Source organism: Saccostrea echinata, unplaced genomic scaffold, assembly GCF_033153115.1.
Source record: "Saccostrea echinata isolate AGI-Se365-2 ecotype Australia unplaced genomic scaffold, CSIRO_AGI_Sech_v1 ptg000086l, whole genome shotgun sequence".
Taxonomy (NCBI): domain Eukaryota; kingdom Metazoa; phylum Mollusca; class Bivalvia; order Ostreida; family Ostreidae; genus Saccostrea; species Saccostrea echinata.
The window spans coordinates 2,362,094-2,506,272 of NW_026889835.1; the positions used below are offsets into that span (position 1 = coordinate 2,362,094).

At 33.4% G+C, this 144,179-nt stretch overlaps 5 protein-coding genes across 5 annotated transcripts in view; 3 read left to right on the forward strand and 2 right to left on the reverse strand.

Annotated features, from left to right (window-relative positions):
• The window catches only part of LOC133177081 (QRFP-like peptide receptor), a 28,744-nt gene extending 15,263 nt beyond the window's left edge, over window positions 1–13,481 (forward strand). The window contains exons 2-4 of the mRNA XM_061312174.1: window positions 11,447–11,542; window positions 12,198–12,895; window positions 13,290–13,481. Coding sequence (XP_061168158.1) covers window positions 11,447–11,542; window positions 12,198–12,895; window positions 13,290–13,445 — 950 coding nt within the window. The 3' untranslated portion in view covers window positions 13,446–13,481. The remainder of the gene's footprint in view (window positions 1–11,446; window positions 11,543–12,197; window positions 12,896–13,289) is intronic.
• A 17,073-nt stretch (window positions 13,482–30,554) lies between these two features.
• Window positions 30,555–58,031, reverse strand: LOC133177114 (nuclear pore complex protein Nup155-like). The gene is made up of 36 exons (XM_061312210.1): window positions 57,951–58,031; window positions 56,181–56,317; window positions 54,374–54,511; window positions 54,142–54,238; window positions 53,928–53,998; window positions 53,603–53,695; window positions 53,334–53,494; window positions 50,626–50,731; window positions 50,469–50,542; window positions 49,321–49,412; window positions 49,023–49,120; window positions 45,751–45,903; window positions 45,273–45,373; window positions 44,865–45,011; window positions 44,489–44,599; window positions 44,018–44,080; window positions 43,808–43,925; window positions 42,990–43,134; window positions 42,764–42,830; window positions 42,520–42,629; window positions 41,139–41,212; window positions 39,930–40,063; window positions 39,760–39,825; window positions 36,956–37,087; window positions 36,801–36,878; window positions 36,334–36,530; window positions 36,015–36,165; window positions 35,803–35,907; window positions 35,555–35,709; window positions 34,940–35,069; window positions 33,843–33,956; window positions 33,591–33,711; window positions 33,360–33,470; window positions 32,945–33,081; window positions 32,564–32,670; window positions 30,555–31,072 (listed from the first exon to the last, which is right to left on the reverse strand). Exons 2-36 carry the CDS (start codon window positions 56,314–56,316, stop codon window positions 30,937–30,939), a joined length of 4,029 nt encoding a protein of 1,342 aa, XP_061168194.1. The 5' UTR covers window position 56,317; window positions 57,951–58,031; the 3' UTR covers window positions 30,555–30,936.
• Window positions 58,032–63,096: 5,065 nt separating this feature from the next.
• Window positions 63,097–69,822, forward strand: LOC133177083 (trimethylguanosine synthase-like). Its single transcript, XM_061312178.1, has 10 exons — window positions 63,097–63,194; window positions 64,466–64,715; window positions 65,130–66,222; window positions 66,496–66,613; window positions 67,420–67,521; window positions 67,698–68,269; window positions 68,446–68,577; window positions 68,830–69,045; window positions 69,235–69,314; window positions 69,434–69,822. The coding sequence occupies exons 1-10, from the start codon at window positions 63,097–63,099 to the stop codon at window positions 69,740–69,742; spliced, it is 2,970 nt and encodes a 989-aa protein (XP_061168162.1). The 3' UTR covers window positions 69,743–69,822.
• A 4,289-nt stretch (window positions 69,823–74,111) lies between these two features.
• LOC133177134 (protein aveugle-like) lies at window positions 74,112–90,957 on the reverse strand. Its single transcript, XM_061312238.1, has 5 exons — window positions 90,792–90,957; window positions 88,597–88,771; window positions 78,665–78,731; window positions 78,472–78,548; window positions 74,112–76,949 (listed from the first exon to the last, which is right to left on the reverse strand). The coding sequence occupies exons 1-5, from the start codon at window positions 90,828–90,830 to the stop codon at window positions 76,870–76,872; spliced, it is 438 nt and encodes a 145-aa protein (XP_061168222.1). The 5' UTR covers window positions 90,831–90,957; the 3' UTR covers window positions 74,112–76,869.
• A 2,721-nt stretch (window positions 90,958–93,678) lies between these two features.
• LOC133177097 (profilin-4-like) lies at window positions 93,679–94,486 on the forward strand. Its single transcript, XM_061312191.1, has one exon. It carries the CDS (start codon window positions 93,745–93,747, stop codon window positions 94,177–94,179), a length of 435 nt encoding a protein of 144 aa, XP_061168175.1. The 5' UTR covers window positions 93,679–93,744; the 3' UTR covers window positions 94,180–94,486.
• Window positions 94,487–144,179: the final 49,693 nt, after the last annotated feature.

The following is a 144,179-nucleotide window of genomic DNA, read 5'->3' on the forward strand; positions in this document are numbered from 1 at the left end:
AATCATGGCTTTGCTGTTCTTGAGAAGAAGATTATTTAAAGAATTTTCCTCTCTATTTCTATGTAAAATTCCGATTGCCTATAGTGGCCCCATCCTACTCCCAGGGGTCATGTTTGAACAATCCTGAACATGCAATATCTGTGGATGCCTATATATAAATATGACTGATCATGGTATTGCTTTTCTTCATCCCAAGATATTTCAAAGATTTCTCCTTTGGAAAACTTTAATTACCATTGTAGTCCCACCCTATCCCCGGGACCCATCATTTGAATACATTTGAATCTAAACTACCCGAGGATGCTTTCATATAAATATAAACTGATCATAGCTTTGCTGTTCTTGAGAAGATTTTTACTGAGTTTTCCTTATATCTTACTATGTAAAAGTTTGACCGCTATTGTGGCCCCGCCCTACCCTTGGGGGTCATGATTTGAACAAATTTGAATCTAAACTACCTGAGAATGCTTTTGTATAAATATGAATGATCATGGCTTTGCTGTTCTTGAGAAGATTTTTAAAGATTTCCCCTATATGTAGTATTCCTGTGTAAAACTTCGACCCCCTGTTGTGGCCCCGCCCTATCCCTGGGGTTCATGATATGAAAAAAATGAATGTACACTGCCTGTGGATGCTTCTTTATTAACATGACTAATAATGGCTTTGCTGTTCTTGAGAGAAAGATTTTTTAAAGATATTTCCTATATATTCCTATGTAAAACTTTGACCCCGGCCCTGTCGTGATCCCGCCCTACCACCGGGGGTCATGAGACGACCCAGTGGTTCTTGAGAAGAAGAGTTTTTCAAGGATGCCACAAAATTTTTCACAAATTCTTAATTATCTCCCCTTGAAAGATGGCACGTCCTGTGAACAAGCTTTCATTCCTTTTACCCAGGGATTTGAATCTACTCATTCTGAGGATGCTTCTATAATATTATAACTAAATATGACTAGGCTGTCTTGAACAGAAGATTTTTTTTTCAAGATGATTCCCAAATATTCTTTAATATGTGGTGTGTGTTGTCTGTAAACTTTTCACATTTTCGATTTCTTCTTCAAAACCACTGGGCCAATTTCAACAAACTTGCCACAAAGCATCCCTGGGTAAAAGGTTATGTTGTATTTTTGTTGATTTTATAAGGTCTATTCGGTTAAGCATTCGCATTGAAGATAAAGCAGTGGGCAATATCATCTATTAGCAGAAGCAGTTGGCAGTCGTATATGGAATTCCATAGTGTAACGATTCCTCTAATATAATTGCTATATTCTGCTATAAGACGTATGTCTTCTGCAATAAAGAAATTGAACTTATATCAAAATATTGTGTAGCAGTATCTCACTTCCATTTTCAATGCCCGTGTAGTGTAGACGCCGACACAAGAATTCGATATATATATATATATATATAGTTCTTCAATCATCATCTATTGTCGTTCAATCATTATTTGATATGGTGTCGTTTAGTCATTTGAAATCAACTTCACAATAGTACTATAGAACTGCAACATCAATATCCTGTCAAGTGCATTTTGAAATAGAAATAGTGTGCCTGCAAACACTTCTTTGAGTATGTATTAAGGACAATTTTTTGACTTAAACTAAACCACGTGAATTTCCAACATCATTTTCAGTTCAGTTTATAACTATAGTGTACGAACGTCCATTCTCTGAAATCGTAAAAATGAAATGGAGAATGTTATTTCACCTAAGAATCCTTTGGACAGTTAATTACTTTCTGTGGCTGCACACGATATTCCAGTATTGCAGTCTCGGATAACTGTCGTCAATGTAAAGTTTCTCCAAGAATATAAATCACGAAATGTCATCCCGAGTTCGGTTCTTCGTTTTCCTCAATATCGTCATTTATCAAATTTCCATTGTGAAGTTGAAAAATGACTGTATGGCACAGTCATGTAATAATTGAACAATATTGTGGACACAGAGTTTTTCTTCTCGGAGGCCCTCATGGGAACATTTGTAGAATAAATTGCACAAACAAAGCTTATATAACGGTCTTCATATGGCAACCTTTTACAAGAGAAAATATGACACTATTTAATAATAAATACCAAGTTTCTGTCAATAAAAAATAACAATGAAGAAACAAAGTGTTTAGTAAAAGACACCCATTTGAAAATTTCATTCTTGTTTATATTTTATATATTTGTCCTTATATATTTCGTAGCTTTTTTAAAAAAAGGACATTTTGGCCACAATGTCCAACTAGTTTTCTTCTCTAACAATATAAATAAACATCCTTAAATGACCCTCAACTAATCCAAGACTAGCTTTAAACAGGTTTGACTGTATTTGTATTGATGCTTCTTGTCAATTAACGAATCGTATAATTTCGTTGATCTTGAGGATTCTGAATGGATTTGAATAGAATATATTTTATATCATTCCTTCCCAAAACATTTATTCCAATTCATGGCCACATATTTTGACTTTGGGGGCCTTGACTTATAAATAGTTTCAATAATATTAATGTGTATGCCTGTATGTTGATATAAAAAATGTATCTTTGTTTTTTTTTTTTCCAGAAGATTTTTGAGAAATCCTGTTGTATCTTCCTTTAGGAAATTTTGACCCATATTGTAACCCAACCCTAATTCCGAGGGCCGGACTCGGCAAAATACTGTCAACAATAATGTTTGAGAATGCTTACACATATTGCAGTTTTGTTTTCAAAGAATAACTTTAAAATAATTTTTGAAGGAAATTTGTAAAATTTTGGACTCTTACTTGATCTAATCCTAGCCTAAGGGATTGTGATAGGGATAAGTGTAAATTCCCGCAAAAAGGTGCAACTAAAATTGAAATAAATTTGTCTTTTTCACATTTGAAGTTTTTAAAATCGTTTTACGGCATCCCTTTAAGATTTGTCTAATTCGTCAATGTCCCGTAACAGTTCTTCCGTGAAATTTCGTTGAAATCCATTCAGAACTTTTCAAGGCACAATGTGAACAGATTGACCGACGAACACTGGTAAAAACCTAACTTCCGTCCTATATTTTTGCGTAGAACTGAAAATATGATCCTCGGTCATTAAAGGTAGGGTTTCTATATTGTTTACAAATGCATAAAGGATAACATTCTTATTAACCATATACTTTAATGAATGTTTTATTCATTGGACTGGGTAAAAGTTAAATTAATCCCAGCTGTATATCTGGAATGATGCCTACATTGGTGAAGGCGTCAGTCCAAATATCCAGTCAAGCTAAATCTCAGCCGAAAATAGAGTTGTATATGAAAAACCCATTATTAGGATTAGAGATTTGTCCTAGGCATTGATTATTTTTTTTTTTTTCAAAACCGACAGATCGATATTTTCAAGAATTTGAAATAAGTATTTTTTTGGAATTTTTCTTATATGCCTTACCACCAAATATAAGGATTTTTTTCAAATCTTTTTTAAAGTTAAATGTTATAATTTTAGGATTATCAGCTTTTGAAATGATCTACCTACCTTTTAACGAGGTTGGATCCTGATATTTAAAGTCTTAAGATTTTTTTGTCAAGTACATGTATATTTTTAGTATCTATACACATATCTTAATTAAAAATGAAAAAAAGGTCAATATGCTTCTTTTGGCGCTACGGTACATTAAATATGACGTATTTGCACTGAAATTGCGTTTTAATCATAAATCACATCTTCGAAGTTTTCCCTCCAATATTTTTTATCCATAAATCAGGGGACAAAATGATTACATTATTATTCTATCTTAAAAAAGACACATTAAAACTGTGCCAAAGAAGAAGAATTAGTTGACCTCTCTACACTCACATAATGTCATTTTTTATGACATTTAAAATTTAACAAGCAAGAAGATTATTTTAAAGTCTTAAACTTTTGCTGAATTTAAACAGATTGATCAAAGTTATCTTACATATTCAGACAGGAAAATCAAAAGTGGGGATCTTTGATGTAAATTTTTAGATATTACTAAAAAAGTTTTTAATTTTATGTTAAAATTGGCTCTGTTTTCCCCTGGATTTTCAGAATATTTGTTACAATATGATGATAGAATTCATAAAAATGAATTTAATAGATATTTCAGAACAAGCATGAAACATTTCACTGCACAAAATAGCTCTGTGTGCAACTGCAAGGAAAAATAGGAATCTAAAATTAACAGTACTGAAAATACTTCAAAAAAGAAAAATTGGTCATTTTCTTCTAAAAAAAAACCTTCCGCCACAAAATATAGTTCTTGGCTAAATCCCATTTGTATGAATTTTTTTAATCCATTTTGAAAAGTTAAAGTCATCACGTTTATCATCAAGATTTGTTGTTAGATTACCATTAACGTCTTTTTCTAGTAAAATATCCAAATATGAAACGGATGTGTCAGACTCTGTTGTATCTTTTATTTCAAGCGCACTGGGATAAATCGTGTCGACATATGAATGGAAATAGCTACATGTATTGTTAATTGATAATACGTGGTCGATATATCTAAATGTCGAGCTGAAGGCCACAGCAAGAGATGTCTTTTTCTGATGTGTCAGATTTTGAGTAAATTCTGCTTCATATCAATACAAAAATAGGTCTGCTAACAACGGGGCGCAATTGGTACTACCCATGGGAATTCCAACAGATTGTTGGAAGACCTGGTCTCCAAAAACCACATAGATATTGCAATAAAAAAAACTCAAGCATCTGTTTAATATCAACTCCAGAGTACTTGTGTGTACAATCAGAACGTTTTTTAACAAAATAATTTTGCAAATGACCAATGACAAGGTAAGTAAATTTACGAGTTCCATTTTTATTGAAAAATCAGCTGTCAGTGATGAAGAAAAAAGCCTGGGGGTCGTAACATAAAGCTTGCTAAGTTTTTGACTTAAGTAGGGTCATAAGTATGTTTTAGGTGCAATCCTAGGACCTGCCTAAGTACTACTTAAGTATGTCTTAAACCGTAACATAAAACGGACTTAGGTAGGTCTTAGCTAAGTCAAACTTATGTTTAGAATATTTGTTATGAATCACCCTAGTTTTTCAATTTATTTATATATATATATTTGTAAAAATGATTTAGTAACGTTTTTAATCACATATATATTAAAGCTGACGTTCTTACCTATCGGATTTAGCTAGGTTGGATTAATTTTGTATTTAATTAAAGTTAATTCTGTTTAAATTATTGGAAATACAATGTATTTGAAAACAAATATTGCACGGTCACAAAATGGCACTAGTGTTTCATTGTAAACGCGTGAATATTGTTTATCACTTGAGACTGCGATGATTTCAGTGTACCGTTTGTTGTTATTCTTTCGTTTGACAAATGTTCACTTGCTTTCAAATTGTCATTCCCGCAGACATGGCACGATAACCGAACGTCTATGTACTTGAAATTGAAACTCTAATAAAAAAAAAACGTGCAAAACAATAGGGACATTTTGAATTTTTTTCCTCCCACATCAGCAAGCAGAGACTGCAGACGTTTTAATGAAGGATGGAAATTAAAGAATTGTTTTCAGAAAATAATTTTTCGGATATCTCCAACCTATCAACAATCTCTCTCTCTCTCTCTGGAACGTTAGTGAATGGTAGTGAACCCTGTCTGAATCCTCGCTTGTTGCGTTCTACATTCAATCTAATTTACAGAAAATCTTTATTTGTTTTTTAGTCATCATCCTTTGATTCACCGACAATTTTTAAAATCATTTCATCTCATTCTTTCACAGTGAACAAACAAATCCATGATTACTGTATACAATTTACTTATAATGATTAGTGTTTATAACCTAGGTCCCACTCATATTTCAAACGTATCCCAAAAATAATATTTTGCATTTAGATGTATGTCATTTAGAGAGTGATATTGGAATAAGTGATGTATAACACCCCCCCCCCCTCCCCTCACGACGAAAAACTAAAATTCTTATAACAGTATATTAAATATAGAAAATTATTTTTTAATATAAATAGAGGAATGTTTTAACATAGAAAGTCAACCTTATATAGTTCTAAATATATGTTTAAGAAATTTAAGACATACTTAAGTCACCTCTACCGGCCGCCTAAGTTTTGCTAAGATTGTCAAATCTTAGCACGTTTCTAGTTACGGTCTTAAGTTTAAGACTGTAGTTAAGTCTTACTTAAGCATGGTCTTAGACTTAAATACCCTTTATGTTACGACCCCCTGGCCTTTAATTTATCGTGAGTGGTTGTATACAGTGTTGAAAAGTCGTAAGTTTTTATGTTATCATATGATTTCAAATTTTCCAAAAGTTCCTTGGACTTTTTAAGTATCCACATCTGATTTACACCACTTCTCGAATATATTGTTGCACAGTACTCCTGAAGTTTCTCCTTCATTGCTATTAATATTTTAGTGAGGTGTAATGAAAGAGGCTTGGTAGAGAACATTTACTGGAAACCTCTATGTATCTTTGTTAGGATTTTTATGAAGTTTCGGAATCCAATATAAATTAATTTTAACCCCTTGACTTTGACCTTGGAATTTGACCCACTTTTAGAAAATACTAACCTTGACCATTACATTTGAATGGTTGGTGCTTGGGCTTTCATATTTCCCAGGTATATTCATTGACATAGATCCTTTCCTTGGGTAACAACAGCTTTGATCTCTTGACCTTGACCTTGGAGTTTGACATGCATTTGAGAAACTTTAACCTTCGCCATAAGCTGCCATACGGAGGCATCAGTGTTTCACAAACACATCTTATTTTTATTTGGGAAATCGGGATAAATATAAATGAGATTTAAACATTGTTGAGAGATCATTACTAGAGGGTTTTTTTTTTTTGTTTTTTTTTTTTTTTGGTTGAGAGAGAGGGGTACTGACCCAAATCATGGTAAAGAACTCTTGAAAAACACCTAATAAAAGATGCGGCTGTATTCAAACTGATAATTGGCTTTTGAAAAGTATTTTCTTTATTGCTTTTTTTGGTTATGCTTCTACAAAAGTTTCTCATTGATTTATTCTCATTGAAATCGCTAATCAAAGAGAGTCAGTGCTACGATTTTAAGAAAGATCTCGCACTATTTTTTTTTTCTTTTTTTTTTTTTTTTTTTTTTTTTACAAATTTGAGATTACGGTCGGAGAGAGATAATACAATCCTTTGACACAGATAGTGAGAGACACAGAGTTCATTCTTCTGATTGCTTAGAAAAAAGAGAGCACCCTCTCTATTAATCATGAGCGTCATAAAACGCTTTGGCACTGATTGAAGCATTATTTTTCTCCCAGAGTGTTTAATTGTCGAACAGGTTCAGAAGCATCAATCGCATGCACTGCTGTAATGAGGAAAAGAATCAAGCACTTTTTGAAGAGGATTTTTGATCAATAGGCAATGTCACTAAATATCTATATTTTGCTGCATTTGTTTTTTTTTCTGGATTTTTTTAATGAAATATATTTTAAAATAATTAATATTTAATAATAAAGATCCTCAATCTTTTTCTAAAAATAAAAAAAATCTACACATAATCTATCTTAAATTTACTAGTAATTCGCAGAGTAAGCCATTATTAGTGAAAACTAGTTAATTCAGAAATTTGTAGTAATCTGTGTACTCATTGTTCATTACTGAAATACGATTGACATGTTTCAAACATGCAATTGAAAAATGAATAGTTTTATGCAACACGCATTTTTAAAGATTTGCTCACAAAATAAAAAAAGCACTTTTCATTATGGAAAACAAACAAAATGTACATGTAATACACTGACAGTTTAGGAATGATGCAAATAAATGATTAAATTATGAATTTTTAAATATTTTTTTGAAATAAAAGAAAATAACTTGTTAATCCCAAATTAATCGGAAGCCGAGGAATTCTGATAATAAAGAGTAATAAATCTAGATATTAAATACTAGTCCATAGGATTTTATTTCGTACTCTTTCTCTAAAGATTCATCTTTCTCCTATATTCCAACTATGATACAAACTATACCGATTGAAACTATGATACAAACTATACCGATTAAAGAATTATCTTACCTGGACAAATTCAGTGTTTGTTTGAAATATATTAAACATATGTCGAACTGTACCATGTATTAGAAACTTACTGTAAAACTCATATAAGCTGTTGAGTTTTCAGCATTCCTGACACCTAAATTTCTGTGTCTGGAAAAGGAGATTTACAGTAAATAAGTCTCAATTTCGAAGTTTAAGGCTTTTATGCCCCTCCATGAATATGGCCTGGGCATATAGGTTAAGTGTTTGTCGTGTTCACCTTCCCTCATTTCATCCTACCGTCTGTTTGTCCGTCACACTGTAAGTTTAGCTCAGTTTAAAAAAAAAATCAATTTATCAAAATTTATATGCTGATTGGTGAGAGCTATTCACCTTCTCTTTGACGTTAACCACATTTTGCTAAATTTATTTCAGCTCTATTTCAAAGAAACTATTCAAGATACATTTATTAAACTTCATATGCTGATATATATATATATATATATATATATATATATATATATATATATATATATATATATATATATATATAGTGAGAGATATTCAACTGCATCAAAATTTTTTGACCTTGCCCTTCTCTATGATCTTGACTGTTTACTATTCTTAAATTTATGTTAGTTCAGGTTCAAAGAAGCTATTCAAGATATTTTTATCAAACTTCATATGCTAATACATACATGTATTGGTTAGAGATATTCAACTGCATCAAATTATTTTTACCCTGACCTTTTCTATGACCTTGACCTTTCTATTTTATTTTGCGTTCAGTTAAAAAAAATATTCAAGATATATTTATCTAAACACATTTACTGATACGTATTGGCGAGAACAATTTAATTGTGTGCAAAATGTAAGACCTTGATCTGAATTTTCTTCATTTTGCATTTAGCTCAATTTCAAACTGACTATTTCACCTATTTTCATCTAAACACATGCACTGATACATACTGTTGAGTACTTATCATTTGTGTCCAAATTTACTTCCCTATGACCTTTGACTTTACAGAAAACTCAGTTAAAAGAAACTATTCTAGATATTTCCGTCAAACTTCATACATTTATACAAATTAGAGAGAGCTATTCAACTGTGTCATAATTTTTTTTTACCGTTACCTTCCCTTTGACCTTGACCTCATTTACCTTTATCTTAAACATTATGTTGCATTACTAATGAACCCTGGCCGGGGCATTCATTAGCCTTCTATCACTAGCACTACATAAATTATTGTAAAGTAGAAATTCTTACATGAAATTAATTCATAACGCCACCCTTAAGTAATTTCTTTTTACAATCCCCCTATTTACTTATCTTTAATGTGCCATGTACATTCACAAAGTGGGGAATAAATTCATAATTATTGTTAATTTATGGAATTTAAGTCATTATATTAACAAAGAGTGTATTGGCTATGTAAATTAAGACCGATATGTATATCTCAAACGTATATTAACGCAAGAAGATATCAGAACATCTTTATCGTTTATTCAATGCAAAAAAAAAAAATGCAAGTTTTTAGCTCACCTGAGCCGAAGGCTCAAGTGGGCTTTTCGGATCACATTTTGTCCGGCGTCCGTCTGTCTGTAAACTTTTTTTTTTTTTTTTTTTTTTTTTTTTTACATTTTCGACTTCTCAAGAACCACTGGGCCAATTTCAACCAAATTTGTTAAAAAGTATCCTTGGGTGAAGGGAATTCAAGTATGTTCAAGTGAAGGGCTACGCCCGCTTCCAAGGGGATATAATTACAAATTAGTGACAAATTAATGGCATCATTCAAAATTCTTTTTTTCAAGAACCACTGGGCCAGGAAAGATGAAACTAATGTGGAATCATCCTCAGGTAAAGTAAATTCAAATTTGTTCAAATCATGACCCTCGGGAGTATGGTGGGGCCACAATGGACGATCAAAGTTTTACATAGAAATACAAAGGAAAAACCTTTAAAAATCATCTTCTCAAGAACAACAATGTCATGATCGGTCATATCAATATGGAAGCATCCTCGGGAAACGCAGATTCAAGTTTCTTCAAATCACGACCCCCAGGGACAGGGTGGGGGGTGGGGGGGGCAATGGATGAGCAAAGTTTTACATAGGAATATATAGGAAAAATCTTCAAAAATCGTCTTCTCTCGAACAGCAAAACCATGATTGGTCATATTTATATGGAAATATCCGCAGGAAGTGTAGATTCAAATCAGGGGTAGGATAGGGCCACAATGGACGATCAAAGTTTTACATAGGAATACATTGGAAAAATCCCTAAAAATCTTCTTCTCAAAAACAACATTGTCATGATTGGTCATATTTATATGGAAGCATCCATAGGTAGTGTAGATTCAAGTTTGTTAAAAGCATAACCCCTGGGGGTAGGGTGGGGCCACAATGGACTATCATAGTTTTGCATAGGAATATATAGGAAAAATCTTCTTCTCAAGAACAGCAAAGTCATGATTGCTTATCATCTATTCAGAAGTATCCTCAGGTATTGTAGATTCAAGTCTGTTCAAATCATGACCCCGGGGGTAGGATGGGGTCACAATGGATGAGCAAAGTTATACATAGGAATACATAGGGATTATTTTTTTTTTTAAATCTTCTTCTTAAATTAAAACAGCAAAGCCATGATTGGTCATATTTATATGGAAGCATCCCCAGGTAGTGTAAATTCAGATTTATTCAAATCATGACCCCAGGGGGTAGGATGGCACCATAATAAGCGTTCAAACGGATAGGAAAAAACCACAGTTAGACAAAGAAATATGTAAGCATCCTTAGTAAGTGTAGATTTTTTCTAGCCACAGTGCTCAGGTGAGTGAGCGATGGGCCTCTTGTTAAGATTTTTCATTGCATTTTCATTATATAATCAACAGAGCTCCACCCTAAGATCAGGGGCCGTGAAATGCACTACTTTGAAAGAGACGCCCTTGCTCATCATAAGTACAATGTTTATCTGCTAAATATACAGGGGGAGAGGAGAATATTTTTAAGAATGCATTTTCACTACATGATCATTAGAGCCTTGCCTTAACTCCAGAACTCCTGACCCTGGGGTCATGAATTTCATAATTTTGGTAGAAGGATCAATGTTTATAAGAATCTCGACAATAGTTCAAATGCTTGATGTCCAGGAGTAAAGATTTTTAAAGACTGCATTAATTTTGATGGTTTTAGTCCCACTCCTCAGGGCCCAGAGGGACAGGGACAATGAAATTCACAATTTTTCCCTTTACTCATAGATGCTATGTGCGAAAATTGGTTGAAATTGGTTCTGCAGTTCAGGAGATGTTGAAAATATTCAAATGTTAACAGACGACGCTCTACGACGGACAAAACCAGATAGAAATAGGTCACCTTAGTGACTCAGGTGACCTATCAAAACAAACATTAAAAAGGCAAAGAAAGTTAAACAAAATAATACAAACATTCTTAAACTAAACAAGCCATCAAATAAAAGAAATCCATTTTTGTTATCTTTTTTTTTAGTGACTTTAGTGTGTATACCATTGACGGTGGGCAGACATGTATACACGCCCTGGATGTATGGAGAGTTTCTTTGTAAAGCAATGGATTTCGTTCAAGGTAAATAAATGCTGCTCACAATTTTATATTAACTCAAATCATAACAATATCAATATTTCAAAGATCGTAATTCTATTACAGAATCTTAATTGATGTAGTAGATTTGGAGAGCCAAGGGTTCAAAGGGAACTACAGTGTTTGCCTGCAGTTTCATAAACTCAAAAGCATTTGTTACTTCAGCATTACACATTATCTTACATTGTGGTCTTAATTCATTGTGTGATGACTTTTTAACTTTTATGAAAATCAAAGTACAGAGCATATACTTATTCTCGACTTAATCTTAAAATTCTAACAAGGAATTATAAACGTATTACCGGTATTATACAAGGGGAAAAAAATACACTCAAGCCTCATTAATCCGGACGCTTGTGGTCCCAAACAAATAGTCCGAATTAATGAAGTATCCGGAATACTGAAACGTACCTTTTATAGTGGTAGATATTTATACCGTTTTCAACAAATTTAGTCCGGAAGGTGAAGCAGCCGGATTATCGGCGTCCGAATTAACGCGGCTTCACTGTATTTGAATTGTAAAATAAAAAATCCATACATGTAAAGTGTTTTCTCATACCTGGAAAACAGAGATGCGTATGCCAAATTACAAAACGATCAAATTCATAACAAACTTAACCTTATCTTTTTCGTTTTACAGGCGTATATGTAGAAGGAAGTGTGTTGACTATCGTTTGTATGAGTGCAGAAAGATATCTAGCTATCAGACATCCACTCAAGGCCAGAATCTTCTGTAACACTGCAAAGGTCAAACAGGCGGTGGTTGTCACTTGGGTGACAGCGATAATTGCTATGTGCCCACTTCTGATGTACAAGAAACTTAAGAACGAGGATCTGTCTTTCCAACTGAAGGAGATGTCAATTCAATATTGCATAGAGACCTGGCCGTCGAAACAAGACCAGATGATCTATAACATCTTCCTGTTGTTCATTATTTACATTATTCCCGGAGTGGTAGTTATAGTGCTTTATTCCATGATAGGCTTCAGTCTCTGTCGCAAGGACAATCGTCTGCAGCGCTCAAATTCGATTTCTAATGGCCACTACGAGGATCGCGTCATGGTGAACAGAAGGCGCTTGGCGCGGCTTCTCATCATACTCTCGGTGCTGTTTGCACTCAGCTGGATGCCGTACTTCCTATTAAGTTTATTTTCGTATTTAGAGTTAAATGTTGAGAGCCAGAAGATAATGAATCAAATTTACCCCTTCGCTTTGCTCTTGGGACATTCCAACTGCGTCCAGAATCCAATATTGTACAGCTTCATGCATAAAGGATTTCATAGGTTTACATCGCAAATACTCCATTGCCGATGTGACAGAATTAATGATGGTCGATTTGTAAGTAATGTTTTGTAGAGCTGTGTGACTGTTTTGCCCTGAAATAGTATTTATGAATTTTCTCAGAAAGTCAATGCCACAAAAATCCATCAAGGATACACAAAAGCAATATGCCCGGACACAATAGCCATTTGATAAACGATGTAATCTCCTCGCCATCAAAACAAACGGGAAATGATTCTTGTATTGCATAAAGGATTTTCCCTTCAAAATTAGCAATATCTGAATATCGTTCATTACTAATTAATATCGTCCAATTGTATCCAACTTCAATTTATATATGATTCACACTTTGATTCAATAAAGCTCCATTTTATGCGTATCTGTCCGATATGAATTGATACCAAATTATGAAATGAAAAAAAAATTAAGAAATAATCCTGTTTTATTCCAGAGATATGGTGGTTCTTATTCTTCTGCCCACGATAATGGGAATAGAAGTCCAAATCGCTCTAAACACCGTAACAGCACTGCAGATGTCCTCGTTATGTACAACTATGAACAAGCGCATGTGAAATCCAGACTTTTGCCCAAAAAAAGAATATCATAATTTTTTATGTAATTTATTAAATTTGTTGTATTTGAAGGAGTGTTCTTTAATTCAAGATAACTATACAGTTGACTTGTTCCTTTTCTGCAAATTCTTTATGAAATAACACCAAAAATCGGATCACGGGCTGTCACGATCGACTTGGGGTTGGTAAAGGATTACGCTAGAGTTCAATAAAGAATAGACCGATTGTTTCCGCATTTTGTTTGTCATTATTTGATTTGAATGAGTTTTATTTCTGGTAATGTTTAGGTGGAAGATTTGTTTTATTCAAGATAGTTGTAGATAGTTTTTTTTTTCATGTTCATTGAAAATTTCATAAACAAAATCAATTTTAATGAGAAAAAAACTAGCAAAATGTCCATTTTTAAGAGAATTTGCCTGAATTTTATTTATTCCAAATAATATTTTTCCCGAGAATTCAATTTCTGACACAATTTTGTTTATTATCATTATTTTGATTTTAATTATTGACGCCTCATTTTTTTTTTTTTTTTTTTTTTTTTTTTTTTTTTTTGCACATACCCGACAGTTTATTTGGCAATTTCTACAACAACAATAAGACAGTTTCTGCTACATCAGCAACAAAATATTAGATACAGCGGTAGCAGAACAAATTTTATACACATACAATGACATAAGCATACAACAGTAACACAACAACCTATCTCAACAAAAGAAACCAAACAAGCATGAAAAAAAATGATATAAGGAAAAAATTAACAAACAACAGCCAGTTTCATTAATAAAAACAAACATAAAAGACAGCAAACGCAACACGGAGACCAAAGTATCAAACAACAACTGTTATGATTTCGTTTATCAAATAACTTAAAATAAAGTGAATAGAGGTATCTTTTATTTGTAAAATTATTTATTTTGGAAGTAAATTTTAGTAAGAATATTATTGGTTTTACAGTACTTTGGTGAGTGAAGCTACATTTCAAAGCATATTTTCTTTTCTATCAACATTTTTTCTAAAAACTTTTTTTTTTAAATGAAAGAGTGAGAGAGAAGTTGCTGTTAAGAATCTTAGTAGTCTGTCAACTAAAACCTTGGAAAATTAATTGTGTTTATAGAACTGCTTTTATGTGCACTGCTTAATTAACAAATACTTGTGTAATTCCTATATTTACAATATTTCCAAATACCTATTATTATAAGGTCTTTCAATTTATACGAGATCTTTCATGGAATAATTCCAATTATGGAGTCGCTAGAATCACCAAGCAGCATCTCAATTTATTCTGAGAATTCTTACTCTAATGAAACTGTTCTTCACTGACTAAAGGCTTGTTTGTTTGTTTGTTTGTTTAACATTCCTTCGGGAATTTTTCACTTATATTGAGAGGCCACCACTTGCAGATGAAGGACTGCAAATTTAGACATGTACTCTACACTTACGGCTTTTGAGCAGTGAGGGGGTCTTTTTTGTGCCAACACCTACTGCGACACGGGACTTCGATTTATACGATCTCATCCTAAGGACCAATCTCTACGTCTAGGTTTCGAACCCGCGACGTAAGGATCAACTCCTTACTCCACGACTCTAGAGCAAACTCTCTGACCACTGCACCACACGAGAGACTTAAAGGCTTGTACTACCTTATTAAATTGCTTCATCCTTATTAAATTGCTGCTTCCTTCAAAAGTCGCCCGCGTGGCGCAGTGGTTAGAGCGTTCGCTCTGAGTCGCGGAGTAAGGAGTTGATCCTTACGTCGCGGGTTCGAATCCCACTGTGGGTCGTGGAGACCGGTCCTTCGGATGAAACCGTATAAACTGAGGTCCCGTGTCGCAGTAGGTGCTGGCACAAAAAAGATCCCTCACTGTTCAATGGCCTGAGTGCCGAGTGTAGGTCAAAATTTGTAGCTCTCCACCGGCAAGTGGTGGCGTGTCCATATGAGTGAAAAATTCTCGAGAGGGACGTTAAACAATAAAGAAACAAACAAAAAAGCTTCCTGCAAAATCAAAATTCGTGCATGAAAAAGAACTTATGCACTAAAAAAATGTATATTTCATGATTCAGTAGAAGGATGGATATCATTATACGTGTAGGACTTGCTATGTACCAGTTCGGAATTGCATTACTCCGCAAATTTTATACAATGATCTTAATTTGATTACATGTTTTTGATAACCTATTTAACACAAGTAATAAAAAGATAAAGAACAGTATTCAATCTCAGAAAGTCCATTGAAACAATGCAAATTGTGTGCAGAACTAACACGGATCTCTGAAAACATCAGAGCTGTTGGGATCTGGTGTCAGAAGGAGTAAGCATCCCCTATCGATCGGTCACACCCGCCGTGTGCTCCTTGTCATGATAGGGTAAACGGAAAAACCCGCAGATAATTTAGTGTGAAAATATTGGCCTAACAATTTGTATGCAAAACGTCAATTAACATTCGATTTAACGACAACGATAGATTGTACATGTATTTGCTAACAAGGTCATTGTCTGAACCAAAGAATTTGCAAAATATTGATTTCTGATATCTTTGTATCACCAACTTATTTGTCAATGGATTGCCTCGTTTTAGCAATTGTCAGTACGTAGAACATGTTCTTGCGTATTGAATTAACTTGTGAACAAACTCCATATGAAAGTGATGGTGGTATATTGCTACATGAATAAGGAAAGTTGACGTTAGAAAAGTTCAAGTCATTACGTTTATCATTTTAGTTGTTAGTTTGCTATCAATGTCTTTCTCTAGTAAAATATCCAAATATGAAGCAGAATGTGTCAGACTATTCGGAGTCTTTTATTTCGAGTTCAAAGGGAAATCGAATCAACGTAAAAAGCATATTAGTATGACCAACCAAATGCATTTCTATTGTTCTTAAACTTGTCCGCAGAAGTTCTCGCATGTGATTTTCATAATTTAATAAAATTTCAAAAGTTTAGTTGTGCATGAAATTCAAAGCTGTTCCCATGGAAACTGATGAATGCAAGTTCGAAATAACATACGATATTACTTGCGATTGAAAAGTTTGTATTCGGGGGGGGTGGGGGGGGGGTGGGGGGTGTTTGTGTGTGTATTTTGCTTTTGAATGTATGTTTATTTGTTTTTGTGTATTATATTAAAATGAAATCATAACTTTCAGCATGAGTGTGCTTTTCATGTATCAGTAGTACTAAGTAGAAATAATTTGGAAAGCAAAAGTTGACATGACCGCCCTCCCCATCTTCCCGCCCCGACCTTGGATGTAGTAATGGCATATAACAATAGCGACATACATTATCGCGTCTCTTTTGAAAAGGGATTTAAAGTGTAAATGTCATATTGATCTGGTAACATAACAATCTCAATGGTAATAAAAACCAAATCAGTCATACAAATTGCTCAGAGAAATGTGTTGCTTAACTGAAGTGTTTGTGATATATATATATATATATATATATATATATATATATATATATATATATATATATATATATATATATATATATATATATATATATATATATAGTAACAAGAGCTGGGTGATTCAATTAGTCATTTAATAACTTTGAGATCTATTTTTTTCAGACAATTTACTTGAAACAAAATGACAAGATAAAATTCAGAAATTAAACATCGCGCGCGTATGCATTGGTAGCTCTCCAATTCATCAAATTTATCCTATTTCAGATTTTTTCAGTCCTTTTATAGATATAATTAGCACTAAGTCTTCTTTGGTTTTATACGACGTATTTTATTTATTGAGAGTGTTCATATTCAATATGTAGATTTAATCTCCCATTAAAAAATTTGTCGAAGAATTCTAAAAGATACCAATGTTAAACCGAATATGGTGGATAAACTACAGGAAAATTCGTAAACTAGTCATGTTTTATTCATATCAATCATTAGAGTCCACCAAATAAAACAAACATAAACACCAGTGTAATGTCTTCATCTCTTAAAATTCTTACTTCATTTGATGTTTTTTTTTTTGACTGAATATTGAATTATATTTTTATATTGCTTCTTCATGCAATGAAATCAAATCGTGCTTTGAAGAATTTATGTACATGTATAAAGATGTATTTATCATGAATTAATGTTAGCTTTTTTGCCAAAGACAACAGAATTTTTCCGTGTTTTCAATAAACGTCATTTAATGAAAATGACGATTAAAAATCCACATGTAATAAAATACTGGGAGGCTAATCAAACCAATATATTATGTGATAAACATTTTGTGTCAAATAGACTGAGTACATATTACATAATTACAACAAACGTGAAACACAGAAGGGGACACCTAGTACTAAATGATTAAGCAAAAACAAAAAAAACTAAATAAAAACAAAACAAAACAAAACAAAAGCAACACACAAACAAAACAAAACAGAAAAAGTGGCGAAAAATTCTGCCACAGACAAGGTAAAATACATATTTGTGAACGCAAGGTGAGAAATATTAGTTAGTATCTGTGGATACCTTTAATCTCGAAAAACCTTGGCTGGCGATATCTTAAGAGTAGGTGTTATTTTTTGGTGCGTTTTAACACTTGTCTAACAGTTTGGAATTGTCTCACTGCGCCAACAGAGGGTGAATTGCATGCTTTTTAGATTTTTTTCTTCTTGAGACGATATTAAAATGGAGTAAAGTCACTTCCAGTTTTAAAGTGAACTATAAAGGTCAAAATTACCACAGTTTCCTGTGAACAGACCCTTTACCCAGAAACAGATTCTCATCTCTTTCGTTCGTCGAAGATGGATCCATTCATAGAACGCTAACATCCCTGTGTAAAAATGAACATCATTATTGGTATATCTTTAAGAGAGGTAATGGTTAGGGAAAGAACTAATCAGTCTACGATTTTGGTAGGCCGATATCACAGATATATACAGTATATGTAGCTTCAAGTGACCATTTATCAAAAAATGCTTCGGCTGTGCCTCTTGGAGACGATGTTCAACCTTGTTGTTTAACATAGAGAGTTAATGAAATGCTTGTTTTAGGTAATTTTATTAACTAATAGTGTGGACTAGATCACAAATGTGTCATGAAAAAATTATTCATGAAAGAACGCCAAAAAGGTCCAAGGTCTATTTCGGGGGGGAGGGGGGGGGTCTGTCTTCAGGCATTTATGAAATATCTTGGACCCCATTGTCCCACAGATATGGGTGCAATTACATTGTAACTGTGGTCGTTATATTAAAAAAATCGAGGCGAACACTCTCGAGTTTCTTTTAAACTGGAATCAATTTTAGGGTGCACAAGTCAGATCCATCTTCTTACACAACAAACCCACATAGCCCATAGCATCAAAAGGCAAATCAACTCTAAAACTTGTCAGTGCAGTCAGTTTCTAATTGAAATAAAACACAGACTCTGTGATTGAATTAGTTCAACCTTAAGATCTATATTTCATGTATGATCTACTTGAAATAAAATGACAAGACGAAAATTCAGAAGTAATGCATCAACGATATGTTTCCAACCATTATTGTGACCAGTTCATATCCTGTTATATTTTTTCAATTATATTTTCAATATTTTTAGCAGTAATTCTCCTTTTGGTTAAGAATAAAACATTTCATTTATGCAGTGAATTCAATATCTAAAGTTATGTCCTTAAAAAGGATAGAAGATTTTCCGTGTAGATAGCACTGTGTAACAGAATATGTTGGACAACCTACAGGAAAATTCGAAAACTAGCAATGCTTTATTCATGTCCATTATTAAAAAGGCTATCAAATATTTAACACTTGCCTAATGTTTATACCTCTTAGAATTTTCACTTCTTTGAATGAAAATGTTCTTCTCCAACTGAATATTGTACTAGATTATTATATCACTGCTTCCTTTAACAAAATCAATTCGTACATTTGAGGAACTCGTGTAATAAAATGTATTTGATAGTGAATTAATCAGCTGAAGGACATTTTCAATGAATATCTATATTGAGTATTGGTATCTATAGTAGATGTTATTTTTCGTGCGTTTTAAAACACTGCTTGTCTCACTTCGCCAACAGAAGGTCGTGTGCTTATTTTAGATGACGTGTATTTGAACATTCCATATAAAATAAACATATCATTGCATTTTTCCTTCATTTAGACGATATTTTAATGGAATAATGTTTATTTCAGTATGATAGGTGCATTGGTGGGGAAAAGTCGAAAAGGCCCGGAAATTAATTTTAAGGGAGGAAGGGGGGTCATGTTCTCAGAAACCCATGCTGGGAATAAAATGTAAAAAAAAAAAATTAATCATCACAAATGCTTGAGGAAAGCCCTACCCAGCTCCAAAATAGCACCTGCATCACAACCTATCATTGGGTCGTATCATGACTGACGTGTTTCATAAGGCCTTTATTTTTATATTAAATTTGACTACGGAATGTTCCGTCTACCTGATCAATATATAGGGCTCACTGCAGGTGTGACCTGCCAACAGGGGATACTTACTCCTCCTAGGCACCTAATCCCACCTCTGGAATTTCCGGGGGTCCGTGTTTTTTGCCATGTTTAAAGATTTGTATTGTTTGTAGATTTTGTGAGATCGATCACTGTTCGTTATCTTTACCTTTTTCATTCATAATCTGGAGCCCATGTGCTGAAATTATTTTTTTCTGAATTTGCATGTAATTACATTGTAGTACGTAGTCATCATATTAAAAACTATCGAGAAATACATTCTCGAGTTTCTTTTGAAGCAGGATCAGATTTAAGGTGCAAATGCCATCTGCTGACACAACAAACCCACGAAGCCCAGTGTACTAAAGGACTATCAGTTCTAAAACTGCTAAGTGCAATTTATGGTGTCTAATTTAAATATAGATCTATGAACTGTTTTGGGGACATTGATTCAGTTAGTAATCCTGTAATGTATATTTTATAATGATTTACATAAAATAAAAAGACATGATGAAATTTTGAAATAATGCATGAAATGACAGTCAATATTTGTGGAAGAGCTAATATCAATTTTGTTGACCGTTTCCCAATATATAGAAAATATAAATGATATATTTTTCTTTACTGAATATATAGCGTGTGTTGCCGGTGTGTTCACCGAACGTCTACTGGACAAAAACAACATCTAATTATCACACTCAATTAAGGGACCCTCTATGGGGTACGGGTAGAGTTAACTTTTAACTGTGCCTGCATTTATTGAAGGAGGAATTCTACAGCAACATTTTATTTTTTTTTATCTTTAAGGCATCCCTTTTGAAACATGGTTTCAGCATTGAAAGATTGATATAATATATTTATTATTTTACTTGATTTTTTTTTCAGATGAAATGTATAAATCTTTGAAGATTTTATCCATTGGTTTAAAGAAATACTAAAAATAGTGTGTTTAATTTTCATAAATAATTTTTCATCAAAAATAAAAAGCTTATCTGACTTTTCTTGACATTATTATTAGATATTAATATTGTGCACTTATTTACGGCAAAATTTAATCTCTAACGGATCTTACTTGCAAAATAGGGTCCAAAATTCATAAAAATTAATTTAAGTTAATATAAATCTTTTTCATAATTAAGCCATATTTCAAAAGTAATGTCTTAGAGATCGATTAAATAAGTCGGTGAACATGTATTCAAGGTAAGTAGCATTCTTTCTGAAACAGGAAAAATCTATCGATCATATGTTATTTTTCTTTTCAATATATCTTATTAAATGAGTTAAATAAATGATGCTTTGGATACTTTTTAATTTAATTCTTTTTTAATAATGGTTTCAAAGGATTGATTTTAAATACAACAATGAATAATTTCAAAATCTTTGTTAGTTTGCATCATAAAACTCGAATCTTAAAATAATTTATTTGGGTAAAAATTTACCAATAAGCGTGAGATACGATTATTTGATTAAAAAAAACAAAATTTTGAATTTAACCCCCCCCCTCCCCCCATGAAATTGGATTTTGGACAACATTTTTAAAGGTAAGTCGTCAAAATTTTCAAAAAACGTGTCTGAACTTTGATGTAAATAAAACGGTGCTAACATACAGTCTAACAGATATTGCTTCCAAACAAAGAGGTAGCTACATGTGTATACGGTTTAAATAGTGGGAGAAGGAACAACCTCCCAAAGAAATCTGACAAGCAAAAATTAAAATAATAATTAAAAAAAACTTGAAAATCCTATTTTGTGTGTTCGTGTGTGGGGAGGGGTGGAATTTCTCAGTCTGTAGTTTGTTTTTTTTTTCAAGTGCTGGAATTCGCCAGCGCTCGGTCTTACAGCAACAAAAAGTAGAGGGGGACCAGCATCTAAAATTAACATGTTAAATCTAGAAAAAAGTCTATACTACAGGAAAAGTTTATACTCAGAAAAATATGCCCCCTTTCGTTCTACGGGTCTGCAAATGCGATGTGAAAAAAGTTCCCCATGTTTAATATAGTTTAAACAAAGCTTAAAATGTGATGTACATGTAAGTAATGCTTCAAGTGCCAAGTGTTAGGTTAAGAAGTAATGTTTAAAAATAATTCATAAACATGCAATCTATTAATATACATGTCTTGTAATGTTTCTTTTTCGAATTTAAAATAAAAATAATTATTCTATGAAAACTTTTCCGTGCCTTCAATGATAGCAAGTATTTAATCAATAAATATGTGCTTTATTACACAATTTTACCAGTAGGTTTTTAAATTTAGACTACTTTGTTAAATCAAGGTAAAACAAGTAAACTCTTGAGTGTGATAATTAAATAGTTGTTTTAGCGAGTAGACGTTCGGGGAATAAACCGTGTTGCCTACGTCACAGTGCATTACGTCAAAAACGCATCAATCCGCTTACACGCTAAAGGGTTTTCATTTTTCACTTATGTATTCCTTGTGACAAGACCTTTTCTTTGATACCAATATTTTTGACCTTATTTCCTTGACCTTGGAGTGTGACCTACTTTCGAAAAACTTTAACCCTGGCCACATTTTCTGAATGGTTGGCGCTAGGGTTTTCATACTTCACATGTGTATTCCTTGTGACAAGACCTTTTTGAGTATCAACATTTCTGAACTCTTGACCTTGGAGTTTTACCTACATTTGAAAATCTTCTACCTTTTGCTTGAGCTGCCATGAGGGGACATCAGGGTTTCACAATCTTTTCTATGCAATGCATATAAAGCGTGAACTGTCCCAACATACATTGTACAGTATAACTAGGGTAGCTATTAAATTCATTCAGGTATTTTTGGCATATCAAGTGTAACAAGTGATCATTACATGAAAAATAACCGAGATATATATTCGAGACTTTCTTTGAACAGAGATGAAATTTTAAGGTCGAGATGTCATATCCATCCTCTGCTACAACAAACCACAAAGCTCAGTGTATCAATTCTTAAATCAAGTGCTATTAGTATTTGTGAAGCACAGACTCTGTGATTCAATTATAGTTCCCATGATAACATTAAGATTTTATTTTAAGATTTTGTATTATTAATGTGAAAAACAATGTTCAGAAATGATGCATCAATAGTGTAGCTATCTAAAGAATCAAATTATCCACCAAATTCGTGACAAGTACATATCCCGTTATTGTTTTTCTATCATCTTTTCAGTATTAAAAACAATATTTTTTCTTTGGTTAAAGAATTGGACTTATTTTATTTATTCAGAATGTCCATTTTAAAAGAAAAATGATCGAAGATTTCCATAAGATACCAATGCGAAACCGAATATGGTGGACAAACTACAGGAAAATTCGTAACCTAAAATGTTTTATTCATATCCATTGTAAGAGTCTGCAATATAAAACAAACAGAAACACTGGTGTACTGTTTACTGCTCTGAGATTGCTTACTTCCCTTGATGAAAGTCTTCTCTGACTGAATACTGTATTAGATTATTATATTGCCGATCCCTTCAATAAAATCAATTCATGTATTTGAAGAACTAATGTAAATAGAATATACTTATTTGTGGAATTGGTCAATAGAAGGACATTTTCATTGAAGATATGCATGTATTTAGTATCTGTGGATATCTTTCATCTCGAAAAACCCTGGCTAGTGAAAATGTATATCACTACCCCGGTAATCCTTCAAATAGATATTTTTGGTATATTATAAATTGTTGATACCAGTTCGGAATTGTCTCACGTGTTTAGAAAACATGTTTCTGAAAATTCTGTTAAAAAGTCTATCATTGTTATTTCTTCTTTGAGACGAACTTATAATTGAATAAAGTTACAGTATTAATGTGAACTACATGTTTCATTACTACTGGGAACCAAATGTGCATGATGGAGGAAAAGTCGAAAAGACAGGGAGGTCTATTTTGGGGTTGGGGGCTCAGGCACCTATGGTTGGAAATAAAAGGTAAAAATAATCATAGGCGCCTGAGAACAGCCCGTTCACCCAAAGTATCCTCGTCACTTTCGTTCATTAAAGATGGATCAGTTCAGAGGACGCTAACATCCCTGTAGAAATATGACCATCATTACCAGTTACAGTAATGAAACTATAATGGTTAGGGAAACAAATATAAGGTAGTCGATTTTGGGATAGATGTTGTTTAAGTCAAAACTTCTTCGGCAGGGGCTCTCGGCTTGTAGACGAAGTTATTCATAAAAATCTTCGAAAAGTCAGGAGGTCTATTTTTGGAGGAGATGGGGGGAGGGGGGTTGTCTTCAGTCACAAATAAAAATAGCTTGTAGCGCATGTAATGAATTTCGATGACATTACAGTGTAACACGTAATTGTTGCATGAAAAAGAATATTCCATAGTTTCTTTTGAACAGAGATCAGATTTATGGTGCAGATGTCATATCAATTTTTTTACACAACAAAATCCAAATAATCCATAGTATTAAAGGGGAAATCGGTTCTAAAATTTGTTAGTGCAATAAGTTTTTAATTGAAATAAAACACGGACTCTTTGATTGAATTAGTTCATATGATAACCTCAAGATCTATATTTATAAATTACTTGTGATAAAATGACAAGGGGAAAATTCAGAAATTAGTGCATTGATGTCATTAAAATTATTTACCCTATTTGTGACCAGTATATACATGTATCATTATTATAGCTTTTCTATCCTTTTAAAATATTATTCAAGAAAAACATACATGTATTACTTTCTTTGGGTTTAGAATTAGACTTATTTCATTTATTCAGGATATTCATATTCAATATTTATATACTAATTATTGATATCCCAACAAAAAATAGTGGTAGAATATTTCCCTAAGATACCCGTATGTAACTGAAAAATCGAATATTCGTGTCTAGTGTTAAAACTCTACCAAATAAAACAAATATAAAGTCTCGTCAAATGGTTACAGATCTGAGAATTCTTACTCCTTTGGGAGAAACATCACTCACTGAATACTGAATATATTTGTATATTGCTGCTCTTTGCAATAAAATCAATTCATACAACATTAAAAGAATTCATGTACCCAAAAATGTTTAAATTTTTGAATTTATCAATTGGAGGGCATTTTCAGTGATTAGATATATTTGTACCCGCACTTTCAAAAGAAGAGTTCTAGTATACATTTGCTATACTTTCTGTAAATACCTGTAACATTTTTAAAATCAGTAGCCAATTTATCTTTAAGAACTTGATTGATGTTGTCCTGTGTACATGCAATAAGGTTTTGGATTTTTCACAGGCATCCAAGGGAACAATTTGAGGTCAAAATTTTTTTAAAATAAAAACATTGTTCCCTGTTCTTCTCTTACATTTTACGCATATCATCTTTTGAAATATGATTGCCAGATTCCAGTATATACGCAATACATAAGGCTTTGAAATTTTATTTTCATTAAAGGCCATATGGGTAAACAACGCTTTTGTCGACAAGAGCTATGCTCCCAAAACTCCTCTTACAATTTACACAGTAGCCAAAATCATCTTCTGAAATAGCCCCCCCCCCCCAAAAAAAAAAGGTTCCCACAACTTTTACATTTTACTCAGTAGCCAAATCATTTTCTGAAATAGGTTTCTTCCCCCATCCCCCCCCCCAAAAAAAAACGTTTCCCAGAACTCCTCTTACATTTTACTCAATACCCACGTCATCTTTTGAAATATGATAGTTTCCTGTAGATGTACAATAAGGTTTCAGAAATTTAAATTTCGACCAGTTGGGACCGAAAATTTGAAAACGTATATAGTAATTTTGATGTGTTTTAAAACATTGTTTTTAGTTCGGAACCAACACGATGTCATGCATGTGCATGCTTTATGACGTGACATGCCTTTTAACATCTCTCTAAAACAAATATATTATTTTTTTTTAAATTCTTCTTTGAAACAATAATAGAATGAAATGAAGTTCCTTTCAGAGTGTGAGTGAATTTCAAGCATAAGTAAAATTGGGAATAATGTAGACAGTGTACAATTACAGCATAACACGGACTCGTTACAATTCGAGACAACAAATTGATCAAATAGAAGGTGCAAATGTCATATCCATTTGCTGAGACAACAAACTCAGAAGCCCAGTGTACCAAAAGGCAAATCAACTCTAATATACTGATAAGTGCCATTAGTGTCTAATTGAAATATATAGAGCACGGACTCGGTGATTTAATTAGTTCCCGAGATAACATTAAAAGCTATATTTTATATAATTTGAAATGAACGACTAGATGATATTTTTAAATGGTGCATCAATGATAGCGTTCTTATACTCAGTAATCAAATTTATCCACAATATTCGTGACCAGTACATGGGTTTTTTTCTTGAAAAGCTCCAACTCTCAAAGCTCTCCATCGCGAATGGATTTCTATTTTTTAATCGATTTGCCAAAGCGGGTTTTTGTATTTATTGGGCTACAAGATGAACCTCTCGTTATAGTTTTTTATCCTCTTTTCAATATTATTGGCAGAAATTCTAGTATGGTTTGATCACTCAGTTATTCTCAGTACTTACATACAATACCTAAAACGAATTTACCATTAAAAGATTGATGGAAGATTTCCTTAAGTTGCCCATGTTTAACCAATATTATAGACATACTAGAGGGAAAATTGAAAAATTAGGCATGGTTTATTCAAGTCTGATACAGATTCTTTCAAAAAAAGGTTTGTCTAATGTCTCTAACTTTCAATAGCTTATTTGATTTTAAGGCAAATCATTAAAGAAAAACGCAAGGGAAGATTGATTATTTAATGAACACTAATAAGAATGTCAGTAGATCTCCGAAAACATACACATGGAAAAATATCTTTTTAAGGTAAAATCAACATGGCTGAAAACAAGACGACATATTAACCAAAGATCAATGGAAGAGGACTACAAGACACGGAGCCTGGGAGATAAACGTAATCAAATGTCTTGGTGTTAATTATACTCCGACCACGGGCTACTCCAGGGTTCTTCATCAATTTATTTCCTTTTCTTTGATCTCTCGTGTTTGTTGATTACAATTTCCGACTCAGTCTGCTGTATGTACATAGTTTTATTGTCCAAAATATTGGACAGTGTAATGGGGTCAATTACATTGAAAGGTAATTGATTAAATTACAATATTTACTCTAAGGTTTTTCTGGTTAAACTTACAATTAAATTACTCAAGTTTTTCTATATATAATTGATTAAAATAAAATTATTAATTTGTAATCATAATTACTTACCGTTTTTGTTCAAAGTAAAGAAGTTATGAAATACTTGTCTGATATTCCATTTATTGTTCTCGAACATTAAGATTTTATATTTCCGCAATTCTTGTGAATTTTGAAGTAAATAAAAGAACTTTTCTCTTTATATGTGCATGACAATCAAATATTTTATTGCCAGATAAAATGTAGGAGGCATTTTAACATCAATTATTTTTTTTAAAAGGTCATATTATTATATATACGGTGTATATGTATACGAAATCTCTCTGGTTGAAATATTTCAGCGACATTTAAGTCTTTTCATAGGGGCGGAAGGATATTGCAAGATAAAGTGTCATGAAAGACATTTGTTGGATATGTTGTCTGTCCTGTCAGCACTTTATGGGATTTTAACACTTTGGGACATTTTTTTCAACGGGTCAATTGTAATTTCTTTGAATAAATCTTCGTCCGTTGAAGGTTTTTTCGATGAGCATTATACATAAACCGTATTTGTAAGCAGATGGGTATCATGTTGTAAATTTTGAATGTTCTAGGTGGAGATAAATGCAAAATTTACAAGTTATCATGTTGAAAATTTTGCATTTATCTCCACCTGGTAAATTTATAATTTACAAAATGATATTGGAAAAAATGTTTATGGAAAGAAATTTAACGATTTTTTTTTTTTTTTTTTTTTTTTTTTACAATGTTATAATATCCTGTTCTTATTTTTAAATATTTATGACCTTGTGATCTTCCTTTTCTTTTTGCTTTTTTAAAATTTTTTTTAAAAATTTGATTTCATTTTATTTTGTTGGTTCTGGTGAAAAAGAACAGTTACTGTTGTATTGATTTTCCTGGGGGATAGGGTGGGGCTAACATCGAGGTAGCCAGTCCCAATTTACGGCTGTATTTCTACAAATCAACTATTCAATGGTAACATTAGAATGCACCCCTTTGCTCGTGGGGTTTGCGGTTTGATGTATTAGGTGGTTAACAAGCACATTCACTCTCCCAGCATAATGCCAAGCTTGATTAGACCGAAGTTTCATGCACTCAACATCCTTCTTTGCTCCACTGTATAGCTCGCCTGAGCTGAAAGCTCAAGTGAGCTTTTCTGATCACCTGCTGTAGTCCAGCGTCCGTCCGTCTGTAAACTTTTCACATTTTCGACTTCTTCTCAAAAACCACTGAGCCAATTTTAACCGTAGTTGGATAAAGGGGATTCTAAACTAATCAAACGAAGGGCCAAATCATATTCCAAGGGGAGATAATCAAGAAAAGGCAAAAATAGGTATGTTCATTAAAAATATTCTGAAGAACCGCTAGGCCAGAAGAGATGGAACTTGTGTGAAAGCTTCCTGAGGTAGTGTAAATTGTTCAAATCATGGCCCCCTGGGTTGAGTGTGACCAAAATAGGGATCAAAGTTTTACATTGAAATATTTAGAAAAAATACTTTCAAAATCTTCTCTAGATTCACTGGGCCAGAAGGGATGAAACTTGTGTAATAGCTTCCTGAGGTAGTATACATTCTAGGTTGTTCAAAGCATGGACCCCAGGAGTTGAGTGGGGCCACAATAGGGCATCAAAGTTTACCATTGAAATATATAGGAAAAATTCTTTCAAAATCTTCCTCTCTATAACCACTGGGCTAGAAGAGATGAAACTTGTGTGAAAGCTTCCCGAGGAAGTGTAGATTTTAAATTGTTAAAATCGTTGCCCAAGGGGATTGGGTGGGGCCACAATAGGGCAACAAAGTTTTAAATTGAAATACATGTACATATATATAGAAAAAAATCTTTTTTCTCAAGCTCCCGAGGTCCAGAAGAGATGAAATTTGTCTAAAGCTTCCTGGGGTAGTGTAGAATCTAACATAAATAAATCATGGCCCCTGGGATAGGGTGCTGTCACAATAGAGGAAACAAGAGGCCCACATCGCTCACCTGAGCACATTGGCTAGGAAAAAGCAAAATTAGTTCAGTAATTAATGGTGGGGGTGGCAACTTTAATTTACACTAACTCAGGATGCTTCGATATCAATATTACTAATCATGGCTTTGCTGTTCTTAAACAGAAGAATTTAAAAGATTTTTCCCCTATATATTCCTAAGTAAAACTCAGTCTGATTTCTCATTGTGGCCCACCCTAACCACCCTATTTTTGAACAAATTTGAATCTACACTACCTGAAAATGTTTCTATAATAATATGACTTATCATGGCTTTGTTGTTCTTGAGCAGCTTCATGAAATATGCCTACGTGACAAGTCGGTGTGATTTACACACCAATAACTCACACAAAACTTAAAAACATCCCTTAAATATATACTGTAGATTGACAAATAATCACGATGGTTTTAATTTCATTATGTTCGCCATTTATCATTTTTCCGCGAAATTAAACCCATCGTGAATGCTATTATTAGTTTTTAGAAACGTTTAAATGCTTATAAAAAATTAAATTAATTTCTTGCAGCGTGAAATTAAAACCATAGCGATTGGTACTTTTTGAGAAATCGTGAAATTTTAAAACCATGGAACTAAAACGACTTACAGCAGTGGAAAAATTGTTAATAGTGTATATATCTTATAACATTTTGATTCGTATTTATCCATGTCTACAACAGTACATAGTCGTAAGTGAGTCATCAAATGAAGTTTTATTTTCGCCTTAACGAGTGATCTTCGCTTTTCACAGAAACATAATATCGTAAAATACACGTATAGATTAAAAATCAATAAAGCATAGCTAAAGTTCAACAGATTATGTTAAGTAAACAGTTATTTACACCTCTTTATCGCGGTCTTAGAACTAATGTTACATAATTTGAAAAAGTGGAACGTCCAGACACATTTTACAGCAATTACTAAAGACAACCTATATATCTGGAAGTCTGGTCTAGAATATCGTGTTGATAAATATTGACTCTTTTTTCAATTGACTAGTTAAAGAAGTTGTAGAAGTATTTGAACTTATAACAAGGAGAGAAAAAAAATACTAATGAGGCATAATCACATTAATTTTCCAGGATTCCTAACACGTATATATTTCTTTGGGATGTAAATAACGATTTAAAAAATCAGGGCAAGATATGGGTTTTGTGATTTTGTAGTTTATCTTTTTGATAGCTGTTTTTTAATAAAAATAATGGAACTTGATTTTTGTCCCATTGATCAATGATAAGGAAATGTGAGAAAATGGATAGCCATAATGTTCAAAATTAAGCACCCATACTCATTTCATTGGTCCTTTTGGATTAAAAATACTACTTTAGCCTCAGATTTTTATTCTACTTTTTTTCTGATAAGTATGCAATTTTATGAGAGTGAACTATGAAGCTCCATCAACACTCTTAATGTTGATTGAATATCGAGTTAACAGTGCCCTGCTTGAAACACATTGGATACTAAAAAATCCATTTTTTTTCTTGGTCTAGAGTATTATATCAGTCAATTTGGGATGCAAGTAAGAAATGGGGGGGGGGGGGGGGGGTTGTTAACAGATTTCTAAGAAGTCTTTAGGATTATTGTCCACCCTAAATGTCTATATAAAAAGAAAGACCAGAGTTATTAAATACATGTATTTCAATCTTTATTTTTTTCACATCTTTTCACAATGACAGTTTGACAGTTCTATTTTCTTTAAACAATTCTTACAATAATTTGTTTTTAATATCTCAAAGAGTAACATTCTTTCATCTTTATGATGATGACGTTAAACAACATGTGTTACAACAACACACACATTCCAACTCCTTAAATAACATGAAACCCATACATACATATACCAACAATCCTTACCATTACATTTGTTTCTCTCACACTCTCGTGTACGACAATTAATGGTCAAATTGACAATTCAATTTCATTTGGTCATTTACAAGTACATTTCTGCTTTATCCAATCTTTAAATTGTCAATTTAAATAATAATGTTTGATACCTGTATAATAAAAAAAGAAGTTTCTATGTAGATATTTGATGTTAGAATCTCTCTAGCTGGGCCTGAAGACGTTTGAAGTGGCTGACAACAGCGGCTTGTTGTGGGGTGCTCCTCATGGTCTGAAGTTCCACCAGGTAGTTGGAAACAAAATCCAAACACATGGTCGTAAATGATCGCCTACACAGAGGAACAAAATACATGTGTTGTTATGTATGTATGCTGATTATTTGAAGAAAACATAGGTAATCAGTGATTACAGAGCTCATCTCAACAAATGTTGTCTTTAAGTAAGGCAAAGTCCCACACTAAAGTAATAATCTAGTAGTGTGCATCCCTAGAGGCAACATTTATACAATTTTGGTCTGATAGGGCTTGCAATTACTTGGGAATGGACTTATCTAAAAACTTGTGCATCCTTAGATGTATCATCCAAGCATGTTTGGTCAACATAGGACTTGCATTTACTTGGAAATGAGATCTGCTCCAAGAACTTTAACCTGGTCACTCATCCAGAAAATGTAGGTCAGATCCAGTATCTGAATCAAGTGGAGTAGTGTGCATCCTTAGATGTATCATCCAAGCAAGTTTGGTCAACATAGGATTTAGAGTTACTTGGAAATGAGATCTGCTCCAAAAACTTTAACCTGGTCACTCATCCGGAAAATGTAGGTCAGATCCAGCATCCAAAGCAAGCCTGGTAGTGTGCATCCTTAGGTGTATCATCCATGCAAATTTGGTCAATATTGCAGACCTGTTTACCCATATTGTTGTCTCTCAGTATTTTTTATTAGATTTGTCAGTGAGATTTGGCATTTGCCCGTAAGATTCACTTTCCATCCATTTTACATACATTACTAGAACACAACTACATTTCTGATTACCAAAACATGGTTTAATAACATTACACCTTGCTTTCTTTCGAGGGGTTTCTGTCATTTTTTAAACCATCGGGTTTTGGCAACCCGACATCACTGAGGTGTTTGAAATCATTCTCTTTGTTAGCAATTAAAAATTGTCAAACTGAGACAGATCATAACGAAAACTAACGCTGAAATCCGAACGACAGATTTCCGTATTTTCATAATGGCAAAACCTGAGACGTATTTTGGACTCAAAATCCGTACAAAATACGGCGAAATAGTACGAGTAAACAGGTCTGATATTGGGCTTATAGTTACTTGGGAATGAGACCTGCTCCAAAAACTTTAACCTGCTCCAAAAACATTAACCTGGTCATTCTTTAGCTGAAATTGCAGCATCTGAAACCTTAACTAATACAATGAAACACAATAGAAGCATCCCCCATGCACCTCTGATTAATATAGGGCATAGAAGTGAAAAGAAATCTGCTCCCAAAACTTCAACCTGGGACGCAGAGGGTATTACATAAGCTCCCCCAACTTCACTGAGATGAGCTAAAATGGCACAGATTATAATGCACTGAGTATATGTAAATCAACATACAATGTACATATATTGCTCTGCAAATTCAGAATGTTCAGTTTTGCAATGGAACAAATTTCTAAACCAGGTTATATCCCTAGCAATTATTTTCATGATCTTAAATAAAATGTTAAGTAGTATAAGAAAATAATTTCAACTTTCTTCCAATACAACACAGATTTAATGTAAAATACTTCACTTTTTTCAAAGTATGATTTTAATTACCTTTCATAAGCTGGAATGATGGCTCGATTTTCACAAATGTGTGATAATAAATCATGCAGAACCTCCAGTAGTCGTAATGGCTTCTGAACCTGCTGCCAATATGGATCCTGAAAAATAATTGTTTTATGTTAAACAATTTGTTTCACAATGATATTCCTATCAAATTTGGATCCTAAATTTTTACAAGTCCCATGTCACAATAAAACACAGTTGTATCAATTGTCCAAGAAATTGGAACCAGTTTCCCACATCTGTAGTATGTCAGACATGTTGAAATTTCACATAATTGTGCACTTCTATTGACAAAATTTAACTTTGTTTTAAGCAGGCATTCACTAGTGTGTTTGCTATAGGTGAATTAAGAGTAGTTTAGACACTCACCCTAGATTTGAAGAGTCTGTCATAAATTTCCAGCAGCTTGGAAGGAGGCACACCAATGTCCAACATTAGGAGAAAAACCCATCTAGTGTTTAAATCAAGATCACAACTCCTCTGCTCCAAGTGCTTTACAAGGAAAGCTGGAAAAATGTTTGATGTATTCTTATATATTTGTGACCTTTCTACCCTAGGAATTTGGTGATAATGCAGTTATGGCCACAATGAAATCAATGATCGCTAAAAATTATACTTTACTCACAATGAACACAATTCAGCTATTAGGAATTATACGCTGAGTCTCTTAACAAATATTTTTTTTACCCCTAAGGGCAATTACCAAAGGGGGGAATAATCTGTTTAAGGGGAATAACCTGCTTTACCTAAGATCCTGTTTTATGCCGTAATAGAGATGATTTACCTATGGGAAAGTATCTGTCTGACTTTATGTACAGTCTGCCAATCGGTAATAATTTGTTCTGAAGATTTGTTGTTCTTAGGCTGGGGTTCATATTTGTCGTTGCTTCAATTTCTGCAAAATTAAAGTCCTTTGTGATTCAGAAATATTTTAAAATAAATTCAGAACACTATAAAATTCCAAACTCTGAGAAAATAATGTTCATCACTGCAAAATAAAAGAAACATTGCTTACCTTTATCTATAATGTTCTGCCAGAGGTTCTCAATGAGAGCCCCATCATACAATCCTGCACAATGGACAATAGCAAGTTTGCATTCTGAGAGGTCGAATCTGTCTGCAAAGTCCTCATACAACTGTCAAAATATAATAATGTACAACTTTTGAAGTTAAGCTTAGATTAAGAGAGAACATATGCAGAATATTCACCGTCCTTGTTATTTGGTAAATACTTGGAAATACTTGGAGAAAAAATGTGAAAACAAACCCTGGTTAGGTCCATGAGTTCTGAATCTAGACTAGTGAGTGCATACTGGACATCTAGAATATTACTGGGGAGTTTACTTAGAGCCCTCTGAACCTGGAGTTGTAGGCGAGCCACCTGAAATTAAAATCCAGTCTTTTCTTCAATTCTGATGAAATTTTTTGTCATATTTGAATGAATTCTTTTTCATTTGGAAAAACAGTGTGAAAGCTAGTCGTTCTTAAGATTTTTATCCACAAAGATTGTATCTGATAATAAAATATTGCTTAAACTGAAATCGCTCGCATTGAATTATCGCTTATTTCGAAGTAAATTATCGGCCTCCAAAGCTGATAATGAGTTGTTTTTATAACTGATACATGTAAGTCCTCCTGACAAGTCGTCATGGTTGGTGACATCGTAGCTACACAGGTAGATGCTAAAGTGTCATTTGATATATTTTCACCTATTATGTTTTCATTGCATGTTTACTGAGGGTTATCTGGTTCTCTCAGATCACATACTGATGATGCTTTTGAACAGCTGTTTAATGCATGCTTGTGTAAACGGGTTAATCACAAGAAAGAAAAACACTGTCTTTAAAAAATTAAAATGAATTAATGTGAGCCTAGAATTAAAACATGAAATCTAAATCCAAATTAGCAAAAGATTTTGGGATTTATCGGATCACACATCACTAATGATATACATGTACAAACAGCAAGTCGTATAATTTTGAAGCCTCAAGTCCACACAAGTCTGGCGATTTTTCCCCAGCTGATAAAGAATAAGATCAGGAAATTGTACCAAAGTTGAAAAATGTCGGACTTTTTTTGAATAAATCTTTGCATGAAAAAAACAATTTCATTTCACTATTCAAATGTTGTAACTTTAACCGTGTAATATTAGTTTGGGTATTTCAAAGTGTTTTGGATCAGGATCAGAATTTTAAAATGCCTTCATAGACCAATTTCGCTTATTTTGGTTATATTGGAAAAAATGTGTTGGTCCCTTGGATTTCAATATATCTGAAGTAGATATACAATCATAATTATCACCGACATCAAAATTCATCCATTTTTGGTTCTACAATACATTTGTCAGTTCTATTTGCTACAGACCTCCATTTTCTCTTCTAGTTCATGCAGGAACTCTCCCTCCACTGCAGAGCTGGTCCTGGTGGAGGAACTCTTGGCACACATGATGGCTCGGGACAAGTACTCTATCCTCTGTTGTAGGTTCACATCAGTCCTACAAAGGTTAAAATTACATGTAAAAAAATTTTCTTTATACAACACAATATAAAGGCAAATCCAGCTGAAACCTGAACAAGTGATCAAATAAACTTAAATATAATTGATGAGTCACATGAACAGGGCCTCAAATATTTTTTTCTAATAGTCAAGTTCATACAGTCATAGCAGCACTTTCCCTGGTCAATACAATTATGTGAATATTTGCAAGTCTATGAATCACCACTGGGTGATGTAAAAATGAAAGTACTAACAGTGTAATTGATACAAAGTTTACAATAATATCAAGGTCCAATTAGCTACCAATCTGTTCACATGCTAAAACAGCCATTTTTGGCACTCACACCCTCCCCTTCTAGAATCCTAGCTGGAATACTCTATCATGCACAAAACATAAAAAGCAAATTCATTTTCAATACATACATGTATATGTTTTTTCACTTTATCCAAAATGAGTAATTTTGTCAGACACAATCATCTTACCCTAGTCTCTCTGCCAGCCTTGATAAAATTCTGGCTGCAGCAGAAAAGTTCCTGCATTTCTCATAATACTTCCATAACATATCAAGAGCTCCTATTGCTTCTGATGAGCAGGTGGCTTTCCTTTTTAAATATGGCTCTATGAATGGTGTTTGCACCTAAAAAAATATTGATTAAAGTGCAGATTTTGTTTTAGAGAACACATATTTGATAATATTTTTGTGTACTAAAATTTAACATTGCTCTCTTACCTCTAATAATTTTTCTGTGAGGTTGGCATTGAAAAACCAATCATACAGAGCCACATGAAACAACTCGTCGTCAGATTTGAGTGACATGCGGAAAACTTCTTCTTTCTGCAATTAAAAATTGAACACACATTTTTTACAACTCTGGATGGAGTGATTTCCTTTTCAAATATATTACATGCATGAACACAATACCTTGTATTCTTTGTTCTTACATGTTTTTCTGCATCATGTGTGGTCATCCTGTTGGGATCTGGTTGAGGGGGTGGGCCTGGGGACTTTGGAACACTGGGAGCGTGAGGGTGGGAGACACTGGCAGAAAGGAGATAGGCCAGAGTGTCTGTGATACAATTGTAGCATTCCATCCTTCAAAAGACATCATATCTCTTTACATATGACTACATGGAAACATTGGTCACTGTGACACAACAGATGATTATTGTAAATAAGAAACATGTACTATGTTATTCAGAATTCTTTAAAACAGTTGATATATCCACAGTGTTAGACTTTTCTGAATATTAATCCCTCTACCTTGTCATATAAGCTGTCATTCCCTGGATATCCTCTTGAGGCTCCCCACTCCTGTAGAAATGGAGGGCGAGATTCTGAGGGTCCCTTTTCTTTGCTAGAGTCAGACAGAGGTCAACAATACCTGTGTAGTAGTGGACCAAAGCAAACTGGGTACAGACCACAGGAAGCTGAAGGGGTTGGGACACCTCTTTGTATAGCTATAAAAGTATGCCACATGTAACCCTCAAACTGTTAAGAATAGACTTCTAAGAAGCATAAATACTTTTCAGTCCATAAATTATAAATGCCAAAATACTCTGCAATTTAGAAAGCATTTACACATAAAATTATACGTTTATATAAAACTCAACAATGTTATAGTTACAAAGTTTATTATATACAAAAACACAAACTGGATCATGGGGACTGACAACTGACTTACAGTGTGTTAATTTAACTGATCTATCTCCATGGCTAATTATACATACTTTCAATGCCTCATTCAGCTGTGTCATCTTTTCGTTTTGATTTTTATTGATTTTGGCAGCTTGTAAGAGCTCATTAGCCTAAAAAAGAAAGGTGAACATATAGTCAACTATTTAATAATTTTTACAATGATAAGATACTGAAAAAGGTAACTTGCCTTTGAACAGGTGGCATCATCCGAGCTATAGAGAGATGGACACACTTCACGAAGCCTGCTACTGATAGCATCAATCGTAGCATTGTCATCAAGGTAACGATTAATAAGGCAGGTTATTAAAGCTCCACACATCTGAATTATCCAAATGAAAGAATACAAAACAATTTTAAGTCAAACACATTTCCAGTTGCTAATTTTTCTTTTAGATATTGTAATATTATTTGTATGACAATATGAAAAAGGAATACAAAATACATTACATATAAGTATCTAAAATGTACAATTAATATTCTACTTGAACTTTCCATTTTCAAACTTAACGACGACGGACCTAATTCATTTCTGCAATAGTGACTTTTGGTGAGTTAAAATCAATAAAAAAATCATATGGTCATCGATGTAAATTTTTAATGGGGAGCGTCTCAAAAGTTGGAGATGGAAATCGGTAATCACTATCGGAAGTAATGGGAAATTGCCAGTGTAAGGTATAAGAGTGATCATTGAAAAAAATTCTGCAAAAGAATTTTTATTCATATTAAAGCACAATGTTAACTAGACAAATTACCAGCAAAGGATCACTTCTATATAAATAGGGATCTGACCTATAGGGCAGCGCTTGGTTTTTTTCTCTACAAAAAGCTTGTCGATTTCCGTTCCGATTAATGACACTAGGCTGAATACATGTAACAATTTGTTTTTCATAAATCTTTATTTCAGTGAGTAGAGGTAGGAGGAACACTTTCATTGATATTCTGAGTTTGTTATCTCCAAATGTAATAATTGATATTTTTCTTTACTTCTCATTGTACATAATGGTAATGTCTACTGTCTCTGGAACTCTGTTTTTTATGTCTAGGCTATTTATTTTACAACACATTTCAGTTGGATATAATAAAAACATGCAATTAATGTGTGCAATCATATGGGCCTAAATGAAATCCAAGGGAGTACAGTTACTGATATATGTAGCCCTAATGTTTCAAAACTTAAGATCTTAGAACATTGACTGAAAACAAAAGTACATGTATGTTATTCTAAATATATTAAGCTCATATAATTCAAGCAATACGTAACATTCATGTACTACATGTAACCCAGACAAGGACTAGTAGCACAGACAGAATAAAAGCAATGTGATTAAATTCTAAGGAATATATAAAATTGAAATTCATTGCAGCTCAATGCTGCCGAGAGTAACACAGAGTAAGTTATTCTTGTCCTCGGAGAAAGTGTGCTTATACTGAGACTTGTTCCGCCTGACTGACAACTGTACATTGGATTGCTACGATTTGATCTCTCTCTAATGTTTCTTATATCAAAAATGGGAATGCATAAAGGATAGATAATTGAAGAAACATACACAAGCCTATAAAAAAAATTAAAATAGTCTTTGAAAAGGCAAAAATTTAAAACTATAAAAGTGTGGCAACAGGTGGATTCGAACCCCCGACTTTAAAAATAAAGTACCCACGATATAAAAGTCAGCGCAGCGCATATATCAAATGAGCTATTCTGACTACAAGATTGAACGGTATAAATTTGAAGCAGATTGTCAAAATCAAGTTTACTTATTTTTTGTAGGTTTTTTGTGAATTTCGACCCTAGGGCAGGGGTGCCCCTAAAAAAATCCTATCTTAAATTATTCCTTCCATCCCAAAATATCACAATTTTATTTAGGGGCAGGCCTGCCCTGAAGGACTTCTAGGCCAAAATTTATGCAAAAATCAACGCTTTAATGGACAAAATGGTGTTTCGGCCAACTTTGGAGGTTTATTGTGAAGTTGTAAATGATAAATTTTAGTTGTAAAACTCAAATTTGAAAAATTTAGACATACATACGGTAGAAAACAACAAATAAAGATTGATTTTTAAATATCACTTTTTCCGGGAAATTGTTCTCTCCTATAGGTCAATTCTTTTGTAATAGTGAATACATTCTTATGCGAAAAAATTAATGGGTCATCGGATTAGATTTTTCAGAGGGGCATGTCAAATGCAGGTGTAGGGCACATTTTGGGGGAAATTTTCAATGAAAATACCTTGGCCAAATAAATCATTTATTTATATTTACATTTGCTGTGTTTTTTTACTAAGCCAACTGTGAAATTAATTTGAAAGCCATTTTTGTGTACACTCACGCGTAGAAATATACACGGTGAAACTCGCGCTAAAGTGACGTCACAATGAGGCTATACAGACGTTAATAAAAATATGACGATATAGGGCAGGGAGAAATTCAAACACTGAGTATATTTTTGGTGCACTTAAGCATGTAAAATGTAAATATAAGGAATTTTTTAAGTTTAGTGTGAATTATTGGTGTGTAAATCACACAGATTTGCACGTAGGCATATTTTTCATGAAGCGCTAGCACGCTTCATGAAGTATGCCTACGTGACAAGTCTGTGTGATTTACACACCAATAACTCACACAAAACTTAAAAACATTCCTTAAATAAATTTAACAAATGAATATAAATCGAAATATTTACAATATTTTTGAATTGAAAGGAAATGTTTGAAAATCTTTAAAAGAATTAAAAATGTATATTTCTTATCTTTTGCAATACATAATTAATAAAATTTGATTCAAGGTATATGTGCGGTTTTCTGCGCAGTGGCTCGAAATTTCGAATTAGGTCCGTCGTCCTTAACAGGACTGGAAACTTTTTCTATGCATTATACCAAGTTTGAAATCAAACCATATAATGTACCTCATAATACTGATATATCAACACATTTTTTTTTTTGCAGTAGTTATATATGTATTTACATGAAGGCGTGATTTGAGTGAATAACTATACCTCTTTTCCTGTTGCATGGGTGGATAATTGTTTGAAACTCATATTCCTCAGCAAATTTTGTTGATCCTTAATAAAACATTATGAAATGAACAAAACACTTTTAAAATATTTAAAAAAATTGATCTTATGTTGAGAATTTCCAACTTCTAGTCAGATTTTATTCTTGTTACCTTAGACAGAGTGGATACAATAATGTGGAGCTGATGATCCACCAGGATTCTCCACAATCCTAGAACTTCCTCCACACGGCGGATCAGATCATGTATATGTTGTAGAGACACCTTCTCCATCTTTTGAGCCTCAGCTACAATGTCAGAACATTTACACATTGAAGGAAATCAAACTACACAAATACAGCACAGAATACATGTATACCTGAAAAGTTATATACAGGTGACTCTCGATGGCTCGAACTCCGATCTTTCGAAGTTCTTGATCTCTCGAAGTGAACCTCCGGTCCCGTTTTTTACCTCTATGTAACTAAGCAAATTTACTCCTGATCTCTTGAACTCCTGATCTCTCGAAGTTCTCTATCTCTTGAACCAAGACCTGGGTCCCGTTACACATATTTCATTGTTTTTTACTCTCTATCTCTCGAAGTTTTGATTGCGTATGTATACACGTCAATCAAGTGTAAAATTAATTCAGCTTGGACTTATCTGGATAACAGTGAACGCCTGGGGCTGGGATGGACATGTTAATTGGGTGTTTACATAGATGATACTACACCTGTGAGTTGTCCGAGTGTTGATATAATTAATTGGTTAATTGGTAAATTATAAACAAATTGCTTCACAACTTATTTTGACTGGACGAGACGATAATTTTGAGAAAATAATTTAGAGATGTGTCAGTAATTTTCCATAGATTATGAACTCTAATATTATTAGAATCCCAGTTTGGCAAACATTGCACAAATCCTATCTCAAGAATTGTATACTGATTACAAGCAATCTTGTGAAGGACCGATCAAGCCAGCACCCGGGGGTTAGCAAAATCGACAACTGCTATTCAGGTTTCATGTAAACATGAAATGAGAACAAATAAATATTGAAACTTAAATTAATCATTTTATTTATTCAAAACACGATCATTGTTGTTGAAATCAAATAAATTACCTGTAAAATACGAATGAAAAAGTGTAATGACATTATCAATATATACTTCCGGTATGTATAATAGTAGAACAATGATGATCGGAACTGAAAATTCCGGATTTTATTCACTTTCTATCTCTCGAACCCCCCGATCTCTCGAACTTTTCTTACGGTCCCTTGAACTTCGAGAGATCGAGAATCACCTGTATATGTATTTATACACATGTACTTAAAAAGTTATACATATGTATTTATGCAAGTGGATACCACGCTGAGACTAACCTTGTAACTTTTTGCGTCCTTGCTCATCAATGTGTCCCATCATGTGTGGAGAAAATGGCACCTGTGACATCATCCTGTAAAAGGTAGGAATTTTCATTACAATACTGTAAACAATTATTATTTAGGACATCTTTTATTTGAGAATTTGAGAATGGCCAATGAAAAAAGCTTTTCATGAATATTGAAATTCGTAAATGAGTTTTTATTTTAAAAGCGTTCACTATTTAAGAGTGTGGGTCACTTGGAAACCTCCCTAATACTTAAGCACTTACAGGTACATGTAAATTTTCTTACATGCTGCAATAAGACATCAAATTACATTACTTCTCATTACTGAACCCAACAACAGAATCATATAGTTTATCTTCCATTAATGTCCTGTTCACACGAAGAGTTTAATTCGATTAAACGAAAGTTACTGTAAATTAAATTTGAACCCTGTTCACACAGAGAATTTAATGCCAATTAGTTTAATTCCAATTAATTTACTGTGCATCAAATTACTTCGCATTAGCTCCAAGTGAACGCTAAGCGAAGCTAATTCCAAAAGAGATGTATGTGAAACACTTATCCCCCCCCCCCCCCAATAACTGGAATTTTTCTAAGTCCAAGGGGCATAACTCTGTCAAAAATTGCTCGATCATAACCAAAACAGAACTTGAACAAGATATTTTTATGATAAACCTGTATATGAAATTTCATTTCAGTATGTGCAAATGTGCAACTTCTGCGGAAGAAATGAACGAGAATAATTGGAATTTTTCAAAGTCCAAGGGGCATAACTCTGTCAAAAATTGCTTGATCGTATCCAAAACAGAACTTGACTTAGATATTTTTATGATAAATAGGTATACCAAATTTCATTTCAGTATGTGCAACCTCTGCGAAGAAAATGAACAGAAACTGTTGGTGGACCGACAGACAGACATACCAACATACAGACAGCAGAAAAGCAATATGCCCTCCCTTGTTCGAAGAGGGGCATAATTAAATTCTGACGCATGCGTAATAGCAAAATTTAGCCACCTGCCACATGTCAGTGGTCAGATTGCATTACTTATGCTATTTTTGAGTGAAAAACAATGAAAAATTAAGTTTATAACTAAACATCTGTCCAGACACTATAATATATATGTCAAATATAATCTGCTCTGCATAAGGTGAAGTGATTTGCAAATGACATCATAATAGGCTTACTCTATAGAAATAAAATTTTAAATTGCATTAGTTTACTTCGCACTGACTGATGTGTGAAAGCAATTTAATTTGCATTAGTTTAATTCACATTATTTTACTTTGAATTAATTTACTGCGAATTAAATATCTAATGCACATTCGTGTAAACAGGGCATAAGAAAACACAGGCAGTTATCTGACTTACCCCTCTGAGGGTCCAGTATCAAACCTGGAGTTGAACTCCACAAAGTCTGAAAGCCCCCTGACATTCTCCAAAATTTGGTTCAAATCATCACCATTTATTCTGCTTGTCAGCTTAAAAATTAAAAGTATCTTTTGTCAATATCAGAGTTAATATCTAGAATCCACACTGTAATATGTACTTGACGGTGCCTTTTTTGACAACCAGTGTTTCTTATATAAGCATAACACACATGTAATGAACTTACATAATTTGTGACTCCCTGTGATGATTGGCAGGGATAATCCATGGTGACATTATTTTCCCATATTGACCTACAATGTGTATTCAAAATTTAATCTCCATAACATCTTCATAATAAATCTTTAAATTCACTGTCAAACAACACAGCAGCCACTATCACAGGCAATAAAATATATCTCTGCATTCTATTCATTCCTTTCAGAATATTTTTTTGATTTTTATTGACAGACCTGAGGATTCTGGCCAAGTACAGACAGATTCCATTGTGTTTGCCTGAGAATGCTATCTCCTGTGTGATGTTTGGTCCTGGAGTCATCGCTGGGTGGAAATATGGGTGACCCATTCCTGGAGCTGGTGTGGACGTCTGATGTAGACCTATATGTTGAAAAGTGGAATTGAAAAGATCTGCAACAAAAATTATGCTAAACTTCCCACATCGATGGCCTCCAACGAGCATTCTCTAACATACTGTCAATTTACAGGGTAATTCCTCACAATGGAAAACACTACATTACTTCTGTTTTTACTGACCACTATCTATCTTGGTCAAAAGTTCAAACAAAAATTTGCTATAGGCTTCTGCAGTAAGCAGCCATTTTGACTTCTCACATGAATTATAGTTCTTTTGATCACATGAAGAGTTAACAGTATTCAAGGTACTTGCACAGGTGCAATTTATGAAAAAAACAGAACTGTAGAAAACAATTGCCCTTTTTGTTAAAATCTTGTGTGCTGCAAAGTGGTAACAAAGAAGGCCATCTTGAATTTAATACATGTACTTAACATCAAATATTTATGCTAGCTCTTCCTATGTAGCAGTTAGGTTATCATATTGTTCAAGATCGTAGCTTTACGAGGCTTTATCGCCACTAAGCTTTTAAACGCACCCCTAGCCTTGGTCTGCATTTGAACATGTTATCAAAGAGTCACTGCTTTAAAAAATCTATCCTTTATCCAAGGACTCCAGAATATTAAAGGGGAACCACCCCTAGAGATTTTTTAAATTTATTTTTTCATCTTGGAATAGCCTTTAATACTAAGTAAATACCCATAGCTCCCAGGTTGCTCGGCATCATCCTGCCATCGGTGCCCATCGGAGTACCAGTAAAATGAAGTTGAGGCTCCCCACCATACATAAAGAAGGCCATGGTAGCCCAGGTAGCAACCTAAAATATTTGATGCAAAATGTTCTTGATTGAAAATTTGCCTTTAAAAAGTGATCACTCAAAATTAAAATGAGCTATTACACAGAACTTGCCTGCTGATCTGCTGCGATTCTTGAACAAGCTAAGATAAGACAGGTTGAACAGGCCTGCTCGATCTGGAAGAAATATTTTTTTAGAATTGAAGCTTCAAGAAAAATTTTATGTTGGTTACTGCTAATACAATATGTACTTGTATTTCAAACAGATTTTTTTTAACCTTGTTTTGAACATATTTTATTATATTTTATACACAAAAGAATGGATACAAAATCTTTCAACTTCGTGAATCCTTTCTTTGTTATATACAAACATGATTTCAATCATTGTCAAGCAATAAGTTTAGATAAATTACAATTATATGGAAAAATTTATACATGTCATTTATATAATTACAAAGACACATAATGCGAGTTTAAAGTCTATCTGAGCTCTGGTGCTATCTATACAATGATACAATGTTCGTCAAATGAAATAAATTACATGTACATGTACAAGAATTAAAATTTTTTTTCAACCGTTTTTACCTTATGTAATCTAAAGAATGCTTTGACCTCTTCAGCATCAGGTCCCTGACAATCAATTAACAATTGTCTTAGCTGATCTACAGGCCTCATCTTTGAGAATATGTGACTCCCCTGAAATAAGAAAATATATCTTTTCATGGCCTATTTACCTCTTCGAATCTGTGACATTCCTTGTACATGAGTAATTTATTTCAATAGGTTGTAAAACAACTATCTAGAGTAATTTCCCTTCAGTGCACACTTCTTTAACAGAAAGAATATTAAGAAAGAATATATGCTTACATATAAAAATTATTTCATCTGATTAACATAACATTCATTAACAAGTTTTATTCATGTTCAACTAATAAAGATAGTTTCAATGAGTAGTTCAAACCTGGGCACTCAGAAGTACAAACTGTCTGGGGGTTTCTGAGTGTTGAGTGACCACTGATGGAGGATCTGGTTTGTCAACAGTAACATTGGTCTCTCCTGAGGTCACCTCACACATAGCCCAGGTACGACCATCTATTGGAATAGTACTCTGTAATGGGTGAATGGACCAAAGTTATCCCTCACACAGACACACGTTTATATTCTTTTTTTTTTTAAATAATACATGGATTTTTTGAAGCAGTGCAATATGATTTTTTTTTGTAACTTTTTACAGCATTTCTGTGACTTACAATGTGACAGCTGTCATTTTATTACCAGTAATAGAATTTAGCGCTATGCACTTTTCACAGAATATAGGAACATTTATCAAAAGAAAACAAAAAAAGGGCAGTTTATTTTGTTTACATACATGAGCCTCCATGAGCTGCCCTTGGAATGGGAATGAGTCGTTACTAATTGTCCACAGTAAATCACTGTCCTCCGACTGGGAGGCAACCAGTAACAAAGTTCCTAAAACATTGATATACCAGTAGGTATAAAAGGAAAATTCATACTCTCATTTTACAGATATATGTACATACTTAACTAATACCACAATACTGTTGAACTTCGGTATCTTGAACACTGATATCTCGAACACGATGGATACCGGTGTGTCAAGTGATTTGGAAGTCCCAATCGCTTGTTCTTTAAGTATTTTACCCTGGATATCTCAAATCCTCGGTTATCTCAAAGTTTTTTCTTGGTCCCCTTGAGTTCGAGATAACAAGGTTTGACTGTACTTTTAAATTAATATTTTACTGAAATGATGTATATGTGTAAAGATATAACCCCTTATTGCAATAATATCTGTCACTGAATGTGTTACAACAATACTGATGGGTTACCTTTCTTGTGATAAGCCATGTGAACATTTTGTGGTTTGTGAACAACAGTGGAGGCAGAAAACCCTGGAGGAAGTCGAACATGGACAAGGGTCAGCATGCTGGGTCGTCCTTTGTTATTACCAAATGGGTTGGTAGTAAAATACAGTCTAACACCTACAGAAAACAAGAGGCCCAAGGGCCTTAACGGTCACCTGAGTAAAATACAACAATTTAGAGGATCCATAAACTGAAAAATGAAGCTTTGTTGCCCAAAAGCAAGAAAAATAGTATGATTAGCATCAACAAAATAATTGGTCTAGTATCTATCTGCCTATCTGACTTTCCAAGTCATTAAATCTATGAAAGTACATTTTCATTATACAATAAATTATCTTGCATAATTCTCTTATTCTATTAAGCTTTCAAATACATTATTTACATTGATTAATTATCAAAGGTGAATGGCAAAGGGGAATAACTTTGCTCAGCAGAATACAAGTTAATAGAGCCCTGGCCAGGACTAGAACACTTGACTAAATGGTCCAGGTGTTCAAAAATCTGGTAAAAATACCCTTGCATATTAAAACTTTTACTCTGTTTGCCTTGAACATCCCCAGAAGCATAGAAGATTTTCAAAGAAATGCATTTTCACCATAAAATTAAATAAATAAAGCCCCATCCTTACCCAGAACATCTGACCCATTGGCCACAAACTCACAATTCTGGAAGAAGCACCCTTTCTCATTATAACTATACACTTGTTTCTTTACTTTATAACCAGTAGTAGAAAAAATATTTTGAAAGAAATTATGCATTTTCACTATATATAATCAATAGAGCTCTTTCCCCCTCACCAGAACCCCTGACCCAAAGGCCATGAGGCATTCTTCCTTATCATAACCATGCACTTCCTTTGTTTGAAAAATACCCAGGCGCACACAAGATTTTGAAAGAATTCATGCCAATTCCCTATCTAATCAATAAAGCCCCGCCCTAACACCAGAACCCCTTACCCAGAGGCCATTAAATTCATAATTTCTGAGGCAGCCATGCTCATCATAACTATGTACTTAGTTTATTTAATATCCAGAAGCAGAGAAGATTTTCAAAGAATTAATGCAATTTTACTATATAATCAATGGAGCCCATCCCTAACACCAGAACCCCTGACCCAAGGGCCATGAAACAATTTCTGAAAAGGCAGTCATGCTCACCATAACTATGTTCTTAGTTAGTTTATTTAATACCCAGGAGCAGAGAAAAAGATTTTCAAAGAATTAATGCAATTCTACTATATAATCAATAGAGCCCTGCCCTAACACCAGAACCCCTGACCCTGGGGCCATGAAATTCACAATTTTGGAAGAGGCACTCTTGCTCATCATAAATATGTACTAAGTTACTTTATTTAATACCCAGGAGCAGAGAAGAAGATTTTCAAAGAATTAATACATTTTCACTATATACTCAATAGAGCCCTGCCCTAACACCAGAACCTCTGACCCTGGGGCCATGAAATTCACAATTTTGAAAGAGGCACTCTTGTTCTTCATAACTATGTACTTAATACCCAGGAGCAGAGAAAATTATTGCAATTCTACTATATAATCAATAGAGCCCTGCCCTAACACCAGAACCCCTGATCCTGGGGCCATGAAATTCAAAATTTTGAAAGAGGCACTCTAGCTCATCATAACTATATACTAAGTTAGTTTATCTAATACCCAGGAGCAGAGAAGAAGATTTTCAAAGAATTAATGCCTTTTCACTATATAATCAATAGAGCCCCACCCTAACACCAGAATCCCTGACCCTGGGGCCATGAAATTCATAATTTCAGAAGAGGCACTCTTGCTCATCATAAATATGTACTAACTTAGTTCATTTAATATCCAGGAGCAGATAAGAAGATTTTCAAAGAATAAATGCATCTTCACTATATAATCAATAGAGCCCCGCCCTAACACCAGAACCCCTGACCCTGGGGCCATGAAATTCACAATTTTGGAAGAGGCACTCTTGCTCATCATAACTAAGTACTAAATTAGTTCATTTAATAACCAGGAGCAGATAAGAAGATTTTCAAAGAATTAATGCATTTTAACAATATAATCAATAGAGACCCGCCCTAACACCAGAACCCCTGACCCTGGGGCCATGAAATTCACAATTTTGGAAGAGGCACTCTTGCTCATCATAACTATGTACTAAATTAGTTCATTTAATACCCAGGAGCAGATAAGAAGATTTTCAAAGAATTAATGCATTTTAACTAATGTATATAATCAATAAAGCCCTGCCCTAACACCAGAACCCCTGATCCTGGGGCCATGAAATTCACAATTTTGGAAGAGGCACTCTTGCTCATCATAAATATGTACTAAGTTACTTTATTTAATACCCAGGAGCAGAGAAGAAGATTTTCAAAGAATTAATACATTTTCACTATATACTCAATAGAGCCCTGCCCTAACACCAGAACCCCTGACCCAGGGGCCATGAAATTCACAATTTTGAAAGAGGCACTCTTGCTCATCATAACTATATACTTAGTAAATTTATTTAATACCCAGGAGCAGAGAAGAAGATTTTCAAAGAATTAATGCATTTTCTCTATATAATCAATAGAGCCCCGCCCTAACACCAGAACCCCTGATCCTGGGGCCATGAATTTCACAATTTTGAAAGAGGCACTCTTGTTCTTCATAACTATGTACTTAGTTACTTTATTTAATACCCAGGAGCAGAGAAGAAGATTTTCAAAGAAATAATGCACTTTCCCTATATGATCTATATAGCCCCACCCTAGCACCAGAACCCCTGACCCTGGAGCCATGAATTTCACAATTTTGGTAGAGGACTCAATGCTTATTACAATGATGCCAACAGTTTGACTGCTTGATGTCCAGGAGTAAAGAAGAAGATTTTTAAAGATTGCATTATTTTTGGTGGTTTTAGCCCCACCCCTCAGGCCCCAGGGGGGCAGGGACCATGGAATTCACAATTTTTGTTCCCCTTCACCCATAGGTGCTATATGCCAAATTTGGTTGAAATTGGTTAAGCGGTTTCAGAGAAGAAGCTAAAAATGTTCAAATGTTAACACACGACGCACACCGCACGACGCACGCCGACGGACGAGAACGGATAGCAATAGGTCACCTGAGTGACTCAGGTGACCTAAAAATAACCCTGCATCTTCAAAGGTTCTATTTATAATCTGGGAAATTTCAGATGTATATTCATACTTTGAGAAGCTTGTGATAAAATCAAGCAAAAATTCAGAATATGGGTACCAGTTTTTGTGACAGCCACCAGGTGAATATTTGTTGACTCAGATTTTGTCAAGGCACTGATATGGACAATTGGCTTGAAATTTGATCTCTCAACAGTTCTGTGAATACATGTAACAAGATTTAAAATACAAGTATTAGCATTCAATGTAAGAATACTGGCAATAAATACAGGTGCTTCTTATTTGCCATAGAAATTTTGTGAAGTCCATACAACCAAAACACCATTTTAAAAAACAGTAACACATATTCATCATATTTACAAGGTGAGCTATGTGTACTCTGACAAGTCATATTTTACCTGGCGATGAGGGAGGCACTGTGAACCACATTATTTAGTGGTATAGAAGCCACTCTACCCATGCTCTTTCCATCTTGTCCCAAGTCATATACCTTAAATATAGACGAGAACGGATAGCAATAGGTCACCTGAGTGACTCAGGTGACCTAAAAATTGAACAAAATCTAAACTACATTGTATGTTCAGAATAGTAATTATTTGTCATTAAAAATTAAAAATAAACTTTGAGTCTATGCCTACACACATCTGACCACAGATGGAATAGATGTATATCTGCAGGATATTGATTTCATCGAGTTTCAGACAACAAAAAAAAGTTGATGTGATTGTCTTAGAACTAGAAATATGTCCATAGGATATGAATGCCCCGCCGAGGGTATATTAGTAATGTAACATTTTAACACAAATTGAGAAAAGTTAGGTCAAGGTCAAAGGAAAGGTCAAGGTGAAAAAATATTGATGCAGTTGAATAGCTTACATCAGTATGTATCAGAATATGAAGTTTGACACTAATTTAAGAAAAGTGAGGTCAAGGTCAAAGGAAAGGTCAAGGTCAAAAATTGTTGATGCAGTTGAAAAGGTTACACCAGTATGTATTAGCATATGAAGTTTGATAAAAATATTATGAATGGTTTCTTTAAAACTGAGGTAAACACTAATTTAAGAAAAGTGAGGTCAAGGTCAAAGGAAAGGTCAAGGTCAAAAAATATTGATGCAGTTGAATAGCTCTCATCAGTATGTATCAGCATATGAAGTTTGATTACACTATCTTGAATGGTATCTTTAAAACTGAGCTAAACACTATTTTAAGAAAAGTGAGGTCAAGGTCAAAGGAAAGGTCAAGGTCAAAAAAAATGTTGATGCAGTTGCATAGCTCTCTATCAGCATATGAAGTTTGATAAAAATATCTTGGATAGTTTCTTTGAAACTGAGCTTTGAACAGAGCTAAATGCAAAGTGTGACGGAAAGACAGACGGAAGGACGGAAGGGCAGAAGGACGGAAGACGGACATGACAAACACTATATGCCCCGGCCATATTCATAGCGGGGCATAAAAATTCAAGATGTTGACCATGCATACCTTGTGATTTATTAGGTAGGGGGTTATATTTTTTTTTATATGTAATGTCAAGTGCCAATGCCTTTACCTGAATTGTCCCTTTCTCAGTGCAGGCATAGAGGATGTTTCTGGAGTCATCCAAACTCAGTTGCAACAAAGGATCTGTTGTAAAAGAAAAGAAATATTTCAAAATGATATCAATTCTTAACTAGAAAGATGTAATTCAGAAGTTGTTGTAGACTCACCATCCTCGCTGAAGGAAAAGTTGAGAAAAGATGGAACAAGGAAGGACAAGGTACTGGTTGAATGATTAATCTTTCTGCACTTTCTACTGAACCAGCCATCATCAGCCTGTACAATGAAAGCTAAACTGTTAACACTACAACATTCATACATGTAACTGTTTAGAAGCATGTCCTTTTTACATTTCATATGACCTTTTTCATAACCTTAATGACTCACAATAAAAGGAGCATTCAGCATTTTTTTCATGGTCAAGGTCAAAATGAGTAATTTTCTGACCAAAACTCCTACTCTGCAGGGAGGGGGATAGTAATTTTTAAAGAAATAATCTTCTTAATTAAAAAACTTCAACTCATGTTAGAACCCTTTCAATAATTGTATATACTTACCTATAAGTCAGTTTATTTGGAGTTAAATTTTGATCCAAAACTCTATGTCTGACTTAAAGATGAGTCCTAAAAAGATTGGTATTTTTCTGGACGGGGAAATAAAGTATTTTTAAACAACTCCGATGATTATCATTGGCAGATGTCTTGAAATATTTTGTTTGTGTATTCTAACATTATGCATAAAAGTACAAATTTTTACATATTTTAATTACTTTATTTTATCTTAAGTGTGTATTATTTATTTTGTTATTTATAAACATCCTAATTCTTTCAATGAATTGTGACTTACTATAAATCTTTTGTTCATCGGTAATATATAATTGCGAACCCGAATTTGTGATTGTGAAATTCATATGTACTGTTTAAAAATATTTCTGATAAAATATTTAATATAAATTTGATAAAAAATAATCTAGAATAAAATTCTTGACTCTTTTTAAACTCTTGTTAATTAAATTAATTAGTACCATGTACAAAGTTGTTTTCTTGTGCCAGTAAGTAAACACTGTGTGATGTAAGCGTTAACGGTAGACAATACGAATGAAAATTAATCATGATAAACGAATGAAAATTAATCATGATAATTGCTTAATAGATCAAGTGTAGCGATATAATCAGAAACAACAGATGTGGTTTGGACATTGAGCATGTCATAATTATAAAATTTTGGCGTAATTTCTAAAAAAACCAAGATGTGTTTGTGAAACACTGATGCCCCTGTATGGCAGCTTATGGCGAAGGTTAAAGTTTCTTAAATGCAAGTCAAACTCCAGGTCAAGAAATCAAAAATGTTAAATTGGTTCCGAAAGAAAGGTCTTGTCTCAAGGAATATACCTGTGAAATATGAAAGCCCTAGTACAAACCGTTGAAAATTTATGGCAAAGGTTAAAGTTTTTTCAATGTAACTAAAATGGCAAGGTCAAGGTCAAATGGTGTCCAAGGGAATTTCTTGTCACAAGTGATACACAGGATCGTGAAATGTGAAAGCCCTAGAACCAAACGTTCAAATGTTATGGCCAATGTTAAAAATTTTTAAAAGTAGGTCAAACTCCAAGGTCAAGGTCAATGCCAAAATTGTTGGTATCCAAAGGAAGGTCTTGTCACAAGGATAACATGTCAAGTATGAAAACCCTAACACCAACTCTTCAAAAGTTATGGCCAAGGTTAAAGTTTTTCAAAAGTAGGTCAAACTTCTAGGTCAATGTCAAAGGGTCATAGTTGTTCATTTCTAAAGGAAGGTCTTGTCACAGGGAATGCATATGTGAAGTATGAAAGCCCTAACACCAACTGTTCAAAAGTTATGGCCAAGGTTAAAGTTTTTCAAAAATAGGTCAAACTCCAAGGTCAAGGTCAAAGGGTCAAAATTGTTGGTATCTTAAGGAAAGTCTTCTCACAAGGAATGCATATGTGAAGTATGAAAACCGTAGCACTAACTGTTCAAAATTTATGGCCAAGGTTAAAATTTTTCAAATTTGAAGTAGGTAAAACCCTAAGGTCAAGGTCAAAAGGTCAAAGTTGTTGGTATGCAAAGAAAGGTCTTGTCACAAGGAGTACACATGCAAAGTATGAGAGACCTAGCTCAAACTGTTCAAAAGTTATGGCAAAGGTTAAAGTTTTTTTCAACAGTAGGTCAAACTCCAAGTTCAAGGTCAAAGGGTCAAAGTTGTTGATATCCAAAGAAAGGCTTTCTCACAAGAAATACACTTGTGAAGTTTGAAAGCCCAAGCTCCAAGTGTTCAAAAGTTATGGCCAAGGTTAAAGTCTCAAAATTTTTTGCAAAAGTGGGTCAAACTCCAAGGTCAAGGTCAACAGGTCGAATGTGATGGTACCCAAAGAAAGGTCTTGTCACAAGGAATACATCTGTGAAATACGAAAGCCATAGCTCCAACCAATCAAAAGTTATGGACAAGGTTAAAGTTTTTGCGGACAAACAAACAGACAGACAGACGGACGAACAGGGCAAAAACTATATGCCCCCGAATCTTCGATTACGGGGGCATAAAAATATTTGAATCATAGGTGAAAACATTAGAGGATTGACTTGAAATTGTCAACCGATTCTTGCAAAACGTTGTACTGACCTATATGTGGGTCAATGGCAAATCCCTCCAATATAAGCTTAAAAAATTAAACCAACTTACAATATAAGCTTAAAAGATACGATTGAAAAGGAACCATTTCTTATCAGCTTTTTCAAATTACAGTTGCAAGGCTTTGTGGCATAATTTTTTTTCCTTAGCAGAGGTCCATGTTTTACAAAAACTCTCTAGTTCTCATTCAGACAATTTATTTTGACATACACCATATGTTAGCATTCTAACCTGATAAGCCAGTTCATACAAACAGCCATCTTTTCCTGCCATAAAGATTCTCCCGTTGGGGGCCCCTTTAATACTAACTATATATGTATTATCTGTAGGGATCGAGAAGAGAGGCTCTGGAAGGAGGTGCATTTCACCACTGCCACTGTCAGCTGTAACATCTAAAGCAGAGAAATTTACAGATTTGACAGACACAGATATATGTGCATGCATTCAATAAAATAGACTTGTTCAGTTATTTCCTTCCAGATAAATCCATATGTACATACCATGGTAGGGTTTAGAGAAACTGACCCCTAGTAGGACAATGTCCACAGGAGTGGCCAGACAAAGTAAATACTGGATGTGGGGCTGGAAAATACCTGTATAACATAGAGAATAAGGTTGATTTCAACTTCACAGAATGATGCAGTCTGTATTTTTCTCAAAGATATTGTCTTCGTTCATTTTCAAATAAATTTGCACTACCCACAGACTAATGAAAATATCAATGACAGTCCCTTAAAATAGTAAGAAATATATTTACTTACAAAAAGATAGGAGTAAATACTTTTTAAATGACTTGATTGCATGTTCATATTGAAAATACCTTACCTTGCTTTGGTTTCACTAGGGCAGCACTGAGTATGGTTTCATTCAGTCCATCAAAGTATGCCAAGTCTGTGCTAAAAATAATCAGAAAAAATCAGGTACAAAGGCACCTTTCCTTTCAGAAAAAATATATGCATAATTTGTATATGTAAATCATTAAGCTATAAAGAAGCTACAACAGAAACACAGCTACACTATATTTTCTGTCTATAATTACCCATCTTCATATCTCCACACAAAAATATCACTATCAATGGTCAGCCATGCTCTCTCAATGGTGGGAAACAATCCCATCATACAATTACATTGCATTCCTACAGCCAAAGTCAAGGATTTTCTAACAAAATCTGCAATATCTTTGAATTATTATCATTTATGAGTTCAAAAAATACAGATCAAAAGTTATGTAACAGTTACTAAAAAGGTAAAACACTGTTAAGAAAGGATACGTTCAAACTGCTCTACCAGTTCCGGGGGTAGGGGTACTCTTTTCACATTGCTAATCTCACACAAGTTCTCAATGGAAATTCCAGCTTCTGGTAAGCTAGGGTAATCTAACTCATTTAATCCACTTAAGCTTGGTTGATCTGAAACATCAATAATACTCTGTAGAATATATGTTTTAATGCACATTTTATGTAAAATCTACATGAAATTTAATATTTAACATTCTGTCCATTCCTTACTGACAACTTAGTGTCAAACACTTGACAAAGTTACCTCTCTATAGCTAGAGAAAATTAATATTTATTTCGTCTGTCATTCTTACACGTGTATTTTTTGCTAGATTTGTGAAAACTTGCAAAAAGAAACTTTTTTTTTCTTTCAAAAGAAGTGTGATGAGTTTCAATTTTTGACAAAATCCAATGCAGAAAACATTTTACAACAAATGTTTACACAATATGTATATGCATCGATGATTCAATGTTTACATGGCCGATGTAAGTGTTGAAAATGCTAGAGAAGATCTTACAGACGAAAACAAATTTCCTCTGCAATATTTTTTTAAACATCATGTGAGTCGATCACGTGATGTCTTGCAATCGCAACCTTAAGCTCGATATGACATGGATTAGGGAATTACATTGGACATTGACAGACAGAGTGGATTATGAGGAATTTGCTGGACATGGTGAAAAAAGTATCTATTCATGAATTTGAATTTCACACACACAATGTAAATAACAAAAAGATCATGTTAGACAGTGTTTTCTACCCTGCAACAATACAAAATTAGCTGTACTCATACATGTGACAGAACTGAAAAATAACAACTGGAGATTTGAAATGTTTCAGCTGGAGTTTTGGTCTCAAAGCTGGAGATTTTTTCTCGACATTTTTTCAAATCGCAAAAAGACATCAAACCCCCAAAATTCAGGAAAAAATACCTTCTCCAGATTTATTACTTCACAAATTTTATTTTATAAAGTTGTTGTCTAGTTTTAAGAAAAATATAATAAAGTTTTTATTCAAATGAAGTGAAATCAAGTATTTAAAATGAAATCAACTCATTTCTTAGTAAATTAATTAAGAGTTAACAGCATCATTTAAACATTGGATAAAATTTTAATTTTGATTTAGTATTGATATATCAACTAGTAAGTGAAGTAAAACATAGCTAGGTTTTATGTAACAAATTCTATGTCAGTGATTTGTGTTTAAATAGAATATGTACAGATGGAAAAAGTACCCTCTAAAAAAATGAACAAATTAGAGTAGGTATATTTTAGCAACACCCTGTAGTGTGATCTATTTTTAACTAGAGTGTGACCTACATTATAAGTGTGTCTTTTAATGACCAAAGCAGCATTAGAAGATGGCAACTGGGTATTTTAGCAACTAATTACAATGTTTTGCATTCAGTAATAAACATCAATGGCCTTAATTTTATCAAGTTGATATATCACTAATTTTTACAACATAATTATACAACCTCATGTTGATTCCTACGAAGCCTACCGCTGTGAAAATTTATTGCACTGGCGTTCTTATCTCAATTTCTTTTTATTCTAAGCAATTATATGAAACATGATAAAAAAAAATATTGCAAATAATATTTAATTTGAAGAATTTTAAAACATGGAAGATTTAAAAATTAATCGGGAGGGGCGGAAGGGGGGTGAAATATCGGGAGATTTTGTCTCCCGCCGGAAGAATCACATGTATGTGTACTACACTGAAATAATGAAGATTGAATTTGATATTACAAGTTAATTAATATTCATTTCCTCAAATTTTTATCATGCGAGTACATACTGTGAACTGGAACTTTAAGTTGATCAGACAATTCTTGGTAGCTTCTGTCATCCTGAAGTTGTTTATCTACCTGTCTGGCTGCATTTTCCAACCAGTCTTGGTGTGAGAATTGGGGTGTGCCCATAAAGGAGGACATCCTAAAATGAAGATCAACAAATGCATGTCCATAACTTAAGTAAAAGCACTACAATTTTACTCATGTTATGCTTTCATGTCTAGTTTTGAAAATGCAAATTAAAATATAACCTTGTGAACAGGTCCAGTACAATCAGTACATTTAGCTACGTCACAGGGGCTTGCTCCCGGCGTGTAATAATTATTTATTAAAAAAAAAATCATATACATTAATACTAAAACTACACAAGGGAGGACGCCATTTTGGACCCCTTCCTCGCTTCAACCTCTGTTTTCGTTATATTTTCCCGTATTTTACTGACTCACCGCCTCGGATCTGTCAAGTAATGATTCTTCTAGGACATAATGCTTAAATTTTCCCCTTGGAGCCTCTACAATACACATTTCAGACTAATAATAATCCAAACTCGCTCTTTAGGACAGTTGATAGGGACAGAAAACGAAAACACATTCGAAAATCTCGGGCTTTTTCTACTAGTTAACACAGCTGCTAATTATAAATTTGAAAAAACCGCGTTCTAATTCCGTATTCGAATGTAAAACGCCGAGGTTACTTTCGTTTTCTGTCCCTATCAACTGTCCTAAAGAGAGTTTGGATTATTATAAGTCTGAAATGTTGTATTGTAGAGGTTCCAAGGGGAAAATTTAAGCATTATGTCCTAGAAGAATCATTACTTGACAGATCAGAGGCGGTGAGTCAGTAAAATACGGGAAAATATAACGAAAACAGAGGTTGAAGCGAGGAAGGGGTCCAAAATGGCGTCCTCCCTTGCGTAGTTTTAGTATTAATGTATATGATTTTTTTTTAAATAAATAATTATTACACGCCGGGAGCAAGCCCCTGTGGCTACGTAGCTAAAATTACCTACCGTAGCTTTATTTACCTACCTCAGGTAGCTTTATTTAGCTATTTCAAGGCAACTTTTCACAATTTTGCTTTTTATTTTAAAAAGACAAAAAGTCGCAAGAAAATGTCTACTAATATTTATTCTAGGTATCATTTAAAAAGCAATCTAAAGCAGAGATAGTTTTAACATTGCTGCATTTGATCACTTTTAAGGAAAATATGTATTCCCATTGTTTGAGTAACTGTACACCTTGTGCGCGATGAGGCGTGGATAAGTATGATAACTTCAAATTGTGCTCATGTTAACCAAAACTGGTTTTCTTTGTTATTACACTCAAGAAGTAACTGTTGGGTCACAAATTAACTGTTGTATGTAGCCCCAAAACTTGTAGAACTTTGATTGCAATTGCGCAAAAAAAGACACATCTCCAAGAGTGATTTTTTCATGAATTGTTTTCAGATGAGTTCAAAGTTGAAAATTATCACTGCATCAAAGTGCAATTTTCTGCACTTTCTAGGAAAAATTCTTCTTTAAGAAATAAGTTTGATTTAGTAGCTAAATAAAGCTACTCCAGGTAGGTAAATAAAGCTATGTAGGTAATTCAAGCTACGTAGCTAAATCTAGTGATTGTACCAGACCTGGTGAATATTTTGAGACTGAGATAAATCTGAGATTGGCACATTGATAGAGCAGAAACTTGGTAAATTCTATCCCAGTACCTTCTGTTTTAAAGTGCAAACATCAATGGAGTATATATAGTTCAGAAAAGTCAGAAAACAAAACAAACCTTCGAGTACTTTCACTTTTTTGGTCTATTCTAAACTTTTAAATAGCATGTGCCGCCAATTTTTTAAACCGGAAACAGATGAAGTGAAGTAATATCAAACAGAAACTCATTGGACGTGATAAATCCGGTTTCCCTGAATTTATGATGATTTTTAAAGAAGATAATTATAACGTCATTATTATAATTTGGATTATTTACAAAGAAAAATGCTTAGAACGTTAAGATTGAACAACATACCTGGTGCAGGCACGTGGTATCGTTTTCTGAGAAAGGGGGGAGGGGTGATAAATTATAAGGAAAAAACTTGGACAAGCAAGAAAAAAAAATCCAGTCTCGAAAAAATCCTATTTTGTGGGGTGGGGTGATGTCCAGTAGGCTTAAACTTTTTACATTTTAACATAACCATTTTTTAAAGAATATACATTACCCCCATTACCCTGATTTTACTATATTGCAACAAGGTGGGGGGGGGGGGGGATAATGAGCCTTTAAATGAACATTTTCAACAGTAAAAGGTTATATTTGGCAAGGGGGGAAGCCCTCCCTCCGATACTACGTGTGGTGATATTTTGCATATCAATATAGCACCATATACGATGCTACCAGAATGCAGATAATTTTCAAATACGATACAACTTAAAACACTGTATGTAAAAAAAAAGGGGGGATTTACAATATTCATAATTGTAAAAATATTTGCAATGAAATTAATTTATGAGCAAGGAAAACTTTAAAACAGATTTTTCAAAGGGAGAAGGGAGCAGTTGAGGTTTTATTTGGGGGAGGGGTACTAAGGCCTAGCCAAAAAGTCATAAAAAATGGGGGGGGGACCTGCCTCCTCCCTCCTGTCCTACATACGTGCCTGTTTGTATTTATCCCTTCACTGACTGAAGGAAGCAAAAGACACGTCAATTTGGTATATGTTCACTACATATATTGCGAGGGCGAGGTAAGGGCACAATACCGTCTGTATTCAGGTCAATGAAACGAGGGGGAGTGGGGGGTTCTGGACATCAGCATTCATGAATCGATTCGGTGAAAGTGTACAGTACAACAGACTTATAAACTGACTATTATATTTAGGTGATATACAACAAACTACAAAATGTTTTTGGCTTATAAAGACCAATGAGATCGCATTTCTCTTTATTTATTGTTATATGAAATGAGTAAATTGTCAAATTTACTTATTTCATAGCCAAAGAACTTCGTCCGTAAGTTTTACAATATTCTAAAAATACGTGTCTTTCCAATTCCCTTTTTTTTTTAATTATGCATTTCTTTAAACATATAGCAAGTCTATTAATCTATAGATTACTAATGAAATTGGAGTGTCTGACTAATTACCAAAAGCTTGCAGTTAAGTAAATCTTTTTAGTGCAATTTTCAAACTAATATAAATAACTTTTGACGAAAATAAAGTGAATACAGAGTAAAATGTCGATTTCTGTGCAATTTATTGTATTTTGCAGCGACAGAAATCACTTAGTGAGGGAGCTTATCCCTTTTACAGTTTCTAAAAAGGCCAACAACCTTTCTAATTTGTCTAAATTCAGTCAGGGCTGTTTTTGGGCAGGCTGTTAAAATCTCTTTGGAGTGACAAATTGCTAAACAGACTCTCCGTGACTTTCTATTTTATCGCATTTCCAAAACATTTAGATAAGCGTTCTAAATGTGTATCCAACTGTCGACAAAAGCATTAAGTCGTAGACTTAAACACTTTTTATAAAAAAACAAATTCCCCAATGTTTGATTTTAAAAGATTTTGCGTTAATTTGAGAATGGGCTTATCACCTTATCAATCAAACAGACAGATGACAAGGTTATTAAAATACGTTAATTCTCAGACATTATGTAAAGATGTATTTAACTATTGATATAAAAGTTGGAAACACTTGAAGTTTCCCAACAGTTTGCTGATTTCTTTGAACATGGATGATATGGGTCCGGAAGTACCTTCTGAGGGCAGATCAGTGGAGAGTGAAATTCTTTTCGAGAAAATAAAGGCCTTACCTAAACGTTCCCAGTATTACGGAATTCACCGTAAACTGTCGTGGCAATGTCAGAGGGAGATTCGCCAGTATGAAAGAGACTTTGATCTCTTCAACAAAGAATACATACGATCGGAAGCAAAAATAAGAGAGAGGATGGAAAAGTTGAAGAAAAGAAAACGTGAACTGATTGATAGTGGTGCTCACTCATCAATATTAATTAGACATTTGCGAAAGAAGAATAACGCTGTTAAGGATAAAACATGGCGGTTCGAAACCAGTCTAGAGGAATGCAAAATCATAGACATTTTAGTCAGTGGAGAAGATAATTGTGAAGAGAGTGTGAAACGTAAAATACGCAGAGAACAAACTGTTTGTGTCAATTCGGCAAAATCCGTACCTAAGAAGACCCCAGAGAAAATTCGAAGTCTGTCATCCACCGAAAAGAATAAAGGACAACAAAGACTTTCTTCATTTTCAGGAAAATTGGCACCGACTGACCAAGACTGATAAATAATAATTTTAACGTTTTAACTACAACTTGAACACAAAACTCTTGCATCTTTTTAAGTCCATTGATATCAGTACTGTTTTATTTATTTTTGTGATAAAAGTAAAGCACATTGCTCAATATAAATATGTTTTTCTGTTGCATATTAACTGTTTTTTAGTCTGATTAAAACCGACCCCTTCTTCTGACGACAATGGGAGAAGGGGGCTGGTTTTAATCAGACTGCAGTAAATTTAACAGCTTAATTCACCATTCCCCGAATATAGTACACGTGTATATGTGTGAATTCAGTGTTCCCTTTGTTCCTTTCCCCTGATTTTCTTCCTGTGTGTGGGTTTTTTTCTTTGATTTTTTAAATTAGTTTTGTCTGATGATGCCCCTTTTTCGGTTTCTCTAGAAACTTTTCTTCGGTAGCCCCCCCCCCCCCGGCTGAAAATGTATGGTTGTGCCCCCCCCCCCCCCCCCAACTTCACTGAAATTGCTTCCTACTGGCCTGTAACAGTACTATACTACTTTCATAAGCTTACATTATTATCATTTTGTGTTTTGACAATAAACATTAAAAAGATAAATGAATAAATTCACTGATTTAAAGAAGTTGTTATAAGATTTTGTACGAAATCGTCCGATACTTGCCGAATCCGAATGAGTTCAACTCTCCTGGCATTGAAGGCAAGATTGTCATCCTTACTTTCACTTTGTGGAGAAACGGCGTGAATGCTTTATTTTTCTTTGTGAAGTTTGTCTGCAAGGTAGTATATTTAGATTCTCTTTTAAGTTAGACATTGAATTTTACTGGCATACAATGTAAATCTAAATTAATGATGCGATTGAATCAATGGACAGCTGTGTGAGAGTGTGTTGTGTGTGTGTGTGTGGGGGGGGGGGGTGTCATGCTTGATAATTGACCGGCTTGTGAAAAAAAAACCCACTAAATTTTAATCTAGATATTAGTTTTCAGTCTGGCAAGGAGTTTACTGGTTGCTTGAGTACTGTCCAGAAATCTCAGTGAAATACTATAATAAAGTACAATGAAGTTATTCCTCCCCGGGTTTAATGATCATATATTTACCCGTTAGCAAACAGAATATTTGGTTTAAAAGAAAACAGCACCTGCAACAAGGTAGAGTGTATTGAAAGCTACAACTGAAATTATGAGTATGTTCACTGAATAAATGGTAGTTCTTGATCATTCTATTTTCAATATGATGCAGTTTTATTGGAATGATATGAATTCTACTTTAAATGTATTTGATTTGGTTGTATGTTCGTTCGTAGTCCGAAGTATCTGATGTTTTCCAGGCTTTTTTCACGATTTTGATATTTTACGTGCCAGGAAAACGTCAGAACCGGTGCCATTACGAAAACTGGAAATTTCACTGTCTCCAACCGGAGCTGATTTTCGATACTTGTGAACTGAAATAAATGCCAACTTACAATTTATCAGTAGCACAATGCTTCTAGTACTCACCAATATCGATGAAAAGAAAACATCACTCCACATTTCGATACAGGTCTTGAAGATTTTAAAATGCACGAAATGAAAACAAAACTCGACCGTCTGATAAAATGTTTTCACCAGACTGTATATTTCATAAACAAACCATAAAAACGATGTTGGTGAGTACTAAAGACATTGCACTATTTCTAAGTTGTGAATTCAGCATTTGATTCGGTTCGGAAGTATCGAAAATCAATCCGAGAATGCCGCCTCCAGTTGGAGGCGGCGAATTTCCAGTTTTCGTAATGGTGCCGGTTCTGACGTTTTCCTGGCACGTAAAATATCAAAGTCGTGAAAAAAGCCTGGAAAACGTCAGATACTTCGGACTAGTTCGTTCGCCCTAAAATTTGTTCGCCCTTGATGCCTATCCCCCTAATTCTCATTTGTCCAGAGTCCGATCGCCCTAAAACTTGTTCGCACAGGGTCCATTTGCCTTATAAAGTTGCAGAAAGTTGAATTATGAACCAATGGATTTTTAAAAATAAATTATATGTACATTGGTACATAAATTGCACAGGGGAGACAACAGACATATGCATGTGGTCACACTATAAATACCTGTCCTATCAAAGACCCAACAGACCAACAGAAATTAATGTCTCAGTCCTTTAATTGTTTTCAAAACATAACGCAGATTGTAAAAACACGGATATGATCCCCTAAATTACAGTGACATTATTAAGTATAATTAAACCAATTAAGCGTGTAAAAAGCATCAATATCAAATTTGAATATTTAATTACGAAATATAGGACGAACAAGAATAATGGCCAATGGACCCTGCACAAACGGACTCATGCGAACAGGTAGACAGGGCGAACGAACCTGATACCATTTGATTTGGCATGTACAATTTTTGATGGAATTTGATTTTTCAACAAGTTAACTTTTTTAGTTGATTTTGTGCTTTTTGAATGAGTTTTACTCAAAACATTTAGCAGAAACTGTGGGAAAGATTTATGTAATCATTTTGTCCGACTAAGTCTAGCTGATCTGACCAAAAAAAGACCCTCAATGTATTATTCAACTCTTTTTGTTCTTGAAAAAGATTTAATATTTCAAGCATAAGTGTAAGGTATAAAGTTGTTAGGAGTTTCAAATCAAAAGTTGATCATATTGACTTGATTGAAATGTTCTTTTTAGATGTGTTACAACTGGAGTCATATAGCAGATCTTGAACTTTACCTACATGATAATGAGACTGGCATGGTGACTTGTCATTGTACCAGAGCATCCATAAGGTGAGTGCATGTCCTTGGTTCACCCCTTGTGACTGAACATACATGAGATTTAAAGAATTTAGAGAGAATGGGGCTATCTTTTGAAAATAGTGCTTATAAAGAGAATTTCAGTATCTTTGAATCATATACATATTTTTTTTATTTTTTTTTTTTTATGTTTTCATTATTATATGTGCTTCACTTAAAAGACATTTGATGAAATTATTATAATTGTTTGACTTTGAATGACTTTTTACAATTGATAAATTGCTGCTTCCTTCATAAAATGAAATTTCATCTTCAACAATGATTTTGACCGTTCACAGTAGCTCAGTCGGTAGAGTGCTCGCTCCGTGATTGGGAGGTCGTGAGTTCAAATCTGGGCCGCGACTGACCTAAGTCGATAAAAAATGGGTAGCAACTGTTCCTTCGCCATGCGCTCGGTACTTTGAAGTGAAAGTTGCGGGTCCTTCGGATGAGACCTTAAAAGCCGAGGCCCCGTGTCACCGCAGGCGTTGGCACGATAAAGATCCCTCACTGCTCAATGGCCCTGAGTGCCGCGTAAAGGTCAAAATTTGAAGCCCTTCACCGGTATATGGTGACGTTTCTATATGAGTGAAAAATTCTCGAAAGGGACGTAAAACAACATACAATCAATCAATCAATCAACAATGATTTCTCAATTTTGTCCTGTATTCTAAATCTTAATTTTCTTGAATTTCATTTTTGTCACCATTTTATGCTTGGGAGTTTTCATACTTGTGTAAAAGTTTAATGTTTGTGAGCAGAGGGTTCTTTATCTAAATTGGTGCTGACAGTTACATGCATATACATTGGAATCATTATTGTTCATGGAGGACCAATGATCATGGATTTCATGGGTTACTTTTAACCAGGAGTTTAGATCCCCATGAAAGTAACTTTGTCAACATTTTGATTCATTGAATCTGTAAATACAGATTAAATTATCCAGAAAATTGTGTTCCCATGAACCAAAATTTTCATTGCCCACAAACATTGACCACCATGAATTAAAAAGATTCCACAGTATACTACATATAGATTTCAGACAAATCTGAATTCACATTTAAATAAAGCACCAAATTTGACATTTTCAAACACACAAACAGTTGGTAAAGTTTGCAGTACAAGTCAGTAGGTTCTATGTAACAATAGAATAAAAAAGTCTTCTGAATACTAGTATATACTTTTATAGAAAAAATATTTATTTATCAGTCTGTAAGAAATTTACAGTGATTGATTACACTTTTGAATTTTATTTAAATTTGCAGTGACAGAGCTTTATGCAGATTAGGGTACAATGCTGAAGATTCTAGTAATGCTGAGAGTGATGGAAATAACGATGGCAACTTGACCAAATCTGAAGAGGATGAGGAAGGTAAAGAGGATGATGATGTTGATGCTAATCAAGATGACAGAGTTGAGGAGGAGGAGGAAAAAGAATGTTTAGATGAAGAAGCAGCTCTTATGGCAGCCCTTGGCCTACCTACATCTTTTGGAACAAAACAAGTTTCTTCAAAGGTAATTTGTCTAAAGTTTCTATTTAAATAAATAAAGAACATATTGCAGTTAACATGTAAATGTACTGTATATTAAAGTTCTAATGTATAGCCCTAATGCTATTCTTTTCTTTTTTGCAAATCTGAAAGAAAATTTTTACTGTAAATATTTTCTTTTTTTAAATGGGGTAAAAATTCCGTGGAATCACAATATCTGTTCAATCCTGGGTAGAAAATTACGCAGATTTCTTTGATTACCATAATATGCTTTAAGTATGCTGAGACATAATTCCACAGAAAATTTGACTGTGTACATACTTATAGCATAAATTAATACCACACGGTAAAAAGTACTTCTACGAACAGTACAATGTGTTGCTTAATGTGTATATAAACGCATTGTAATGTATGCCCTTCATGTCTTTTTTTTTACAAGCCAAAGACAAAAAAATCACATGGACGGAAAAGAAAAAAGCAAAGTAAAAGAAAGAAAAAATCAACAGAAACATATCAGACCAATTCTTTTGTTGATATTGGAGACATAACAGGCTACAGAGAACTTGAATTTGAGCCAGCTTGGCACAGTTACTGGGAACAGTATGGAGAATATTTAGTGTGGGAGGGATGGGTAAATAAATATCCAGAACAAATAGAGTTTGGAATGTACTTAGGAGTCCCATGCATTGCTGAGGTAGAGATTGGAGGGGAGGAGAATGAGCAAGGAGAGAATGAGCAAGGAGAGAATTCGTCTGAAGAAAAGGATGAGCTAGTAGAGAATGAGCCTCTTACATTAACTTCAAAAGGAAATGATGGTGTTCAATATTCTGACACTAAAGATAAAGTTGATGAAACTGGAGAATCTTGTGTAAATATTGCAGTGGACATATTAAACACAGGAAGCCCCTCATGTGTTTTGTCCAAGACTTCTAACAGGTATCAGGAGTCTTATAATGCTGCCATTGAAAATGTAATGAAAGAGAGAACCGAGACAGAAATAGTGAACTGTAATTTAGATCAGTCAACTTCAGTCACAGAAAACATAGCCAATCAGCAGACAGAGATGGTGAATTTGATGCATAGCTACTCATCTTGTGGGCCTTATCAAAATGAAAGTGAGGCTGTACCTGATGTTGGTGAAGAGAATTCTGGGATAGATTGTTGGAATGATGGGAGTGAGGTATCTCAGGATGAAACATATGACCAGGAAAATTATGATGTAGCTTGGCAGGAACTTTGGAATGAACATTACACAGAGTTGTATTGGTTTTACTATAATCAGTTCCTTACAGAATTTAACAAGCTTAGTGTTCAGAAGGACCAAGACATTGAACCACTTGCAAAAGATCAGGTCATAGTTCAGAGCAGGTCAGGTGATGATTTATGTGAGGAGCAGCCAGTGGAGGATGAAGTGTCTGTTGATAAGGAGGAGATAACTGAGGAAGATGAGGTGGAAGATGGATCTGGAGAAGGGAAGAAGAGGAAAGCAGGCCACAGGAATACACAGCAGTCTGAAGTACAGAATGTATCAAGTAAGACAAAACTGGATGTCAGGAAAATTTTGCCCTATATATTTGTACACTCATCCTAAGAGGACAAAATTTTAAACTGAACTAATTTAACATATAGTATTAAGCTTTAGAGAAATAAAATGGCTCACAACTTTTCAACAGGGACATTAAACCTTGACAGTATAAATACTGTTACTTAAAGGGAATAGATTTTAAGTTGTCCTTGTATATTTCATTGAGAATCGCAATAATTTATGTTTTTGAATTATAGATACATGTATTATTTTACTGTAGGTGTAAGCGGTCAGTCTGGAGGCTCTAACAGCCTATCTATGCCAGGGACAGTGTCAGGTGGGACTGGAGATGGAGGAGAGGATCCTCCCGATGATAATCCCAGAAAAATTCCACAAAGGTAGTTAATGAAGCCTTGTAATAGAAAAAAGGCAACTAGTTGTTAATGATAATCTCATAGAAATCTCAAGTATATATTAAAATAACATTAGTGTTGACTTGAAGTCTTAAAAAAGAATTGAAAGCATGCACTGATGAATTTTACAAAGTTTTATAATGGAGTGAGGATGTTCACATTAATTCAATTCTGCCGATCATTTCTGGTTTTCACTATTCTCCATTACTTGATAATTAATTGTAGATTACAATTATGATAATATACAATTATGGATTGTTTAGTAGGGAGATATCACAAATAATCAGGTCTGAGTAGGGTTGTCATATGAGGGCACTTGCGCCCAAGGGTGACAACTTTACTCAGATACCTGATAATTTGTTATGTCTTCTTACTTAACAGTCCATAATAGTTTTATTATCTTAAAGAATTTAAATTTAAGAAAATAAAGCATAAAATGTCAAACAAATCTCTTGTGTTCTCCTGCCCACTAATATTGTTCCATCTTTCTAAATATGTCAACAGGCATCTTTGGCGTCATCATAAGAATTTATTCTTTACTGATCCTACACATAAATTATTTATATCAGAGTTTTAAAACTGCTTACAACATTTCATTTTCATCTCAAGGAAAACAACATGTCATGCTGCATGCTCGCATTATTGTATTGTCATTTGAAGGTCAACAACAGAGTTGTCACCCTGCTTGTAGAGGAGACATCACGAATTGTCTCCCTGCATGTGTCATGCTCTAGACCAATCAAATTGACTGTAATACTCTGAAGGATAATAAGTTGTCATTTCATCAACAGTCATGCTCTAGATGATTCCATTGATTTTGAAGAGGATGGCAGGGAAGGATTAAAATTCATGGGATTTGCACTACCAGACAACAATGAAGATGAAACTGGAAGGTGAGGCTTTAAGTATGCAGCTACTGACATGACTGATTAATTATTAAATTGGTGTCAGAGTTCATTTTCTCTCATGAGTAGACATAGGATACAAATTTTATGAAAGTGTTGTATGACCTTGAAAAATTCCAAACAAGTGGATGTATTTTCAATGCATTTTCTCCTTAAATTATCAGGTCTGTGAAAACTCCCAAAATGACTGTAGAAAAGATAGCATACAGAGATAAAAAAGCTTACAGGAAAAGCAAGAAAATGGACAAAGGAAAGCAACCAAAACACTTCTGGTATGATGAAAGAGGTGAAAAATTAACTTTTACAAAGAGTAAAATGCTAAATAAAGTGAAACGTTTCCTGGATAAAGAAGGAAAATCCTTGGCTGATGTTGAGACAGAGGATGATTTAGTTGTCACACCTGATGATGTAATGGATGATGATAGTTCGGATTCTTCATCATCTTCAGAGGACATTCCAATGGGAAATTTCTCCAAATCTGAACAAAAAATGAATCTAAAAGAGGCCTTGGACTCTCCTATCGAGAAGGATGATTTGTCTTCAACAGAGGTACCTGATGCATGTGAAAGAGTAAATGTGTCAAAAGCAAGTGCCAATCGCAGGAAAAAGAAGAGGAAGAAAAGGAAGATGGTGAAGATGCCTCCAGAGGTGGCCAGCAGTGAGGATTTAAGGAAGTATTGGGCTCAGAGATACAGGCTGTTTTCTAGATTTGATGAGGGAATTAAGCTGGATAGGGGTAAGTGAAATATTGTATCATATATGTAGAAAAGAGTGTCTTTGTTCAATTTTAATTTTACATACTAGCTGCTGTTAGATATATTACGTATATCTGTTCCCAGTTTTTGTATTAGATGACTAGTATGCATTCATAATCATTTTGGTTGTTTTTAACCTTTACCCTTTCCTTTATAGAGGGTTGGTTCTCCGTGACGCCAGAAAAGATAGCAGAACATATAGCAGACAGATGTCGCTGTGATGTCATAGTAGATGCTTTTTGTGGAGTTGGAGGGAATGCCATACAGTTTGCATTCACTTGTGAAAGAGGTAAAGTGACAGGCATTTTTAAAGCTCTTTCACTTATTGCAGTTCTGTAGCACAGAATATTAACAATTTGTAGGGGATATGAATTCATGGGTCTCTTCATACCCCATGAAAACTAGTGATTCTACAGAAGTTGAAAGATGGCATTTCCATAGAATTAGTATTATATTTTTCAGTTTTTTACCAGGTTGTTATATATATGTTCCTGTACATTTGGAATAAAAAAGTTCCAGTGATTTTTCTTTGTCATTTAAGTAATAGCAATAGACATTGACCGAGAGAGAGTGGCTATTGCCCAGCACAATGCCAGGGTTTATGGTGTGGAGGACAGAATAGAGTTTATCATAGGGGACTACTTCCATATTGCTCCAAACCTCAAAGCTGATGTTGTCTTTTTGAGCCCTCCTTGGGGAGGACCAGAGTACTTGGAGGCAGACGTGTTTGACCTAGAGACCATGATTGAACTGAAATCATATCCTTTTCCAGTATATTTTAACATGTACTTTTGTGTAAGAAGAAATAGAAAGCAAGAAAGAGAGGGAGAGCCCTGTTGATAGTATGAAAAATAACTCTTCTTGATTAAAAACTTTGTTTAGTCTTTATTTTTCCTATGAATTGTATATTTGAAGTAAATCAAATTAAGATTTCCTTAATTATTTACATCAGCAATATTTTCAGTAGCAAGAAAAATTACAGACAATATAGCATTTTTTGTACCAAGAAATGCAAATGTTGAACAGGTAAGATTGAATGATATTTCTTGATATTATAGATTGGTGGTACTACCAAATATGCCTAAATTTTTAAAGTTTTATTTTATTAAGTGTTAAGTGTAAAGAAAATTGATAAAATTTTACAGCTGACCTCAATGGCTGGTCCAGGAGGAAAGGTAGAAATAGAGCAGAACATGCTTAACAATAAACTAAAGACAATCACAGCTTACTACGGGGAACTTGTACTGGAGGGGGAGGGGATTGACGAAGCAGGCCAGGACATACCGGAAAATGAAAAAACTGAGCCAACACAAGAATCAAGGAATACTGATGTCTTATCTGCTGCATCTATGGACAATGGTTTATCTGTTAACAATGAGGATACTACAGATACTCAGAATGTTCCTGACAATAGTTTGTCCAATGAGGAAAAAGAAGTTTCCAAACCCAGTTGATTTGCACTGGAAAGTTGTGTAACCTTACATGTACAATGTTTCAGATACCTGTAGATTTATACATGCAATGTTAAATGATATTACTGGTCATGTAAATTAAAATTTGAATTCTTTTCTTAATCAAGAGTTGGATAATGTCAATTGAACTTGACTCCTGTTCCAGCATAAGATAAAATATAACCCACCCCCCTCCAAAAAAAATATCAGGTAGAAAGCAAATTCCTTAATTTCAAATCTCTTTGACATAGAAAAAAAAAAATCAGCACTTCAGACAGAATTGTAAGGCAGAATATATACCGGTACAGTAAATCTCCAGGAGTACATAGTGCAGATCTGCTTGCCTATCCTGGACAATTGTAGTTTTCTACCAATTTGTAAGATTGAACTTTTATGCAGCAGATTTTCTTCTCTCAATGCAGAAAATAGGTGAATTCACATAAAACAGAAACTTAACAGACATACTTGGAGGACATTTGTTAACATGATACTATGGGACTGGATAACTACACATGAAAAAGAGTGTGAAATTATTTCAATAACTACCTCATTTGTTAATTTCAGTCCTGACATTTATGCAAGTGTCTGTCCATTGGACAGGTGTTCTTGAAATAGATGCTTGAGAATTGTATAACGATTAAGGACATTGGCAAGGTTCCTGGTTATCATATAGAATTTTTCAAGAACTCTTGAGTAGGTTTAATTGTACTAAACATGCTATATTCTGGATTGTTTAACTTACCAAGCCAACCTTCTTTTTTAGATTTTGTCAAATTAGTGTTTTTGCAATTCTCAATGCATTTCCTATGTTAAATGTTGTTAAAAGGGACCAACGTAATTTTTCACCATAACATTCTCCAAAACCACTTATTTCATATAGCTTTTGTTAGCTCACCTGAACTGAAAGCTCAAGTGAGCTTTTCTGATCACCCGTTGTCCGTCGTCCATCAGTCCATCTGTCTGTAAACTTTTCACATTTTCAACTTCTTCTCAAGAACCACTGGGCCAATTTTAACCAAACTTGGTACAAAGCATCCTTGAGTGAAGGGGAGTTAAAATTGTTAAATGAAGGGCCAAGTCCCCTTCAAAGGGGAGATAATCAAGAAAATACAAAAATTGGGTGGGCTCATTAAAAAATCTGATGATGAAGAACCACTGGGCCAGAAAAGCTGAAACTTATGTGGAAGCATCCTGGGGTAGTGTGGATTCTAAATTATTCAAATCATGACCCCCAGGGGTAGGGCGGGGCCATAATAGGGAATCCAAGTTTTGCATTGAAATATATAGTAAAAATCTTTAAAAATCTTCTTCTCAAGAACCACTGGGCCAGGAAAGCTGAAACTTATGTGGTAGCATCCTGGGGTAGTGTAGATTCTAAATTGTTCAAATCATGACACCAGATGGTAGGGCGGGGCAACAGTAAGTACAACGGGGGGGGGGGGGGGGGGGAATCAGGTGAAAAACAGCAAGGCCAAAGTTACTCAGGTTAGCGTTGTGGCCCATGGGCCTTTTGTATTATATACATTATTGTATCTTCATTTCCGATGACTTCTAGATATTTTGGCTTAAAATGTATATATAGAAACAAGACAAGGACATACCGGCACCAATCTTTATTTTTTAGTTACTTCCCTTAAAAGCTATAATCACATAGTATTCATAATAATCAAGAGACTCTGAGAGTCAGACTGGTTAATCATTTATGTCATGTAATTAACTTAATTGATTGAAACACATTGTCATAAAAATATTGGCATGGATTTATTTTAATTTGTATTGGTAGTTACTAAATGCTGCTTCCTTCATACAACCTAAGAACTGATCTCAGTCGGTCTACCTTTCAGCATATGTCACATCTTTGCCCTTAATTCCCAGCATACTGAGCATAACTATGACAACCTGTTGGCTCTTTGTCCCCTGAATACAATGTACAACAAAGCCATTACTACCTTTCTTTCTTGCTGTATAGATAATTCTACCCATTGAAGGAAGTACACATGCTTTTGTTTACATCTATAACATACGCTTTATTGTTTTTCACTGCCTGGCCTCGAGACCATAAACTGAGAACAGACTTAAGTCAAAATTTTGATTTTGAATAGTTTGTCATTTATAATACATAATTTATCAAAAATTTGCAGGTTTTTATGATATTTCAATTTAAACATATATTGTAAAATTATATTTTGTTATCAAAATTATTTCAAAAGTTATATTGATTTGAAATTTTGACTTAAGTCTGTTCTAAGTTAATGGTCTTGGGGTCTGGAGAATTCTACAGAGGAGATCACTCTCAATCACTATTTCATAAGTGAAAAAACACATGTATTAAACCTTTTTTTCTCCAGAAAACCCTGAATCCTTAACATTTGTAATGCTTCATTTTTCTTTGCAATAATTTTAAAACCGAAACTTCCTAAGTCGGGAGATTTGGCATTTAAGTTGTAGAGCGTAATTAGGTCAAACCAGAAGTCTGTGACAAACTGTAGCTCTACTGGTTTGTACTAAAAACAAAGGAAGAGAAAAGTAGTATTTAGACTTGAAACTTAGCAACAGCAATAAATAGAATCATGATCCTTGGTTTAGTCTCATTTTGTGCAAAGATTTGTTGCAATCAGACTAAAACTATAGGAGGAGTAGCCTTTTGAAAGAATTTTACAGACATTGTTATTTTGAGAAACCATGGTAACATCAAAATAAAAAAAAAAACAATACAGAGAATTATGTATCTCAGTGTAGTCTACTTGCATGCCAAGTTATATTAAAATCAGACCAAAACTGTAGGAGGAGCATTTTGAAAAATCGTTTACAGATGGACATGTTGCCCGTGTGGCGCAGTGGTAGAGAATCTGCTCTGGAATCGCGGAGTAATGAGTTGATCGTACGTCGCAGGTTCGAATCTCACTGTGGGACATGAAGACCGGTCCGTTGGATGACACCATATAAACTGAGGTCCCGTGTCACAGTAGATGCTGGCACGAAAAAGATTCTTCACTGCTCAATGGCCCTAAGTGCCGAGCATAGGTCAAAATTTGCAGCTCTCCACCGGCAAGTGGTGGCGTCTCCATATGAGTGAAAAATTCTTGAGAGGAATGTTAAACAACAAACAAATTACAGACAGACACCTTACTATCACAGAATCTCTTCTGGTCTCTGACCAGTAATAGATCTAAAAATGCAGTGGTTCAGGTGGCCCTGGGTTCAAATCCTGGTCTGATCCATCCATTTTTCTCCTCATAGGTTACATTTGGTGCCTTGACCATGCCCAGGAAATGACAGGTGAAAAACCTGCTAGAGAAGAGCTTGAGTTGGTGTCTTTGGGGCAACGACCTTTAAGGAGGGAGGAATGTGGTGGTCAGACAGGTTCAATCACAAGTGGCAAAATAGCTCAGTTGGTAGAGAACCTAATGATTAAGGGAGTGCAGGTTCAAATCCTGGCTCCATTACCATAAACTGAGAATAGACTTATGTTAAAATTTCAAATCAATATATTTTTTTTAGATAAATATGACGATGACACAAAATTTTCAACTTGAGTTTGAACTTGTGTATTATACAAATTAACCTGCAAATTTTCATGCATATTAGTTAATTTTAACTGAAGATATTCAAAATCAAAATTTTGACTTAAGTCTGTTCTCAGTTTATGGTCTCAAGGTCTGGTTTGGTCTGTCACATTTTCAAATATATAGTATTTCTGTTTTTTCCCCTGCTCACCATAGAGAAGTGGTAGAGGGCTTTGAGTGGGATAATTTAAAGAATTTAATAAATAACCAGCACTATTTAGAAGATACATCCAGTATATACAATCGAAATGGAAATTCACATATCAGTTGCTGCAGAGAGCTTAAAAAGGAAATAAAATGCTGACATAACTGGGCTCAAAATAGGTACTTCTAGATGCAATAGCAAACTTTTTGATCTACAGTCACTGAAGTGGAACTAAAAAGAGAGGTTTACATCAACAGTGAATCAGAATTGTATACTCTACACTCATCACAACAGATATTCTGTCAATTAGATTTGTCCACTAGAAGTGAACATTATCCCATCTACTGTAAACCAACTTTTATTCGTGTGCGAGAAATATCCTTGAGTTTCGCGACCTTCTTTAACTCGTGAATATTAATTGCCGTGAACCATTTATTTTGCTTTGTATTTGTAGAAAATGTTATCTCAATTGCAAAAATTGTCGCGGATTGATTTCAAACTGACAAATCGCGAATAAAAGATCACGCAAATAATAGTTGGTTTACAGTATTATCTGCATAAAATTAACAAAAAAATCTTGCATCTTGCATATATTTGTTAATAGATTTTATATGTCAAAAATGTGATACAAAATCATATTCTGTTATAGATGTACAAAACTTATAGACTGATTATGCATTTATAATAAAGAGAATACAGGTAAACATATGTAGAAATGAAGTACATCTTACAAATTCAATTTTTAATGTACATGTCTTTAGACATTTTGCCTATAAAAATGATTACATACACCTTTTAACGTACCATATTTACAACTTTTTTCTTTGAGGAATGTTTAAAGGGTTAAGGTTTGTGGGTAAAATTTTACTGGTCTGTAGGGATGTAATTTTGTAAGTACTCTGTATACAGAATATTCAATTAACAGATACATTAATTGTCAAAGCTATCATAAATCCTTGGTAAGGGACTTGCAAAACTAGCAAACATTGATCCCTCTCAAATCAATGAAGATTCAACAGTATATCAAATTATTCCTTAGTGCATATACACTAAACCCCAATACACTGTTTTTCATCATGATAAACTGAAACTGATCCAAGTCTGTTAAACTTGCCTTGATAATTTAAAAAAAAATTATATATGCATTATGTCTTATATTCAAGGGCACAATATTTTCATTCTACAGAACTCAGTAAATGGGTCTGGATGTGAGGGATTTTTAACCAAGAGTGAAGATAAAATATGATTATTTCTTTTGTTTGTAGGCAACAGCCTTGGTACTATTTCAAAAACAAGAGGCCCATGGGCCACAACACTCACATGAGTGACCTTTGCCCTGTTGTTCTTCAGAACATTTTATATACAGGTATATATCATGTAAACTTTTAAACTTTGATCTTCTATTATGGCCCCATCCTTTGTCCCCAGGGGTCATAATTTAAACAAACTTCAATATACACTACCTGAGAATGCTTGCATATAATAAAAAAATATGGCCCTAATGTTTTTACAAGAAGCTTTTTAAAGATTTCTTTTTTCTATATATTCCCATGTAAAACTTTGATACCCTATACTGTGGCCTCAATCTACCCAGTTGGGGAGGGGAGAGGAAGGGGCATGATTTAAGCAAACTTCAACTGCACCTCAGGATGTTTGCATATCAATATAATTAATTCATCATGGCCCCTCCATTCTTGTGAAGATGTTTTTCTATATATTTTTATGTAAACTTCGATCTCCTACTGTGGTCCCATCTTACCCCAGGAGCCATGATCTAAAAAAAAAACTTGAATCTGCATTACCTGACAATGCTTGCTGCTTGTACATTAATAAGAGAGTCAAGCCCTGCTGCTCATAAGAAAAAAAAGTTTTTGAGGATTGTTTCCTATATATTCCATATGTCAAACTTTGATCACCCATTATGGTTCCACCCTTTCCCTTGGGCCATGATTTGAACAAACTTTAATAAACACTAGGTCAGGAAGTTTCACATAAGAATCATTTCATTTGGCCTGGTGGTTCTTGAGAAGATTTTTATATAACCCCACTCTATATTTGCTTTTTCATTATTATCTCCCCTTGGAATGGGGCATGGGCTTTCATTTGAAAAACTGGAATCCTCTACACCAAAGGATACTTTGTGCCAATTTTGGTTAAAATTGGCCCATTGGTTCAGGAGAAGAAGATGAAAATGTGAAACATTCACAATGCCAACAGACAATGAACAAATTTTGTTAGAAAAACTAACCTGCTCAGGTGAGCTAAAAATATAGGACTTGGGTAAGGAATCTAAAAGGAAAGAAATCTTCTTATTCAAAGAATCCTATAACATTAACTATGTAGATACCTAGAAATTCATAAATGAAAAATGCCTTCATGAATTGCACTATAAACATAAAAATTTTCAAAATCCATGAAATTATGGTAAACTCACAACATTCTATCACTAAAAGAAGAAAATTACAACCATATTTCATATGAAATGAAAAACTTTTTGGTAATTTTAGGCAAAATGTACATGTTAATTGTAATGATTACTTTGGGGAAATTATCTTTATTAAATATAATAGTTACTTTAGGAAAAATATCTTTGTTAAATGTAATGGTTACTTTGGGAAAAATATGTTTGTTAATCTTAAAGAGTGGAATCTATTGTAGCTTGATGTAATAAGTGACAAACAGAGAAGAATTGCCATTTTGTAAGACTAGAGCTTCTGATTGTACATCTTTGGTTTTACAGACTAGAACTGTTGTCATTGTAATGAGGACCTTATCAACTGTCCTAAACTTTTCCACTTTTTCCTTAAATGTATCTGACACAAATTCAAACAATGCTGTAGAGGTATTGCCACGATACTTATTTTTTAAGTTTCCAAAACTTGATAAGGAAGCTAATTTAATGTCACTAATTATTAAGTACTAGCCAGTTCTAAGCGAAAGCTATGATATGAATGCACTTCCATCCTATTTCAATTAAGTCATATGGTAGAGACTTCAAATGGATATCACGTTTTATGTTTTCACAGCTCTCCTTTGCAACATAAAAATGTTATGGGTATTTTCATTAAAAAATTCCACTGAGGGACATCATGGTTGTGCTCATATACTAATTAAGCCAGGAAGTGTGGAACAGCTAAAAATATACAGAAACTGTCATCAAAATCTGCTTTATGATTGTTTTTGTTAGAAATAATGTGGATAAATTAACAAAATAAATGACAACAGTCATGACTTTTCAAACCATCATGAAAATAGTTCATAAATCAATCAAGTACCAGACTTGCAAACATATTTGTGAATTATGCTGAAACATTTTCAAAATGCTAAATTGTACGTATAATTTTAAGATTCACACTGAATGTACATGACTTTATGGCCTTCAATATGACTAGTTTTAATTTTCCTAAAGTTTAAGGAAGCTAGCTGTGATTGTTTTCCACATGTTTGTCCTTGTCTTTTTCCTTGATGGACTGGTATCTGCTTTGTGCAAATCCTGTTCCTGTCAAAATATTAGATACAAATTATGTAACAAATCCATCATTATAATAAGTGCCACAGCTAATCATCAGTGTATATAATTTCAGAATATTGTACAATGTATAATAAACAGAGACAAACAAGCAAATTCAGAGAAGTTTAGATCCCTGCTTTCGTTGTCTTAGTGGGTGGGATGCAATTATTTATGGCAAATGATTACTGTCTTGACTGTCCATCATACAAAAAAGATTTAAATTATTTAATTAATAAAAGTTACAGCCAAAAGTTAAGTTTCTTAAACTGCATGGAACTTCAAGATCAAGATGATAAGGTCTGGCAAAAGTTGTGATGGATATAAGGAATTATGCTTACAATGAAGCAAAATGTGGGGGGGGGGGGGGGGGGGGGGAGGTGTTCATGATTTGTACAAACTTGAAACCACATTATGTCAGGAAGCTTTCATATAATTTTTATGGGCCCAGTGGTTCTTAACAAGATTTTTAAACATGCCACCAAAATTTCACCAATTCTTAATAATTTCCCCTTGAAAGGGGGCATGACTCTGCATTTGAACAAGTTTTAATAATTCCCTTTACTCTTTACCCAAAGATGCTTTGTGGCAGATATGATTCAAACTGGCCCTTTGGTTTTGGAGGAGAAGTTGAAAATGTCAGAAGTTTACAGACAGACAGACACCAGTCAAACTTTGAACATAAAATGCTCACTTGATCTTTCAGCTCAGGTTAGCTAAAATTATATCTTTTTTTCATTTTATTCATTTTATCTTTTATTCCAATATAGCATTAAATATAGCACACTGAAGGCTTAGCCTTTATTAACCCTCATTCAAATACAGTTTTCAAAGTATGCCTGTTTATCCACTCACTTACAATAATACTCCATATTAAACACATTTCAAAGTCTACAGTCTTGTGCAAATTTCAAAAATCGACATGCCTTTATTTAATACAAGAGGCCCACTGGCATAATGTTCCCCCTTGTATTCCCATGAAGAAATGTTGATCCTATATTGTGACCCTCTATCCCCAAGGGAGCATGTATTAACTGAACTTAAGTCCACAAATGAGGATGCTTCAATATCAATACTATTAAGGCCTTGCTGTTTCTGAGAAAATTATTTTAAGACTTTTTTTCCATATGTACATGGATTACATGCATCATGTAAATTCAATGAACTTAGATGAAACTAGCTTTGTAGTTCTAGAGATGAAGTCTATGTTGTGTAAAATTTACAGATGGACCACAGACAGGTGAACACCAGACAATGAGTGATCAGATAGGGTCATTTGAGATTACAGATCTGGTTAGGTCATAAAACTAAAACTGGTTATAAATATGACACCAATACTAGTATTATGCTTTTTTGGCACGTGACATCATTTGGCACAAGTATTTACAATTTCAAAGATATACCAAGTCAAATTTACTTTAACAAATGTAAATGCCCTAGTACTTTTATTACTGTGATTAACATTTTCATATATGTCATAATTAATTTTGTTAAATGCTTGCTAGAAAATTACCTTCTTGGTCCATATTCTTTAAATCTGTCATTTCATGTTTCAATCTTTGTCTTATTATTTGCTGCATTAATTCTCTTCTGTAATGTAAAATTTCAATGATTTATTTCTTGTATATGATAATTTATTACAAACAAACTTGTGTTTAGAATTTCAGGAAATACACATTCAACATCATAAAATGTCAGAAGTATACCTGTGATCTGGATTTACTATCCCAATTTTCTCGAGCTTAATTTCATTCATCCTTATCAGTGTTCTTCCTGTGGAAATATTGTACAACTTTTAAGTACAGGTCCATGTAACAATCAGGCAGGAGGTGATACAAAGGGTATTCAGAAATTAATGATTTTTCACTCACAGGTTTTTCTTGGGCTATAAGCCGTGTATGTGGAAGGAAAAATATTTTGGGTCATTGTTACTATGGAAACCTGGACAAAGAAATTTCCCTAGCAACCGCCCAATTTTTCTTTCTAGATTGACGAAATTTCACTCATTTTGAAGGCTTTATACGTAACGTATATATAGTGATTTTTTCTCTTATTTAGTGCAGTAAGAAAGATACATTTTTAAAGCGTTCTGTCAATGTAATAAAAAGAAATTACATTCTCTAATATATTTGCTATAGACACAGGTAAAGATACATGTTTCCCATTTTTTGCTGATTCAGCATTTTGCTTGATTTTTAGCAAAAATCAAGTCAATATTATTCATTTCACCATCTTAATACAACTGTTTCATCTATTTCATGTAAAACTACAGGAAAGCTTCTCTAAGAATTTGAAATAAAAAGTTTTGCAAATTTGAAAATTCCTCTCTGTTGCTAAGCAACAGAAATGGATGGTTTGATTAATCAAAAAGGGATAATTGTAAAACATTGGAGGAAAAATCGTATAAATTGTAATCATTGAGTACCAAATACACAAATTTTAAACTAATAAAATATTCAATATTCTTCCTTGTATACTAAAGATTATTTTACAATAAGCTATCTCCATAGCAACAGCAAATTTTCCTTAGCAACAAAGCATTGAAAGTTATTTATAGCACATATTCATCTAATTTTTTAAAAAGATTATCTGATTCTTATTGTTGGATTGCTATTGCCCAGAATCGACATTGTCAAACTGGTTTTTTAAAAAGTATTTTTTAAAGTTAATTCATCCATAGCAACAGAACTTGTCTACATAGCAACAAATGTATTTTATAAGGAATCAGTATGTAGCAATTCCTTAACAAAATTTGTGTCTTTAAAGGATGTTTACTAGGCAAAAACATTTTTACTTATGGAATGAAAGATCATTTATTTGACTTATGACTGTGGTATTTATTTCACTTTGAAATAGTAAATCAATGACCTATTTTTCATGCCAGTGGCCAATTGAGACTCTAGAGTCTTAAAATTTCTTGCAAATTCCTGAAAATTTTGCATCATGACCAATATTTGCATCGAAAATTGGATAGTCTAACTTCTGACAAGTTATAAAAAAACAGTAATCTTTTGATAAAAAAAATTTGACTTTTGATGTTGTGAAAATACAGAACTGGTGAGGTATTGATTGACCGAGGCCGAAGGCTGAGGTTAATCAGTTCCTGACAAAGTCCGCATGGGCACGAGTAGGCAGAATTCAAAAGGTCAATAAAAACAAATGTTTATATTGTAATCATTGGATACCAAAAACAAATTTTAAAAGAATATATACAATATTCTTCTGTGTAAACTAAATGCAAATAATTTAATTTTGTTTGTATTCTAGCCTCTGATTGGTTAATATCCAAAAAGGAACACAAATTATTTCTGTATAACCTGGTTTGGTATGGGGACACCCCCCCCTGACAACCAGCTGAATTATCTGTATCCATACAATCCTCTCATTTCCAGTCCTCGGGATTCATGGAAAATTCCAGATTTAATAAATGTACCTTTAAATTCAAATAATAATTCGATCTTACCACATGTAACCAAACAACATGGCTGCTATGCCTATGCATCAGTTTTTACCTCCCCTCGATTCCCATCACTTCCGTTACTTCCGTTACTATGGTTGTATTATTGAGCGGCAAATTTGAACTAATAATAAGTAACGAAATTTTACACCCATAGTTATTTAATGATTTTAAAATTAAATTATAAGGAATGACTCGAATTCTTGGCCAAATTATTCGAGTATAACCTGGTTTGGGTCAGTTTACGCTGTTTTATAATCCGCGGATTATACTATGGTTGTATTATTGAGCGGCAAATTTGAACTAATAAAAAGTAACGAAATTTTACACCCATAGTTATTTAATGATTTTAAAATTAAATTATAAATCATACATATAAGTGATTTTGTAACAGCGAATCTCTGGAAGCTCATACATGAAATAAAATTTGCTGATGATCAAAGAGTGTTTGTTGACCTTGACCCTAGGTCATTCCAGCAAGTGCGTATTCACTGGCAGAAAAACTATATAATGGAGAATTACTGGAAGCTCATACTTGGTACAAAGATTGTTTTGACCTAAGAGTAAAGCCGACCTTAACCCAAACCCATTTTTGCGCGCAAGTTCAAGTTCACTTACAGAAAGTATAAAATTCTGGTTTGTCCTTTAACTTTGTTACTTCCGTTACTATGGTTGTATTATTGAGCGGCAAATTTGAACTAATAAAAAGTAACGAAATTTTACACCCATAGTTATTTAATGATTTTAAAATTAAATTATAAGGAATGACTCGAATTCTTGGCCAAATTATTCGAGTATAACCTGGTTTGGGTCAGTTTACGCTGTTTTATAATTCGCGGATTATAAAGCGTAAACTGACCCAAACCAGGTTATACTCGAATAATTTGGCCAAGAGTTAGAGTCATTCCTAAATTAAAAAAAATTTCCATCTCCCATGGCAACAGAAAATTTTCCTTAGCAACAAGGCAAGGAAAGTAATATTTAGCACAAACATGTATTCATGAAAGTTTTTAAAAATATTTATATTACATTTTTGCAGTACAACTGAATTTGTGCAGTCTGACTGGCTCTTCTACTTTTTTGTTGAATCTTCCTATGCTATTGAAATTGTAACAAATATTCAAATATCCCACATAAACAAAGTTTGGGGCTTGGGGAGTTGGGGGGTTGGGGTGTGTGTTATACAGAAATCCCTTTACTGTGTGTCCTTCCGTCCATGCAATCTTCTCGCTATAACTTGAAAAACACTGGAAGCTCATACTTCGTACAGAGATTGCTTATGACCCAAGGAGGTGCCATGCCCTTGACACAAGGTCATGGCAGCATGTTCAAGGTCACTGGCAAAAAAGGTGTATAAAAGTTGTTGCCCAGTCCAAAACTTTGTAATGGGGAATCATTGGATGTTCATACTTTGTTCAGTAATAGCTTTGTTGACCTAAGTGTGTTAAGACCTTGACCCAAAGCCATTTTGATTAGTTCAAGGTCATTTGGTGAAAATTTTTATAAGTATCTGGGTAATAAGTGATTTTGTAACAGCGAATCTCTGGAAGCTCATACATGAAATAAAATTTGCTGATGATCAAAGAGTGTTTGTTGACCTTGACCCTAGGTCATTCCAGCAAGTTCGTATTCACTGGCAGAAAAACTATATAATGGAGAATTACTGGAAGCTCATACTTGGTACAAAGATTGCTTTTGACCTAAGAGTAAAGCCGACCTTAACCCAAACCCATTTTTGCGCGCAAGTTCAAGTTCACTTACAGAAAGTATAAAATTCTGGTTTGTCCTTTAACTTTGTAATTGAGAGTTAATAGGCTTATACATTGTACAGAGAATGCTTTTGACCGTAGGTAATTCATGACCCTGACCCATGTAGGTTTTGGCAAGTTCAAGGTCACTGACGAAAACATATTAAATGCTTGTCTGAACTCCAACTTTGTAATGGTGTTTCACTTGTAGCTTTACTTGAAACAGAGCTTGCTAATGATCGGAGGGTGTGTCCTCATATTGAATAAAGATCATTCCTCCAAGCTCGAGATCACTGGCTGGAAATGAAAAAAAATTCTTCTCTGGGTTATTTTTCTTTTACCCTTGACTTTGACATTGTGACCTCAGAATCAACAACGATCATCCTTTTTCTTAGGGGAACCAATTTGAAATTTGTCATGCTAAGGATTTTTAGCTAACCTGAGCGAAGGCTCAAGTGAGCTTTTCTGATCAAAAAGAGTCCGACGTCTGTCGTCGTTGTAATTGTAAACTTTTCACGTTTTCATCTACCTCTCAAGAACCACTGGGCCAATTTCAACCAAACTAGCCACAAAGTACCCTTGAGTAAAGGGGATTCAAGTTTGTTCAGATGAAGGGACACACCTTCTTCCAAAGGGATATTATGATGATTTTGTGAAAAATTAATGGCATCATTTAAAAAAACAAATCTTGTTCAAATCATAACCCCGGGGGTAGGGCGGGGCCACAATGGGCGATCAAAGTTTTAAATATGAAGACAAAGGGAAAATCTTAAATTATTCACAAGACCAACAAAGCCATGATTGGTCATAAAAATATAAAAGCATCCTCAGTTAATGTTAATTTAATTTTTTTTTCAAATCATGACCACCCAGGAGAATAGAGGCGCCATAACAGGAGATCTATTTTTACAAAGGAATTAAGGGTATAATCAATAAAAAATTACTATGAATGGGTTCAGTCAGCATACAATTCAAAGATAGATTGCATTTGCTGACAAAGTCATTGTATCGACCATAGAACTTGCGAAACTATGACTATAAACAAGACTGTTGATATTCTTATTTCATCAACTTGTTTGTCAGTAGCTTGCCTCCTTTTAGAAATTATTCGTACCTAGAGCATCTCTTGCATATTGAACCAACTTGGAGATATAAAACAAGCTTAGATTACAGTTAAAGCACAAACTTTAATTGTTTATTTCATGAAACAAGACTGACACTATTTTTCTGTGTATTTCTTTTATTTTTTCATTAAGCTCGTTATATCAAAAATATTTTTTAGTTATTACATGTAAATATCCTGTCATAACTAGACTAGTAAATAATAAAAATCGAGAGTTAGTTATCTCGTAATAATTTAATTCTGGTTGTAACACGTCATTTGATAGAATAAAAGATGTAGTTTATACCGTATAACATATGTTGCCTACGTCACAATGACCTACGCCAAAAACGTATTATTTGGCTTGATGTACTTTTAAAATATGCTTAATTTGAAGGCATTTCTTAAGGAAAATTGCCTTAATTGGAAAATTAAATTATCAGAAATGAATTTAATTAATAGCTGCCCAAGTTACACTGGTATAACCTGGGTTGGAACAGTTTACGCTTTTTTTAACCGCTTCACGGTTTATAAAGCGAAAACTGTCCCAACGCAGGTTATACATGTACCGTACAGTATAACTGGAGTAGCTATTAAAGTCATTCCTTAAATAATGAATTAGTTACCCCAATAAAATGAATTTCCTATCTTGCTTTTATAAAGATTTGGTATCATATTATAATAATTTTTAAATCTCATTCTCCAGGAGTTAGTAGTCTCGTTACAACGAGTTTGTTATCTTGTTAAAACGTTTCAACGAGTTAGTCATTTTTTTTAATAATAAATTAGTTATCTTGTTCATGAGTTAGTATCTCATTATAACTTATTACATATATAGTAATTTCATCAAAATAAGTTTTTTTATCTTGTAATTCAGGAGACAGAAGTCTCGCTACAAAGAGTTTGTTTATTTAGGTTTTCTGTCTTAGCCAATCTTGATAGCTTTGCTTACATTTTTATCTGCCAGTCAAATTGCGCACAGACTCCAGTACCGAACCGTGTAAACTCCTTATAAGTAAATGGTTTGAATATTTATAGTTTAATATACTATTTTCCACCTTTGTTAAACAGTTTAAACTGTTGAAAAATAATTATGATATCTTGCTGCAAAACAAAATACTAAGTATATTATGGGCGTTAATATATATTTGATGAAGAAAATAGGTGGATTGTGAAAAATGTAAAAAAAAAAAAAAAAAAAAAAAAAAAAAGAAAATCCTGATACTTTAAAATACAGTTATTGACTTCTACTTGTTAGGTCTACTTGTTACTATACGGACTTTGTCAGGAACTGATTAACCTCAGCCTTCGGCCTCGGTAAACCAATACCTCACCAGGTCTGCATTGTCACAAGTAGACCTTATCAAAAATCTAATTTTTTTTATTACGAGATTACTGTTTTTTTTTTAAACTTATCAAAAGTAAGACTATCCAGTTTTCGTTGCAAATATTAGTCATGATGCAAAATTTTCAGGAATTTGCAAGAAATTTTAAGACTCTAGAGTCTCAATAAGCCACTAGCATGAAAAATAGGTTATTGATTTACTATTTCAAAGTGAAAAAAATACCACAGTCATAAGTCAAGTAAGTAATATTCATTCCCACTTAAGTAGAATGTTTTTGCCTAGTAAACATCCTTTAAAGACAAAGATTTTTGTTGAAGAATTGCTACATACTGATTCTTTATAAAATATATTTGTTGCTATGTAGACAAGTTCTGTTGCTATGGATGAATTAACTCAAAAATACCTTTGAAAAAACCAGTTTGACAATGTCGATTCTGGGCAATAGCAATTCAACAATAAGAATCAGATAATCTTTTTAAAAAATTAGATGAATATGTGCTATAAATAAATTTCAATGCTTCGTTGCTAAGGAAAATTTGCTGTTGCTATGGAGAAAACTTATTGTAAAATAATCTTTAGTATACAAGGAAGAATACTGTATATTTTACTATTTTAAAATTTGTTTTTGGTACTCAATGATTACAATTTATTCGATTTTTCTTGCAATGCTTTTCATTTTCTCCTTTTTTAATTAATCAAACCATCCATTTTTGTTGCTTAGCAACAGATAGGAATTTTCAAATTTGCAAAACTTTTTATTTCAAATTCTAAGAGAGGCTTTCCAGTGGTTTTACATGAAATAGATGAAACAGTTGTATTAAGATGGTGAAATGAATAAAATTGACTTGATTTTTGCTAAAATCAAGCAAAATGCTGAATCAGCAAAAAATGGGAAACATGTATCTTTACCTGTGTCTATAGCAAATATATTAGAGAATGTAATTTTTTTTTATTATATTGACAGAACGCTTTAAAAATGTATCTTTCTTACTGCACTAAATAAGAGAAAAAATCACTATATATACGTTACGTATAAAGCCTTCAAAATGAGTGAAATTTCGTCAATCTAGAAAGAAAAATTGGGCGGTTGCTAGGGAAATTTCTTTGTCCAGGTTTCCATAGTAACAATGACCCAAAATATTTTTCCTTCCACATACACGGCTTATAGACCAAGAAAAAACTGTGGGTGAAAAATCATTAATTTCTGAGAACCCCCATGTATCACCTTTAATATATAGGCTGCCTGATTGTTACGTGGACCTGTACTTAAAAAACTAACTATTTAACACAGCTGTTTAGTACATGTACTAATTGTCAATTACCTTCATCTGTAAATTACAAATTACAAATATGAATAAATACAAATATAAATAATGTATATAAAAAACATAAAATCACATATTAAAACCAGAAATATTCAAATTTTCTGTAACAGGAGAGGAGAAAATTGCAATGGAATGACAAGGATTCGAACCCAGGCCCCCTGAATCTCCAGTCAGGTGCTCTACCAACTGAGCTATCTGGCCACCAGCGATTGAATCTGTCTAACTGCCACATTTCTCTGCATTAATTGACCTAATTACATCCAAAATGGCCATGGATGCTGAATATGAAAATTTTCATAGGAATACTATCATTTTAAATCCATGCCCTTTAAACAAACAACTAATTGGGATCTGAACGTTCATTGATGCCATACATGCCAAGTATTTCACTAAATGTCTCTAATTAAGCATTTAATTCTTATTATTGGATGTTGTCGGTCATATAACAGCACCTGGCTGTGCCAACAAATACCACACATTAGTGTTGTGTGATAATTTGTCAAGGACAGGTGTTGTTATATGACTGACAACATCCAAAAAACAAGAATTCAATGCTTTATTTACATTTTCTAATTTACTCTGTTCATAAATATTAATTTCATTCATCTCTGTTGTGTTGCCTGCAGAGTAGAGCAACACTTAGGGATCACTTTCCCCCGCGTCTGTCTGTCCATCTGTCACACCTTGTATCTCAAGAACTGTAAGAGGTATGGATTTGATATTTTGCACATATATTGCTTGGCACTATGGCTTGTGAATTGCCATGGTTACCAACCTTGTGACCTTTGACCTTTTACAGAATAGTTAATATTGCCAATATACAGCATGTTATGTAAGTCTATGCTATTTAGCATGTGCACTATTTTTGATAAGACTTTACGAAAAATACCAGCATTACAATCCACTTGACCTTGACCACTGACCTACTTTGCAAAAAATACCCCAGACAGTTTATGTCTTCTGAATTTTGAGAGACAGAATTTTGATAATTAGCATTTATACATTTATGAACTCATGATACTGTACTTTGAAACAGTATGAAATTCAGTTACCACACAAACTTATATTTAAATACTATGAAAATACATCTGGATCGGTATCCCACAATGGATTGTGTAGACTGACAATAGGAGTAAAGAATTTGAATCATGTTTTAATTAATGTAAAATGATAAATAATTATTTATAATAATTTCAATTTAATTATTCATTTGAGGGTTGGGAATAATATTTTCTTTGACTGTCAGATTCTATTGCAGTCTTATACATGGATTTATTTTCCTGCATGAACTATTAGCTAACTACACTTAGATTTGTTTACACCTTTAATGAAGCTACAAAGCAGGTGACACATGCGTTCCTTGGAACATTCTAGTTATAAAGGATGACTGCACTTAACACCTGTTTTTGGGTCTTTTTCGGTTGCTTCTGTTGCTTTTATATCTAAACCTTATTTCACTTTTGTATGTTTATGAAAGAATCCTGTCAATTTGTAACCAAATTTAAATCTTAAAATGATTTTAGACTGTGATACAATAAAATGATTCAATGTTTTTTTTCCTTACTGCTTTCCAAATGTAGGGAATTTACACTAACCTGCCCTTGACTGAACATTAGATATGCATGAGAGGTGGAGCTAACATTGTAAGAATGGGTCTAAAATTAGACTTGATAAATAACAATGACATGTTGTGGCACAAATACACTACTGACATTAAAGGTTTCAAAATGAAATCAACAATATGAGCACGTCAATGTAATTAAAGCAGATTTTATAATCAATGCCAGATGATTTAACGTGTTCGAACACAATGTCCTAGCTAGCACAAAACATGCTACCTTACACGTCACGTGACGGAATTTAGTATTCACAAAGTTACCTGAGGTAAGAAATCACGTGGTGAATTATAATATTCAACATGTCACAATCCTTGGTTACAACACAGAGAGCAAATGTAAGAAGAAGCAGTTTTTTTTCTTTTTTTACCATGAGCGCATGTTTGTCTATTATTTTCCTTTTGACACATTATTATTTATGCAAATATACAACTACTGTTAAACGTAGAACATAGACAAACTGCGCTGACTATGTATAAAGTCAGTAAAAAAGTGGCCATCCTCATTATCGAACGGAGATTCAAGAAATTGTGATGACCGCTGCCTTTGAAAACAGATTTGAACTTCATAAATACACACTTTTATTAAACGTAATTACATGAAGTTGTAGACTGGATGTTGACCATTCTTGCAATGAAAAGAAAAATGCTTGTTTTGAAAGTTTATTTTGTCGCAAATTTCTCATGTCCTTAAGTGCAGTCATCCTTTAATGCCTTTCAGAACTGGTGAGGTAAATAGACATAAAAGTCATTCTGACATAGAAATTAAGTTAAATAATGAAAATGAATACTCTGAGGCAAAAAATTGACAAATTAATTTCAAACATACAACAATTTAATAGGGTAATTGTTTTTAAATTAAACTGAGCCAAAACAATATACATTTTTGTGTTCCTAGTCTTTTGAAAGTGTATGTAGAACCTACTGTGTATTCTACCATGCCCTGACAAGGTTTCGTTCGTGTTATAGGAGGCTGCATTTCATACAGAAAATTAAACTGACTGTAAATATATATTTGTTAAAGATGAGTTGTTCAAAGACGTACCAGTGACTTCCTGCTGCAGAAAGAGTTCTCCATATTTTTCATGGAGGGCACCACACCATTTTTTCATCCACTTGTTCACATCAGCACAGTCCCAGAAGTACAAAGGCTTGGGTTTACTTTTATTTGGTTTTTTGCCATGAGGATGAACGGTATTGCCTTGATCTCTTGTTCTTGACTGAAGAAAATTAAGAATATACCATATATATTTATACTACATTCATATAGTTTAATAGCATTATTTACAGACATTTGAAAATACACTACATAAAAGAAAAGAATAACTCCCTCCCTTTGTTGAGTCAATTATAACAGTATCTTCATTTAGTATTTTCCTGTAATTTACCTTTCCAAGATCCATGAAGTAGATTTTGTAAAATATGAAAGGCTGGAATTTCTTTGTGAGGTTGACCTTATATAGTATACAAGAACAGAAAAATTCACAGTGAACTCAGACACAACATTTTCATCATCAATTCTGTGGAGATTTGTTTTATGATAAACATATCTTAAAATACAGAATTTGGCTTATACATTCAAAATCTCCATTTCCTTCTTATCTTACTTCTGGATTGGAGGGAAATAAATATCCATACTATTTTAAGGAAATGTTTTCATTAAGTGATACAACTTACTTTATACTTATTTATTTATTTTGCTTCCTAGTTTCACACAGAGATAACTAGTGAAATGAGTGATTAAATGAAGGGAGGGGGTATGAATTCTGTAAGAAATTGATATTTGTTCTGAGTAATGAAATGCATTCTATATATTTTTTTTTCATGCATCTAAATGATTATGTAATATAAAATTAAAAATGACTTTGAACAATAGTTTTGTTTTGCTGTCTATCACCATGTTAATTTTCAAAAGTTATCATATTCCAATTTTTAAGTTTTAATTAGATACTTACATCAATTTTCATAAAATATAAATTATTTATCAAAAGAAAGAGAGATAACTTTATATCTTAGGTAAAACTCAAGAATTTCAATATTTTATGAATCCAAACACAATATCTCTTTATGATTTGATGAATACTTCTGATATATATATATATATATATATATATATATATATATATATATATATATATATATATATATATATATATATATATATATATATATATATATATAAACTAATAGGATTAGCAAAGTTCTCAAAACATTTCATACCTAAACTTCCCATAACATATAACATTGAACATTTTCTAACAACTGTCAGTACTGTATATTAATCATAGATCCTCTGGTTCATTATGTTAACTGTTCACAGACTGATTGTTCAATTGTTAAAATTTCATTGTAATAACATACCCCATGTTGGGCGCTTTAGTGAAATAAGAAAGTCTGAAAGTCTCACTGAATGGGAAAACTAATGGAAAAAGAAAAATATTTTTAACCCCTTCCCTCCCCCGAACCTTGAAACAAATCCATGTGTTCTGTGTGCATTCAAGCAGAGAGCGATTTCCTAGTTGCATGTATATTGTGGCTGTATACAAAATTGTGTAAAATAATGGATTTGGATAGAGTCAAACTCTTATATGCAATATTTTGTTAAAATAACACTTGCAAAACAAAAAAAAAATGGAGCTGGGAGTGTGTGTGGGTGGGGGGGATGTAAACCCTTCACCCCTGAATCCGCCACTTGCCATTTTGGTCTGAAACTTATCACATGTATATTCCCTTTCGAGCCATCTTTAAAATAAAAAATTGTTTTCCCTCCCTCAACCAACTGGCAAAAAATGGCCCAACCAAAAACTTTTTTTAACCTCCATGAAACAATTATTTTTTTCTTTTTATCCCTGAAATTTCTCATCTGATCAACATGTATGTTGACATTTTCTAGAAAAAAATTTATGCCTATTACCGACCCAATTTTTTTTTTTACCTTGAGTCGTGAGAGGGTAAACAAATATTATTTTCAAGATGGCCTTGGCAATTGTTCACAACCTGAGACTAGTGAGAGGGATAATGGTAAAGTAATGACTAAAATAATAAAATAACAAAAAAATAAATAAATAAATAAAAATACAAGTTGTCAGTGTGTTAAGCATCCAAATGAAAAATTATTCAACACATTGTAATTTCCAATTTTTCGGAACCTGTAACTGTCCAAAATAAATCTTCCAGTCGAATACAGCTGTCAGATGGTGTAAACCGTTTTTCCCCCTCTGTTTTCATTTCGTGACTTACCTGCTGACGAGAGTCGCCTGCCTTTTGTTCTGAGTTCATTACTCCCTTAAATAGTTTACATATATTTTCATCATTAAATCTATGGAATGATCTCGTTCATTTTCAGCATTTTCTCTAAATAAATAGTCTTCTTGGAACAGGGATGTGAAATAAAATGAAAATCAAAACGGATGTAGACTTAGCAACATTGAAGAAAAAATTGAAACGTAAAACGTGACTTTCCGAAATATTAAAATGTGTAACTTACTCGGTAAGAACACACCTTTCAAGTGTTTATACACGAGGGAGAAAAAAACAAAAGGCCTTAAAGGTCACCTGAGTATAATGTAACATTGTAAAGGATCTATAGATTGAATATAAAATAAAACAAAACAAGTTGATAAATGAAGCTATGTTGCCCAAAAGCAAGAGAAATAGGCCGGATAATCAGGGATCAGCAAAATAATTTAGTGCACATTGACAAATCTTAAGGTCAGATGACACGTTCCTCGAAAATATATATATAATCCCCCCCCCCCCCCCAAAGATCGATTTGTCACTGAAGTATTGATACTTGAACAAGTTTCCCCACAAAATTTGGGGTACAGTGTATCTTATCAGACATTTGGGCAAGATACCAGAGAGTGATATTTCTTTTATAATCCTTATGGGTAATCTTTTGAATTGCCAATGTCACAATATTTGGTGTACATATTTTTTAAAACATATTGAAACCACTTTAGAAATCACAAGAGAATGACAAATGTGAATAAGATTTGATGTAATACAAAGAGATACAAAACATATATTTGAGGAACGTGTCGTTTGACCATAAAGTTGATCGACTTACTTGCCTTTACTCAGGCCCGTATCAACGGATTAATACTGTACTCAACAAATATGAGGGGTCAAGGTCCCAAAAAACTGACAAGCAAAAAAAAAAAAGAAAAAAACAACAACAAACAAACAAACTGTCCGATTCCTCGAAATTGCCAGTACTCGACCTTAAAGCAACAAAGAGTGTGTGTGTGTGGGGGGGGGGGGGATTCAACATAGCCCCACTATAACACCAGAGCCCCTGATCCAGGGGCTAAGGAATTCACAGTTTTGAAGAGGCATCCTTGCTTATCATAATTATGGACTTGGTTTGTTTGTTTAATACACTGAAGCAGAGAAGAAGATTTTCAATGAAATAACGCACTATCACTATGTAAATATTAGAGCCCCTTCCCGCAGAACCCTTGACCCTGGGCCACAATTTTTTCAATTTTGGAAGAGGCACTCTTGATCAATATAATCATGCACTTGATTTATCTGCTTTATATACAGGGAGAGAGAAGATTTTCAATGCATTTTCACTATATGTTCATTAGAGCCCCACCCAAACTCCAGAACCCATGACCCTGGGACCATGAATTTCACAATTTTGGTAGAGGACTCAGTGCTAATTACATGTACAATCATGTCAACAATTTGACTGCTTGATGTCCTGATGTAAAGAAGAAGTTTTTTTTAAAAAAGATAACACTAACTTTGATGGTTTAGCCCCACCCCTAAAGCCCCCCCCCCCCGGGGGGGGGGGAGGGCAGGAACCATGAAATTCAGAATATTTGTACCCTTTACCAATTAAATTGGTTGAAATTGGTTCAATGGTTCAAGAGAAGCTGAACATTTCAAAAGTTTACGACCGAAGAACGACGCACTACACACAACCCACGTCGCACGACGACGGACGAAAACAGATAGCAACAGGCCATCTGAGTGACTCAGGTGACTTAAAAAAAAAATAGTACAGATTTGTACAACACTGGGAAGGATTTATACTCCGACTGCAAAATACTCCATGGAAATGACATGACATAGATGGCATCCCTTGTTTTTGCCGAAAGGATAAATCATCATCGAAAACCAAAAGCTGGTCTTGCTTTTTTGGGGTTACCGACTAAATAATGAAATCAAAGCCTCGTTTTATTTTTCATTGATTTTTATTTATTTATTTATTTCTATGTACAGTTTATTGGAAACATAAAAATCAGATGAGAAACAGAGAGTAGTATACAGATGTTATGTTTTTTTCCCTTTCTTATGTTCCACCCAGTTAACCTTTATCGCTATCAGCGAGCTGTAAATATAAGCTGTCACTAAAGGAGAGAGAGAGAATGCTAGACCGTACAAATTATGTTTAAGGTATACCGTAAATACACGTACTGTGTAATTACTATAAATGTTTTTTTTTACTTTAAAAATATCTCAGTTCAGTTCAATTTATTAAAGTCAAGAGATTTACATCTCAAAGATAATATTTACAATCATATACATCTTAGTACATAAAATGATGAGATTAACATCCAACATGTACAATATATAATACAATGATATGTACAATCATACATCTCATCTTCATTGGGAGTCAGATTTTACAGTTAAGACTAAGAGGGAAATTCTTGAGTGTTTTTTTCTAAATCTTTGCGTACTTCGTAACTTGGAGAGAAAAGAATATATTTATATACATAATTAAGTGATCGATCACTTACCACTCTAATTAAAATCACAATGAATTCATTTTATAGAATAAATAATTTTTAATTTTGTTTCTTTCCTAAAACAGACCCTTTTTAAGCCTTCCACCATTATAGTTTTTAATCGCCATAAAGACAAAAATAGGTCTATTCTGATTTACTTACATTAAAAGCTCCTGGTTGTTACATTAGTACTTTAGTCCTCTCTCTCTCTCTCTCTCTTTCTCTCTCTCTCTCTCTCTCTGAGTTTGAGGGATATGTATTACCTTGCTGCTAAATACTCCTTTTAAAAGATAACTTTGTGGCATATCAGGTATTTATCGATTTATCCTACCACTTCATTGAATTTTTTAAAATGCTGAATTCAATCGGCTCAAATAATAATTCTACTGGCATTTAAATTTATTGTTAATGGTAAAGAACACAAACAAATAACTTGTGAAATATACATAATCATGGAGGTTTCCAGGCTGGAAAACAGCTCGCTTACAGAGGAATATGTCTTAAAATTGTGGGACAGTTATATTTTGGATAATTTAGTAGAAGCAGCTCCGTGTCAAATTGGAATTTATGACCTGAGGACCAAACGTCGTATCACCAGCAGTGAGGGATTCTGGGTATCCCCTAAGGAACTCGAGGTTGCTATCGAAGCTGTGACTTACCCAGACTTATTACAGAGGAACGGACTCGTCATCAACGGAAAGACTTACGACGTACGGCTGGCCGATGGAAAAAATGGAATTTTTGCCCGGAAAGAATTTGACGGCTGCACGGTGTGTAAAACCTTCACCTTACTGATTATTGCAATCACGGACGAGCGATATGAAGCCAAAGTTTGTAATGAACAGGTCATGAAGCTTGGGGATTTTCTGAGGAGAGGCGGGTTATAAGTTGACAAAGTTTTAAAATGGAAACTACCGATGAAATACTCAAAGATTAATGTGATAATCATTTTTTGTTTCACCTTCCACCATTATAGTTTACATTTAGCTGTTTCTGGAATGAGTCAGTTGTGCAACATGTTATTACAGTATTAAACAGTTTAGGTGCTTTCTTGTTGCAAACACTGCAACACATTTGTGGAATATACAAGATACCAAAATATTTGTTAGAAAAAGATTTTTTTTACTGTACCATTTCTTGTTTAAATATTTATACAGGTTTGGTTCATTGTCAATGTTATTTGACAATATCACTGTTGAGACCATTAAAGATTCAATTATAATTTTGACTTTAATTGATATCTTTTGACAAATATACATGTACATATGTCAGTAATGGGAATGTGGTAACACCCCATCGAGAGCAGAGCATGTGCTTAAATTAATATTTTTGCCTTCTCATTATCTTATACAAATTGTTAACAGCATATTTAGTTATATTTTTACGGCCCATGCATTCTCGAATCAATGATTCTTATTTTCAAATTATAATTTATTATATAACTGAATTATTCCTAGTTCTCTGGCTGAAATCTAACATTCTAGAAATCATATAAAAGTGTTGTGTAAATGAACCTGACCTTCCAGACTTCGGGGTGAACATAAAATTCTACATTAGACCGGGTACTATCAAATTTGTATATCTTATAATTCCTCTTACATTATTCATCTGCTTGATGGTACCCCGTAGATGTGCAATACGGTAAACGACATCTTCAAAAACCCGGTTCCTACAACTTCTCTTGCATTTTAAGGAGAAGCAAATCTCTGCTGGAATATGACTTATAGTGTTCTGCAAATGAAAAGGTTTTTAGAGTAGTTTCAACTTTCATCCGAGGTCCATTAAGGAGTTTCAAAAGTTTTTCTGTAAAAACTTGATTCCGAGAACTCTCCTTATTTAACGGAGTTGCCTAATCATCATTTGGATAGATTGGGGGGTGTTCTGTAGATGAACATTAAGATTTAATTTTCATTTTTATCCTTGGGCTAATTAAGGGTCGAAAAATGACGTTTTTGTACAAAAAAACTTGGTTCCTATAACTGCCCTTTGATTTTACACAATACTTAGGAAAAAACCTCTCTACAGATATGATTACTGGTGTCCTGTAGATGAACAATAAGGTTTCGAAAATCCGGAAGTCATATATGCAATGTATTCGCAAAATGTGGCTATAGGCCTCCTAAATTAGTATTTCATATAATAAATTCGTAACCAGTTTTAAATTCAAGAATTTTATGAAGTATAAAATCTATTTTAAAAGGAGTTTTAGACAAAAGGGTTTTGTTAAAAAAAATTAGAAGAAACAACAAATTCAAGTTAGTTTAACTGGCTTACTGATTTTGAAATATTTTAATTTTTACTATATATTCCTATGTAAAACTTTAATCGTCCATTGTGGCCGACCCTACACTCGGGGGTCTTGATTTGAACCAACTTGAATCTACACTATGTAATAATGCATATTCGAGTGATAATTTGGCTTCTGCATAAAATATCAAAAGTCTTCTGGAAGCCAAACCTTTGTTTTAAAAAAATCGTTCTTAGACCCTCAATGTGGGTTCCCATATAAAAAAATGAAAGTCTGAAACTCTAAGACACTACCAATCATATTCTAAAATACGATTTGTCTACTGCGTAAAATGTAAAACAGGTCTGGAAACCAGGTTTTTGTAGAAAAAATATCGTTGGTTAACTTCTTTGATTGAAACTTAAAAAATTTAAATGAACTTCTTCAGGACACCATTAATCATATACCGAAAAGGTGATTTGACTATTACAAAATGTAAAAAAAATAATATGAGAAGTTCTGTAAATGATTTTTTTTTATTAAAAAAAAACATTTTCAACCCCTATTCGCCCCAGTATGGAAATGAAAACCCAGAAACTTATTGCACAAAAACAGGACACTGCTACAATTTTCAAAGAGATGAAATGGCTACTGCTTAAAATGTAGGAGGAGTATGAGGAAGAAGATACTACAATGTTTAGAGTAGCGTGGCAGTCTAACGGATAACAACAATATACCGTTATGTAAAAGGTGAAGATAAGGAACAGTGATTAATCTCATAAATTCAGCAAAGAAGACGAATCGTGAACAGGGGGAAAACACGAGCCCCTAGGAGGAGTACGCATCCCCTCCGTGAGCCAAATGTATTGATCAGGTAGTCAAAATTAGTATAAAAACTAAGGCCTAACAATTGGTATGAAACATGTCAGACAAAATACGACCCAACGATAGGTTGCATTCGCGAACAAAGTTATTATAGCGACAGTAGAATTTGCGAAAAGCTGACTTTAAACGAGGCTTTTGCAATCCTTGTGGCATCAACTTTTTTGTCAATAGCTTGCCTCGGTTTAAAAATTGATAGTGCTCAGAGCATACTCTTGCGTATCTAATCAGTTAGGAAATATTAACACCATATGCAGGTGGTGTTGAAATATTACTAAAGAAATATAGGAAGTTGATGATGGAAAAGTGAAAAAGACGAAGATAAAGAACAGTGATCGATCTCAAAAAATCTACAAACAATACAAATCTGTGAACAGAGCATAAAACAGGACCCCCAAAAATTCAAGAGGTGGGATCAGGTGCCTTACAGGAGTGAGCATCCCCTGTAAACCGACCACACTCGCCTTGAGCCCTTTGTGTTAGTCAGGTAGACGGAATATTCCGTATTCAAATTTAGTTTAAAAACAAAGGCCTAACAATTAGTATGAAACAAGTCAGCAAAAATACGACCCAATAATAAGTTATGTTTGCGAACAAGGTCATTATAATGACCATAGAATTTACGAAATGCTGACTTTAAACGAAATTTTTGAAATCCCTGTATCATCAACCTATCTGTCAGTAGCCTGCCTCGGTTTTAAAAATTAATTGTAATCAGAGCATGCTCTTGAGTAAGGTGGAAGACGTAACCGTATGCATGTGATTGCGGAAGTTATCACGTTTGTAATACAGTTTAGTTATTCGTTGGCAATTATCGTCTATAGTCAGTAAAACCGCCAAAATACGTAAGAGATGTAGCAAACTCCGTGATGTCCATATTTAGAGTTCACTGGGATATATCGGTCACGGTAGCCTAGTGGAAGGGCCGCGGCGTTCGCTTCATGATTGGGCGGAACGGGGTCCATTCTCATTCGCTGCGCCAAACCTAAGACCTATAAACTAACATAGTGACTGTTCCTTCGCCAAGCGTGGGAGTTGGCATGATAAAGAACCTTCACTGCTCAATGGCCGAGTATAAGTCTAAATTTTAAGCCCTTCACCGGTATATGGTGACGTTCCTATACGAGTGAAAAATTGGAATGGGACGTAAAACAAGATACGTTCAATCATCTGGTCGACATTTGAATGAAAGTATGGTAACTATTGTTAATTGATAAAACATCGTCGAAATATCTAAATGTTGATATGAAGGCGACATCCCCACATCGAGGGTTTTCTTCTTCTCATGTAGACTTTTTTTTAAAAATAAAATCTGCTTAATTGGAATATAAAAACAGGCCGGCTAATAAAGGAACACTTTTATGCCGATCTGAATTTCAACAGATTGTTGGAATACCTACCTATCTCTAGATAGTGCGGATATAAATATAACAAGTATCTGTGATCTCTATCTCTTCCTCAGATTAAGACAATGAATTTCATCTTCTGTGCATCTTCATGCTTTTTTTATTTAACAGATTTTATTAATGAAATATGGAGGTAACGAACAGTAATCAAGCTCAAAAGTCAATTGAAACAATACAAATCGGGAGCAGAGCAAACACGGACTTCTAAAAAACATCAGAGGTAAGATCAGGTGCCATGGAGGAGCAAGCATACCCACCGTCTGCTCATTGTCATGATCAGGTAAACATTTATGTACTTTTCTATGGTTGTGTCCTTTTTTTCAATGTTATAAGTTTTCTTTATTTTCTATCCTTCTTCGCGTATCCTAGACAGTTTTCTTATATGATTATTTGATGAATGAATATTTGATTTACATTTTTTTCTGAATTGATTTCATTTTATAATAACAGTATACATTGTTGTAGTGAGTGTTTATGTTTTCTGTGTAACAGAGGTGATTTTTGAATATTTTTCAAGCCAGTACCAGTACATGTATATATTTTTACAATGAGTTAAGATATTACTTTCTGAAGAACATTTGAATTAATTTAAACATTAACTAATATGTTTTTCATTATTCAAAAATGTTTAACAAGTAATTATTTATCAAAATCTATGCAAAGTCACAGACCAAATCCCTTCTCAACTCATGTATTACAATTCACCAGATTCTTCTTGCTAATTAAATGATGTTCATATATAATTATCTATTTTTTAGATAAATCATTTTGAAGAATTTTAAGAACTCTGCTGAACTCTGAGTCTAACTGTTTCATATTTGGATACTTTACTAGTCTAGAGAAATACATTGATGACAAAGCAACAACTTTACTTTATGATAAACGTGATGACTTCAACTTTTCCATTGCCAACTTCCCTTATTTCTGTAGCAATATACTATTATCCCATGCATATGGAGTTTTAGTCATCCAGTTGATTCGATGCGCAAGAGCATGCTCTATGAATGATTTTTAAAACAAAGGAGTCTATTGACAAATTAGTTGATGACAGAAGGATATCAACAATCTCGTTTAATGTCAGCTTTTCGCGAACTCTATGGTCGATACAATGACCCTATTTTTGCAAATATAATCAGTCGTTATGTCGAATTTTAACTTTTTTTCAAAAACAAATTGTTGGGCCATTATTTTCACACTGAACTTTCTCAGAATTTTTCTTTTTACCTGATCATGACAAGGAGCACACGGAAGGTGTGACCGGTCGACAGGGATGCTTACTCCTCCTTGGCACCTGATCCCACTTTTGAATAGGCATTATTATGCCTTTTTTTTCACTCATAGATTGGTCCTAATAGGCTTTCGTATTCTTTGAGTTAACGTTACAGATGATTTATATCAGATAAGTATCTTAAGCTTATTTCATGGAATAAAAGACAAGGAAGATGAAATACTACATGGGTTCCTTTATGAACCATCTCTTTCTTATATCAATATTTCTGAATTCGAATTTCTACACACGGCTTAGCCGTATTGACAACAATTATAGGAAAGGCTCATCTACAAGTATTTTCGGATCAGGTAGAATTTCAACAGGATTATTAACATCTGTCCTCACTGTCGTTGTAATTGTGCCACTACTCGTGTCCTCAGCTGTAGCTTCTTCAATCTGTTGTCATAGAAATTATTTTATAAGATGATTTACATGTACGTGTACAAGTATTAGTAAAAGTATTCAGTTGTCTATTCATTGACAGAAATTCGTGTTCGAATTTTTTGTTCAATATGAAGAACAATTTTTATTTAGCTTAGCACAAAAAATCATAAAAACGTAACCTGCAATAAATCTTTTGAAATAATTTTGTTTTCGTCCCATCTCCTATAACCCCTCACCCCAAATATAAAGCATACAATCATTAAATATATTTAATTACTGAGTAGAATAAATAATAAAAGTTAAGTTTAAGAGATAAGCTATACAACTACATGTACTAGTATACTGTAAACGTACATAAATTAGTACATTCAAAATTTAGCACAGTCAACAAGTGTTTAGCGCAGTCATACATTGGTGCATTTCTAGCCAAAGCGTTCATATCTATTTGGATCGGCAGGTCGTGAGTTCGAATCTCAGCCGCGACTGACCTAAGTCGGTAAAAAATGGGTAGCAACTGTTCCTTCGCCATGCGCTCGGCACTTTGAAGTGAAAGTTGCTGGTCCTTCGGATGAGACCTTAAAAACCAAGGCCCCGTGTCACGGCAGGCGTTGGCACGATCTAAAGATCCCTCACTGCTCAATGGCCCTGAGTGCCGAGTAAAGGTCAAAATTTGAAGCCTTTCACCGGTATATAGTGACGTCTCTATATGAGTGAAAAATTCTCAAATGGGACTTAAAACAACATACAATCAATCATATCTATTTGTTCTGTCATATACCTGTATTATTGTGGATTGATTGATCATGAATTAGCGGACAAAAAGCAGTGTGACAGGCAATAAAATATAATAACCGCTAAAATTAATATGTTTACAGTATTTATATGTGTACCTTTTCCTGTTTGTAGAAATAGTATACCGAAAAAAATTTCAACATTATCATTATTATTTTTTATTATTTTTTTTTCAAACAGACACGAATATGTCTTACCTTGAGATAAAGTTTACAGTGTGGATATTGGATGTCTGAGTCTGTAACATCCGCACCGTCGAGGATTTTACATACGGGGTATTTGCCAGACTTACATACAACCATTGAACGACAGACACTGATCTCCAGACAACGAACAGCGCAGGTTATTGCTGCATTTTTGTGATTCTTCGGTAGGATTATGTCTTGTAGGACCGATGAAGTTCCGTACACTGAAAAGGGAATTTCTTTAAACAATTTTTCCTGAAGAATAGATGTAACTAGTGCTGCAGATAAAACTATAAATAGCAGCAATCCGAAATTCATTCTTCTTCTTCAACCAAATGAATCTATCATGTGAGATGGAATTTTTTGAATGAAAATGGATGATTAATTCGTCCCAGAAATATATGACAAAGACTTGTTCAGTAATTGATTATTTACATGTCGAGGAGTGTGTGTTTGAATATATTGTACCTGGTTAAGCCACCGAAAGCTCTGATTTTTTTTTCTCTTTTTCTGGTTCAAAGATGAAAGAAACCATATTGATACAAAGTAAACGAACATTAAAAGATATTGCGTGTATGCTCTCTGTAAGCTGAATATCAGTTGTCACTGCTGACACATTTCTGTGTAAAGCTCATTGTGCGTGTAAAATTTCAATGATGTTTTTAAAACAACATAAACCCTAACAAGATGTGACGTGCCCAAAATAAATTAATCATTATTTCGAACACTTTTTGCGTGTAAAACATAGCTTAATATTTTTATTGCAAAGAATATTATAAGGACAATTAACCTATTTTTTGTTTTTGTTTTTTTGTTTATCATAATGAAGTTAGTTACCGTTTCTAATGCACACAAAAACCATTACAACAAATAAGCCCAGTTTCTTAACTTAGAAATCAATTTTACTATTTATTACATTTTCAATAGTGAAATACTGTGATTTATTTATTGAATGAAAGTGATATTCTCTCACAGCGTGAAAGGTTATTAAAGTAAGTAAAAATAATTTCTGGCCTGTAATAAGATAGAGAGATAGTAACTAAACCATCTTAACTGAGACTCAAACTGCCAATTTCTTCCCATATATGTTGCTCAAATCCATGTTACTATGCTTTCAATCTTACAAGTGTTAAGCTTTGACGTCTCAACTGCTCAACTACAGACAGAGGCAAAGGGAAAATTAAAGAAAATGTAATAAACAGAAAATTCAATTTTTTGTAGTTGTATATGGAATTTATTTCAATAAATAAATTTCAAATAAATTCCATGTCCAACTTCAAAACATTGAATATCCTCTATTTATCCTACTGAATTAGTTTATTAATAAGGACTGTTTCAATTCATCAAAGAATTTTCCCTGCCTCCTTCCCTCCCTCTATGTAAGTTAGAGATAAGTTTCTGATGTCATTCTAGTAAAAGATGCAGGGTTTTTTTTTTTAACTTTAAAAGGCAAAATAATATTGCCCTTTTTTGGTCAATGGTACATTGTATCCTTATGACCTAAAGACTTCTGATTTCATGTATGTTATATTGAGCCTTAAGAGAAACACCTCTTAAATGTATAGTACTTACTCATTTCCTTTTTAGGTCACCTGAGTCACTCGGGTGACCTATTGCTATCTCTTTTCGTCCGTCGTCGTGCGTCGTCCGTCGTTCGTCGGTCGTAAACTTTTGAACATTTTCAGCTTCTTCTCTGAAACCGCTCGACCAATTTCAACCAATTTTGGCATATAGCACCTATGGGTGAAGGGAAACAAAAATTTTGAATTTCATGGTCCCTGCCCCCTGGGGCCTGAGGGGTGGGGCTAAAACCACCAAAATTAATGCAATCTTCAAAAATCTTCTTTACCCCTTGACATCAAGCAGTCAAACTATTGGCATGATTGTAATAAGGATTGAACCCTCTACCAAAATTGTGAAATTCATGGCCCCAGGGGCAGGGGTTGTGGAGATAGGGTGGGGCTATATACATCATATAGTGAAAGTGCATTATTTCTTTGAAAATCTTCTTCTCTGCTCCTGGGTATCAAATAAACTAACTAAGTACATAGTTATGTTAAGCAAGACTGCCTCTTCCAAAATTGTGAATTTCATGGCCCCTGGGTCAGGGGTTCTGGTGTTAGGGCGGGGCTTTATTGATTATAAAGTGAAAATGCATTAAATCTTTGAAAATCTTCTTCTCTGCTCCTGGGTATGAAATAAACTAATTAAGTACATACTTATGATAAGCAAGAGTGCCTCTACTGAAATTGTGATTTTCATGGCCCCAGGGTCAGGATTCTGGTGTAAGGGCGGGGCTCTATTGATTATATAATGAAAATGCACTAAATCTTTGAAAATCTTCTTCTCTGCTCCTGGTATGAAATAAACTCACTAAGTACATAGTTGTAATGAGCATGGCTACCTCTTTCAAAATTGTGAATTTCATGGCCCCTGGGTCAGGGGTTCTGGTGTTAGGACGGGGCTCTATTGATTATATAGTGAAAACGCATTAGTTCTTTGAAAATCTTCTTCTCTGCTCATGGGTATAAAATATACTAACTAAGTACATAGTTATAATGAGCATGGCTGCCTCTTCCAAAATTGTGAATTTAATGGTCCCTGGGTCAGAGATTCTGGTGTTAGGGCGGGGCTCTATTGATCTAGTGAAAATGCATTATTTCTTTGAAAATCGTCTTCTCTGCTCATGGGTATCAAATATACTAACCAAGTACATAGTTATAATGAGCATGGCTGCCTCTTCCAAAATTGTGAATTTCATGGCCCCTGGGTCAGGGGTTCTGGTGTTAGGGCGGGGCTCTATTGATTATACAGTGAAAATGCATTAAATCTTTGAAAATCTTCTTCGCTGCTCCTGGGTATGAAATATACTAAGTTCATAGTTATGATGAGTATGTCTGCCTCTTCCAAAATTGTGAATTTCATTGCCCCTGGGTCAGGGGTTCTGGTGAAAGGGGGGGGGGGGCTCTATTGATTATATAGTGAAAATTTATAATTTCTTTCAAAATATTTTTCTCTACTTCTGGTTATAAAGCAAAGAATCAAGTGTATAGTTATGATAAGCAAGGATGCTTTTACAAAATTTTTAAAACCTATGGTCCTAGGGATTCTGTTCTTTCTCTGAGGGGGGGGGGGGTTCTATTTGATTATATAGTGAAAATGTGTGAATTCTTCGAAAATCTTCAACTAATTGCATAGTTATGATGATGAGGGTACCTCTTCCAAATTTGTAAATTTTCATGACCCTAGGTCATGGGTTCTGGTGTTAGGGTAAGGCTGTGTTAAATAGTGAAAATGCATTATTTCTTTGAAAATCTCCTCTGCTCCTGGGCATATTGGAAGCAAACAGAGTAAAAGATTTAATAAGCAAGGTATTTTTACCAGAATTGTGAACATCTGGACCATTTAGTCAAGTGTTCTGGTCCTGGCCAGGGCTCTATTAATTTGTATTCTACTGAGTGAAGTTATTCCCCTCTGCCATTTACCTTTGATAATTAATCACTGTAAATAATGTATTTGAAAGGTTAATAGAATAAGAGAATTTTGCAAGAACATTTATTGATTAATACAAAAAGTACTTTCATAGTTTTAATAATCAGGTAGACTTGGAAATAATAGATGAATAAAAATGAAACAAAGATAACTTATCTTTTTTAAAAATGTTCTTCAAAGGCCAAGTGAGGCCAATGTGAGAGGTAATAATATAGACATTTTGTTAAAAGTCTGCATGGTAATAGTGATAAATGGGGAACAGATAGAAAGATACTAGACCAATTATTTTGTTGATCTTAATCGTACTATTTTCCTTGCTATTGGGCAGCAAAGCTTCATTTATCAGTTTATAGATCCTCTAAGTTGTTGTACTCAGGTGACCGTTAAGGCCCTTGGGACTCTTGTTTTAATTTATATCTTGTTTGCGTTTTTTTAAAATATATATATTTCCTTGGAGTTGAAATATACATAAAGTGCCAAAGTTAATTCAAGTTACTCTCAAAATAATACTCTCACCTCCTCAACAATTAAATAATCTTATTGTTTATGTGTAGATGCATAAATGCATAACGCAAATAGACTCCTGATGAAGCGGATTTGCAGCAGTAGGAAGAAAATTATTTCCTCATTATAAAATTAATTTATATAAATATACCTCGTTTCACACCGCCGAAACACTAAATTAGTGTAGAGTCAAGTGATCGGAGGTAGGTGGCTGATGGGAGCCACCTTTTTGAAAAAAAAGTGTTGTAGCGAAGCGTAATACGCCCTCTGGTGAGAGATTGCATGTCAGCATGAAGTGGGACAGGTTGTCGATGAACACAAACGTGCATATAGGCTAGGCATAGTATGGAACGCCACAGCTGTCTTAGGGGTACAAAATATGAATCACAGTGTCAATTTTACATAACATTTAGTCTATCCTTTATATCATTTTATATATTATGAAGTCTATTCTTTATATCATTAAGTCCACTTTATATATTATGTAGTCTAGTCTTTATATCCTTAAGACCACTTTCTATATTATGTCTATGGAACTCAATATGCTGTCATAAGGGTACAAAATATGCATCATATTGTCAGTTTTATGTAACATTTAGTCTATCCTTTATATAATTAAGTCCACTATATATTATATGTACCCTTTTCCGTATATCATTAAGTCCACTTTATATAATATGAAGTCTATTCTTTATATCATTAAGTCCACTTTATATATTTTGAAGTCTATTCTTTATTTCATTAATTCCTCTTTATATATTATGTAGTCTATTCTAAGTATTCTTTATATCATTAAGTCCACTTTATATATCATGTAGTCTATTCTTCATATCATTAAGCCCACTTCATATATTATGTAGTCTATTCTTTATATCATTAAGTCCACTTTATATTTTATGTAGTACAGAAGCTTTAATATGCTGACAAATCAATGTACTACAAAGTCAGATGCATATAACATGCAGTCAAAAATACTTTGCTGAAGCTAGCAGCCACTAAACCCGTAGAAGCTAGCAGCCAATAAGGAAATTCATCAAAGGACTTCAAGTTCTCTGACGCAATATTGCTTTTATACTTATTTTAGACAATTAATAATTAGAAAATTAATGCAACACTTAATTACTTAATAAGACAAATACTCGAAGGCAGTTAAGATCACTTGTATTAGGAAAATCATGTGGTTTTAAAGCAGAAAAAAAAAGAATTTTCATCATCACTGACCACTTAAGAACAACAAACAGTTGTAAATAGGTTAAGTACTTCCGGGAGAATAACCTTTACGCTCTTTGATGGGTCTCAGGAGCCAGGAACATGAAATTCACATTTTTTTTCTCCTTTTACCCATAAATACTATACACCAAAATTGATTGAACTTGATACAGAGGTCACAGAGAAGGGATACTTCCTACGATCCCTTACCTTACCTAGTGTTGGTTTGTTACATCATTCAAAATTGGTGGTGAAAAAGGTGCTTGAAACAACAACTGGTGGAAACCCTACAATTCCAACTGAAGAGCGGAAATTGATAACCCTATAGTCCCTCCCCCACTCTGCCACAATAAGTGTGTTTTCAGGCGCACTTCAAGGAAAAGGGGTTATAAGCGAAATTTAAATTTTCTGGGAAAATAAGCAAGAAAAAGAATATAGTTTCAATCAGAACATTGGCCCCGTCTGGTTTTAAAGTCCCCTCCAAAAATTGAAAAGGAATACTCCATATGATTCCTTATCATTCCCTTGTGTTGGTTTGTTCTGGTGTTTGCAAAGAAATAAACACTTAAAACGGTCTCTCAAACAAAGCACGACTCGATCTACCCCTAAAGTCCTAATCTAAGATCGGTAAACGATAGCGCGATGCGCCACCTACTATGCCCTTCTAATGATGCATATGCACTTTACAAAATACTTTTAATAACTGACATTAGTGATTTTTTATAGTGATTTTTTATAGTGATTTTCTATTTCAAAACCGTACGATATTCCTAATGCAGGTGAGCTTTACTGCCTTCGAGTATTTGTCTTATTAAGTAATTAAGTGATCCATTAATTGTCTAAGTATTAATTATTAATTGTCCAAAATAAAGTATAAAAACATTATTGCGTCTAAGTACTCTCAGTCCTTTGATGAATTTCTTAGTGGCTGCTGTTATTGGCTGCTAGCTTCAGTCTAGTATTTTGACTGCATGTTATATGCATCCGACTTTATAGTACATAGTAAAGCTTCTGTACTACATAATATATAAAGTGGACTTAATGATATAAATGGAAGACTTAATGTTATAGGCAACTGACTATGTAGTATTTTAATTTGACAACATATTAAAGCTTCAGGGGCCCGTTTTACAAAAGAACTTACGACTAAGACCAAAAACTTCAGTTGATTGTAAAATTTTGTAAAATTAATGATTCTGTTTCAAATTGCTAGCGTAAAAGTATCTTTCTACATACTTTTTATATATATTAAAAACATTTTCTATTTATTGAAAATTAGAAGGTTATTAGCAGAATTTAATTTTGGTCTTAGTCGTAAGTACTACATATTATATAAAGTGGACTTAATGATATAAAGGATAGACTAAATGTTACGTAAAACTGACAATATGATGCATATTTTGTACCCTTATGACAGCATATTGAGTTCCATAGACATAATATAGAAAGTGGTCTTAAGGATATAAAGACTAGACTACATAATATATAAAGTGGACTTAATGATATAAAGAATAGACTTCATAATATATAAAGTGGACTTAATGATATAAAGGATAGACTAAATGTTATGTAAAATTGACACTGTGATGCAAGGGAGATAATCTCGAAACTTGCGTATTAGAGGCTTTTATTTATTATCGGTCTCTCTTAAACTCTAAATGTTTCAGGTTTAAACCCTGTGTGATTCGCATTGTGTCAGGTTTTTAAAGACAATGTATATTTATAGAGCACTGGAACAGCTTATTTGAAAGGAACTACAGCGAATTTACAAAGGAATTTAACAGGACTTTGGTGAAAACTAAGATTCAGCTTAAATAAGACATTTTTTGCTGATTATACACAATTTACTGATGAAGAAATTGGATGCTGAAGGTATGATACTTAAAGAACAAGGTATGGTAATGGCCGAATTGATCTGGATATTTATTTAAAATATAAATCAAGACAGTTAAAATGGTGATATTAAATTTGCAATTAAACATTTCAATGATACATTTTTTAAAAGCAGCATTGATTTTAATTCAAAGTCTACACAGATGACAAAAGAAGGTGACAAATCAGACCATACATTTTACCGAATTTCCTCCTTTCTTATGGAATTTCGTCGCATTTGAGATACTTTTTACGTCAGGAAGCACTGAGCATAAGATTGCCTGTGATCTTCATACACAAGGTGATATGATACTGGTGCACAACATATGATTTGTTAGATACAAAAGCTTACTCTCTGTAGTTTTCCTTGAATTGATGAAAATTTGAATAAAAAGAGAAAATTCGAAAATTGAAACATTTTGTGACCTTCCAATGACCTTTGTTTATGCTATCACTGAAAAGCAACACTCATTTTGAAATATGAATAATAACAGGTTTTTGAATATGAGCTATTGAATTGTTCCAAGAAGAAACCCAAACCTAGGGACTAAAAAGGGTTCTTAGCCTGTCTTGTCCTCATGTCTCACATGTTTGGGTGTGTTTCTATTTCAACTGTGCCCAAGCTGTCAACTGAGACAATGCTGTCAATAAGGCGATACTTGCAATCAGAGTTGTATGACACGCCATTTGCTTCAAAATTATTTTCTGCACGACCTTAAAAATTACACGAGTAAGTAAAAACTTATACAAAGTGAGGAAAATATACACGAATTTATTGAAATTTACACAAGCTATAGAAAAACTGCACAATCAACAAAATATTTACACGATATAGTGAGGAAATTACACAAACGTAAAAACGACAACTGCACGAGTGAGAATACAACATCGACATAAGATGCAACGCATCCTCATTTCGCATATTTCATTGATATTCATTAAAGAACAGCTCAATGGGCTTGGATGCTTGAAATATATTATAAATACAAAAGGATGACTAACGTGTTAATAATCTTCTTAAAAAAGATTCTTTTAAAATTCCGCTAGACTCACAAGAATAGGTACAACGTATATTATACATGTAGATAAATTGACAGGCACACAATCCTAAAATTGTAGTATATGAACACCCCCATTAAAAAACATTCTACACATAATACATGTATAGATAACGTAAAAAAGGGGGATGCATAATACCAGTTGTGTGTTTAATTGTTGGATTTATCTAAAGTATATCATTCCTCTATATATCAATTTCTTTTGAAAGCTTAAAACAATGACATATAGGCCTAAATAAAAACAACATGTGATATAATTGCCTGACGCCACGTGCGTCAGGCAGTATAAGGATTAATTTTTCAGGGATCCGAAACTAAGCGATCATTCTTAATGAACTAGATTTTATGCAAGCTGATTTACATCGGAATTTGTTACCTGCATTTAAACAAATACAGTTTGCAGAAGAAAGAATCATATAACTGATGCAAAATAATGAAGTGTTAAATTCCTTCAGTTTTTTTGCTTGCACATGTTTATTCTTTGCGATTCTTTGTACAGACATGTCCGTCTAACATTTTTTCTGCGTTTCTAAACTACTGGATCAGTCCATTTGCCTTCTACGAAAGGAGTGACACAATCATTTCGCGCCAAATGTCACATGTAAATTATCTTAGCGCCTTTTTCTTGGGTTGTTCTATTGAACGGGTGTGATAACTTCTAAGGAAATAAATGAAGTTTATTCTTTTAACATGATTCTTAAGCTCCAGAGTTTTTATTGACCGTAAATTTTATCTCATTTTTTAAGAGAACACATTGAATATGGACAGGCAACACTAAAGCAATGGATCTGCTGATTATTCTTACTATTTATCCAAAAGTGGACTAGTCTTATCATAAACAAACTCCCTCCACCTAGTAAATGGGATATCCCTTCTTGATTCAGTCCGTTTTCCACCTAGCCTTTCTTTCAATATTACATTTATAAATAATGTACGTTACAAGGTTAGTTTTTTAAAAAAGCTTAGAAAGTCAGTGAGTAGCATATTACTCCATGCTTTGTGATGAACAAGGGTTTCCTTTTAATACAGTGACAAGAGTGTAGGTCAGTACCCGTAGAGGAATGGTCTTCACTCCCGTAAGGTTCTAAGTAAAGAATCGGTAAAATGAAGAAGAAATCGTGATCTCTACTGGTTTTCATTTCATAAAAGCACGTTATTATAAATATGAGAAAGGTCCTGAAATCGATTGAAAAGAAAAAACTAAACAATTTCAAAACTGTATATAAAGATGTATTTTTAAACTCATTTATAATACATGTATATGGTAAGACCATCATCGCCTGAGTTTTGTCCGGGGGGGGGGGGGGGTGTTATTAGTATCTTGTTTTGCGCTAGCTATATATAAAGTGTACAGGTCATGATTTCTAGGGCAGCATTGAAGCATTTTTGTCTCAAACACTTCAAGACAACTTTCCCAGTTAAAACTGTTCATAATTTACTTCGTACTGACCAGGTAGTGTGCATGAAGAAGCGCGCCCTCTAGTAAGAGAATACATGTAATATGAATTTCTTTTAAACGAATCATCTAACTATTTTTCCCAGAATTATCAGTGGCAGATCCAGGAATTTTATAACGGGAGGGCGCAGTAAAAGGCAGGGGATCTGGGGGCTGTATTGAAACCCCAGTGGGTCCAGGGCAAAGCCCTGATGGGGGTTCGGGGGCGAAGACCCCGGAAGCTGACGAATTCTTATAAATAAGAGGTTTTTTTTCCTTGATTTTAGGAAAATGAACATATAAGTTCTACATACAAAAAATTCAAACGGGAGTTGGGGGGGGGGGGGCGCACGCCCGGCGTGCCGGATCCGCCTTTGATTATAATCTACGCTAGCGCACTTGCAGTTTCATCCCAACGTAACTAGTCAGCCCGTGGGCTAACTAATAAATGACCAATAAGTGGCATGTCTTAGATATTCGTTAATCTGTAGTATTTGGTTATGACTCCACATTTATGAAAGTCAGTTGTACATCTTGTGTAATGAAGTATCGCAACTATGTCGCTCCTTGATGACGGAAACGTTTAGCACCTCTCTTGAATATACGTTCCATAGATATTGATTGATTAGTCAGGCAAGCTTTTTGAAAAGCTATAACTTGTACAGGAGAGTTAACAACAAATCAAACTCTTCTCCTCCACCACCCACTGTTTGACTTTTGGTAATAATCAAGGATGTACATGCGTGACCTTTTCATACAGAGATCCCTCCCTGCTGCATGGTTCTGGAACGAAAGACATCTGTACGCTAACTCTCCTTGCAATTTGTGTTGTTTAAATGGACTTTTGAGCATGGTCACTGTTTGTTATCTTCACATTTCATTTTTACATGTAATTATTTTCTTAGTCTGGTACTTGGGGAAAAAGCTTGTTATTTTGTCTGACAAGTTTCAGACCATATATGTTAAGCCATTGTTTTTTTTATACTTATTTTGATTACTCTGTTTACCTAATCAATACAGAGGGCTCACGATGGATGTGATTGGTCGACGCAGAATGCTTACTCTTCCTTGGTACTCCAATCCCCTTCTGGCGTTTCTTGGAGTCGAAATACGAGACGCACAATCCTTTTCGAATCATAAAATATTTTCTCTCGAGTTCTCGTGGAAACCAAACAAAAGTTTTAAACTCGCATTGTTTCATGGAAAAATTCATATATTTTCTTGGAAAGTTGCAGATATTTTCTTGGGAAGTTATCTCTCTTATCAGAGGAGTGTTCCACCTTAAGTGGGGGAAATACATGTAAATAAAGCATTCAATCTTTTTATTCTGTCCTGTTAAATGTTAATAAAATGCTTGAATTGATTACAGATTGAGTAATACACTGAAGATTTCGGTTTACTTTATATTAAATCAAAGGACAGATTACGCTAACTGCATAATATAGCAAAGAATCAGAACTCTTTTGTGTGCAGTGTACTTAGGATCCTTAAGTATTCATGAGATCAATCAATGATCGTTATCTTTGATGGACCTCAGTGGAGGAACTCGGAGCAAATATACATGTAGTTATTTTTTTAATTTACTGATTCTTGATCCATAAATAGGAACAGAGGAATCAAATCTGAATGTTAATCAATATGATACCATTTTCTGAGACTTTCAGCTGCAACATGTTTATTGAATCTTGTTTACACAGTCTGTTTTTATTTAATGTACTTTGAGTGGTAGAAATATAGAATAATTGTTTGTTTTCCATATTTGTGACTATCAATGTATCCAGTTGTCAACTGTTTGTAGAGAATACATATACATGTATAAGCATGGAGTTAAACAACAATTCTGACAATGATGAAAGAAATACAGTGTTGTTCACTTATTATACTAGTAAACCATTTATCTATGTTCGCATTTAACCATCTGCATATAGATACCATCAGCATTTACGTAAATAATTTTATCTTATCTATTGATTTTTAAAGATCACTCTACCAAAGCGCAGATTGATTAAATATTTTAAATCTCGAAGACTGAATTGTTTGTTTTTTTAGCTCACCTGAGCTGAAGCTCAAGTGGGCTTTTCTGATCATTTAGTCCGTCTGTCTGTAAACTTTTCAACTTTTTGGCTTCTTCTAAAAAATCATTAGGTTAATTTCAACCAAACTTGTCACAAAGAATCTTTTGGGTGAAAGGATTCAAGATTGTTTTAATGAAGGGTGTTAATTAAAAATTAGTGAAAATTTAGTGTCATCTTTTTAAGATCTTCTTCACAAGAACCACTGAGACAGAAATGTTGAAACTTATAGGAAAGTTTTATTACACAGTGTAGATTCAAATTTATGTAAATCATGATCCCGGGATGTATAGGATGGGGCCACAATAGGTCATCAAATTTTTACATAGGAAATATAGGGAAAACTCTTTAAAAATCTTCTTCGCAAGAACAGCAAAGCCATGATTGGTATGGAAGCATCATCAGGTAGTGTAGATGTTCAAATTATTACCCCGGGGGTTGGGTGGGACCACAATGGGCGATCAAAGTAATACATGTACAAAGTAAAATCCACCTGTGACGTCACTCCTTTGTTTGAGCTCTCCATTATTTTTCAGAAATGGAGAGTTGCAAATTACGTTGAAACAGAAGTAGTTATTTTCATATTTTCCTTCTCGTACCTCTACTGAGGAAAGAATTTAGAAAATTTTAACAAGTTTAAAATAAACTTGTTAAAATTTTCTAAATGTGCCACTGTTGAGAATTGAAACCATCTCACTACGCTATCGAAGCTGCTGAATGACACCGGCTTTAACCCTCTGGCTGCGGGAAGGACATATATGTCCTTTTACCGTTCGCTGCGGGAGGGACATATATATGTCCCTGGCGACGTCATAAATGTTGCATGATTTCTCTCTAGTTTTATTGAGATTTTCTTTAATATTATTACATTTTAACAAACTATCGATAATGTTTAGGATTATTCAGCTGATTTGAATTCGCTTCTGATTTTTATGAATTCGTTCTTCATAATCGATTATCGGTATTTATCGAAAATATCTTTAAAATATCATAATAATTAATGATTAAAATTGGGACAAAATATACATGTAAAAATAAAGAATTTCTAAATTCACATAGTTTTGTTGATGTAAAAATTGAATAAATTTCTATACACGCTTTCCTGTATTTGAGCGCACTTTGAGCAAATTTGATATTTGAGCAAATCAGAATGTTTTTTTTTCCGCCTTACTTTTTCTCTATATATAAATCAATACTACTAATATGTTAAATGTGTATTTACAGTGTATCTTATAAATATTCTTTATTATACGAAGGTTGTTCGGAAAGTTCGTGGACTATGCCAATCTTCGTTATGCTATCTTCAAGAAATTTAAAATGAGCACATTAACATATGTAAAAATACTTATTTTGTTTAAGTGTGAAGTTCCATTCCATGTGATTTAATAGAATTCATGTTATTTAATTTTAAAATCAATATGTTTTGTAACCTCGGAGCAAACTCAACCACACTTTAACGTCAGAAACATACCGACATTAGGTTCTCAAAAATACTATCCCTATACATTTCACACAGTATTGCCCAATACCAGTGCACTCATTAAAAACCTTTCTCTATCACTTGAAATCTGTTTTCTTAACAATTGTCCCAGTAGCATTATTTTGTTTGTCAATGTTATATTTTTTTCACTGCATAAGTGTGCTTTCACAAGATTAGCATCTGTGAAGCGCCAAACTCCTAGCATGACGTACAAACTTTTCAAGCTTATTTTTGTTTTTGAGAAGATTTTTACAGATAATCCGTTTTCTTAGAGATCACCATCGTCTAAGCGAAGTAGTCTATCATTCAAATACCGTTTGTACCATATACACACACATGGCTCGCTTTTGACATATTTCCTTCTTCCTCCGGCATTTTCAGAGTTTTTTTTATGGAGTTTTCCAGAGTACAACACAAAATTGTATGGATAACTGCTCTCCGTGACGTTCTACGATGCCATCTTTTTGGATTTTTCAATGAGGACTAACTATCTTCTGAAACTGATTTCTTTTCAACGAAGCAAAATATTAAGTCATAATTTGGAATTAGAAGAGATGAAACAATTCTTAATTTGAACGTGTAGAATTTTTCCGATTTTGTTTCATTTTACGTAAGATATGACCTCAGACATTATTTAGTCTCTTTTGACATGCTCTGTGATCCGATTTTCGCATTTTTTAAGTCTAAATAAGTTTGAAATAAACCATGATATTTTGAAAATTTTTAATACACATCATTTAAATTTACTGTTGAAATATTTCTTCCAAATTTGGATATAATATGACGTTAAGTAAAAAAGTTATGACGATAGTCCACGAACCTTCTGAACAACCCTCGTATATTAACAAACAATAATTACAAGCATTCAAAAATTTGGATTTTACGCGGGTTAATACACTCGTAGCGCGCAATTCCTTAAAAGCAATGGGCCTCGGCCCCTTCGGGGCCTCGGTTCCAAAATTACTTCTAAGGAATGGAGCGCTATTCGTACATTAACCCTTACGGAATACATAAGAAGAAATTTTCAAAATCTTCTCAAGAAGCAGAACCATGATTAGTAATACTGATAGGGAAACATCATCAGATAGTGTAGATTCATGTCTGTTAAAAATCATGACCCCCATGGATAGGGTTGGGCCACAATGGACGATCAAAGTTTTACATAGGAATACAAAAGGGAAAAAGCAGTTGATGAAGAACAGCAGGGCAGGTGAGCGTTGTGGTCAATGGGTCTCTTTTTTTCAACCAGAGAATTACAAGGAATTATGTGTTGCCTACTATATAGCATCATTAAAGATACAAGTAAAACTTAAATGTGTCTTCTTTTTTTTAATTGCATGCTAGCATTATAGTTTTAGCAAAGAAAAAAAGCATTCTCGTTATAAAAATATTTTTTTACGTTATAACGAGAAAATTTAATAGCAATATAGGAATAGAAATAAAATATTGCAGTACCGTTTAGTTTTAATGGATTGTGAATTGAGATTATCAGTCAAATTTAACTTGAACAATTGATAAATGAGTGAAAAATTAATTTGCACTAGAGTTTAATTATGATAATATCTTGAACTGTCTTGCTGATAATAAAGCAACTCTAAGGCGAACACATTCACATTAGTTGCATGACATTATCACTGTGTTGGAAACAATTCGTGAACAAGCAGATATCTAATCTTCGATCTTCTCAATAAAGAAAATTAATCAAATGCTTAAGACAACTAGATCTAATTGTAACAGAGACTGTTACAGATGTTCCCCAAATTATGCAACTTTTTTCCCGAAGTATTTAGGGGGTGTATTAATGCACATATATTAAATAAAACATACACTAATCAGACTTCAGTACATGTATATATACATGCATGTGATTTCTATAATGTCCATATACATCATCTCATATGGTTTCATATAATACAGAGCTACATTTTAAATTTCAAAGAATTTCACTGAAAACGTAGAAAGTTACAGCAACCTGAATGTTAACATACAGATCAATTTTGATCTCTTGATAATAACTAACTCGTTAAAACGAAATAATTAACTCGTTATAACGAGACAACTAAGTAGTTATAACGAGATAACCTACTCGTTATAACGAGTGAACTAAGTCGTCAAAATGAGATACTAATGGTTATAACTAAAATTATTTTGTTATAACAATTTAAATATTTTTTTACGGAAGCCCATTTAGGACCTATCGAAAAATATGTTTGAATTCGATATAATGAATTGTCGAATTTGTTATAACGAATTTAATTCGTTATAACAATTTCTTTGAATTCGTTACAACGAATTTAATCTGTTATAACAAATTTATTGCATTTGTTATAACGAATTTAAAAATTTGTTAAAACGAATTAAATTCGTTTAAACGAATTCTAAACTTTGTAATAACAAATTAAATTCGTTTAAACAAATTCTAAAATTTGTTATAACGAATTAAATTCGTTGAATAAAATTCAACAATAGGGGCCTATAGCAAAAATATATATGAATTCGATATAACGATTTGTCGAATTCGTTTTAACGAATTTAATTTGTTATAACAAAGTAAGGAATTCGTTTTAACGAATTTAATTCGTTATAACAAGTTTTAAAGTTTGTTATAACAAATTTAATTTGTTATAACAAATTTTTGAATTCGTTATCACGAATTCAATAAATTTGTTTTATCCCATGTTTACCCCTTTATTCCGTGGATATGACTCATTGGATAATTTTTTCATATTCCACAGTTAAGTGCAGTTGTGACGTCACAATGGTTTTTGCGTTAGCGTGATGAAGTAAAATTAAAGTGGAGTCTTATATAAAACAGTGTAAAACATTGGATGTGAAGTATTTAACATGGGATAAAAAAAAACCCCATGATTTGTAGTTGGATATGACTTTTATCCAACTCGTTGTGTGTTTTTATCCCCTCGCCAAGGCTCGGGGATAAAAAAAAACACACAACTCGTTGGATAAAAATCATATCCAACTACAAATCATGGGAGATCCTATATATAACAGATTGAATTCGTTATAACGAATTCAAAGAAATTGTTATAACGAATTAAATTCGTTATAACAAATTCGACAATTCGTTATATCGAATTCAAAAATATTTTTGATAGGTCCTAAATGGGCTTCTGTATTTTTTCATCTTCTCCAAAGAAAAAATTTACGAAGGCCGGATAGGCTCATTTTTGACAAGAAAAAAAAAAGTATCTCGTTATAAGGAGATAGATATCTCGTTATAACCAGTTAGTATCTCGTTATAACGGTTAGTATCTCGTTATAACGAGTTACTTATCTCGTTATAACGAGTTACTTATCTCGTTATAACGATTTAGTTATCTCCATAATAACGAGTTAGTTATCTCGTTAAAACGAGTTAGTTATCTCGTGACAACGAGATAATTATCTCGTTATTACGAGATAATTTTCTTGTTATTTCGAGATTTAATAGCAATATAGGAATAAAAATGGTTGTAGTTTTTAATGCCATTGAATTTTTAGCTAGTAATTTTCAGTCAAATTTAACTTGAACAATTGATAAATGGTTGAAAATTTAATTTGCTCCGGGGTTTACTTATGATTAAATCTTGAACTATCTCGCTGTCAATAATCATATTTTGATAAGTATAGCAACTCTAAGGCGAACACTTTTACACATTAATTTGTGAACGCCAACTCAAATTGTTGCATTAGGACGCGATATTTTTCTTAAAATGATATTGCCAAATATACTTGCTTCAAACTTTGGCAATTTATTTATGACAACTTTTTCTAATGAATGACACTATTTCAACTTGTTTTGGACGACTTATACACTTTCATATATCAATTTCTATACCGCTAAATTTAAATATCAGGGACAATATTAGTGCAACATATCGTAGGCGTTTATGCAATATATAATATATACAATTACAGTGTGATACATATATTATTTTTGAGATTCAGAAATGTTTTGAAGAAGGGGGATGGTGAGACATCAGCAGTTAGATTATAGACGCAGTAATAGGGGCGGGCTAATGTCCCCACCACCACTTTTGAAAAGGGGGCGATCAAGAGTATCTTTGTGCCCCTTCCTCCTGATTTCTTTTTTCTAAGTAAATATCTCCCGAAAATAATGGCGAATACTCGTAGTTGGAATTTCAGATCTCTTTTTGCTTGTCAAAATTTTACTTGGTTTACCCCCCCCCCCCTTTGAACTTTGTGACTAAGCTTATGCAGATTGTCCACGATGATGAGGAATGATGAAGCAAAAATGATATTACATCCTTCTAAGTAATAAGACGTTAGATCTGATCTCCTGATATTGACATTTTATCTAATATTCTGTCATGATTCACTGTTTATATTTTTTGTGGGGGAGGGGGGTTCCAAGCTGTGGAGATTCAAGTAAACCTATTTGAGATTCACGTCTATCTGGCGGATCCTATGTTTACCACATGGTGACAAAACATCAAACCACCGTTTACAAAACAAAAAAAAGTTTACAAAGTTTACAAAGCCAGTTCACTTTTATAATCTTTTTACTTAGGATTTATCAACGAATAGGCCTAATACTACATGTATATTACTAATACAACATTGAAGCAGTGTCGTTAATTATTTTCCTCATCACAATATTTATTATGTATACTTTGCAAGCATATAATTTTTATTTCAAAAAGAGATTGATGATTTTTTTTTTTGGGGGGGGGGGTAATAAATAGAGGATATTCAATTTTAATTTTTTGTAGTTTGTAGTCTGTCTCTTGAAATATATTCTATGCATAATTTATGCTTGAAATACACCTAACTTAATGCGTATCATATTGTAAACTTTAGATATTAAACTTTCATTCTATACCCAAAAAGGATCACAAACATGTCAACTGTTTTTACTACTGTCAAAGTGAGGCATGTGAATTTCCTACAAGCACTACATTTCAGCCTGCTGACCTTCACCTTTTTATTGTGGCTTCCGTAGAATAAAGAGCCCCAAAAAGATTTTTATTCTATCACATTGATAATAGCGCAAAAAATACATTTTGTACATGATATTTCATGCTAAATTGGTAAATTAAAATTTTTCTTTCTTTTAATGAACAAAAGAAATATATAAATCGTTTAAGTGATAAGTCGGTATTAGTTCTTGAAATTCATCATATTTATTATTGTTGGGAAGGAGGGATTGATGATAAAAACAACGTGAATTCAGTTTTTTGTCAGACATTGAATTTTGATCTTGTCCCTTTAAGACGATAAAATTGAACTGGTATTCCTTGTTAACAGGCAAGGAATTATCAAAATAGGGACGTTAAGACAAATATTACGCAAAAATTATCATAATTTTAACAAAGCCAAGAAAGCTGGAACAGGGCAGTTAAATCAGCCAGAGTATATCATTTTTTCCGATCTCCTTGTACAAGTTGACAAAATTTTGACGTTATATACATTCCATTTAAAGATGACATTAATTCTATTTTGCAATTTTAAGGTATAACACAACAACATGAGGCGGTCATAAGTTTCCGTATATTTGTCTTCGGTCTTTTCAATAAACAATATTAATCAAAGGCATAACACAAAAAAACTAGTATCCTGTTGTTCTATAAAATCTTTATCAAGCACACTTCAAACAAATTTGATCGACTCGCTTCTGTATATTTCCTATAAATAATAGTCTATATTTTATTTAGATATATCAACTCTTTAGATCAATTTTTATCTCGTTATAACGAGATAATTATCTCGTTATAACGATATAACTAACTCGTTATAACGAGATGACTAACTCGTTAAAACGAGATAACCTACTCGTTATAACGAGATAATTATCTCGTAATAACGAGATAACTAACTCGTTATAATGAGGTACTAACTCGTTATTACGAGATAATTACCTCGTTATAACGAGTTGTTTTTTTTTTGTCTTGTCAAAAATAAGCCTATCTGGCTTTCGTAAAAATGAGCTTTTCCTTATTTACTTCGTAGAATAACATTAAATAACTCAATTTCATTTACCCTAGTATGTTCATTATGACAAACGAAGATGATGCAAATGGGATTATGGTGGATGCTTTGCTGTTGTTCAATGGTAAGTGTTTGACACATACTCTGGATGTACGTATGAAATGATGGATGTATGTGATGTATTGTCATCATTCCTTGTTGTAGAGTTCAATGGCAGCCATATATTGCCCAGCATCTATTAACACAGCGGTAAATGTACATAGATGTCCGAAAACAGAAATCGAATGGAAAACAGCATCGGCTCATAAAAACTGTACAAGTGAGATACAAAGTTGTGTACGGCAGGCAGAATTTGTTTACCATTGTGTCATAAATACATACCTAAATGCCACAGTCGAGGTATGTGCTCCCTCTACAAACATACTCGGTAAGTATTTTGAATGTAATTTATTATTATTATTTTTTGTTGCTTTAATGAATATTCGTAAAATATAATTATAGACAATTAAAGGCAAATGTATAGTTTAGTAAGATTTCCTTTATACTTTATATTAAGCATTACATTATACATTACATTAAACATTACATTTGCATCACACTACTGCATACAGAGTTATTTTCGCCCCGTGTTATTTTCGCCCTTTCACACTTGCAAACGATTAAATTTGCTCAGTTTTAATTTCGCCCAGTCATAGTTATTTTTTAAGAAAATATACTTTTTTCTCTGAATTCGCACCGTCTTAAATTCGTCCACTTGTGTCTAGAGTGAAAGGGGCGAAAATAAACGGGGGCGAAAATTTCCCTGTATATAGTATCCATTATGCCACATCATCTATTGGGGGGCTTTCTGATAATTTTTACATTGTGACAGAATATCATTTTGGTATTCTTTCACACTGTGATAAAATATCACTCTTATTCAATAAATACATTACAGTAATACACTGTGGAAATGAAATAAAGAGTAATATCAGGTTGAAGTTGTGTAATATTATTGTTGTCATGTAGGATACACATGTGCCGAGTACAACATTGAAGGAGCTAGGATACAAGAACATGTTGACACTACATGTACGTCCTGTCCATTCAGATATCCATCAACAGATGCATACAAATGTACGTAAAATAAGTTATCCTTTGTAATTTGATTTGTGTAAAATAAAAAAAAAATGTTGATTTTGTGATTGAATTCTTATTTTGGTTGTTTCACATTTTAAATGAATTAAGATAATGAGTTTAGAGTCTATGAAACAGATAAGACCAATAGTGACGAAACTGTTTATCTTTTATGGTTGCATTTCAAAATTTTGAAGACAATATTTTTAAAAATGTAAATAAAAACATGCATTACTTATTCTCTTTTTTTTCACTTGAAGTGAATTCGGTCTACCCTACCTATACTAGATTCCTAAACTTCATAAAAATCCTTACAAAGATACATTGCCGTGTCCAGAAAATGCTCTACCTAGCCCCTATCCTCACAAAAATATAAACTGTTGCAAAGGAGAAATTTCAGACGTACTGTGCTACAGCATATTCGAGAAATGATGTAAATCAAATGTGGATTCTCAAAAACTCCAAAGAACTTTTTTAAAAAAAACATATTTTGTTTAAAGTCAGCAACGTCGAAACATATGACTTATCTACACCTTCTTCAACCATTCCTCACAATAAATTAAAAACTAGGCTTTCTAATACCATAGACAAGTGCTTCTTCAATAAAAAAAAATCTACCTCGGAAATTTTATTATGCTAAGATTGGTCTTGGACCTCGGAAATTTTATTATGCTGAGATTGGTCATCTTCAAAATTACTTTGTAAAAATGCACTCTGATTCTACACACAAGTAATCAGAAGTTGATATTAAAAGAATGTTGGAGTTCCTCATATACAGCATCGGTGTAATCTTTGGAGACCAGATCTTTCAGCAATCTCTTTGAATTTCGATGTGCACTAATTGTGCTTCTTTATTATTCGACCTGTTTTTTTTATATTCCTATGAAGCAGAATATTTTTTCAAAAAAAGCTTCTACTTGAGTAGACTTGTAGTGGCCTTCAAATCGACATTCAAATATATCGACGACGTTTTATCAATTAACAATATAATTACTTTTATTCATATGTCGACGCGATTTATCTCGGTGACCTCGAAATAAATTACACCTGAGTCTGCCACATCTATTTCATATTTGGATGTTTTACCGACTATATACGATTGATTGTATGTTGTTTAACGTCCCATTCGAGAATTTTTCACTCATATAGAGACGTCACCATATACCGGCGAAGGGCTTCAAATTTTGACCTTTACTCGGCACTTAGGGCCATTGAGCAGTGAGGGATCTTTATCGTGCCAACGCCTGCTGTGACACAGGGCCTCGGTTTTTAAGGTCTCCTCTGAAGGACCCGCAACTTTCACTTCAAAGTGCCGAGCGCTTGGCGAAGGAACAGTTGCTACCTATTTTTATCGACTTAGGTCAGTCGCGGCCGAGATTCGAACTCACGACCTCCCGATCACGGAGCAAGCGCTCTACCGACTGAGCTACCGTGAACAGTGACTATATACGATACGGTCCAACTAAACTGTATATGATGACTTCACTTTTCCATCCTCAACCTTTTATGTAGTAATATTGGAACATCACCTTCATATGGTGTTTATGTCTCCCAACTTGTTCGATACGCAAGAGCACTCTCAGAGTACGATAATATTTTTCAAACCGAAACAGGTTACTGACAAGAACGTTGATATTATAGGGATTTAAACAATCTCAATGTTAATTGAGTAATGTAAATCATATACGGTAGCAATTTCGACGCATCAGATGCGTATTTCGACAAATTATGTCTCTTCAATGATGCTCGTGCCGAGACGTTGGAAATCCCAAATATTTAGATAAATAATTTTTTTTTAAAGTGTAGAGCTGAGAAAGGGTTGCCAGTTTCGAAAATATGTCAGTTTCGTAAATTCTAAGGTTAATATGATGATCTTGTTTGCAAATACAATCTATCACTGTGGCTTTTGACTGACATATTTCATAGCAATTGTCAAACCATTGTTTTTAAAGCAATATGAGCTGCATTTTTGAGTATTTTATTTTGCTTCTAAAATGTGCTGTTATGATAAATTTGTATGTAATTTAAACATGTCTGATCAATTAGACTAAAATAAAGTATTTTTTTCAGAAGAAAGGTTTTCTTACAATGGAATGTATAGTAGTATGTAATTTTGCTTTAATCAAATGAATAAAATATTTCTTCCATCGCAAATATGAGCAACAGAAGTTTACGAACATTTTTTTTTCTGTCATTGAAATAATAAAAGTTAATTACAATATTGCAACAAAATTTTCGACATCAGAGTTGTGGCTCATATTGCTTTAAAACTTTTTTGGACTATGGATTATTCCGTTTACTTGATCAATATACTGGGCTCACAGCGAGATGACCGGTTTAGAGAGGATACTTACTCCTTCTAGGCAACTGATCCCAACTTTGGAATTTCTAGGAGTCCGAGTTTTTCTGCCCTGTTCAGAGTATTGTATTGTTCGTAGCTTTTATGAATTCGATCACTGTTCGTTATCTTCACCTTTGTCATAAGTGTTTGTTTATAATATTTAATTCAAAAGATTTTTTCATTGTATGCAATATCACTGTCAATTTTAAGGCTTTGTGATCGTTTGCATATTGCTTTGAATTTCTATATTTATGACGAATATAAAATTTCAAATTCATTTAACTTTTTTTCATTTTCTTTAGTTCAGAGCTGCTACAATTTAATTAAGAGGAACCAACGTAGAACGACAACGGAGAAAATATTTTCAACTTTACCATCCTTACAAAATACAACCTTCACAGTGAGACCTAAGTAATTTATTAATTTAGCATTTTCTAAACTACAAATTTCAAATCCGAATATTTATGCATGTTTTGCACATATGGTTGATTATATATATTTTCTCGTTTCAGTAAATCGAAAGTTAGCAATGTTATTATAGCGATTATAGTCGTAGGCATATTAGCCATCAGTGCTGCAGTGATTTGTGTTGTGTTTTGTATTAGAAGAATAAAATATCAAAGAACCCTCACAGGTAGATGCTGTAAAATAATTCATGATGCCTGAGAAATTCTCATTTTATATTCTTTTATTCTTTTCTTTCAAATCATTATTTCATATTTTTGTAAAAAAAAAAAAAAAAAAAAAAAAAAAAAAAAAAAAAAAAAAAAAAAAAAAAAACACACACACATTAAAAATTCATTTTTGCCATACAAAAGGTTGCATTATTATAGACGATAATTATTTTTTAAAAATCGTTATATAGAAAACATTTTCTAAAGCAGGAAATCATGCAGTTATCCCGAAAACTATATAGCAAAGCCCTGTTATTTAAATCTTTTACTGGGAGGATAATTGGTCAGGTCTTGCAAATTTTCAAACATTTTTTTTTCATTCATTTTTTAATGTTATAACTATTCGAAATTCGTTTCTAGATCAAGAAGAGAGATCAATTGAATTGAGTCCATTACAATCTGAAGAAAAATTTGACGGTAAGAAAACATGCAGTCTTATTAAATTTAAATGTGTACTGTGATGCATTGTAAACATTCAAAAATGTATATAACTTGCAGATAAAAACAAATTTACTATGCAACACATGCATTTCTTCGAAATAAAGAAAAAATAACAAGTTTATTTGTTTAAAATATAATAATAATAATGATAATAGTAAAAAGAATTTGTCTAATTTAAAATCAAAAAGCCGTTTGCTTATAAAACGTTATTTGTTTACATAAAATTGAAAGATTTTAAATTAAAATACATGTATATCATTTTTTCTTCCGTTTATATCATAAAGACACCGGTGGGACAGGAACAAAGAAAAGATTTACAGTAGCAATTGAGATAGGAAGACACTTCTCTGGATACGGTTATTCTGCGAAACATGATAATATACCAAGAATACCAATAGATTATTCAGGCAAACCAAAGAAGATTCCGTCTGCAGTATGGTATGACAGCACGACAGAGGAAATAAAGATAGGATATGATGCTCATGACCAGTTCACAAAATGTGATGGAAATCCACCAAAATGCATATATTACTCTGATAATCTGACAATTGATTACACTCAGGTAAGTTAAAGTTATGATTTATGAATTTACCGGACATAAGACATATATCTATAAAAGGAACCAAAAATGATATCATAATGATCAAATGTGCTTCGTATTATCAAATGTTTCATCCATCAAAAACATAAATGAAAAAAATGAAATATGAGATAGATTAAAGATTCAACTACTAGCAAAATATATGTTCACATATATGATTATAAAAAAAAAAAGAAATAAATGAATCGAAGAGAAAAGAAAAGAAAATATGAAAGAGATAAATCAATTACTATGTACACTACAGGACAGCTCGGGGAAAATAAGGACTGAACAATTTCGTACAAGAAAAAATAAGTAATTATAATTAAATATGCTTTTAATAATATATTTTTATTTTCACATTTTTGTCACCATCCTTTGAATCAAACGTATTTTTTTTTTCTTTTTAAAAAAGCATATTCAAATTGTTCACTATCTATTATATTCCTATTTGTTTAGTAACGCCAGACTAATGAACATTTACATATAGTAGTGTAGTCTTGCATTATGCGATGTTACTAGCAGTCACATCAAACAATTGTTTCAAGACATCTTACATGTAATTTTTTTTGTTATTATGATTTATTCTATTAATAACATGATTAATTGATTTTAGTTGGATTACTGATGCAATTTATGGAAAAGCCTTGTTCTTAAATGACCACAAATAATTTTTCGACACCTGTGAATCCAGACTTCTCTTAACGAGCATTGGGTCTTAACTCTTCACGTTCACTAGTAACTTCCGGTACAATATTTTGGCATCTTTATGATGATGCAATTGCCAGGCAACCTCGGATTTTGTGTGTGTGTGTGTGAGGGAGGGTGTGTATGTGTGTGTGTGTGAACGAATGCAAAAATACTTGGAATCAAAAATAATAAGTTATAAAATAACAATAAAAGCAGAGAATATTGCAAAAAAAAAAAAAAGACCTCTTTTATGCTGCAACCATCTTGTATCATACCAATGGCTCTCCGCACACTTCTGCGAGCATACGCTACGTTTTATTCGGATATTTTTTCTGTGGTACAAGAACTGTTTAAAGAAACCAAAACAAAAATCAATTTTTTTTTCTTTCTACTATACATGAGCACGATTTTTCCTTTCACGATAAAATCGTCATGATTTAATGAATTTTTCCAGCGATTTCAATATTCTTGGTGTTAAAGAATTGAGTATTGCTGATAAAAATCCTAGTGTAATTTTTGGTACTGTACGGCCGTATCTGACAAAAATTATTTTTTAAAAAAAGTGACGGGTTAGAAGTTTTGATTAGTATATATATATATATATATATATATATATATATATATAAAGGACAATTTGCTAGTCATATCCATTACTGCACTTGTAAACCTGTAACTACTAATTCAATTACTTGCTTATAGTAAATTAATTATACCTCCTTTTAAGGAAAACAGCGCAAACCATAAGCTACGTTGTATGTATATATATCATATTATATTTTTGTATTTGTGAAAAAAAATCTGTTATTCGTTTCAGTGTGTTTTTAAAGAATAAATAAATAATTTTAGGGAGACAGATGTATGCAACAGTATTCATGGTTTCTTCTTGGTTTACTGAAAGCTGTATTACAGTTCATTAGCCAAGAACACAAGAATCCAAACAAGGCCGATACTGATTTTGTCATAATTATTAAAAGATTAGGAGGAACTTCAACAGAAAGCAGTGAATCTGTGAAAAGATATTTATCAACACTGATGAAAGAGGTTAATATCATGATGAAACACATTGGTAATTTTAATAATTTTATAGTATCATATTTATTGCATACATTATTAGAGAAAAAATCCATAGATTTTATTTGATAAACATTATATATTTTATTTTACAAAAGAGAGAAAAATGTAAGACTGATTCATGTAAGTACCTTTGATAATATCGTTTTTGTTTTATTGTGCACCTTTCACTTTTCTTTCGTGACTAGGCTGGAGTGAAGGAGAATCAGATCAAGTTTCTATTGGAATCAGACTGTGTGCTTCGATATGTACAGTCTCCAAAATCAGAATATTTTAATGGCACCTCACCCACAAATTTATCATTGGGTAGAAAAGACAAAATCATGATTTTGAAAACTGGACATGGTAATATTTCGTTTTCTTCAAAACTAACGAAGTTTAAGCCCTTTCTAAAAGAAATCTATCTCTCTCTCTCTCTCTCTCTCTCTCTCTCTGCGTGTGTGTGTGTGTGTGAGAGAGAGAGAGAGAGTGAGGGTGTGTATGTGTGTGTGTATAAGACTAGTATTCATGAAGGATATTTCTTGTAGCTGGAATTCAGTATGATATTCTCGAGACGAATATGAAAGTTACCAAACATCATAATGAATTCAATTCGGTGTGGTGTGATAAAAATCCGGAGGAAAAGTTGTTGGCCAAGTTTGCGGACCAGTTTAAAAATGTCAGCTTACTTGATCTGAAGAGGGACTACATGGCACTTTGTTGCAAGTTGTTAATTAATTTACACAAGTTTAAGGAAAACCCAGGGGAGACGAAACATATGGATTTAGAGTTACCTGAGAAGCTAAAGACTCGTTTAAGTCCAGTAGGTGAGTTAGTGCCATCATCTTCAAGGATTATGATAGTGCAAAATAAGCTTTCGATAGGATGAGAGGTCATAAAAGGTTTTATAGAAGACATTTGTGAAAATACTAGAACAGTGCTCTCTGCTACCTGTACAGAAGATCGTATAAAAGGAGTCCGATACGTATGTTTAATTGGAGGATATGCATATAATGAACGCATTCCAACCATAGTTAGAGAACATTTTCAAAGAACATCAAAGATGATACATGTATGTGTACCAAAGCAACCTAATTTTGCTGCTATTAAAGGAGCAATGTTGTATTCTTAAAAGATCTACTTTATTATGTAACAAGGAACAAGAACCCAATTACAGAGGAAATTTTATTTACAAAATATTGTTTATGCATTAAACATTGTTAAAAAATAATTCGACTTCTATACAATCTACGCCATGTGTGTCTTTCATTCCCCTCCCCGGTTTTACTGGACATGAAAATATCACGACAGAAACAGCGATTTATCAATTTTAGAGTTACTTCTAATAAAAAGGGGTCATACTCATTCAAATAACTTTTTCCCTAGAATTCTAATGATTGTTGGATAAAGTCATAAATGTATATAAATCACTTCATCACATTGATCACGGAACTATTTCTTAGGTTTGGTCTGGATAATGAGTAGACACAGGAGTCATCCATTTCTTCAGTCTGATCCATGGATTCCTGGACAATGTTTAGATTTTGTAGCTCGTAGTCTGCACCGTCATTAACGTTGATATTCATAAACTCTTCGGCAAAATGCTGGCCTCTGTTTCTATGAGATTCTACACGAAACTGGAAAAAGAGCCGATTTTCTGCTGCGTTTTATTGAATCTCTGCATGAGTAGGGTCAGGGAAGTAGAATGTTTCCTTCAGCTTGTTCTCTGGAGGGGATGTCACCATCTTTGTTAGAATTGCTTGAACTAGTAGTGAAATACTTCTTAATTGTTCCATAATTTTTTGTGGAGAATATTAATACTTTCTTTATTAGCAATGTGATGCTGCTGAAAAGGAGAGCGACCAGAATTCTATATTCTTCAGTGTCCAATAGTCTTTTAAACCCTGGTTTCAAAATACATATGATATCAATCTAAAAACAGGTATCTTGTTATGCATTTGCAAAAAGAGGAATGGTTGGGGTTTCATTCTATAATAGGTGTTTACCATTTAAGTGTATTTGAATTTTTTCTGTGAAATGCTAGTTGAATAATAAAAAAAAAACACAATTAAGAGGTCATGTTTACTCGTTTAATTCATCTCTGTTGATTTTAAGCAAGTGAAGCTCTTACCGGACGAACGGTTGCAATTTCCACAGTTGCTCAACTGAGAATGGATCATATTTCAAAACTTCTGCGTGCATAGCCAAAAAAAAAATTAAATAAGAAATACAGCAGATTGTCACTTTCAATGACTTTTTAATATAAATGCAATAATACAACTTATGAATGAAAATATAAAGTTCTGTTTAATGCTGTTTATATATTTTATGTCTGTTAATGTCTTTATGTCTATATCTATCAATACCGGTGATCTTTAACACCAGTCATGGCAACTTAAAACGGTATTTAAAAAAAAGATCTAAAAAGAGTGAGAATTAACGGAATCTGTATGAACAAATTGTCGAAATCAAAGTTTTATTACTATAATAAGGTGTTAATTGCATTTGTACTTTAAAAATCTTAGCCGTTTTGTAATGAAATGTTGTAAACAAGCTTTACATATTTTGAAAAAATAAATTGTAAATATGATTTTCTTTCCTAGACTCAAAAATGATTTACTCTTTACGACTTCAAAACCCACATTGCTAAATTACATGTGACAAAAATGCTAAACTTAAACAATAAACCACACCAAACAACGAATACAATACAGAAATCGGACCTCGACAGCTGGCCCTCTCTTGACAACTAGAACAACATGGAAAAGTTCTACATATCCGTTACCTCATATGTGACTGTGTGTACATGTAAGTATTTTTATTTATGTACAATTGCCAATGCAAATTCAGTTTGATAAAATAACTAATCTGTGGAAATTCTCATTCTTAACATTTCCGTGTACTGTCATGAACCCAACTCACAGTTATTGTACTATCGCAGAATTTTGAGAAACCGCCTTCACTCTCCATTTTCGTAAACAACAAAACACTTAGGTATGTTGCACTTTGCCACTAATGTGACTTTAATTATAGAAATTACTTGTAATTAATTATGTAATAATTGGTCAAGAAATGGATAAAATTATTAATTAACTTCTTATTATCTGTATCAAAAATTCACAACATAATGAAGTCGAATTATGAATATGATTGATATGTAAACAGTGATTACCTAATATGTGGCGTAATTGATTACATAATATATAAAACCTTCTTGTCGTCTGAAACCGCCATGTACTTGATTAAATTTATACCTTAAATTAAATTTAATCAAGTTCAGACCCCAAGAAAAAGGAAGCCGAAAAAGGGGCAAAGTGCAGTTATACCTGTCAAAATAAAAAGTAATTTTAAGTCAGCAGAGATAAACATATGCCCTGCTTGTCCTTTTGAAAAGTTTGTACGTTCCACACATATGAACCAGTAGGAATAAACATATGTCCTACACCAAATGAAACCAAGAGTCATAAATGTACAACTAGATGAAAAATTCCAAGTCAGAGATAAACATATGCCCTGCTTGTCATTCATAAAAGTAAGTCTACTCATGTCAGTTTGTTAGTAGAACTACTGCTACCTAGGGAATAAATATGCCACAAGTGAACTGCTTATTAAATCCAAATCAGGGATAAACATATGCCCTGGACTGAACATGTCACGAAAAGTTTATTCACAGACACTGATATTAACTTTGGTAAATTATGTCCGACGACATCATATAAACACGTGTTCTTGCCTAGGTTGAACGTTTGTCACACTGCTATGCATGCATAATGAAGTGTTTTCATTTAATATATCATTATATAAATATATATTTTTTTAAAACAGTTGCTGTTCAAACTTGTCACCAAATGTTGTATGCATCAGAAATTAAAAGGTTATCTCCATTGAAATGTCAAGGGTTGGTAATTTCCCCTTAACGCAAATCAAGATGGAAAAGGCGGAAGAGGAGGTATCTCTACTGGATGTCTGTCTGCCCAAGTAGCCAGTTCCAATAATTGCTGTACCTTGGAACGACAAAGATAGTCACATAGCAAATTTTCTTTGCTTGACAAATGTATTGCTCTAAAATAAATATTAAATTCTAGACAGGTTAGCACCAGTTTCCTCAACAAAAACATTATGTGTTTATCCTTAGCTGTTTGCTTATTGATCATATGAACCAGTGCATGATTGTCAGTGTTAAACAAAATACATTTATTAGCAAGGTATTTTGACCACGTTTGCACAGCAAGTACTATAGAATAAAATTCCAAAATAGCAATATTCTGGTATCTCCAATTAATATCCCAATTTCCTTGAAACCACTGACTACCAAGCACTGCAGAATATCCAATAGACCCTGATGCATCAGTATACAACTTTATTTCAGTAGAATTTAACCACCTATCAGGCAAAAACATGGTAGATCCATTGTAATTTGAAAGAAAACTCAACCAAACATTTAGATCTTCTTTTACTTCCTTTGTCATTCTAATTTTATAGTATTGTTTTTTAATTCCAATGGTCAAGTCTATCAGTCTCCTAAGAAAAGACCTACCGGGCAATACTACATTACATGCAAAATTCAATAAACCTATCAGTGACTGCAATTCCTTGAGTGTCAATTTTTGTTGTTGTAAACTTGATTCAATTTTCGTAACACACTTAAGGATCTTATCATCTGGAAGCCTAGATTCCATTTTAACTGAATCCAATTCATATCACAAGTAAGTTATGATCTGGCTGGGTCCACATGTTTTTTCCAGTGATATTGGGGCCCCTATATCCATCAACATATCGAGGAATGCCTTCAACTGTTTATCACATTCAGTAGGTGATTTATTAATGATTATAAAATCGTCTAAAACATGGGATATGCAAGATATTTTCAGTCTATTCTGAGCTATCCATTGTAATGCTGCTGAAAATCTTTCAAAAATTCTACAAGAAGAACTAAGACCAAATTGCAAGCAGGAGTCCACATAATATTTGTTATTCCACTTGAAACCTAAATACTTAAATTGTGAGTGATGCATGTTGATAATTCTAAAAGCCGATTTTATATCTGTCTTGCAGCAGTATGCACCTTTTCCACAATTTTTTTTTAATTGAATAGCATCTGAAACCGATGAGTATATGACTCATCTGGTGGAATCCCATCATTGATGGACTTGTTTTCTGGATATGATAGATGATGAATCATTCTGTATTCCCCAGGTTCTTTCTTTTCAACTAAGCCTAATGGAGAGCATTGTAAATCAGGTATTGGTTTGATTTCAAAAGGTCCATAAATCCTCCCAGCCAAATTTCCTTTTGTATCTTACTAGATATAACCTGTGGGTTTTGGAAAGCAGAATTTAAATTCTTTGATTCAATACCAGGGCATTCACCCACAAAACCCAACGAAAACCCATTAGAGAAACCATTTATTAGATATTTGGATTCATCTTCATCATATCCAGCTAACCATTTTGCAAATCTACTTACTTTTACTGGTGTCATTCCTTTGGTTGGAAGGGTTGGTAAATTCTTTGTTATTTTTATTTGTTTGGGTGTAGAATTTTCTAAGGAAACGAAAGGGCTGCTGTGTTTGTTTGTTACAGTGATTAAATGGGTGATTGCTGCCACAGTTGTAACACATATGTTGGAAACGACAGGATAGACCTGCACGACACTGCTTACCTGCATGATAATTGAAACAAGCCCCTTTTGGGATGGGTCCTGAAGGTGCGTCTTTATTTTCACTACTTACTTTTGTCAATAGATCAGTTTTGAGTCTAGCATTTACATACAATTCCATGTGAACATCACCCCATGCAACTTGTCCTTGAGATACAAGCTGTCTAAATTCTGCATCGTAATTTTTCCAATTACCTTTGGCATCAGCAATATCTCTCACTGCCTCTAAATGCTTGGCTAATTTTGACTGCTGTTCAGGATATTTTATACAATATATTGCTGCATACCTGTTCCAAGCTGTAATCCAGTCATGCATAGAGGAAACACTTGACTTGTTTTCGGCATCGTTCTCAACCTTGTGAATGGTTAACTTCCCCTGAGTATCACTATTTTCTACTTGCAAAGAGAACTTACCCTTCTTCTGTTTTTCCTTTGATAAAAGTTTAACAAAATCAATGCACTGGTTAGACCATATCTTAGCCTTGATTTGGTCAGACACAAGAGCTTCTATTGGCACTGCTGTGCTGACAAATCCTGTTTGTCCCCTACCTTTACTTGACTCAGTGGCCTCGGGCAATACACTAGACTGAGAATTTACAGTGACACTATTATCTGAGATGGCAAATGTGGAGATGCTTGCACATTACTATTGTCTTTACTCCCCTGATTATTTAAATTCGATGATCTAGTGTTGACAACTTCATTAATAAGTGTTGTTATTGAAGCCGTAACCCTGTCAGTGACAGTTTTGGTGATTTCTTCCACCACATCATCAGGTACCGAGATTTGGTCTCCTACCAACCGTCTTTTCTTTCCTTGTCGGGAAGTAGTGGGTGGAACCGCTCTTGCCCCACTTGACTGTCTCTTTGGAGGTATTGTATATATACTGAAAATATATATATATACTTCTAATTCTTTAGTGATGCTGTAAAAAGAATTACTTTTTTGTCAATAAAAAGTAAGAGATATGATGAGATCTATATTTTCTAGATTTGTCATGTAAACAAGAACAAATAGATAAATACATGTATCTTAAATCCGTATTTTTTAATTTTTTTTTTTAATTTTGTCAAATACTAAACATATTCGAATAAGGCAGTTACCTTCTTAAGTAATGCTGATTTCCAAGAGTAAAATCTCACCATAGAATGTTTAATATCTTGTCCTCAGGAAACACAAACAACTTGTGTTGATCCTTATGAGGAAAACCTCGAGAGAGGAGTTTTAACACAATATTGTCCTCAGGAAACACAAATCTCTTGTGTTGATCCCAATGAGGAAAAACAATATAGACAAATTGAAGTTATTTGTTAAACACGGGTATATTATCAAAATATTGCAGAGGAAATCGTTTTCCTGTATAAGATCCGCCCCACCATTCTCAACACATCGATCATGTAAACATTGAAGCATTGGTACATCGTGCATACATTTTTGTTGTAAAATGCTTTAATTGCCAAAAAATTGAAAATGATCACACTTTTTCCAACAGAAAAGAATTTTTTTAAGTATTCTTGAAAGTTTTCACAAATCTAGCAAAAGTACGAACGAATAACAGACGTGATATTATTTTTAAGAACTATAAATAAAAACAAGAGAGGTAACTCTGACAAGCGAGATACTAGAGAGGTACCAGAGAGGGACTTTCTTTTTTTCTTTTTTTTTTTAACACCATTTAAAATCAACATACTCATACAAATTTGCTTCCGTAGTATAAAAAATATTTTTAAAAATCTTACTTATCACCAGTTAAAAAAAACGTTTTAATTAGAAGTATTTTATTTATATTTTCTTTAAACATATTTTTAAAAGCTCATGGAACCAGCTGCTGTCAAAGTGAAAGAGAAAAAAAATATAGAATAAGAAATAGATGCTACATTGAACCAGACTTTCATTTATTTTTTTTAATCTGTTACATGTGCATCTATTTATTTTAACATGAAATTATTTTTTTTTAAATAACTTGAATTTTAATTTTTTTTTCCAGTAATAATGATCATAAATTTAAATAAAATAAAATGAAATTAAACAAAAAATTGTTTCGTCTTATTTTTGTTGTTGCCACTTCCGATGTAAGTACTTGAAAACAAACAAAAACTACCGAATGAAATAAAATTGTTCTAATTGTTCTTGCTTAAAAAAAGTTTACATGTATGTATACCTGATGTGTGTGTGTGAGAGAGAGAGAGAGAGTTTATTAATACAATGTGAAATGTGAAACTTTAATGAAAAGGCGAATTTTCAAAAACACAACAATATCGTATTATAAAAAGAAATCTCTATCTCTTTTTTTTCTTTTGCTGTCTATTTATTTTTAGTAACTCGAAAATATAACATTTTGGTACTCGTGTTGTGCATTATAAAGTTCAAAGGTTTTAGCTTTATCTGCAGTTTTTAGTCACTTAAAAGTCAAATATATGTAATCCTTGTCATTCATAGAATCTCAGCATTGTATGTCATCACAGTTCTATTATCAATCTAAAACTCGTTTTCTTATTGAAATAATAATCTCAGTTATCGGTTTAGTATGATATTGCTTAACTTGCCGTTGAATTATGTATACGGGCTGATTTTGTTATTTGGATTTATTAAAATAATTCTTGTTAAGATCAAATTGTATTTAAACATGCATTGTACATATTAAATTAAATGCTAAAAATATACTGCACAAAAGACTAAAAATATGTTTGAAAGTTTTCATTTTTGTGGCAGTGCAGGAGACCGAGGAAGAGGGTCAGGTTCATTTTATATTACCGGGACCTAACTACTTTACAGTGTATCTGTAAAGCTTTACAAGGATAAGCATATCCAAGTCTCTGGCATGGGGCCAGAATGGAATTTTTGTATTGTAAAACTTCATATTTAATAACATTTGAAAACAGTAACATTAGAATTTCATACAATGAAGAAGCCGCGAGAAATGGAAAGGGAGGGGGGGGGGGGATTCTACACACACCATCACATAACAATATTTACATGTTCCTTTATGTGTGCCACATCGTAAAAATTTGTCATTGAAATACTCGGCCAGTCAAGGAATATTATGAACCAGTCGCATTTTACTGACTGGATATATAAAACTTTCAATTAATTTTACACCCCCCCCCCCCAGCCGAAAAAAATTCTATTAATTAATCTGTGTGTCATTAAATTCATAACGACAACATATATATAATTATTTATGATTTATTTCTTAGAAAAATCTATTTCATATTAATTTTAAAAAAAATGACATATTGATTTCATTCAAAGTTCGGATAAAATTTGTTGAAATGACAATAAAATACCCGATATCTATTAATACCCAGTGTATACATGTTCTTCTAAAACCATTTAATTTTACAAAATCAAACAAAATCGTTATTCTAGGATGCAATTTTTCTCATGATTAACAAGATTTGATAAGCAGTTAAGTTTCCAATTCAAGGCATTTGGAGCTCATGTTCGCTGTTTGTTTTGAAAATGACCCTGCTCATATACATGTACGTAAGGAGAGAGTTCAAGGTGCAAAAATAAATTGAGGAATTATTTCAATATTATTTCAAACCTAACCAAATGACGTTTTTGGAGGTTATGGGGTTGGTGGTGGGAAGGCATCCCCCCTGCACACCTAAAATGTAGGAAGATTTTAAAAATACGACAACCCTCGTATGCTATTAAACTCATGTTAACTACAAGTATTGCATGTTTCTGTCATTTAACATTTATCCCCCCCCCCCCCCCCCCGCACACACACAATCCAACCACTGGTCATCCTGGATCTGTTCCTTTCATTTTAAATGCATGTGAATAATAATTCATCCATTTGCTTATAATTTATCAACCTGCTTACTTAAAATTAATTATTCACAAATTTTCCTTGATGTGACTGAAAAAATGTGTATCATTTCAATTTAAAAATAAAAAGTTTTGTTACCACATGCGGGCAGAAGTCCTTCTGATTTTTTTTTTTTTTTTTTTTTTTTTTTTTTTTTTTTTGGAAGATTTTTTTTTATCGAATATTGCTTAACATGCAGTGTATCAACCTAATGTCCTTAAATTGTTGTACAGCGTATACGGTAACTCACTACATTTCACAAATTTGCTGTCTAATTATATTTAGAAAACAAAAACAAAAAAACAAAAAAAACAACAAATTTTCACTACCAAGCAGCATCTATTTTATTGTTGTTCCCGATAATTTTTTTTGAAAATTAATTTTTAACTTCACATTTTGAAAGAGATATCGTTTATACTGGATTCACCCCCCACCCCCCCCGTCCCCCCACCCCCAAAAAATGACATCTTGTCCTATTGAGAGCCATGCTTAAAATGAGTAGATTTTCTAATGAATTCTACAGGTCTCTCAAACGATTATTACACGAGATAAATACTTTGGTTTTGAGAGAATAAATTGATATTGAACAAAAGCCGCTTGCTTCTCGGGTTTTCCTGACATTTCAGCATAGTGAAATGTAAAACAAACAAACGAACAAACACTCATAATTCTATACGCCACTGCATGATGGATAATAGTTGATACAACTATTTATTATCATATTATACAATTATTAAAAGAGACAATGACTCAAAAATGTTTCTGGAAATGCTCAATAACATACATTTATTACCGTAGTAACATTACAATGCAAAGTGAAAGTCATGTTCACTCTGAAAACTTTTGACGTTGGTGCGAAAGTAACATGACGTCATTGTTTACCTGTTAGAGTATCATTGATATGAATGAAGAAAAAACCTACTTAGAGTTGACGTAGGGCCATAAAAATTCAGATTTGGCAACTTCTAACCTTGCTCTATTAATATCCATGAAAAACTTAAAATGTGTAAAAATCGCCATAAGGCCCTTTTCCCATGGGCGCAATCGTATAAGAACACATTTCAACACGGAAATGAGAGAATCTTGATTATCAGAAACAAGCAAAGTTATAATTAATTTCAGAACTGGATCATCGTATCAAACAAAAATTTCATAGTTTTTTTTTTTTTTTTTTTTTTTTTTTTTTTACATATTTATACATGTACGTCTAGTATACATATTAACTGGTATGTAAATTTATATATATATATATATATATATATATATATATATATATATATATATATATATATATATATATATATATATATATATATATATATATATATATATACATGTTGTTTTTTGTTTTGTTTGTTTTTTAAATCATTATTATTTCTGCATTTTGCATTTCTAATCTATATCGGACAAAAGTTGAAACCTTGTACACTTTAAATAGCATAGGAATGGCTTCAGCTGTCCAAAATGATTCATCACTTCCGCAGTTACAGCAGTGAGGTCATGTTGACCTACACATATAAAACATACGTGGCCACAAAGGCTTCAACATAGATTATCGAAAACGGACGCCGTCTAATAGAAATTCTTTATTACCAAATTAAATTTAACTAAGTCATTGTTCGTGAAAGCAAAATAAATTATCAATATTGTTATAATTATTTAAGAATGAAAACATAATATTAACGTTTCCTACAGTCAGACTTCGCATCGCTACTATAATGGCGATTATCGGTCTTCTTTTTTTTTTTTTTTAAATATTCTACAGCATCGAGTTGTTCCCGTATGCAAATAGTATACAAAATAACAATGGTATTGGATAGCAATTATTAATATCAGTAACATAGCAAAATATTACGTACTTAATCTTTGAAAGATTGTTAGACAAATAAAACAATTAAATTGTATGAGGAAAAAACAAAAGTGTTACCTTACCGCTTAAAATAATTTGAAGCTATCCAACACACATGTACTTTTCACGGCGTCCTGAAAGAAACTGAAAAACGACGCTATCTGGACGACCGGGTCCAGATTTTTACCGCGCATGATTTTCATTGGGCATTTACTAAATTTTTTTCATTTCCAAGAATCACTTGCATTTGCCTCTCCTAATTTGGACACGCCAAAAACTTCCAAGGATAGTGCAAGCGCGATAACTCTAATTATACGCAGAGCATTCCAATGTACATAAAATTTTTTAAGTAAAACTTAAAATTCATATATGTATTTAATTTAATTTCTTTTTTCCTTCCCTTTTCGTTGATTCTCCAATTTAATTCTTTTTTATAAAAGGATTTTATCTCGATTAAATTCTTTTAACAGATTTGACTAGGAAATCGGTTTCTTGATATTAGAGCTTGTTAATACCACTGACATCTACTTGACATCAGAATATCTGACAAGTCGACATAATTTTCGAAAATTATTATCTGACAGATGTTAAGTCGACTTGTCTGATAATGATGTCAACTTGTCGGATGCTTTGTCAACTTCTCAGATAAATATAGTGACGTATATTTATGTCGATTGTCAGATAATTACGATGACTTGTCAGATCCTATTGTCGACTTGTCAGAAAATATGATGTCAACCGCATGGCACAAACTGAGCACTGACACGTTTCATGTTGAATTTTAAACAGTGAATAAATGACAAGTCGACAAAAAGATGCTTTGTCAACTTGTCAGATATTTACAGGTATGTGCACTTGTCATATAATTATGCCGACTTATCAGATATTTACTTGCTAGAAAGTGATTAATCCTTATGTCCACTTGTCAGAAAAATATGTAGTCACCTGGATGGAACAAACTAAGCATGTTGAATTTTAAACACGTGAATAAGTGGCAAGTCAACAAAGAGATCTGACAATTCGATATAATTATCTGACAATTCGACGTAAACATCTGACAAGTGAAAAATACATCACCATAACAGACCAAAACATCTCGAAATAATTTTACATTAGCTAGGTACAACCTGTCAAAAATTAGAAGGAAACAGACAAACGTATCCTTTTTTTGTCCAAAACTGAACTAAGTGTATAAAAAGTTGGAAATGTATAAAATTAGACCAGGAACTTTTTTTTATTTTCAAGCATTCGATTTTGTACAAATGGATGTTTTTCCCAAATACAATGATAATTTAAGGTATAAAAGTAATTAATAAACACTTTGTATATCAATGAAGTTCTTAAATCGTGTATTTTCAGCTCACCTCAACGGAGCTTGTGTGATACCCTTGGCATCCCAGTTACAGTTTTTGAGCGGATTTCTTTTCAAATACTTCTATGCTTTATGTTGATCAGAGATGCATGAATGATGAGTCCAGTATGTGTCAGGTTTCAGATGCTGCATTTTCAGCCAAAGAATGACCAGGTTAATGGTTTGGTGCTTATTACAGTTTAAGAGCAGTTTTAAATTTTCGGAACAGATCTCATTTCCAAGTAACTATAGGCCATATATTGACCAAACTTGCAGAGATGATAGATCTAAAGATGCACACAGCCAGACTTGCTTCAGATGTTGATATGACCTACATTTATGGGATGATTGATTGATAGATATATTGTATGTTGTTTAACAAACATTTTTTACTCATATAGAGACGTCACCATATACCGGTGAAGGGCTTCAAATTAAGACCTATACTCGGCACTCAGGGCCATTGAGCAGTTAGGGTTCTTTATCGTACTTACGCCTACCGTGACACGGGACTTTGGTTTCTAAGGTCTCATACGAAAGACCTGTGACTTTCACTTCTAATGCCTGATACTTCTTAGCATGCTGGAGTATCTTCTCTGTTAGCACAGCTCTTATACAGAAAGATATAACAGTCCCGTTACAGACCGCAGCTACAGAATACTAGGGAATTTGTCCTGTCGAGCAGACAACTGCAGATATCTCATCAGTTGTAAGATTTGTTCCAAACAGTATGTTGAGAAAACGGGAGATCTCTGCGGGAGAATCAATAATAACCGTTCGACCATTAAGACCAAGAAATTCAATTAACCCGTTGGGAAACATTTCAACGTTGAAGATCACAAACAAAGGCACTTGAGGTCTGGGCACCCCCCCCCCCTTCCATTTTTTTTTCTTTTTTAAATCTTTTTCCTATTTTTGTATTCTAATATTCACTATCTGATATCGATAATGTAACCCTCTTGTCTCAGTAAGCTGTTTTTGAACATATCATATTATATATATCGTTTTCGACTGATATTAAAAAAATGGATGAACTTGAATTAAGCGTAAGTGTTTGACAATAACAAGACTATTCTCTTCACATACATGTAGTTTTCACCACCCAATTAATTCATATAATTATTTTAATTAAACTATTTTTAATTATCTTCTTCTTCTGTTTCTTATTTATACTATTAGTATGTCAAAATTTTGTTGGGCTTAAAATTATTAGTCTTCTTCTAATTCTTTTAAACATGTACAATTTCCTCTGTTTTTTTTAATTTGATTCATGTGTCAATATTATCATTTAGTACATGTAGCACTATTTTGCAGATAATCCAACGCTGTACGATCAACTACTTCGTTGTAATCAATCAGCGATAATTAATTATTAATTTGATCATTTATTTAAATCATATATATATATATATATATATATATATATATATATATATATATATATATATATATATATATATATATATATATATATATATATATATATATATATATATAACATTTTCAAGAGTGAAATACTGTGATTTATTTATTGAATAAAAGTGATATTCTTTCACAGTGTGAAAGGATACCAAAGTGGTATTCTTTCACAATGTGAAAGGATATCAAAGTAAGTAAAAATAATTTTTGGCCTGTCATAAGATAGAGATAGTAACAAACCATCTTGATTAGAGACTAAAACTGCCAAATTCTTCACAAATATGTTGCTAAAATCCATTTTACAATGTTTTCAATCTCACAACCCCTTATGACGTCACAGCCTATGACACTGTGTTAAAAAAAGACAGAGGCAAAATCGACTTTCCATTCCGCAGACTTTGAAGGATAAACGTCTTTCTTTTGCATTAAACATAACTACAGCAGAAGTAGAGTCGAAATAAATGGTTCTCTTTCCTAATTTCCCATATTCATTTGCGAAACTTTGCAGTTCTTTTGCTTGCAGGCATACCATTTTCAATGATTATCCAGATGTCTTTCAGTAAAATAAGTCCACTAGTGCCATCATCTACAAGGATAGCACAAAATATGCTTTCGATGGGATCAGAGGTCATAAAAGGTTTTATAGAAGATATTTGTGAAAATACTAGAACGGTTCTCTCTGATACTACAGAAGATCGGATAAAAGAAGTCCGAAACATATGTTAAATTGGAGGATATGCATATAATGAACGCATTCAAACCAGAGTTAGAGAACACTTTCAAACAACATCAAAAATGATACACGTATTTGTGCCAAAACAACCTGATATTGTTGGTATTAAAGGAGCAATGTTGTATTCTTAAAAGATCTACTTTTCTATATGTTTAAGACCTCGCTTTATCATATACCATGGAGCAAAAAACCAGTTACAGAGAAAATTGTATTTACAAAATATTGTATTAAGCACGAAACATTGTTAAAAAACATAATTCGATTTCTATACAATCTACGCCACGCGTATCTCTCATTCCCCAATCCGGTGAAAATTTCACGAAAGAAGCGGCGATTTATCAATTTTAGAGTTACATGAAATATATGAAGATAACGAACAGTATTCAGGCTCAAAAGTCCATCAAACAATACAAAATAGGAGCAGAGCAAACACGGACCTCCAAACATCAGAGGTGGGATCAGGTGCCATGGAGGAGTGAGCATCCCCTGCCGACCGGTCACACCCGCCGTGTGCTCCTTGTCATGATCGGGAAATAACGGAAAAATCCGTCGACAAACCAGAGTTACATCTAAAAAAAAAAAAAAAGGGGATTATGCTTATTCAGTTAAGGACTGTACCCCAGAATTGTAATGATTGGTGGATATAGCCATAATGTATATTAATCAATTCATCACATTGAGCACGGAACTATTTCTTAGGTTTGGTCTGGATAATGAGTAGACACAGGAGTTATCCATTTCTGCACCGTCATTAACGTTGATATTCATAGAATCTTCTGCAAAATGCTGGCTTCTATTTCTATGAAATTCTACATGAAACTGGAAAAAGAGCCGATTTTCTGCTGCGTTGTATTGGATCTCTGCATGAGTAGGGTCAGGGAAGTAGAATGTTTCCCTCAGCTGTTTTCTGGGGGGGGGGGGGTTGTGGGGGTTGTCACCATCTTTGTTAGAATTGCTTGCACTAGTAGTGAAATACTTGTTCCATAAATTGTTCCAAATTTTTTTTTATTAGGAATGTGATGCTGATGAAAAGAAGAGCAACCAGAATACTAGAATTTTCAGTGTCAAATAGTCTTTTAAACTCTGGTTTCAAAATACATATGATATCAATCTAAAAACAGGTATCTTGTTATGCATTTGCAAAAAGAGGAATGGTTGGGGTTTCATTCTATAATAGGTATTTACCATTTAAGTGTATTTGAATTTTTTTTCTGTGAAATTCTAGTTGAATAATACAAAAACACAATTAAGAGGTCATGTTTACTCGTTTAATTCATCTATGTTGATTTTAAGCAAGTGAAGCTCTTACCGGAAGAACAATTGCAATTTCCACAGTTGCTCAACTGAGAATGGATCATATTTCAAAACTTCTGCGTGCATAGCCAAAAAAAATTAAAAAAGAAATACAGCAGATTGTCACTTTAAATGACTTTAAATATAAAAACAATATTACAACTTATGAATGAAAATATAAAATTCTGCTGTATGCCACATTGCTAAATTACATCTGACAAAAATGCAAAACTTAAACACTACACCAAACAACGAATACTATACAGAAATCAGACCTCGACAGCTGGCCCTCTCTCGGCAACTAGAACAACATGGAAAAGTTCTATATATTTCGCATATCCGTTACCTCATATGTGACTGTGTGAACATGTAAGTATTTGTATATATATATAATTTAATTTCTTTTTTCCTTCCTTATTCGTTGATTCTCCAATTTAATTCTTTTTTCATAATAGGATTTTGTCTCGATTAAATCCCGATTTAACAGAACAAAAATAGATATAACTCTAAAACAGGCCAGATCGAAAGGCATCGTTTTTCACCGTACCAGCTGAGTCCTAAATACCATTTTCCTCTATTTTTTTCAATATTTGATGTTTTGAAATAAATAATGTAAACTCAATATTCATCTGTAAAGTAACTGGCAAAGTACACAAATATTAAAAATGTTAAAAACCCCGTTTTTTCTACTAAATTTAAATACTCCAGCTACTTGATTATTTTCAATATTACAATTAGCAATATTATTAGATAAATTATTTATTTAATGGAAAAGAAAAATCCAAATTGGAAAGCAAAAATATCATGAACTGATTCAGTGTTTCCAGTATGTTATTGGTATCCCTCTATCCTTGGTTGGAATCTCACTGGAAGGAAATCACACGCAAACTCGGGTGAAAGTCTAACAATTTTTTATAAACAATGCAATTTGATAACTGCCTGTGCATAATTTGGAAAAATATTATGGAAGGCATAGCGCGTCTGACACCTGCGTTTCTCAACAAGAGACTAACCTCTGTGTTTGCTGCTAAAAAAAAACTTTTTTTGACTTTTTATTCAGTGATTACAAGAGACAAGGAAAGGTTAGTTTGATCTTTTATTTTCTGACTGCACTTGTTTCAATATTCTGTATACTTTGTCAATTTCTTTTCATTTGTATAGTGGAATGTTTCTGTCACCACTTGTCAGATAATTGCATATACTGCTATGTGCAGTAAGTGCCAGTTATCGAAGAAGAATAGCCTAAGCGCGATAACTCTCCTGGCTTCAACCAAATTTCCCAAATAGCCCCAGGTCATTAAATGCGCTTGCGCGCACATCCTTTCCGCTTCATCAATTTTGAGAACATCGCCAAGAAATCAGCTCCAAGCCCCATCTCAATCAAGAGGATTCTTGTATAAGTATCGCTCCACAGGACATCGGGGTGAGGCATTGGAAGCGTATTGGGCGTTTCCTTCGCCTCAGCCTCTTCAGATGCCAGTGGATTTAGCTGCCTCAATTCAAGATCACCATCTATTAATGGCGCCATTTCAAGTATAACAAAGAAATCGGTTTAAACTTATTTTGTTTTTTCTTGTTCAGTTATCGATATTCTTGGCACATAATCAGTCACAGACTCAAGCAACTAATTTAGAATAATAATAATAATAAAAACGTAATAT

Excerpts from the sequence above, each read along its gene's own strand:
- LOC133177083 (XM_061312178.1), top strand. The coding sequence starts at position 63,097 with ATGTGTTACAACTGGAGTCATATAGCAGATCTTGAACTTTACCTACAT. Across the intron at positions 63,195-64,465 it reads TGTACCAGAGCATCCATAAG|TGACAGAGCTTTATGCAGAT; the intron begins GTGAGTGCATGT and ends TTAAATTTGCAG. Across the intron at positions 68,270-68,445 it reads GGGAATTAAGCTGGATAGGG|AGGGTTGGTTCTCCGTGACG; the intron begins GTAAGTGAAATA and ends TTTCCTTTATAG.
- LOC133177114 (XM_061312210.1), bottom strand. The coding sequence starts at position 56,316 with ATGTCCTCCTTTATGGGCACACCCCAATTCTCACACCAAGACTGGTTG. Across the intron at positions 44,600-44,864 it reads TTGTACTTCTGAGTGCCCAG|GGGAGTCACATATTCTCAAA; the intron begins GTTTGAACTACT and ends TTCTTATTTCAG. Across the intron at positions 36,879-36,955 it reads ATGATGCCACCTGTTCAAAG|GCTAATGAGCTCTTACAAGC; the intron begins GCAAGTTACCTT and ends TTTCTTTTTTAG.
- LOC133177097 (XM_061312191.1), top strand. The coding sequence starts at position 93,745 with ATGGAGGTTTCCAGGCTGGAAAACAGCTCGCTTACAGAGGAATATGTC.
- LOC133177134 (XM_061312238.1), bottom strand. The coding sequence starts at position 90,830 with ATGAACTCAGAACAAAAGGCAGGCGACTCTCGTCAGCAG. Across the intron at positions 88,772-90,791 it reads CAGGCGACTCTCGTCAGCAG|TCAAGAACAAGAGATCAAGG; the intron begins GTAAGTCACGAA and ends AATTTTCTTCAG. Across the intron at positions 78,549-78,664 it reads ATAGTAAATCCAGATCACAG|AAGAGAATTAATGCAGCAAA; the intron begins GTATACTTCTGA and ends TTTACATTACAG.